At 37.5% G+C, this 111,541-nt stretch overlaps 4 protein-coding genes across 7 annotated transcripts; 1 reads left to right on the forward strand and 3 right to left on the reverse strand.

The window, feature by feature from the left end:
- Window positions 1-4,065: 4,065 nt before the first annotated feature.
- On the reverse strand, window positions 4,066-15,932 carry LOC128864652 (uncharacterized). The gene is made up of 10 exons (XM_054104408.1): window positions 15,554-15,932; window positions 14,643-15,295; window positions 14,375-14,582; window positions 13,471-14,303; window positions 12,700-13,411; window positions 12,149-12,630; window positions 11,637-12,083; window positions 6,170-6,338; window positions 5,222-6,085; window positions 4,066-5,145 (listed from the first exon to the last, which is right to left on the reverse strand). Exons 1-10 carry the CDS (start codon window positions 15,555-15,557, stop codon window positions 4,718-4,720), a joined length of 4,800 nt encoding a protein of 1,599 aa, XP_053960383.1. The 5' UTR covers window positions 15,558-15,932; the 3' UTR covers window positions 4,066-4,717.
- Window positions 8,717-11,516, forward strand: LOC128864604 (transcription initiation factor TFIID subunit 11). Of its 2 annotated transcripts, XM_054104358.1 has the most exons (4): window positions 8,717-9,292; window positions 9,352-9,536; window positions 9,603-9,787; window positions 11,133-11,516. In XM_054104358.1, the coding sequence occupies exons 1-3, from the start codon at window positions 8,982-8,984 to the stop codon at window positions 9,737-9,739; spliced, it is 633 nt and encodes a 210-aa protein (XP_053960333.1). In that variant the 5' UTR covers window positions 8,717-8,981; the 3' UTR covers window positions 9,740-9,787; window positions 11,133-11,516. The 2 variants fall into 2 exon arrangements, with proteins under 2 accessions (XP_053960333.1, XP_053960332.1); XM_054104357.1 differs by lacking the exon at window positions 11,133-11,516 and having other exon boundaries at window positions 9,603-9,870.
- Window positions 15,933-18,392: 2,460 nt separating the features above from the next.
- On the reverse strand, window positions 18,393-19,806 carry LOC128863750 (zinc carboxypeptidase A 1-like). Its single transcript, XM_054103066.1, has one exon. It carries the CDS (start codon window positions 19,766-19,768, stop codon window positions 18,482-18,484), a length of 1,287 nt encoding a protein of 428 aa, XP_053959041.1. The 5' UTR covers window positions 19,769-19,806; the 3' UTR covers window positions 18,393-18,481.
- Window positions 19,807-28,088: 8,282 nt separating this feature from the next.
- LOC128862843 (lipase 3) lies at window positions 28,089-82,338 on the reverse strand. Of its 3 annotated transcripts, XM_054101613.1 has the most exons (4): window positions 82,120-82,338; window positions 51,483-53,570; window positions 31,484-32,227; window positions 28,089-28,983 (listed from the first exon to the last, which is right to left on the reverse strand). In XM_054101613.1, exons 2-4 carry the CDS (start codon window positions 51,633-51,635, stop codon window positions 28,594-28,596), a joined length of 1,287 nt encoding a protein of 428 aa, XP_053957588.1. In that variant the 5' UTR covers window positions 51,636-53,570; window positions 82,120-82,338; the 3' UTR covers window positions 28,089-28,593. The 3 variants fall into 3 exon arrangements, with proteins under 3 accessions (XP_053957588.1, XP_053957589.1, XP_053957590.1); XM_054101614.1 differs by lacking the exons at window positions 51,483-53,570; window positions 82,120-82,338 and adding an exon at window positions 47,276-47,404; XM_054101615.1 differs by lacking the exons at window positions 51,483-53,570; window positions 82,120-82,338 and adding an exon at window positions 35,774-36,011.
- Between the last annotated feature and the right edge of the window lie 29,203 nt (window positions 82,339-111,541).

Here is a 111,541-nt window from a genome sequence, read left to right on the forward strand (position 1 = left end):
TATGACACCGTTCGAAGCGTGGAGTGGCAGAAAGCCCAATGTGCAGAATATGCGTATATTCGGGTCAGTGGCTGTTGGTTTGGACAAGACGCATCACAGCAAATTTCAGGCGAAAGGAAAAGAGTACCGTCTGGTAGGGTATTCGTTAGTATCAAAAGCGTACAGGCTCTACGATAAAGAAAAACACCAAATCGTAGAAAAACGTGATGTTTTGTTTGATGAACCTCTACACGCAGCCCAAAATGGTGACCAGATAGTATTCAATTTTCCAGCAGAAAATTCAACAGCTGATACACCAGGCCATAATAGAGTGAAGCTACTTCCATGTAGTGATGACGATGATCAGCAGGCAGATTCGTTCAGCGATAGTATGGGTAGTGATGAATACGCCAGCGCAGAAGAGTCAGAACTGGTACACAAGCAAGGGGTGAAGATCGGACCCGGCAGACCGAAATTAATTCGAACTGGTATGCCAGGACGTCCAAAGAAAGATTACAACATCATCCACGCAGTACAAGCTAAAGAGATACAGTTGCCGCAAACATTTGGTGAAGCATGTGGCAGTAAGCACGGTTCATATTGGCAGGCAGCCATGGACGCAGAATATGAGGCACTGGTGGCGAATGGTACGTGGACGCTGACAGACTTACCCAAAGGCCAGAAGGCGATTGGCTGTAAATGGGTTTACACAGTCAAGAGAAACGAAGTTGGTGATGTTAAAAGCCATAAAGCACGATTGGTAGCTAAAGGGTGCTCGCAAAAGTTCGGCGTGAACTATGGTGAAACATTCTCACCGGTGTGTCGGTATGAAACAATACGCTTAATTCTTGCGCTTTCTGTTGAACTGAAACTGCACCTGCATCAAATGGACGTTTGTACAGCATATCTTAATAGCGAGTTAAAAGACGTAGTCTATATGAATCAGCCGGAGGGGTATGCAGACAAGACCTGTCCCGGAAGAGTATTGAGGTTGAACAAGGCGATTTATGGTTTAAAACAAGCAGGAAGGGAGTGGAACTCCATGCTGAATGCAGCGCTAGTTGAAATTGGGTTCACTCAGTGCCAAAACGAGCCATGCTTGTATAAGCAGGACATGAAAGGTAGTCTTTGTTTAATTCTAATTTATGTTGATGATTTGCTTATAGCGTGCCAGAAGAAGACGGATTTGATACAAATCAAGTCAATGATTTCAACAAAGTTTGAATGCGTCGACAAGGGTCAATTGCAGATGTTCTTGGGTATGCAGATACAGCGCCATGGCGATTTAGGCGACATATCGATGAACCAATCACTTTATATCAAAGATATGCTACAGCGTCACAGCATGCAGCAATGTAGGGTCGCAGCAACGCCATTAGATGCAGGGTATCAAGTAGCATGTGACAGCGAAAGATGCGAGGTAGAAGATCCAACGGCATATCAATCAGCGATCGGCGAGTTAATGTGGCTAGCTTTGACTTCCAGACCAGATATTTATCATTCAGCTGTAAAGTTGGCACAGAGGAACAAGAACCCACATAGGGAACATGTCGCAGGTGTGAAGCATGTAATGCGGTACCTAGCAGCCACAATAGATCTGAAGCTGAATTATCGCGCATGTGGGCAGGCGCTTGAAGGATTCGTAGATGCGGACTGGGGCGGTGATATAAGCAATCGCAGATCATACACCGGATATGTGTTTTTTCTGGCCGGTGGACCAATTTCGTGGAAGTCCGAGAAACAGGGATCCGTGACCTTGAGTAGCACGGAGGCTGAGTACATGGCATTGTCGTCAGCTGCGAAGGAAGCGTTGTATTTGAGACGCTTAATGATTGAGATTGGCTGTGGTAAAGCTAATACACCAATTGTTATATATGGTGACAATCTCAGCGCCCAAAGCTTAGCTAAAAATCCAGTATACCATGCAAGATCAAAGCACATCGACATCAGAAAACACTTCGTCCGAGAGCTTGTTCAGAATGGCGATATAGAATTAAGATACATTTCAACTGAGAACATGATAGCTGATGTACTAACTAAGAATTTGTCAAAAACAAAGCACTCTAATTTTGTAAAATTATTAAATTTATATTAATGACTGTAAAATTTTAATGTAAACAGATTCACATTGAGGAAGGGTGTTGAAAATAACTCCAATTGCAATGCGAGTCTGTAGCACATACACATTAACATGTGTGTATACAAATTCATATTGTCATGTCATTTTCTATGTTCAAAATTGAAGTCAGTTACTAAAATAAAGCGAAGTGAACATTTTCAAAGCCATAGTCAAGGCAAAAGGTGGTCATATCGAGCAATAAAAAATTAATTTTTAATTTTGTATTATTTTCACACATTTTTTACTTTGAATAGAATAAAAGTAATTTTCCAAAGTAAATGTATTAGTTACACTTCGAGTGCCGGACCCTGTGTATGTGACGGTTCGATTACCCATCACCATCTGAGACTCGCGATTCACTCCAAGCTGGAATACTAGTACGCTCCTCGGTAGATAGCTGCGTTGCTCTTGGCATAGTGGTCTAAAGAGTTATTTTTCCACCATGAAAATTATTTATTTGCTGATGGAAAGTACTCAACTCACCTTAACGCAATTGCCACAACGAGAAATAAAATCTTAACGAAAGCACTTGTCCCTCATAACTAGGCCTATTTATGAAAAAATATCCAGGAACTTAATTTCCGAGAATTCGCTCTCAAAGTAGTAACACCTGCCAGTTTTAGGAACAGCTGATAAAATTTTTGGCGGGAAAAATCATAAAAATTAAAAATATTTCCAGTTGAGCTAACTCGTCTTAAATTAAATTAAAAAAAAAAAACAAATTAAGAAAATAAAATGCAAAACAACGAGCTGAGTTTTATTTTATCCACAATAATGTGTTCCATCGCTTTCAGATGAAGCAAATACCATTAGCAGTTCTATTGTTGTGGCCATCACAGCTTTCATCATATTTTCCCTGCTTCCATCTATGCATGCACTCGTATATTTGTATGTATATACTACATACATACATTTATGTATATACAAATTAGTGAATAAACAAGAAGTACAAGCATAAAACACAAAATACCTTCAATGATTTAGATTTGTATTGCGCAAACTGCAGCAACGGTGACTAGAGGCTGTGATCCAGAAGTACATACCTCCATATCATTGGCCGATGCCTGTTTAGTAATATTAAATCCATAATCATAATAATTAGAATCAAATAAACTTAATAAATTTTATCTTAATTATATTACTTTCAACATTAAGACGCGCACCACAAATAGGAGGAGGAGCTTGGCCCATCACCTAACAGGAGTTATTATTTTATTTATTTATTAATATTTACTTACATTCTTCATGTTTATCACCATTTTTATTTAAATTTGGAATTTTTACTCAATTCGTAAAATTGCTTTTATTTTTATTCAACTGTTTCATTTCTCATTTGCAAATTTTTACATGTAATAATTTACCCAGTTGCAAGAACTAGCATCTTCCCCTCAAAATGTCATGCCACTTTTCTCTCTCACTTCCCCTACTTTACACGTTTTTTGGATACATGAACACCAAAAATTGATCGTTTGTAATAACAAATTATTTGCTTCATGACGAGATCTACTATTTGCTTCAAGAAAGTCAAATTTTGAGCGACCTCAAACGTAACGGGACTTGAAGCAAAAGACAACATAATTTAAAACTAACGCTAGTTCGTGCACACATTCTTATGCATTATAAGGCAATTCAGAAAGTTATTTTATACCTGCTATTTTAGAAGAAAAATTATGCCATATAGCTATTTCGCTCAGTGCATTGCCCGTGAATAATCGTTATATCAATACCGAAAACTTATCTACGGCTTTTGCTATAATTTCTCAATTACTATATGAATAAGTGCTACCGAAATCACTAAGCGCAAATTTGAAATTAAGAACTCATAGGTGATGGTTGAAGTTGAAGTACCACTCTGGCAATCCCCTAAGTAGCAATAAAGCGCCGTTTTGATAGTAGATAAGAACCCATTCTACATGCCAACTTTTCATTTTGTCTCTTGATAAACACACTTTTATTTTACTTTTACATTAAATTCAGTATTTTATTATTATAAAACCGATTCCTAAGAAGCAGATATAAACATTTTTTAAATCGAAATTACCAGTTATTTCATGCAATTAATGTACTGATACGCAAATGTATACTTAATGAATTTTTCTTACAATAAATTTAAACAATTTTGTTATCTAGGCATTTTTTAATAGCCATTAATTTAATACGCCAATTCGCACTTACTGCACTTCAAGTGTCATTTACGATTAAGGAAATTACTTGAATTTTTTCTAGGCGAATCCATGTCAAAGGGATCTGGTTTATTATTGTTGTTTTATTTGTTTGTTTACATTCTGTTGGAATTTTCAATTTTCAATTATCAATTCAAACCACCAAATTGCCAAAGCCAAATTCATATAAATTTAATTTTTATCCTACTTGTATCACCTTGTATATAACAGTATAGATTCGCCTGAAAATTATTGTTATGTTTCGAAGAGTAGTAATATTTCGTTTGCAACTAGATTCAATTAAATTATGAAAACAAATTAAGCTCTGCCACTTAATGATATAGCATTTGCGTATATGTATAATAAGCTTCTATGCATCTTCTGAACTTCTTTTATGAATCCGACTTTCGACTTTGTTGATGCATAACTTCTTTTGTCATCTTCTTGTTCGCCCGTACTAATAATCATCGCCTCGGGATACAACCTCTTTGCAAGTGGGGCGCAACATAATTGTATGCTCGAATTGGGCTGTGTAGCAGCCTTTGATGTCGCATAGTGGCGGGTAAGCTTCAACAACACCCTTGTCACAAAGATCCTTCAGAGCCATTTGATATTTGGTGGCGCCTGCGCGATCCAACCAACGTTTACAGAACGCCAACGTACCGAAATGCTTGTTAATAGTGCCGAGCAGCTGCTTGGACGATTGCAAACGCAATGGCACAAATGGTGCATCGAAATTCTTCATATAATGGGAACAGTCCATGTCGTCATGCACGAGACCACGACCGGTAGAACCAAAAGTCTCAATGGCATAAAACTCATTCTCCTCCATACGTGTTGATTCCCCACCTTTCACAATAGGCACAGTCTTGCCCGCATGGATTCCTATTGATTTGTATTTATTTATTAGCAATAATATTTAGTGTCGAAGAAATATGCAATTTAGTTTCTTGATACTTACGATATGGACTTATGGAATGTCCATTCAAATTCCGTATCGACTTTATTGGGTATGTTTTACCATCCAATTCCAATTCATACGATTCCATAACTTCCTGTATGGCGGCGCCAACATCGCATAGACGCACATCAATACCAGCCTCTTTAATACCTGTATTGGTGGCATCTTTGACCGCTTGCACAAGCTTATCGTACTTATTGTTAAAAGTCAATGTGAAGGCGCAATCGATGATGCGCCCTTTGATGTGTGTGCCAAAATCAATTTTACAAACGTCATCGTACTGCAACACAGTCGTATCTCCAGCATTTGGTGTATAATGTGCGGCACAGTGATTCAAGGAACAGCCTGTAGGAAAAGCCAAACCGGCATCAAGACCATTCTCGCCAATCAAACGACGTGCTGTGTTTTCCAATTCCTCGCAAATCTGTATCATGGTCATGCCGGGTTTTATGTAATTCTGCATATACTGCCTAGTTTGCCTGTGTGCTTCAGCAGCCTGACGCAATTCCTGATATATATCCATATGCATACGATCCAAAGCGCGTTTCTCTTCCGATGTAAAGCGGTCTTTGGCAGTGCGATCATCGGGAAGATCTTTGGGTGTTGGGTGTTGTAAAATTTCACCCTCCGGAAATTGTCCATCGGGAAAGAGCTCAGCAATAGGTATGCTGGGTGGATCCGTCTGACCTTTCTTATTACCACCTTTATTTTTGTTTTTATTCTTTTTCTTAGAAGCGGATTTTTTGTCACCATCAGCATTGTTAGCAGCTGTAACATCAGCGCTGTTAGATTCACCGTTAGTAATAACATTTACTGTCTCGGTGTCATCAGCTCCTTCGGTTGCCTTCTTCGCTGCGGCTTCAGCTATGGGTTACGAGAGTGTTAATTGCATTAATTTTAAGTGCTCTAGTTTGTAAATGTCAATGCACTTTGTTCCGATTGCCTTACCTTGCCGTAACTTTTTATTATTTGGCTTGGGCTTCTTTTGTTTTTTGACCTCTTCGCCATTATTGAGACTTTCTGGCTGCTCGATTGCTGAATTTTCAACGCCCTCCTCCGCATCCACTACCGCCTCAACTTTTGTTACTTCCACCGACATTTTTTTGAAAAATCGTATTAATTAAATGATAATTTATATTATTTAAACGGATTTCGCACAAAATCTCGTAAATTATCCCGTGCACGATGACTATTTCAGAAAAAGGAAGACAGAAACACGAGGCAGTTGTCAAAGCGACAATACAACACAGCGAAAAGAAAATGTTGGAAATAAATGAGCTGACAATTTGTTTGTACTGTCACTTAATTGATGTGAATTACACTTCGCTTTTAGGTTAGTTATAAACTTAATTTATAACATAAATAAGAATGAAAATTTTTAACTTTAATAATACATTAAGTAATTAGTTTACTTCCATTATAATAGGTTCACATATAACTGGATTATGTCTTTTTTCGAGCTTAACTCTCAGTCCGTAATTAAAAAGCTAGATTACTCATACAATATTTTTCTCCCGAAATCCGAGATTATTAAATAATCTCAATTTATTTTGTAATACAATCCTGTTTCTGTCTTATTGCTAATTATCATTGCGAATGTAACAAGAAACGTCAAAATAAAAACTAAACAAAATGAACGACGGCAAAGAAAAGAGATTTGTAGACACAATTCCAGCAATCTTTTTCTTAGATATAATTAACTATGCATTCATATTACAGAAAAAAGGGGTTTGTCCGTAGTCGTTTGTAATACCGTCACATAAAAGTAGTTTATCTACTTTTTCGTGCTTAACACCCATCCGTAATTAAGAAGCGCGATTACCTATACAAAATTTTCCTCCCGAAATCTGATATTATAAAATAATCCTAGTTTATAACCTTCCTTTTCTACATACAACCCTGTGTTAACGATAATTATTATTACGAATGTTAGAAGAAACGTCAAAATAAAGACTAAATAAAATAGACGCCGGAGAAGAATATAAGTTTGTAGACATAATTCTGATACAATGTTTTTTTAAATGTTATTAATTATCCCTTCATATTACAAGAAAAATTGTGTGGCCATAGACGCTTTGTCCTGTTGTTGCTTATTATTAAATATAATATCGAATTTCGCATGCTTATTGCTGCTATAATTTTTTAAAACTTCAGTAGACGTCGTTTACGGAACTGTTTATTACTAACAGCCAATTGTGCAATTAAATTCCTATTCCTATACAAAAGTCATTCTGATCTTAGTCGTACGGTTGTCAGGTTATATTATTAATGATGCCATTATTTTTTTGTCTGTTTCTCGCTACCACTGTTAGTTCGCCGTGTATCCACGTCATTTTCTTCCTCCCAATTCCTCTTTGTCCTTCAATTTTTCCTTGTATCAGCAGTTTTAAAATATCATATTTGTCACCTCTTGTTATGTGTCCGAAATAAGCGACTTTTCTTTTTTTTATGCCCGTTAGCTTGTTCCTAGAGGTTTGCATTTTATTTAGTACTATGTCGTTTCATATTTTGTCATTCCAGCTTATTCTCAACATTTTTCTGTAGCACCACATTTCGAAAGACTCTAGTCGGTGTATGCTTATGGTTTTCAACGTCCACGCCTCGCATCCTTATACGAATTTTGACCATACATAGCATTTAAAAAATTTGTCTTTAACCCGATTAGTATGCCCCGGCGTATCAGTATCTTTTTGATCTTCATGAAGGCCGCTCTAGCCATTTCTATTCTGCCTCTTATGTCATGATCATTGCTCATTCAATCATACTCCCAGATACCTGAAACATTTTACTCTCTCTATTGTTTTGCCCCTATGGTTAGTCTCGCGTAGGAATAGTCTCTGCTGCTTTTATTTACAATAATAAATTTGGTTTTAGCAAAACTGACAGCTGATTGTCAATTTTGCAGGTAATCTGCCATATGTGAATGAGGAAATTAATTTTGTGGATTTATTGTTAATTAGTATAAGTGAACGTAATTGTAGGTCAGTTTTGCGTCGTATAAAATGCAATATCGAATTTCGTATGTGTATTGCTGCCATCATTTTTTGCTACCTGTGGGTTTCCTCCAACTGCCTATTAAAATAAAATAAATAATTGGCGCATACACTTCTGTTAGGTGTTTGGCCGAGATTCTCCTCCTATTTGTGGTGTGCATCTGCTTATTGCTAGCAGCAAAATTCGCTATGACATTTATAATTGCTTCTCTTTACCTTCTTTTCGTATCGTTAATAATAATTAAACAAACCAAAACACTAAAATATTCGATGAAACTAATTTCTATGAAGGAAAACCTTGAAAACAGTCTTGATGGCCGATTTGGTGCTAATCTGCTTTAGTTAGAGTAATTTTGTAGATTTAATGCTAATCACTACATATGAAGAACGTACTTTTAGACGATCAAATATGGACTCTCTGTAATTTTGTAGTCCTCATTCTTAATGGAAAAATACAACCCTGTATTAAACATATTTAACCTGTGTGAAATGGAAGACAAAAAAACAGCTGAGTGTTTAATTTAAAATAAAGAGCAACTAAACAACTATAATATTTAACTCAGCTGTTAGATGGAAATAGATTAATCTTTTGCCAAGAAATATATTAGTTTAAGCATTTTCCTGTAAAAAAAAAGAGTCAGACGTCTATCACATACTCCAATACAGTACTGCAATCACAAGGAAGTTCAAATTAACACGAAATCACACAACATTAAAGGCTCTTTCTGAAAATTTTCATTCCGGCAAAGACAAATAAATTAACTGCAATGGACGAAATTTTGCTTCCAACAACTACAGTGACAACCACACCAACAACAACTTCAAATGCACTGAAAAACACCGAGCACGATGAAGTTGATTTAAAGTTATTCGACAAAGCCATGAACAGTAGTGAGACAGACAATCGCGGAGACAATAATGATAATAGTGATCATTCTGGCGATGAGGGTGTTAGTAAAATATCCAGGCTGGACATGAAGGATGCCAAAATGGAGGGTGCAGATTTAAACGATGATACAAGATCCAAGAAACAGAAAACAAAAAAAGAAATGGAGGAAGAGGAGCGGGAGAAAATGCAGTACGAGTTATGAACAAAATATATCAAGCATGCATACATCATGATTATTTTAATTTCAGAGTGCTTGTGTCCAACTTTACTGAAGAGCAGCTCGATCGCTACGAGATGTATCGGCGTTCAGCTTTCCCCAAAGCGGCTGTGAAACGTCTTATGCAAACAATAACCGGATGCTCGGTATCACAAAATGTGGTGATTGCAATGTCAGGTATTGCCAAAGTGTTCGTGGGTGAAATTGTGGAAGAAGGTAAGTAATGAAAATATTTCTATTTTAAATCATATCAATAGATTCTGTTATTTTCGGCGTATGCAGCTCTCGATGTTATGGAAGCTGCTGGCGAGACGGGTGCTTTGCAACCGAAATACCTACGCGAAGCTGTGCGTCACTTACGACAACGTGGCCGTATGCCCATCGGGAAATTTCAAAAACCATATTTTCGCTTGAACTGAACGCTGCATTTATAACAAATAGTTATTAAGTAATTTTAAAATTTAGTGGTAAGCAATAATCTTAACATTTTGTAATTGCGTTTTATGAATATTTGAAAGTAATAATGAAAACTTACTTATTGGAAACGTTAGCATTTGTAGCATCGGTTCTTGTGGAATCTCTAATCTTGTTGGAATTTAGGTTCTAGCGCTCATTTTCATCTAAGGAGTTACATACAGTTAGAAGACCGAAAAAAGCGAATTTTCGAGAATTTTTTTGAGAAAACTTTAAATTTATTGATCTAAAAATTTGTACACATATTATGTTACCTTTTAACTGTATATTAAGACTTATATATTATATATAATTGGTGCGTACACCCTTTTAAGGTGTTTGACCGAGCTCCTCCTCCTATTTGTGGTGTGCGTTTCGATGTTGTTCCACAAATGGAGTGACCTACAGTTTCAAGCCGACCCTGAACGGCAGATATTTTTATGAGGAGCTTTTTCATGGCAGAAATACACTCGGAGGTTTGCCATTGCCTACCGAGGGGCGACCGCTATCTCGTAAAAGAAAAATGTTTTTCTTAATTTTGGTGTTTTCACCGAGATTCGAACCAACGTTCTCTCTGTGAATTCCGAATGGTAGTCACGCACCAACCCATCCGGCTATGGCGGCCGCCTTAGTATCAGTAAAAATATTTATTTGTAAAGGAGCTACAACTGATCTTCGGGAGCTCCTCGCAAATATATTCGGATTGCAGCAGGGATGGCAATACAAAGCGTTTATCTTATACGCATGGAAAATTTTTTTCCATGGGCATGAATATTCGGCCGCACTGGCTCTCTACTTAACAACTCAGTTTGTCAACATATTCGAATCAAACGTTTCCACGACAGTTGGTTCTACGTTACTGAAACGACTCGGATTTATATCCGGCCAAGGACTGTCACTCCAGCAGCACTCCCCGTATGTAAATATGGGGAATGTTTATGCTGCTACAACAACAACAACAGCTCCTCTCAAAAAAGACGTTTTGCGGTGACCACTATATCTCTGAACTGGATCCTCTGAAATTAAAAAATCAAACAGACTTCTTTAAAGTAATTATAAATCTAGTAATAAATCGAAGGATTAAGCAAAATAAATTTTTTTTCACAAAATGTCGGTTTCTCAAAAAAATATATATCGGTGAGAAAAAATCCTCAATTAGCTACAAAATTTTTTGAATGCAGATGAATGATCAGACCGGACTAATTTGAAACAGCCAACCCACTGGCCATCTGAAATTAGCCAAATCGGATAATATTAACGCTTTCCGAAATTTCCTAATCTTAGCTAAACTAAATATATAAAATTATTGCTACTTTCATCCGACATGTAATGTAAATTACCTTTAAAACATTCTTATAGGTATAAATCTTGAGGCGAAGGTCACGACAGTCGGTTCTACGTAACCGGAACGACCCGGATTTAAATCCCGCCAAGGACTGTCGTTTCAGCCGCATTCCCCGTATATGCATGGGGAATGTTTATGCTGCTATAACAACAAGCCGAAGTTATTTATTTAAAACTATCACTCTTACAACAACAAATCAAGTAATTGATTTCAAACCAAATTTTAAATATATTTTAAAATAATTTTGTGTCTTTATTTGCATATTATATAAAAATGTGTTTCTCTATATAATTGTTTGCAAATCTTAGTTTTTTAATCGTAAGCCTAATGTACAAAACTAAAAGCACACCCTGTAAAATTTCAGAAATACACATCAAAATGAATCCAAATTTAAGTTTAGCAGCAAAGAATTTAACTGCTCCTTAATTAACATAAAATAGTGGTTGTAACTTAGGCAACTAAATATTAACTTAACCTCACAAGTAAATCTAGTTAATGCACTCATTTGCTCAATCAAGTATACGCTGCAGTCGTAGACCACCATCTATGAACTGGTTTACTACTTGGGGAAGTAGTAAATGTGGCGTCGGTGTTCGAGTGTAGTTGAGTGGCACAGTGGCTAGAGGCGCTGACGGTTCTGAGGGGTAGTTAATTTCCTGGGCCATCGGCCGATCACGATCAATCACTTCCTTGGCTATGAGCGTGTTGGTTTCCTTATAATCAACACCGGCTTCTGGTTTTGCGCCTAACAAAAGGTTACCCTTTTGTACGCCCATATACTGCGTCGCTTTCGCGTTGAGTGGCAGTTGGCCACACGTTTCCGAATGCACTTTACGATGCGCTTGCAAGTTAGAAACACAGGTGAAACGCTTGCCACAGCCATTGCATAGGAAACGTTTGATGCCCGTGTGCACAGTCATATGCGTGAGAAGAGACTCGCGGTAAGGATATGCTCGGGGACAAAGCTAAAAGGTGAAGTGAAAAATTTATATGTTGAAAAAACTTAAAAACACTTCTTTAGAGTACTTACATGGCACTGGAATGGTTTGAAATCGGTGTGTCGCGTTTTTATATGCGTCTTGTATTGGGCTTTCACTTTGAATGTTTTGCCGCATTTGTCGCACTGATAGGGCGTATCATCTTTATGTAGCAGCAGATGGGTTTTTAATATACCCGCTGTGGTTAAATGCTTGCCACATATGTTGCACTGATAAAGTGGCTGGCGTCCGCAATCAGAGCGCACGTGATCGGTCAGAGAGGTGCGACCTGAAAACTTCTTACCACATTTGTCACAAACGAAATTTCGTTTCGCCGCCGATTTACTGTCTTTCTCCTGTTCATGCTTTTTCATGTGATTTTTGAGTGAATCATGACCAGTCATGTATTTTTCACAAATCGTGCAATATATCAAGTCTCGATGTTCTTTGCGCGCATGTGCAGTGGCTTCTTCTTTTGTAGCGAAAAATATGGAACAATAGCAGGGACATTTGAAAATTAAGCTGCCATCGGGACCTGTGCAAAAACGAGCAAAATTCTTTAGTCTGTTCGGGCTATTTTCAAAAAAAAAAATTCAATTCATACCATGCAGTTTAATATGATCGGTTAAACGCTTTTCCATCAAATAAATTTTTGAGCAAATGTGGCACTTGAAGACTTCACCATCATCAATGACGCCCTCTTCTGATTTGAAGGTTTCCTTAATCTCGTCCTCAGGCCTTTGATGATCGTCACGCAAATGTTTTTCAAACGGTTTGCGTATGTGATATACTTTTATGCAATACGGACATTGCCACGGCTTTTCTGCGCGTTTCAGTAACTTCAAGCGCGCTTTTAATTCCTTCTGTGACAATTTAGCCATGCGACCTGGCTTATTTCCTTCTTCGTGGGGTTCCTTGCTTAAGTTGGACTCTTCTGTTGGCAGCGTATTTTCGTCAACATTACCTTCAATATAAACGTTTTCTCCATTTTCAACGGGAGAAATTGATGTTTTATTACTTTCAACAAGCTTGCGTGGTTTCCTTCCACGTTTAGTTTTCTTTACCGCATCATCAATAGCAGAAGGCTGAAGTTTTTTAATGCGTTTGTGCACTTTTCGTGATTCCATTAAATATTCTTGGGTGTCAGCGTTATTTGAGATTTCGTTACGTGTTTGCGGCTGTTGACTTTTTATGGGACGCGGAAAAGAGAGTGCATTCCGCGATACTTTTACACTTGATTCATCCTTCAGAGAGGGATAGCGTTGGCAAACGTCTCGGAGCATTATTTTACACACAGCAAAGGGGGAGGTTGAACGCTGTAACATTTAATAGATTTTGATTTAAGATCGATATATTTGCTAATAAAAATACTCACATGATGCACATCTAGTATATCTTCCTCCTCTACATAATTTACTCTGTTTTCATCTTTAATCAATATCAGTTCGGTCTCGTGCAGCCCTTGATGATCCGGCTTCATGCTACGACGCGCGACATTTCTATTAACATTGTCGTTCAACAAACAGTCGAGCAGTTTATCTTTTTCATTAAAAATATTTCCTGCTTCCTCTGATTTCACGCCAAGCTCAGCATCAACAAACTCGCGAGAAGCGATAAATTCAAGCTCATCATCATCAAATGCGAGCGTCTCTGTTTCGTTCTCATTATGCGTGCATTCTTCTTCTTTTATGTTTGCCATTTTCATAACGGATAACGCTACATCTTTATGCTCATCTTCGCTATCGCTCTCAGCTGGATCAAAATCTGGATAATCCTCGTCCGAGGATTCCTCATCTAACTTTGTAATATCTAACCCATTTCTTAAACTTATCGCCAGCGGAATAGTAGTGATTTCGCTAGGCTCTATGGTAACTTTCATATCTATTGCCTTTTCTTTCCCTCTTTCACATTCAGCAAGTTTTTCGTAACTTTCCGCACACCCACCAGCATGCCAAATGTCCTTGCCTAGCTCGTAGTCCTCCTCAGTGTCTGTAGTAGAAAGCATTCGTTTGCGATTGCTTGCACTGACCTCTGGCTTTTGACCTGGTCTGCCAGCAGTGCTTTTGCGTGCGGTTAACTTCGATTGTCTTGGTTCACCACCTAGACTCTTTATTGGCGCTTTGCGCACTTGCTCTTTGTGGTCTGGTTTGATTATGCGATTGGAATTGCTAACCTTTATCTCCGAGGTTGGATTGAGAGTGGGCGGTACTGGAAATAAGTGTGAAATAATCAATTGAATAATGTGGCTTTATTTATTATACTACTCTCTCTACACTTACTTCTCAGACGATGCGTACGCACTCTTTGCTTAGGAGGATCGAACTCGGGTAGCCCACATGTGTCCGGACGTGTCCGTCTATGCTTGATCAGGTTGGAATGACACGAGAAACGCGTAAGGCAACATTTACATTCCACTAGGCGGACGCCCGTGTGAATCGAGGAATGAGTAACAATACTTTCGCGATGTGCAAAACACTTGCCGCAAACCTAAAAGTAATTCTGTCGTAGGTAAATACCTTTTTAAATATTAAATATTTTTGTATTTACATCACATTTGTGTGGCTTCTCGCCCGTGTGCGAACGTTCATGTTCAACTAGCCGCCCTTTTTGCAGGAAGTTTTTTCCACAATAGCTGCAGCAGAATTTTCGCTCTCCAGTATGCAACTCCTTGTGCTGTTTCAAATTGTATTTAGTCACAAAACTCATTGGACACTGATCACACTTGTACGGCTTGATTGTGCCACATTCCGTCTCCATATGACGCTTGAATGGATAGATGGTCTTATATTCGGCTCCACATTTATCGCACTTCAACATTTGCCTATCGACGCCATTATGTACAGTGCGGATGTGCTCGCGATAGTCACTTTCGTTGGTGAATGTTACTCCTGCACAGAGTCGGCACATAATTGTTGTATGCACCTTATCGCGGTGCTTTTTCAATTCGTCCTCGGAGCAGAACCGTGCATCACAATAGCGACAGAGAAATCCACCAGGGGGCTCATGCTTTTTTACATGTTTCACGTATCCGCTTAGCGATACTAGTGCTTTATCACAAACGGGGCAGTGCAGCTTGGGTACACCGTCGGTGGTCAGTTGCACCAACATCGCCGACTTGGTTGTTGTGGCGGGTGGTTGTGCAGTAGGTGTTTCGGAATCTATCATATTGGTAAATGAGTGTATTTTTGTGCCCGCAGCACCTGCAAATACAAATTAATTTAATGTAAACAAAATTGTAAACAAAACGAGTTTGAGTGTATCAGATGTTGGCAACTCTGTTACGAGATAAAAAAAAAAAAAAAATGCGATAAATGAATACAACAAAAAAAAAGTAGTTGGTTCATGTAAATATAGCTAGAAGAAATTAAAGCCGCTAAGGGTAAACTTTAAATTCAAACTTTTTTTATGAAAATACTAATGCACATTCATTAAATTGTGTTGGCAAGATTTGCACTTACTCATACTGACTACGTTCACTAGGGCAACTGCTTTCCGAAAAAGGTGTCCCACCAGACGCCTGAATTTCACGCTTAACAAATATACTTTGATTTAATTACTCGCGCAAATGCAAATCCACGCATATTCTGATTATTTGACAAATTGCAATTGCAGCCCTTTTATTGCATCAAATTATTTTGTTGCGTGCAAAGCGAGTTCAATTCTGTTAAAAATGCGTGAACACGCAAACAAATGTAACAGCTCCCGCACTGCAAAAAATAATATACAATTTTTCATAAGTTAATGTTTTATCGAGTGTGCTACACTTTTAAAATTTTGGTATTCATTTGCTGAAAAATCTATGCTTATCAAATTTTGTACACTTAAAAAATCGACACGTCCGTCCACAGACCATAGATGACCCACAGACTGTAAAAAATCAAAGATGGCAGACTGCACAAAGCAAACGTCAATTTCGTTGTGTGTATTTGTTGAGACTTGTTTTCCAATTGGGAGAGCGGTGAGAGCGCGATGATATTGCCAACCAAAATTTATGAAAGAATTCAATAGGTAAATGGTGAAAATAAGCAATGATTTCGTAAATTCTGAAATTTTCAAATAATTATAATTGATTTTTTGAGACGTGTGCGTACATATGTATATGTATATATTTGTTTAAAAAAATGTAGAAGCTTATTTATGCAACTTAATATGAAATTTACTATTCCATTTGTTCCATATGTCGAACAATAGCAACACGTACACCAAAAATTGGAGTTCGACCAAACACCTAAAAAGGATATACTCGCTCGAGCTTATCATATTTACGTACACCGAATTCTCCTATTACACGAATTTGATTTAGTACAATAAAAACTATGTATGTATATCATTCATAAACCCAAGCATATACATATATACATACATACATACATATATCTCAAAACTAAGCGCGTTGATTTATGAAACGCCCACCACATCTTCCCTCATACGCCTGAGCCGTCTATAAAACTAAAAACCTATTTTTCTTGAAGAAGACAATAATATTTGGTGAACCGTGAACTTTTGCATGCAGCTCCATACTATATACGTTTTCTAAGCGCGCGGCAGTCGCAGCGAATGGTAATTGTTTTAGCTGCTCCGTGTCGAGTGCACGAAGATGCAGTTAGCTTTTAAAAAGCTAACGTCTTCGACATTTTGTAGTATTGAAATTTTCAAATGAAATTTCTTCTTTATTATGGTTAATATCTCTGTTTGCTTTTTCCTTTGCGAATCATCTGCTTGTTGTGATAGCGTTGAAGTGCCAATTTGGTCATACAAGTTTTCAAAGCCAAGCCAAAGCAAGCACCGCAAGCAGCAAAGCCAGCCAGCCTGCATTGGGCCAGCACTTTGAACGTCAATTAGCACAGTTTATGGAAAAAAATTCAAAGTTAAAAAAATCGTGGTCCGTGTGATTTCTAGTTATTCAGTAAATGAAAAAAAGAAAATCCCTCGGAATATGGTTTTGAGCCCACAGAAAAAATTCAAATCGCTGCGTGAACTCAACGTAGATTACGAACCTCAAAACGTCTTATCGTACACGTCATATGGCACGCAAGCTAGGATTGGCGATGAGGCGGCCCTTCGCGCGAATATGAAGGAATGATTCTGCCGAAGTTTAATGAACGCAATAATCGCAGACAAAGAAAAGATTATCGGCACGATGCTTGGACCGGCATAGGTATGGTGTAGCGAATAAATATCCAACGGCTCTACTTTCTTGGTCATGTTGTAGGGATGGATCCCAGTTATAGAGCAATAGGAGTGCTAGATGTTGTAGCTGTGGATAGCAGCAAGGACAGAGGACGGTATTCTCCATCATAATAGAGGAAGAGAAGCGAGCAAAGCAATAAACTGCTGTAGAATATGTTTTAGCTCCAATTTGGTAAGGGTTTGACTGAGATTCTTCAAATAAAATAGTAGATAGATATCAGACTGTTCAAAAGCTTTCATACAAATTCCTTGAGTATTTTTTGATACTCAGCGTATACAGCGGGTAGCTGCGCGGTACTGTAGGATCCGTTAGAGGAGTTTAACCTAAAACCTCAAAACTTAACTTAAAAACTTAAAGAATGCATGCACCTTACTTACATTGATATAATGTTTCATCATCATTATCATAAATTCCTAGGGTTCCAGTGTGGAACATAGGGCCACAACGAATTTCTTCCATTCGGCTATTTTTTGCGCCAATTTCTTAACTTATTCCAGCTAAGCTACGTGTCGCGGATTTCTGATTCCCGCAGTCGTCTCCAGTCGGTATTCGCTGGTCTTCCACGCCTGCGGCTTCCTTGGGGATTCCAGTCAATGGCGGCCCTTGTTAAGTCACCAATTTCTCTGCGTAGACCATGTCCAATCCAACCCCATTTTCTCATTCGGATCTCTAATAGTATTGGCTTTTGCTAGGTTCTGGCCCATAATTCAGCATTCGAGTTAATATTTGGCCAGAATATTTTGAGGATTTTTCGAAGGCATCTGCTTACAATTTTATTTAAAAAAATAAACATTTTATTTATGTTTATTTATTATCGTCTGCATATTTCAAATTTCTTTTCGTATAAGTTAGTTAACACTTTGAAGTGCGTGAATTTTGGTATGTGGACTAAAAGCATTTTTTGTTATGAGCAACTCAAAAAAATCAAAGAAAAAATCAAGAAACCCAATCTAAGTACGTCGTTTTCACGTATACTCCGAAGAAAACATGCTTTCGCTTTACGATCGATTCATCATGACTTCCCGAACCAACTGAGTAGTATATTATAAATAAATAATATGATACAAAAGCTAGATTGCATTAAAATTGAAATGTTGAAATGTAGCGATTTTTATAGAGTTAAAATATACTTTTTATTTGGTCTTACTTAGAACATCCACATGAACTAAATACTCGAATATTTTTAAATATTTTATTACAACATTGACAAAGTACGTATTTCCTTGATCATAACCAACATAGAATCCATTACCTCCTCACTAGCAGGTATTATTTGTTCGGCTGGTAACCGGAATCCAATCCAGTCTTCTGAAAGCAAAGGACGCATTTTAAAGGCATATGAGTAGGGAATCTTCATCACGCCATAAGCCCAATCATTGCTGTCGCCCCCAACTGGATTTACCCCCTCATATATCGAACCACCAGTATAATTGGTGCCATAACGTTTTGAAAGAGCTGCGACTCCAACATCAAAAACGCGCTTCAAGTCCTTGTAGTTGGGCGGCAGCTCACTGGTATGCCCATAAGGGAAGAGTAACTGTTGAGAGTATGAATGGAATGTCAAATACAAAATTAATTTTCCCCTCAATGTGCTAATGTATTCAGCGAGCGCGCGCGTTTCAACCTCTGAGAAGGCCCTTGGTCCGGCATACATTTCCCCACAACTATTATTGCTTGCACCAGCTTCATTCCAATGGAAGTCAAAATTACGATTGGGATCTGCGCCAAAGCAATCGTTGGCGTATGGCGTACGTGTTTTACGCCATATACGATCGGTAGTATGAGTATACACAAAGCCATCAGGGTTGGCATGGGGCACCACATACCAATCAAAACTCTCCGCCATTTTGCGCACATCCGCATTAGTGCTGGTGAGCAACTGATTAATGATGTAAGTTGGGGTAGCGGAGCTGATCCACTCACGGCCATGTGAGCCGCCCTCAATGAAAATACCACGTTTTGTTGCGCAATCGACATTGCTGGCATACGAGATCTTTACGCCTAATATTTCACGTCCTTCATACGACTGACCGACAACAAATACACTCACTTGCTCAGGATATTTTTCAGCTAGTGAACGCAACCAAGCATATGTATCGTCCAACTCGTGATATTCCGTCCAAGTGTATTCACCGCTTGGTCGATTGGCATCCGCTACAAGCTCTTCCGCATCTAAACTGTTCTGTGCATTCTCGTCCACCAATTCATATGAAATATCGCTTTCCTTTATTGTAGCTACGAAATCGGTGACACTATGTGGCGCAATGAGGATATAGATTTTAGTATCCACATTATATTCAAGATCCACAAAGCGTAACGAGTCACTAGAACCATCAAGCGCCTTGATGGTCTCTAACTGAGCTGCCGTCTGCGGTTGAAGCTGATAGACCTGATAGTTGTTGTATCGTACGCGCTCTGCATTCCCGTGTTGGATGGTGGTTGCCAAGCCGATTAGAACTATCAGTATTAGTTGTTGCCACATGTTGTGTGCATCGAAGGTAAAAGAAGATTGAAGGTGGTAGTAGCTAGAAGCTGTTTTATAGGAGTACCTAAGGGCCACAGGGAGCATTTACAATGTGATAAGTATCGTGAAACTAAAATGTGGTTGGTTGCACGAAGCAATTAGAGTTAAAATTTTATTTCGAGCAAACACCGCTGATGCCAATAGCGATTAGACTTGCTCATTTATGTAACTATATGCAGCTGTGTGGTCGAACTTAGGGATGTTCTGAATTTGAGTTTAAACATTTAAAATTATATAATCGCCCACTTACTCCTTTATGCCAGTAGAGGATATACGTTGATTTTTTGTGAAAGCGGATCTAATTGAAATCATAGTGTAATGATGAAAAGTGTGTCAGGTAGAATTGACATTCTATGTTCGTATGTGGACATGGCAGTTACAGTCATTACTTTTTATTCTACCCCATTCTTCAAAAAATATTTGACCCATTTAATGCGAACGTTTTTTAATGGTGCTTACGTCAAACTGGCTGGCATACTTTACAGTTGCACAGTTTTCATTTAAAAAATGCTAATTTTTTTCGACACGTAATTAACTTTTAAGCCCTTTAGCGGCTACAAAGAAATGAAAAATTTTTTGGAAAAAAATTTATTGATCGTTGATTGTTTAATCTTTCAATTTTTTGTTTTGAATGTTTAGATTAATTTTTACTGCTTATTCTAGAAGTTGTTTTAGTGTAATCTGTTTTGTTGATTCAAATTGTGCTGCTTGGTCCGCTTTTATAAAGCGTTTTTCAGTAAGAGCGCTTCAACTTTTTATTTGAATAAAACACAAACGGTTTGACTTTTTTAACTAATTTTTATATTTTTTATTTTTTTATTATCGAGTTTGAACATATACATTTAAGTATGAAATTCGATTTCTTTTGCATGACCACCGCGTGCACGTTTTACGAAGTCCAATCGTTGAACCCAATTTTCGACCACTCTTTTGCATAAATCGGCCGAAGTTCCAGCAATTTCGTGTTCAATATTGGCTCTGAGCTCACAAATCGTCGCCGGCTTGTTACTGTAGACCAATGACTTCACATAACCCCAAAGAAAATAGTCTAGAGGCGTCAAATCACACGAGCGCGGCGGCCATTCGACCGGTCCATTTCTGGAAATAATGCGCTCATCGAACTTACTCTTCAACAAATCAATTGTAGCGTGTGATGTGTGACTTGTGGCCCCGTCCTGTTGAAACCACATGTCGTCTAAGTCCATACCATTCAATCGTTTATCATGTCGCGGTATCGATTTCCATTCACAGTAACGTGGCGATCGTTCTCGTCAACGAAAAAATATGGGCCAATTACGCCGCCGGCATGTAAACCGCACCAAACAGTGATTTTTTCGGGATGGAACGGTGCCTCATGAATCACGTGTGGATTGCTTTCTGCCCAGTAACGCATATTTTGCTTGTTGACAAAGCCATTGAGCCAAAAGTGAGCTTCATCACTGAAAATGATTTTTCGACTTTAAACTTTCTTAACAGAACACTCATTTTTATAATAAAATTCAATGATTTGCAAGCGTTGCTCAAGTGCGTAGCATTCCATGATGAAATGTATACTAATGAAGTTTACAAATGACAAGCGAAAAATAAAAAATATTGCGTCGTTCGCCCTCCCTATCGGAAAAAAGTTGAAGCGCACCTATTGAAAAACCCCTTATCAAAAATTTTGAAGGCAAACTCTTTTCCTGCGACACATTTTTCAACTTACTTACACTTACACATAGGTTATTTAGGTAAAGCCCGCGACAAGGGATAGCACATCACAAAATGTTGATGTAAGTATGATATGAGGACGGGTCACTAAGTACCCGTGTTTGATGACAGAGGGCGTTCCTGAGAGAAGTTGGCGTTAGCATTGTGTGCTGCCATCTATCAAACGACGCCAAACCACTTTCAGACTGATTGATAGGTTAGTTTGGATTTGGCAGCTATTCGATTAAGACGTGTTTTGTGATTTTCGTTTTTTTTTTTTATGGATGGTGTATATGGGGACGCTTCGCCATCTAGATCTTGGTTCAACGAACTTAAACGTAGGCGAACATCCGTTTTTGATGAGGAGCGACCAGCACGCCCGGCAGACGTGATTACCGAGGAAATCATTCAAAAAGTTCACGACATGATTCTCGCTGGTCGACGAACGAAAGTGCGCGTAGTAACAGAGGCCATGGGTGTGTCGACCGGAATGGCAATTAATATTTTACTTGATAAGTTGGCGCTAAAAAAATGGTCGGACCGATGGGTGCCACGATTACTCACGGTGGACAACAAGCGGATGCGGCTGTTAACTTCAAAGCAGTGTTTAGAGCAATATAAGCGAGGTCCGAAGGAATTCTTGCATCGAGATATCTCCGTTGATGAAACCTTGATTTATAATTATACACTAGAAACTAAGCAACAATCAAAACAATGGGTTTCTCTCGGTGAATCTGCTCCAAAGAAGACGAAGACACTTCCATCGGCCAGAAAGGCCATGACGACGATTTATTGGGATGCGAACGCCGTCGTCCTCATGGGTTTTTCAGAAAAAAGAAGATCGGTCACTGGGCAATACTACAGTGAGTTATTGAAGGAGACACGGCTGCATTTGGCGAAAAAGAAGGTTCTGTTTCACCACCATAACGACCTGCACATTCATCGGGAATTGTCGCCGCCAAACTGCATGAACTGCGTTATGACTTGCAGCCGCACCTCCCGTATTCACCCGATCTGGCTCCGTGAGACTTTTTCTTGTTCCCTAACATGAAGAAATGGCTCGCGGAAAAAAAATTTAGTTCAAACGAGGAAGAGACATATTTTGGAGAGTTCGATAAATACTATTTTTTGGAGAGGTAAAAAAAATAGCCATAACGTTGGGAGGTGTATCTTGAACTATGTTGAAATTTGAAAAAAAATTTTGAAAAAATTGTGTCTTCATTTCTTACACAGGTACTTATTAAACCCGCCTCGTAGTTTAATTATTAAAATTTTTTTTTCGCTGAATGCTGATTATTGTTTAATATAAGCACTGCTCATTGTTCTAACAAAATCTATATAAATCCCATTTTCTTAGCTTATACAAAAATTAGAGAAATTCCTCAAACTTTTCAACGTAGTTTCACACTTTTTAATTAGAATCTATAGAAAAAATTGTTGGTATGCATTTTTATGGCTTATTAAATTTTGGTGCAAAAAAGTTCAAGTACAAAACCCCCGTTGATTTTGTTCTTAATTTCGTCCCTGTTGCTCATTTTCTTCATGGTAAAAAAATATCGTTAATGTAGGCTGAAAACATAGAACTAATTATAACGCCACAGAATCCAAAATTCGAAACCAAATAAACATAATTGTGGGCATAACTGTACTCAGATAGGATTTAAAACTATTTTTCAGTGCGGTCGATGCTTGGCAGGCAGTGGCAAGCCTCCTTAAAAAAGGCAGACAACAACATCTGCAGCTCGGAAGTGGCATAAAACTGTAGGTCCCTCAATAGGTAGGCATTAAGATGCACGCCTCAAATTTGAGGAGAAACTTGGCCAAACATCTAACGAAGGAAGTATGCGCCAATTATATATTATCAAATATATTTCTAACGGTATTTTTTGGCATACTACACCTGCAGCATGCAAAATGAAATGTCTCCACTCCAATTTAAGCACGTGAATTAACCGAAAAATCTTAACTTTTTGTCGTTGACTACCTTAAATTTTGTTGTTTTGTTCTAGTCTTGGCTGAAAAGTATTATCAACGTAAGCATGGCCTTCTGTTATAATTATATCTCTCCGAATTTTCCACAACGTGACATTTTTCTAATTTTGTCGTGACATTACCCTTAGTCATGACTCAGCCATTAAAAGTTGATTTTCTAAAATTTTAATCTCCAGCGCCCAGGGTTGTTTTCCAGAAGCAGAAAAAAAATAATTGTATCCTATTTCGTAAAAAGGTAGTGAAGCTACACGAAAAGGTATTTATAAGAATGCATAATGATACGGGGTGATTCAATAAGATTTTCTTTTACGAATTCAAATTTTTTTTAGGCTAAGGCATTTATGTATGAAATATAATATCTGTTGAAATCCCCACGGCTTTTGTGGCAATAGAGGATGCGAAAATTACAATTATCCATAACTTATTAGCAATGCCAACACAAACATACACATACTTGTACATATATCGTATTTGGCATTGGATCTTCCGACGTCTACTACAGCTGCCATGTAAAGGAGTAAAAATTCAGTGTTGGATTTGTTGTGGGAGAGAGACTTCGTCACCAAGTACTGTCGTTCACTCCGGTGGATGAGCGTTTCGCAATAATCCGCATCAAAGCGCGATGTTTTAACATCTCGTTCATTTGGGCCCATGCCTCGACGGAAGAGAAGGACGATGCGACCAAAGAATCCTTCTATGAGCGCTTGCAACGTTCCTATGAGCGCTGCCCCGCCACGACATAAATGTCGTGCTTGGCGACTTCAACGCCAGGGTGGACAAGTGGGAAATTGTTCGTCCTACAGTCGGAAAATTCAGCCTGCACAACGAAACATCCCGTAACGGACAGAGGCTGATCGACTACGCCGGGGCCGAAATATGATAGTCTTACGCCGAAATATGATAGTCTGCAGCAGCAGATTCCAGCATAAGAAGATACACCAAGCTATGTGGCTGTCTCCTGATAGAAAAACGCGAAACCAGATCGAACATGTGATAGATGGAAGACACGCTTCTAATGTTTTAGATGTACGTACTATTCGAGAACCCAACATCGACTCGGATCAATACCTTGTTGCAGCCAAACTACGCACACGCCTCTGTAGAGCAAAAAACGTACATCTACCTACGCAAAGAATGTTCAACAGCGAAAAGCTGCAATCACAACAGATAGCCAGAAGATTCACCACTCGACTCTCACTCCAGCTCTCAGAGAGTACTGCCCAACAATCCGGCATGCACAAGCAATGGAGTAAGAATAAATCGGAACCCGAAGAAGAAATAGGATTCCGAAGAGTCCGAAAAACAATTGGTACGACGAGGAATGTCACGCTGCCGCAGAAAGAAAAGACGCTGCCTATAGAGCCACGCTGCGATCGGGTGCAATGCGAGCCATGTGAGTTCGTTACTGGGAGTTAAAAATGGAAGAGAGACGTATTATCAGAAAGAAAAAACGAGAGGTCAAAATACGTCAGTGCGAGGAGTTTGATATGCTAGTCAATAGGAACTATGCCCGAAAATTCTAGCTGAAAGTTCGGCGACTTACAGAAGGTTTTAAGACCGGGGCGTTTTCCTGTAAGAACAAAGACGGCGATCTGGTGACTGACATCCAGAGCATACTTAAATTATGGAGGAAACACTTCTCGAACCTGTTAAATTGTGACAGCTGCGCATGTCACAGAGAATGTGAAGATCCCGATACCCCAATCGTTGACGACGGAATTGTCGTTCCGTTACCCGACCATGACGAGGTGAGAATAGCAATATCACGGCTAAAGAACAACAAAGCCGCGGGCGCCGACGGACTGCCGGCTGAGCTATTCAAACATGGCGGCGAGGAGCTGATAAGGTGCATGCATCAGCTCCTATGCAAAATATGGTCGGATGAAAGCATGCCTGCCGATTGGAATTTAAGTGTGCTCTGCCCAATCTATAAGAAGGGCGATCCTGAAATTTGTGCCAATTACCGCGGGATTAGTCTTCTAAATATCGCCTATAAGGTTCTAGCGAGCGTATTGTGTGAAAGGCTGAAGCCCACCGTAAACCAACTGATTGGACCTTATCAGTGTGGCTTCAGACCTGGAAAGTCTACCATCGACCAAATATTCACAATACGCCAAATCTTGGAAAAGACCCATGAAAGGAGAATCGACACACACCATCTTTTCGTCGACTTCAAAGCTGCATTCGACATTAGGAAAAGGAGTTGCAAGATGACGTTATTCAACACCAGCAGCGCCGTCAGAATTGGAAAGGACCTCCCCGACCCGTTTGATACCAAACGAGGTTTTAGACAGGGTGACTCGCTGTCGTGTTACTTTTTTAACCTGTTGTTGGAGTCGTACGAGCCGCAGAACTTAATCGCTCAGGCACAATATTTTATAAGAGCGTACAATTGTTAGAGTATGTGGAGGATATTGACTTCCAAACTGGATAAAGAATGGGTCTGGTGGTGAAAGAGGACAAAACGAAGTACCTCCTGTCATCAAACAAACAGTCGGCGCACTCGCGTATCGGCACCCACGTCGCTGTTGACAGTTATGAATTCGAGGTTTTAAAAGATTTCGTTTATTTACGAACCAGCATTAACACCAATAAAAAGGTCTGCCTTGAAATCCAACGTAGAATATCTCTTGCCAACAAGTGTTACTTTGGTCTAAGTAGGCAATTGAGTAGTAAGCCCTTCCTCGACGAACAAAACTCACACTCTACAAGATTTTTGGGCTTTTGCACGTTGGCGATAACGAATATCGCAGGTGATAGAACGATTAACCTTATGAGCTTTACGACGACATAGACATAGCGCAGCGGATATCCGAATGGATACAAATGCCCCGGCTCTGTATGAGGTATCCAGCTGGTTGTAACAGAGGAAGAGGTAAGTCCTCTCTGCGTTGGAAAGATCAGGTGCAGAAGGACTTGAAGGACTTCACTTGATGTGCCCAATTGGCGCCGGTTACCACGAGAAAGAAACGATTGGGGCTCTTTGTTAAACTCGACCAGAGTTGCGTGAGTGGCTATCGCGCCAATCAAGAAAAAGAAAAAGAAGTCCATATCAGATGATTGTAAAAACTCTTATTATTAAACGGCCACCTTAGACATACTACTAATAGTAAGTACTGTTAGAATATTGTAAACGATATGAAGTGTTCAAAACATCATAAATTTTTTGTGTGAAATTAGTTTTTATTCATTTCAAAGACAAAATTGTTCAAAAATGATTACAATTTTAACATATATTCACTTTAGCTCGATATGACCACCTTTTGCCTTGACTATAGCCTTCAAACGGTCAAAATATGAGTTGCAAGCTGCACGAATGTTATCTTGAGGTATTTTGGCCCATTCTCACCATCGCTTTTTTCAGCCATACTGGCATATTTTTTAGTCCTCACCTTGCTCTCCAAAATGAACCAGATGGAATAGTCCATCGGATTTGCGTCTGGCGAATTCGAAAGCCATTGTGTGGACGAAATGAAGTGTGGAACATGATTTTTTAACCATTCTTGGTTCACACGAGCTTAATGAGACGGTGCCGAGTCCTGTTGGAACGTCCATGGTCTACGACCGAAATGTTTGCGTGCCCATGGCTCTAAAGCAGCTTCTAAAACATTTTCCCGATAATAAGTCGCATTCAATTTGACACCAGGCTCGATAAAAACGATTGGAGAGCGTCCATCAGCGGCCACTGCGGCCCAAACCATTACTTGCGATGGGGAATTGCTTCGAGTGGCCATACGTAGGCTCAAACTCTCGTATGAGCATTCGGTTAAGTAAACACGATCGTTTTGAGTGTTTATGAACTGCACAATTGGCAAATTTTTTTCATCAGAAAACACAATGTTAGGAAATTCGCCACATTCGTGCAAGCGCAACAACTCCTTTGCTCTTTCGCACCGAACTTTTTTTTGCTGGGGTGAAAGATCGTGTGCTTTTTGGAACTTGAAAGCCTTGACCTTGAGCTCATTTTTCAATATGCGACGAATGCTGCCTTGCGATATTTTCAGTACTTTGACCATTTTTCTTCAACTTCGACTTGGATTTCGTTCAAGTCGAGCCTTCACTTTCCGAACCATTTCCGAACCGAACCTCCATAGCGTTTTGCAATGCTACCTGTAACATTGTAACGTTTTATAGTGCGATACATAAACATTTTATTCACTTTGAGGTGACTGAGCTCACGAACAATGGCTGGTTGTGATTTTCCAGCCAAATATAACGCAATCACACTATTACGTTTGAATTCCATCACAGAAAAAAAATTCAACAAAACTGAGACGCAAATGATTTTGATGGCTTATAAACAAAATATTGAACTGTCATTAGAACAATTTTGACGTTGATGTCATGAGCTGTTTTACAGATAGAAGCAGTGTGAAGTTGGTAACACTTCATATCGTTCACCCTGTATATTTGTGATTTAACAATTTTGGTTTACAGATTTTTTATTTCTGCGCAAGTGCAACGTCACCACATCTGCATGAATAAATGCACCCAACACCCACTTTCCTCAGTTTTCCGCCACGGCGCATTGCATGCGATCAACGGAAATTTACAAACAATTACAATTACTATTTATTAAGAAAAAATGCCCGTGAAATAAACAAAACTTAATTTTTTGTTTATTTTATTTATTATTTACTCGTAAAAAGCGTTTCGTTTAGTCAGCGTAGGTACTTATAGCTAATTTTTATTGTACATCAGTGCATACAGTCCACACACACATATATATATTTATAGATATATTACTTTGTAATATTTAATAAACGTTAAAGTATTGTCTAATTACTTAAGCGAAAAATTCACAAACCTTTGAGTATTTGCGTATATAAAACGCCATTCTTTTGTTAAGTTTTTGTTTTTTTTTTGGTCTCACAGCATATCGAAGGTACAATTGTATGTATGTACATACATAAATGTTATTATAATTTTTTTTTTTAAATAATATTGTTTTGTTTTTCATTCTCCTTTCTTTAAATAGTGCAATAATACTAAAATGCTAGTTTTAGAGTAGAAATAAAATATTTACATTCAGGACTTAAAGTAAAACTCCAAATATTATATGATACTTTGATTACGAGCCTGTACAAAATGGAGATCCAATTTCACAAATTCTCCATTTCATGCCTAGCTATTTTATCGATAATTCGATCGTTTATCACTTCTTTCACGTTGATTGACCACAAAAAGTCGTAATGATTCCAGTCTTCAAAGGGTATGCGGTAAAGTTCTACGCAAGGCAATAGTGTCGCCAAATATTCTACATCCTCGACAGCGGACATGTAATCGTTGTCGCTATAGAACATATTTACACAACTGGAGATCTCATGAACATTGTATGAGGGAGGTGTCTCTTGCTGGTAATATTTCTTATTCAACTCTATGCCATGGTCGTATTGGCGGAAATCGCCCGAAGTGTACAGTTGCAGGTAGTGAATGATTTGGGTTGTGGAGGCACCGGCCGGATGAGTCTCACAAACGTGGGGCAGCAGAGTCTGAAGGGAGAAATAAAAGAGGGTGAAATTGAGAATTAAATACATATAATTTTAATACTTTTGTGGTATACACAAGTTTGATAGTAAAAGTTTGAATTTATTGTAGTTCGGGTATAGAAAATATAAGGTTGGCCAAAAAGTCTTGCGGTATTTCCGCAAGCTTGTCTTTGCAAGCGCGTAGTTCTAGTTGTATTCGTCGCATCGATTCACGCTAGAGCTTTTTGGAAAGCTCTTTTCACGTGCTAACACGTGTTTGATTAATTGTTGTTTGCTTTTAGTCGTTCGTGAGTTATAGCGTCGCAAACATGGAGCAAAATAAAGAGAAAATACGGCATATTTTACAGTACTACTGCCAATAAAATTTGTGCAGTTTATGGGCCCGATACAGTTTCCATTTCCACCGCACAACGATGGTTTCAACGTTTTCGTTCTGGTGCAGAGGTGATCGAAAAAAAAATTTTTGCCCGTATGGATGCATGCGAATCGCTTCTGAATCGCAACAAAATCGACCCGTTTTTGAAGCGGATGGTGACTAGCGATGAAAAATGGGTCACTTACGACAACGTGAAGCGCAAACGGTCGTGGTCGAAAAGCGGTGAAGCTGCCCAGACGGTGGCCAAGTCTGGATTGACGGCGAGGAAGGTTCTTCTGTGTGTTTGGTGGGATTGGCAGGGATTCATCCACTATGAGCTGCTCCCCTATGGCCAAACGCTCAATTCGGACCTGTACTGCCAACAACTGGACCGCTTGAATGCAGCACTCATGCAGAAGAGGCCATCTTTGATCAACAGAGGCCGAATTGTCTTCCATCAGGACAACGCCAGGCCACACACATCTTTGGTGACGCGCCAGAAGCTCCGGGAGCTCGGATGGGAGGTTCTTTTGCATCCACCGTATAGTCCGGATCTCGCACCAAGTGATTACCACCTATTTCTGTCCATGGCGAACGAGTTTGGTAGTCGGAAGTTGTCCACAAGAGAGTCCTGTGAAAATTGGCTCTCCGAGTTTTTTGACAATAGGGAAGCGAGCTTCTATAAGAGGGGCATTATGAAGTTGGCATCTCGTTGGGAACTCGTCATCGAACAAAACGGCGCATATTTGACTTAAATCGCATTATTATAACCAATTTTATGAACAATTGAAAATTCAATAAAAATACCGCAAGACTTTTTGGCCAGTTAGTCCCCTTTATTCTTTAGCCTTCTGCTTCTTATGTAAGCCATTTGTCCTCTTAGACCGGTTTTTATTTGTCGGGACAACTAGCAAGTACAGCAACTATACACATTTAAGTTCATTATACTGCACTAGGATTCCTTTTTAATTTTCTTTAAATCTACCCGACCTCCGAAGAAATCTGAGTAGATCGTGTGGTGCCAAGGAGCTAAGATGGTCGCTTCTTAACACCTCAGTGCCAAAGACCTCAAGCCTGATTCCAGCGAAGGCGGGGCTGATGAACAGAAAGTGGTCCGACGTCTCATCTTCCTCTTCACAAGCTGGGCAGAGTACAATGTCTGAGATGGCTACCATTTCCAATTGCTTCGCCCACAGAAAGTGGCCCGTCATCAGTCCAACCAGCTGTCTGCAGTCCCTTCTGCTTAATGACAGGAGGATTTGCGACAGTCGATCGGACATGACAGGTAACATCAGTCTAGTCCATCTCTCAGCCTGCCAAGCTCGCTTGTGGGTTGTAGTAACCCATTTGCTAACCGGTAGTAAGAGATATTTGCCAAATTGCTCTCTCTGTCACTCATCTCAAGAGTAGAAACGTGGTTTCATTATATCCTCTACTTTCGTTATTCCCTACCCGAATCCGAGCGTTATGAATCGATGAATCTTTCCAATGGATGTTACATGCGACACGGCCCAACTTTACTTAATCATATTCTTATGCTTTTAACAATCGCCTGGGGTTGAAGTTGGCCATTCAAGTAACAGAGTTCTTTCGAATGCCGTTAGTGTCTTTTCATCCTTTCATTTACCCCATCTAGCCGCGAAATGTCCTCAAAAAATTTACGAAGCCGCAATATCATATTTTCCTGGTCTCCAAATTACGTTAGTTTGTTTGGTAGAGTCGGTTAAATTTCGTCTAGCACTTTGAGAGAAATGAGGTTCAACCTTTTTATTTATACGTGTCAATAAATTTATTAGTGAAATAGCGCTCAAACAATTTATATTGAATATAGAAGCCGTTCCCCAACAAAAGGCGCGTTAAGCCTGTTTTTTAGAATATGCTCTCCGTTTTCCGACTTTTTTTTCGTTATAGAGGGTTTGCGATTCCCTTGACTATCTCCAACTAAACGAGCTACACCGTTCTCACCCGGCTGGCTCGGTACATGAACTCTGGCCTACCACATCCATAGCGCCTTATCCCCTACAATTGGCAAAAATATGGCTAAAACGATGATAATTGAAACAATGAACGTTAGCCACGCTCGCTCACAGCCCGCCACAGTTCTCTTCGGATGCCTATACATATACATTTGCAGGTATTTTTACTTACATGATTCAAATGCCGCGTACCCCAACCGCCGAGGAAATCCAAAATCCCCGAACACAGAAACCGGAACGTGGACTCCGCCGAGCACACATATTCACATAGTAGCTTCTGTACACTGGTAATTGGCAGCAGTTCCATGCCGCCTAGCACCCAACTTAAGAACGAAGGGTAACCCAAAAAGAGTCCACCCAATTTCGATAGCATAAACGAATGATTGCGCATAAAGGCGATGGGTGCCAACAAATGCACCGTTTTCACCTTCTCATTATACCAAGGCAATGTAGACATGAGCACAAAGAAGGTGGTTGTGCCTTGTGAATGGGCGACAAAATGCACAGCTGTGTCATTTGTCTCGACTAGCACATAATCCAACATTGAAGCCAAATCGTAGACGCCGATCTCATGCCAGCTGAAATTCCAGAAATCTGAAGAATCTGGATGCTTATGTTTGTGTTGGCGTGAGTAGGTGTTGCCACGCGCATTACCGAGCCACACATCGTAACCGGAATCGGCGAACATGTACGCCAGCGATGTGTCGGGACCGTTGAGTATCCAATCGTCGGAGGCGCAGAGGATGCCATGCTGGAGAAAGACCACCGGTTTGGAGGTGCGCGCAATGGCGGTTGAGTTGGGTGCGCCACGCAGCTTTGGTGAATCGGGTATTCGATAAATTGTGAGGATGTAATCATCTGGTGTGTGCACTGTATGTTCTTCAACTGGATAATTGTGATTGGATATCATCTTGGCCTGGAAAATGGAAAAGAGAAAATTAATGAGATTTTACTAGGGTGGCGGCGACTTTTATAACTTTGGAGCTTTATAAATATCAAAATGTGTGTTAGTAGAAAATGCAAGTAAAAACATACCCAAATACATACATTAAAGATACAGTTTGTTTTTTGAGTGGTTTCTTATAAGGAGAAGCTTTTATTAAAACAGTTAATCTGGCAAATTATACCACCCTGTGTGTCAGTATAGTTTTATAATACGAAATCTTGCCAAAATTATAAAAAATTTCAAAATCGGTATTCAGAAAAACTTTTTCACAGATGGTTTCCCCAATTGATGAGGTCGACTTCTGGTTTAAGCTGACCACAAACAGGGCACTATTCCCTGCGATTTGTGCCTAGTCCGTAAGTAAGTTGTTAGGAAATATGGAAATGAGTGCTCCAAAGAGTACACAATTTTTTTATTAACACTTGTAATTTTTCCGCTCACTTTTATCTCGGCGATGGTCAGTAAACAAATGAGAAAATCCACAAACTGCGCCACAAACTAGCAACAAATCCCAAGTAAATGAAAATTATTTCTCCGAATTCTCCAATTTCTCCGAATTGCAACAAGTCGCTGGGCATTGTACCCTGTTTTTGGCCAGCTTTAGTGGCCTTTTTCACATTTGAACTGTTTCTAATTTATGTGTGAACGACTCCTCATTGCACACCAATTGGTAGAGTAGTGCCACAGATAGCGCAATGCCACGCCCGCCAATAAAACGGATTATAAGAGTGATTACCCAATGCCTTTTCTATTGCCAGTGGTAAAACGAAACCTTAAACGCTGTTCCTCCGCCATTTCCTGCATGAGCTGAGCTCAGCAGCATATAATATGTCTTCAGTGAAGAGCACAGCAAACCCGAAACACTGAGAGCTTTTATTTCGAAACTACGTGAAAGCTGCGATCGCAATTGTCTAAGTGGATACTTCCCAGCAATTTTAGAACTTAAATCTCAAAGCCGATAATAAATCAACAGGCGGTACCGAAATGCGGAGTCATCTCTCCGTTGTTGTTTGACTTCTAAATTTTGGGACAACACTAACTACTAGGAGGCTTTTTCTTGACCTCATATGTTAATGACTTGCTAGCTTCTCCATCACTAGTAGCCTCACAGATTTAACTACAAAATCAACGGCTGGACGAAGTTCAAGGTTTAACTAAGTATCTAAGGGTACAGAAAATGCCATGAAATGTGGGCAAATGGGGCTGGTGATGCATATCCATCCCAAATGTCAACCTCACCTTCACGCAGTACTCCCTATTTCAAAACTAACGAGGCTTTGACGACCGAGTATAGGCGGGATGACCTATCCTAGAGGAAATGATGTTACAACCAAAGCTGGCGTTCTTGAACTCAAGCCACAAAAAATAAGTGTGGCCCTTTGTGCCTTCGCGGAACCTATATATGTACATATATTTGAGCCAAAGAAAAATAAATCTTGTTGGCGAAATACAAGGCGATTGTTTGCCTGGTTTTATGCTAACTTTATCTTAGCAGCATCAATTCGATCGCTACAGATTAACACGATGCAGTAGATGAAGCTGCAAACCCACTATAATAATGTATTATATTAGGCCACCACGTGCGGTTCTCAGATGTTGGCTGAAGAGGAACTATAATATTTATAAGAAAGGCACCTGTTGGAAACTGAGCCACCTCCTAAACATATCACAGAGAGAGTATCCTTGAGTTTAAATACTAGGTTCAGTAATCGCACACCCAACGGTGAAGAGTTCAGAAGGTGTGTTAACGAACATCAGGCAGTTAACCGGCTCTCAGTGATTTTGAAGGAATCAGCTGATTTGCTGACGTAACTTTGCTGATGTAAGAAAAAATCTACGCAGCCATTGCTCTTGTTACTGAGCAACGACTAATTGGACGAGTGCATTAAGTGGTCTAAAAATTTCAAAAAATCGATTTTTTGGTTTTTCGATATTTCGAAAGTATAGTATCTTAAGAATATACTGTGAAATTTTCATGCGGAAATTTCCAATATTATAGCTTTTATGATCATTAAATGTACCTCAAACTTCAAACTCATTTAACTCGAAACGACTTTTTTCGCGTTGGTGTTGTCCAAAAAAAAAAAAAACGACTCAACCGAATCGTCTGTAATTTAAATGTGTAGTTCACAACATCAATCGCTATCGCCCGTACTAGAATCATATTATTATTTCAATTATTTCGTAATTTTTGATTAAAAAAACTGAAAAAAACCTGACTTTTAGAGTGTCAAATTCAAAACCGCGCTATTTCGTAAATTTTTTTTATTCTAGTAGCGGGAGGAGCTAGAGTCATACTGACTAATAATTTTTTTTGGTTTTTGTGTTTCAGATAAATAGAAGAGCCAAAATGGACAACACCGTTCAGGTCCAATTTTTCGGGAGGATCAACTTTAGCGTATTTTTTTAAATTATTAAAATTAAAAAAACACTTTTTTCATTTTTTTAAAAGAAGTTAAATAAAAACCTTTCAAAATTTAAATATCGTTTTTAATTTTTTTATTGTAAGAAAAAATTCCTGAACATACCCTAAATTCTCGAGCTCCAGACTCCCGGGACCCCTTAATACGTGTGAAATGAACGGACAGAGTTTTGTCGCCGAGCCCCCTCTCGCAATTTTGCTTCGGTTGGCCAAACCTTGGTTGGATCCGACGGACTATCGCAATTAACCGCATTCACTAAGATACAATTCATACCTCTATCAATTTTTGCCCTATGAATGCTGTAATCAGAGACTAATCGCGACCCATCTCTGGAAAAAGAGCTCGAGTTACCTCTTGAGAGCGATTAAACACTGTAGCAATTACGTTTTGGATTTGTAACAAATTAATTTCTTACCTTCCTCGGATAGACTCTGACACAGCAAATACATATCCAGTAAATGGAGGCGTCCCGAAGGTACTAAATACCTCTTGACATGCCCACCTAAACCAAATCATCGAATAACTTTCTCGCTCTGGTTCGAATCTCCCTTGGTTAAGTAGTCTTCGCGAGCATACCCGTTATAAGAAATACATATAAATTCTCAATGAATCATCGGTTCACTCGAGTATCCAAAAAGCATTTACCTCTTAAGTGATTTACTTTATTTTTACTTATTTTTTTATTTCTATTATCATTTCAGACGTAATTTATTTGTAGTAGAAGTTAAAGTAATCTTTGGGAGCGAAGTCCAGAAAATTAATTTTGCCTATTAACTTTTAATGAGAACATTAAACTTTGCAGAAACTACAATAAAATATGTCAATAACCTCAAGTTGGCATGACGTAAAAATTATATGAGATTAATAATTTTAGTCTACAAGCGCCGCATATTTAGTCAAAAATGAAGTAATACAAAATACGATACAACAAAAATATAACACGCAATGTTATAGAACTAATAAGAACAACTTTTACAAATTTCGCGTGAATGTTTTCGTCTACTAACTTGTAATTAAATTTTTTTGCCTCCTCAGGTGACGTAAAACTTCACACAAAGACAAGAAATGAAAATTATTTTTAAAGTGCACTAACCTTTTAGTAACCGCATTTGCTATGCCCCACTAATAGATTTGCGAATCACTAGACGAACTTTATGAAATGCTGTTCATGTCCCACATATCGTACGTAGCAGTGTAGTGCCTTATGACGTGTTTACACGCACATGACGGGCAGAAATGATCGCCTTTAGGTTACGATACTTAAATTCTTTGAAATCTTTCTACTACATTTATTCTATTTGGCAAAAGGTTTTTGTACGAAAAAAAGTGTTACGAAGAAAGGCACCTAAAATCTTGTAACAAACTTATTATAAAACTAAGTTCTATTCGTAATGAATATACAAATATTTCTTAATTTTCTTTACTTTTGATATATCACCTCTACTTCACGTAATCGCAGAATGCTTCTATTTAGGAGCTAATCTCTCGTGGAAGGTTTTTTCGCCATAAATTACATAAATTGCAAATGGGGTGTACCTATAAGCCAAAATGTGTTAAGAATTAAAAAATTTATTTTCAAACTAGCAAAAATCAGAAATGACTCAACCCGTTGGAGTATTGTTGTTTAGCCATAAAACTTTGAAGTGTTTTTTATCATTCTGCGATAATCAAATTTATCAACTATTTCGTTTTACTATGAAAATTTTGAAAGCAAAAGAAAATATTTTTACAGAAAATGTATAAAATAAAGTTGCCTAGAATAAAATGCAAAAAAAGCAGTCTAAGATAATTTCACTAGTTTATCTACAGAATATTTTAATAGAGCTATTCAGGCAGTGCTCCAAAACAATTTACAACATATAAGTTAAATAAAACACTTTATTTTTCATTTTTCTTTTCTTTATTTGCACTTCACTACCACACTGTGACCTACACTGTGTCAATTATATTAAAAACTAACCGCGCTTAAGTGCTTTTTAGTGACAACTCTTTCGGCTGTATGATGCGCACGATTCGTTTCGGCAAAATGCGAAACGTCCGCATACCGAAAAAGTACTTAAGCGAGGTGTGGGATAGTCACAGCGGCAATAACCAAAAGTGACTTGACCGATGCTGACGGCCAGCCATCGCCGTACAAATGTATCACACACATGCATGTTTGTCGACACCATGCCAGTACCGCTGTGTTAACTTATACACGATTTAATATTTTATTCTTTCTGATTTATTTTTTTCTCTTCTCGGTACAACCTATTTAAAATAATGACTGGTTAAATAACGTTAATTGATTTTAAAGTGCAATTGGGCAGAACGTAGTTGAAGTCCAAAAGGGGTTTCAGAGAAATCCTTCTGTGCAAATCTAAAGGGTGGTTAAGTTTCAAGGGCCGGTATTGATTTTAAATAAAATACAATTTTTTTAAGAAATTATTATCATTTCTCTTTATTATGATAATATTGGTATAGCTCAATTACGTATCGGCCAAATGGCCGCCGCGGCCTCGGCGGCACACCCCCATCCGATGGTCCAAATTTTCGATGACGCTGAGCCATAATTGAGGTTCTATGCCGTTAATGTACCGAATTATCTCATCCTTTAGCTCTTGAATTGTTGCTGGCTTATCGACGTACACCTTTTCTTTCAAATAACCCCAAAGAAAGAAGTCCAACGGTGTCAAATCACATGATCTTGGCGGCCAATTGACATCGCCGCGACGTAAGATTATTCGGCCATCAAATTTTTCGCGCAAAAGAGCCATTGTTTCGTTAGCTGTGTGACAAGTGGCACCGTCCTGTTGAAACCACATATCGTCCACATTCATATCTTCCAATTTGGGCCATGAAAAGTTCGTTATCATCTCACGATAGCGAACACTATTCACAGTAACTGCCTGACCGGCCTCATTTTGGAAAAAAATATGGCCCAATGATGCCGCCGGCCCATAAACCGCACCAAACAGTCACTCTTTGTGGGTGCATTGGTTTTTCGGCAATCACTCTTGGATTATCCTTCGCCCAAATGCGGCAATTCTGCTTATTGACGAATCCACTGAGGTGAAAATGTGCTTCACCATGATATTCTTCGAAAATTGGTCATTCACTGTTGCCATTTCCTGCCACCATTCTGACCAGTGACGACGCTTGAAATGGTCAAGAGGCTTTAGTTCTTGAGTCAATTGCACCTTGTAAGCGTGTAAACGCAAGTCTTTAAGCATAATGTTCATCAACGACGAGCGTGAGAGGTGCAATTGTTGGGCACGACGACGAGTTGAGGTGCACAGCTCTTCAACCACACTATCGCGGACAGCAGCAATATTTTCTGCAGTACGAGCTGTACGAGCATGCACTGGTGCTCAACTTTCGCACAATTTTTCCGATTGTACGCACATTTGGACGATTAAATTGACTGAAAAAATCACGAGATATGCATTTTGATTTGAACGCCCGTTTTCATAATAAGCCTGAATAACTTTAACGCGTTGCTCGCTTGTGTATCTTTTCAAATTGAGCTAGTCTGAAATTGAAAAATGTCAAATGAAATGCAGAGAAAACTTGACGTTTAGGTGTGGTTCGCATTCAACATCGGCCCTTGAAATTTAACCACCCTTTATAACGGCATCAGTAGCAGCTGATTTGTTTTTGTTTTTCCTTTCGCCTTGCACATGTGGTGTTAGCGCACAATGAAATAACGAAAAACCGTTCTGTTTTACTACTACTCTAGTTTATTTTGCTGTGAAATTCTAATGTACAATTAGTTGCTGTGGATCTGTTACCACCACCTTAAATACATTCGCCTTGATTTTAAGAGATGAGACCATGGTAAAAATAATTCATATTCATCCGACAACGAAGTAACAAGAGCATTGACTGCGTTGTTTTGTTTTTTGCTAATATCACCAATACAATCTCAGTTTTTTCGTAAACAAACAGTCGTCACATCCCCTTTTATGTCAACAAATCAGCAATCAGATTCCTTCAAATTCGCAGGGAGTCGGTTAACGGTGTGATATTGACCACACCTTCGGCATAAGCGGGCACTGCTCTCTGCTCTGGTGCCAAATTCTCTTTGACGTGACGGCCGAAGTTACTCTCACAATTTTGCTTCGGATTGCCAATCATTGCAATCTGTTATTCTCGGATGAGACTATTCCAGATTTCCACAGATAGTTTTCTGGGAAAATAGCATCACAAGAGAAAAATAAGTGAGTACTGGAAACTTATCGCGAGACTTCAAGAAAATTTCTTCGGCGAACAGTGCGTGTGGTAGGCATTTCAAAAATGGGTTGGTGCCCAGTGAGCATTTGAGATAACTAAACATTTTTATTTAATTAATTATATGACTAAATAACTGCATTACATTAGTAAGGCAACTAGCAGCTGAGGCTATCGTCCTGACGAACCAAATAAATTGTACATATAGTGCAAATACAGGCATACGAAACCGTATAGTCGATGTTTTGTTTAAAATTATACAATACACTCACATATAAACATTTTTCTTATTTACTTTTGAGCTCAGTAATTCCCTTACTGCGGTAAAATTTACGCTCAATTTTCGAATTATTCCACTAATGTTCGCGTAATATTTTTTTATGCACTACTTTTTATATCAATAAACGTTCCACTGCCTTCGAACAGCCTCTGCCAGTTACAGGGGCAACAGTTAATGACCTTGTAATTGATTTAAAATGATCAATAAAAATCGATGAAGCGTCACAATTTAATTGAAAATTCACAAGCACCCCATTAACTTGTATATATAAGAATAAATATATGAATTTGCCAGCCCACTATTACAACATAATAAAATATGAATGGTGTATACAAAAAATTGAAGAAATCAGTAAACAAAATTCCGTCCAACTAAAAGTAACTGATACTGGAACTAAGTGTATAATACAGCAAGAAAATCGGAGAAAAACTACAATTGAGGGGAACGAAACATTTTTATTTCACACTACGAGTATATATGGGTGCACATATGTACTTAAGCACAAAAATATATTCACATGTACAATTATTTATATGTATGTATTTGTGCATAATATTCGCAACAAAGGCGCACGCCGTAAATTATTCGCGCAATAACAATTTCCCATTGCCGATTACTAATCAAAAGCAACCCAAGTGCGAAGTCTACGCAAGCAACAAATATACGCCTCACATGGCGCGCTATATACGGAAACAGGAGGGGAGAGGGAGGGGGTTCGGCCAAAGTCCAAACAGCGCGCCATTAAGTAGATTATGGTAAAGGTGCCAAAACGTTTGTGATAATTAAGGGGTAGACTGACGAAAGGCAGCCCCCATATACGAGCTACCGTATGTGTGTATGTGTGCATATTCGTGTGTATGGATGTACATACATATAAAGGCGTAAGCGTACATAGCTGCGGATTTTTGACAAAACCGCTTCAACTGACTTAAACTTAGACACTTGACAAAACTGAAGCTGTTAAAAAATGATATCGGTAGTTCAAGAATTCATGTTAATAAAAATTTATTGAAAATAATATTTAATTTCTATTAAATATTAGAATTTCCGATGTAAACGGAAGATTTATTAAAATCATAAGTTCTTTGCCGAATGTTTACTGATACATGTGAATGAACCCTACAGTGCAAAGCTAAACTGCTCACCAGGCATTCTAGTTCAACTGTTTCGGTTGGGGGAAGAAGATAAACTAGTTCGAAAGGAACTAGAATTGTAGAATTGAAACAGTTGGAAAATGACTAGTTAGAGGTGTATGCAACACAAATATTATTCCATTATGTTTGCTGTTTACATTGCATCTATGCTTTTAAAAAGCAATTAATCAAAATAATGTTTAATTAGAGTGGTTTCCATTTAATTTCGGTATAAATGAAAGTTTGGGTAATGTAATTTTCAAAAATAAAATAATTTTAGTCGAACAACAAACAACTTTTGTGTAATATTTTAATTCATAATAAAAGTTTTTGTTTTTTTTATTTACTTTTGAAACTCCTCCAAAACTGATGATTTTGCCCACAAATCGGATTAGAATTTTTTTGAAGAAACATTTTTGTGTAATATTTTAATTTATAATACCTACAAGTTTTTTCAAATTTTATTTCCATTTCCAACTGGTGATTTTATCAAAAATCTGGGTTAACATTTTAATTCAAACACAAAATCTTGCAAAAGGTTTTTTATAATGAATAGTGGAAGTGGGAAGGCTCCGAGTGCATTCCTGCTATGAAACAGCTCCTTATAAAAACCAAAAAACCGTTCGGGGGCGGCATAAAATTGCAGGCGCCTCCACTTGCGGAACAATTTCAAGATGCATGTCAGAAATTATAGGAGTAACGAAAATAAATAATTGGCGCGTACTCTTCTGTTAGGTGTTTGGTCGAGCTTCTCTTCCTATGGGTTTGAAAAATTTAAAGTAAGTCGCACGAACATTGATGACGAACAACATGCAAGACGTCCTGTTGAGGCCACAACTGCGAAAGTATCGAACAAATTCATCAAATCTTGCTAGAAAATAAAAGATTGAAAGTGAGTGATATCGCTGAGGCTACTGGGATTTTAATTGAGCGAGTTGACTGTGAACCAATTGGGAGTAGTTAGGATACATTTTGGACAGTTTTGCAGTTTTTTGTGTGGTGAAATCAGGTGGCAGAGTTTTGATTGCGGCAAGGACTGGAAACTATACCTTCTTGCTTTTATATTCTTCTTACTAAATGTCGGCCGTTGCTTTGGCTAAGATTTACGCAAGGACGATCGATTTACAAGGTTTGCTTCTTAACTATAGTGCAAAAAAGAAAATTATGAGGGAAACTTCGGTTGACTCGTCACAAGGGAGATTCGGCAGCTGTGTTCTAAACGATAATTTCACACACTCACCATCAGTCGTTGTTCAACTGGCAACGATATGTCATTGGTTGATTTTTTCGTATATCACCAACACCACGGCTACGTCAGCCCATCAGTTCGTGCTATCGGATTCGCTCAAAGCCGAATAACGGTCTGTTAAAGAGCACCATAAAATCTCTTCTGGCCTCTGGTGACGATCCAGCATGCTTGTCCACCAGGCTTATATGTATGTGTGCGTGTCGGGTGACACTCGTACTTGCTTCGTGTCACACATACTTGTTGTCGGCTTTTGCTTGATGAAAATCAAAAATTTTAGATATTAGCGTCAAGCACCCGACACGCACACATATAAACCTGCTGGACAGCATGCTGGATCGTCACCAGAGGCCATTCAGCATGAGATCTACAAATTGAAGTTCTAATTACAACTCAACCAGCATATTCACCACATTTAGTTCCGAGCGGCTATCATTTATGGCCTAAACTCAAAAATTGTTACGGAGGTGAATCATTTGAGGATAATGAGGAGTCAAGTCAAGTCATCAAGTCATCAGGCTGGCAACTTCTCACCCCATACGTACATATGTATGTATGTATGTACCAGTATTCGTACACATTATTTCAAAACTCACATATGTATATATGTGGGTATGTATGTGTATTGTTGTTGCTCAGATTGACAATTTTCTCTGTAAGTTTATAATAATTTTAATTGAAATGCAACGCAGACCTTTCGCTCGCTATCACTTATCCAATTTTTAGGAATTTTACTATTTATTTTCCTTTTCTATATTTTTTCCTACCATACATGAATATGTACTCGTATGCACGTACTTTTAAAACAAAGTGAGTAGTGCTTCCTAGATCTCCATTTTTGTTTACAAATGCTTCTCCTTGCTCGGCATTTTTCGTAGAAAATGCATACATACATACATATACATATGTACATATGCCCCCCGCTCACTGTACAAGTGCACACTTCTTGGCAGCGGATTCATACAAACCCATACATATTTTTCTCTACGTGATTTGCGCAAAAATAAAATTCAATATCAAATGAAAATCAATATCAAGGTTTACCAGAATTCGCCAAAAGAGATAAACAAATTAAAACTTTTGGTCTCAGCTGTTTAATTTCAAAGTGAGTTATTGCTGAAAAATATTTTTTTTCACAAAAAATCTGTATATGCTTGTACCACTTAACATATACATATGTACATATGCATATTAATATACACATGCACACACATACATATAACGTACCTCTATTGAATTGTTGTCAGCAATCATCGGTAGACAAAAAAAAATTTACATAAGTCTTTTGGCAAAATATCTTCTAATGTCTTAAAATAGATATCAAGTTTTCAAAAATACTTAGAGGATTGCCGAGGTTTTTGAAAATGGAAAAGTTGGACAAAAATATACATACATACATACATACATACATATAATATAATATACATAATATATCACCTAATGTTTTAAATACGAAATACAAGGTGACTGATATGGAAATAAGCTTTGCTACTGAAAAATCTAAGGAACATTTTGAATTCATGTATCGGGTGCTTTTCTGTTCAGTAATGTCCAAAATGACGCTTCTAAAATTTTGAAATTTACTTCGAAAAAAATAAACCTGTTCCTGAAGTTTATATGGCACTGGCAGAATCATCGAATCTTATTTCTTTTGAAACGAGGAAGGAGCTGCCCTTGTTTATTTCCAAAAATTAATCATTTCCAATCAATTAATCAACACTGACCATACGACCAGATTTATTGGAAAAAAGAGGTTGTCTGTAAAGTCGGTTACTGACGATAGTTTAACGTGACAACGTCATAAGAAAATACTGATGGAATGGTTGCATTTTTTAAAAGAAAACTTTAATTTTATTTGTTTGATAGATATTTTGTATGGATATAGAGAAGGAGATAAATAGAATCGCAATGGAATTGATCAAGTTAGATATCTTCATATTTTTCTTGCTTGCGTCTATGCATGTATTTAAGTATATTGCCAAATTCGCTAATAACCAAGAAATGCAAGCATAAAGCACTAGAGATACCTACAAATTCATAAATTTGATCTAAAATATATTTACTTACGTTCTCCATTTAATGGCGATTTATTTAAATTTAGAACTTTGACTCAAATTGCAAATTCTAATTCGTGTTTATTTTTACTTTGCGATCAGCTGTTTTTCTCACTTGCATATTCTTACAAGTAAAAATTTATCCTGTAAAACCTTACAACTTCCCCTCAAAATGATGCAAGGGGAAATTTTTGGATACGTGAACACCAAAACTTAAATTTGAATTTGACTTGGTGCAAATTATTTGCTGCACGATCAGACCTAATGTTTTATGGTACTACAACAACACAGTTGACCAACGAGGATGATAAATTTCAAGGTTTGCTTGATAGCTATGGTAAAAAAAAAATAAATCTTTGAGTCTCACAGGGAGTCTCCGATAGGCGAAGTTATTTGGTTAACCGATCAATAGAAAGAACTTTAAGGCTCTGGTCCGGGTTAACATTAGGTTATTTACTGGTCATAAGGTGTCTTCGCATGAACCAGCTAAACTTTTATACAGAGAAGGAGTACTGACTATGCCTGGAGGCTGATGAGGCGTCTGAGCATATTTTATGTAAATTTCTGTTGCTGATCAGGCAGATATTGTAGCATTTTATAATAACTCCTGTAGAGTTCACATATCTTCGGATCTTTTAACATTCATTAGGGGGGTTGAATGACTCTTGTTTTTAACTTTTAATTAAAATAATATTAATATTAATAATGGCGCGTAGCCGACTGTTGCTTCGCGACTTGAATGCCTCTTCAGAACACTGGTTATTGCCGTATTATGGGATTATAAAATACCTTAAAGGTCGTGGTGCTACACTCGATTTTCTGTTTACTTATTTACTTAACTACGGGTATAACATACATATGTACATATGTAAATTTCTAATCTTTTGAAAACTTCTCAAGCATAATACATACATACATACATAAATGATATTTAGAATATACAGTGAAATTCCCCATTACGGACAGTCCTTATAACCGGACAGCTCCAATAACCGGACAAATTTTGGGCACACAGGTTTTTCATTCATTTTTTCATACAAATATCATCCTAATAAACGGACACTCTAATAACCGGACGCGGACAAAGTATTTCAAACCATTTTCATAAAAAAATTTCTCATAAACGGACAAAATTCAAAAATATCACAAGCAAGCTTTGTTGTTCATTATAAAAATGAAATAGGTGATTCCCCTTTTAACATGTATGCACACATTCAAGCCCTGTGTTTTAAATTAAGAGTAGTTTTCCATTCAGTTTGTTAAGTCAGTTGCATGCGAATGGTTTTGTTCAAAATTCGTAATAATATGGCGCCGAAAAAGAAAGTACTTTCTATTAAAGAAAAAATGGAAATTATTAATGTTTTCGAAAAAGATAAATTATCAGTAGGTGGAATTGCAAAAAGGTAAAGTATACTGAGCCCAAAAATTTAATGGTAGGTACACGTTTCTATTGCTTTGAAAGGTTCAATATTGGCAAAACACAAGCTGCTGAAATCAATAAAAATAAAAAAAAAATTCGTTCTAAATGGGAGTCTGGAGTTAATGTTCATCAAAAGCGAGGCTTTCTTAAAGAAGGCGGCTCTGGGTGTACCTAATTTTAATGCTTCAGATGGATGGTTAAACAAATGGCGAATAAGGAATAATGTTGCTTTCAAATGCGTATCTGGTGAAGCTGCAGATGTAAACTAGGATGGTGTCGAACAGTTTAGGACAAAACTGCCATCTCTGTTGACCGGTTACAAGCCTCAAGGCATTTACAACGCAGACGAAAGTGGGCTTTTTTTCGTGCCTTACCTGACAAACCCCTCGCTCTTAAATCCGAAAAATGCGTGGGCGGTACACTATTAAAGGAAAGACTCACAATTTTGTTCTGTGCTAACATGGCTGGAGATAAGGAGCTTTTGGTTATAGGCAAAGCAGTCCGTCCTCGATCTTTTAAACATGTCCCAATCGCAAAACTGCCAGTGGATTGGAAGTCTAATAAAAAAGCATGGATGACTCGAGAAGTAATGAGGGAATGGCAGCAGGTCAATCGAAGAATGAAAGCCCAGAATCGAAAAATTATCTTGTTTTTAGATAACGCGGCTGGCTTCTCACCCAAAGGAATTAAACTTAACCAACATAAAAATTATTTTCTTGCCGCCAAATACAACGGCAGTTAGCCAACCCCTTGATCAAGGTATAGTCCAAAATTTTAAAACTTTGTATAGAAGCTTAGTTTTAAAACACTTGCTATCTAAAATTGTCCTCAGAGCTTTCAAAATCGATTAATGTACTAGAAGCTGTGTATTTCATCAAAGCATCTTGGGATAAAGTGGAAGCCACAACCGTCCGAAATTGCTTCCGTAAAGCAGGATTTTTGGAAACTTATGAGGACCTTCCAGATTTGGATTCTGAAGATGATATTCCACTGGCAATCTATAATAGGCTTCAGGAAGGACTAGACTTTGCAAACGATTTGGAAGGTTTTCTCCAAATGGATCAAAATGTTTTCACTGAGGACAACAATATAGAAATTCAATTTGACCAACAAGATGATACTATGGACATAAGTGATTCAGAAGACGAATTTTCAGAAGAAATAAGTAAGCCTATAACATCATATGATGAGGCTTTAAAACTTGTTGCGGGGTTGAAACAATTTGCAAAAAATGACTATGTAGTTTTTCAGCACATTCAAAATATCGAGAGTCACTTTGAAAATGAACATTTTAAATTAAAGCAATCAATGTTTAAGCAATCAAGCATTACCGAATTTTTTCAATCAAACTAGTATTGAAATGTAAAGACTTGTACAATGCACTTAATCGATATATGTACATACTATATGTATTTATATGTGATACTAAAGTATGCAAATATTCTTTACTTCCAAACATTTCTTAAATAAACTATGTACAATACAATTTATATGTATGGTATATATTTTGTGACTTCATCCCTTATAAGCGGACATCTCCCATAGCCGGACAAAAACACTGCGACGGTGAGTGTCCGGTTATAAGGAATTTCACTGTATTAGTTTTCAATAATTTTTTTCTTTTAATAATTAAATTTTTTGATAGTTGACAACAGTTGCTAACTGCGACTAATGATAAATATTTACATTTTATTTATACAAAATAATAAACAAAAAATCACAATTAATTAATTCCACACTAATGAGTTCTATGTACTTCCAAAGTCGTCACGGTTGACATTTTGGTTTTTATTGGTTAGCAAATGTTTTTTTTGGTTACCAATGATAGTATTTTGATTCGAGCAATTGGAACGAAATCTGAAGTTATTGTTAAGCTTTGCAAGATTTCAATGCAGCAAATGTTTTACTTTCTTAATTTAAAAAAAAAATAACTTGCATGGAAAGCGTTCAAAAACTTGCATTTGAAAAGAAAGTTAAACAATTCATACTTTTGTACTAAACTGTTTCATGTTTTCTTTATGATATAAATTTACACTTCAGTTGTAACAGTTTTGTCACGAAATTTTGCAATGAAAGTGCATATGTATGTCTGCACGTTAATATGTTAATTGGTTTTCTTCGAGCTATGTTTTCACATTAATGGTTTGTTTTCTAGGTACACAAAAGCTTCAAATTAATCAATTGATTTTTGTTTTTGTTTAAGAAAACGTGTTTAGTAATATGTTGGTAAATTTAACTTTCAACTTCACTCACATTCGTGATGCATATTTTTGATATTATATGACATATTCGTATACGAGTATAACTATATATAATATAGGTATGTGTACAAATATCTTCGTGCGGTGTGAGTAGGCCATTCGTCATCCCGAGTAAAATTAATGCAGCTCGCCTTTTAAGTTAGAAAAGGTTGGATGATTTTATTTTCCCTTTACATAAATCAGATGCTATGCACTAATGTAGTGACAATATCCTAATAAGCAGGAGTGCACTCACACGGAATCTAAAGAGCGGGGAGCAGGCCTGAAATTTAAGTGTATTGGCTTGTTAGAAGGTGAGTAAAATATGTATGCAGTTACTTTATATCAATATTTGTAATGTGTCTGGAGATTAGGCCACTGCTGCCTTAACGGTGGGTGTAACTACAACAATTCAGGGTGTTACCGCCACATAGAAGATTAACAACATAGAAGTTTTAAAATCATTTTAAAATGAAATTATCATGAAATATGAATTTCCTTTTGAGTCGCACTCTCTCAGCATTTTGAAAGTCCATGCAATCAAATCCCTAAAATAAAATCGAATCACTACTTGCCCAGGTCTAGATTCAAAAAATGTTACACATAAATAAATGGTCTTTGAAATGCCGCAAGACGCAAATTAAACGCTTAGTCAAAACATAATCGGCAGAAGGTTAAAAAAGTATTTCCAGACATTAGTTAGTGAGCATCTGACAGTTAAGGGGTTATATACCTTGTGTTGGACTAAAAAATCGAAATTTTTTTATGACATATTCTAAAAGTATGTACATCATCTTAAAAATATAAATTCAAAAAATCATAAAGATCGAAGCACTAGAACGAAAGTTACAGACCGTGGAAGCGCACGACCTTATCCATAAATTAAGTGCCCGCAAAACTTTAGACGCGATTATCTCGAAGTCGTGTTTTTTGAAAATTACCGTCGCGGTGATCATTATTTATCAAAAACTATTTGATCGATTTGCATACATTTTTTTTTAATTATTCGAAGTTACAACCTCGTGAACCTGAACGGTTCACTCATTATAAATATGTCCATAGTTCGCTGGAATTAACTTTTTTTTAATTTTTCAACCCCTCAAGAATCGTTTTTTTGGTGCAAAACGGTTTTCATATCGAGAAAAATTTTTTTGGGTAAATAAACCGTTCAGATTCACTAAAAAACATTTTTCTACAATAATCGTTTAAATTTTTTGATTTCAGTTGAACTGCTCATGCGCTACCGTGATCACCGCAAGCCTCTTCTAAAAAACGCTGTTTCGGGGGATATCAACAAAAAATAATAGCATTTTTTTAAATAAAAACACCAAAATGTATTCTTCGAGAGTTACCCTTCAGTATGATACCTCATTTGAATAAAAGTTCTATTCTATTTCTTTGTGTTTGGCATTCGTCTGAATCGAGCAAGTCGAGTGACTTTCCTTCTTCATCACGCCAATGGACCAGCTCACGCCTCAGCAGTTATGGTCGCAAAATTATTGGAAATCGTTTCACAGCCTTTCAGTTCTTCAAACTTGGCTCCCTTGGACTACTATTTGTTCCTCAATTTGAAGAAATGGCGAAAAAAATTGCGTTCAAACGAGGAGGTCATTGCAGGAACGAATGGCTATCTTTCAGACTGGCACAAATCCTATTATTCGGAAGAGATTAACAAATTATAACAGCGTTGGACGAAGTGTATTAGCCTAAAAGGGAACTATGTAGAATAATAAATAAAATAAAAGCAATTAAGCAGTTTTAATTTTTGCACGGACTTATCAAAAGACCCACGTAGGATTATAGCTCACTGTATCTATTTTCTACAAGGTGACGCAAAATTAATCCTCCATTTTTAATAGCTTTTTGATTGAAAAGAAAATTATTTTAAGTGGTGGAATTCCTTATTTTAACCTTTAAGCACTTCAAAGCTTGTCCATTTGTAAAAATTAATTAATTTTTGATTAATTTTGCGCCACCTATTGTTATATATACGGGAGCGTGTCATTATTCTGTATTACAAAATTCTGGGTGACAAAATTCTGTAAATTGCAAAAGAATTCTGCTTTTTAAAATTCTGCTTTTTTTAAATTCTGCTTTTTAAAATTCTGCTTTCTAAAATTCTGCTTTTTCAAAATTCTGCATGTTTAATGCGAAAAATTCTGCTTTATTCAAGTTTTGTGATTTTCGTCATACAAGAAGTAACAAAATAAACATTTATTCCATAAATATACATATGTATATGTTTAAGTGATAACAATATTTTAGTTTAGCCAATTACATTTAAGTGACTTAATTCATTTCTTTTCTTAATAATCCTTCGCAGCGGTTCGTGTTTTAGAAGAGTTCTACGCAAAAATACTGTGGATTGCGTAGCCGGAGTTGGACTGATGAGGGTTATTTTTTTGAAGCGCGGCCGAAGGCCGCCCACGCGAAAAGAAGTTCTACACAAAAATACTGTGGATTCTATCGAAACTGAAGAAAAAATTATTATTATTATTATTATTTTTTATTTAATATCTCGAATAATAATAAAAAATAATAATAATAATAAATTAAATAATTAAATTACCTCTTTAACATTGTTAACATTATATTTTAATACAGAATTTTGTAATACAGAATTTTGAAAGCAGAATTTTAGAAAGCAGAATTTTAAAAAAGCAGAATTTTGATTTTAGAATTTTGTACATACAGAATTTCGACACCAACCCTATATATACTACACATTTCATAAGTGGAATAGTTATCGCTTGTATAAGTAATAGTCAATCAGGTAAGAAGGTTTCCAAAAATAAATATTCGATAAACCCAAGTTTATAGTCGCCCTAAAGAATCTTCAACATTTTCACTAACGTCTACTTCCAAGGACCCAGAATTTTATATAATATGCACATTCAGCTAATGTATCCTTGTTGTTATTGTTGCAGTAAGAACTTCGGTTTTGCTTGTCACCGTTTACCTGGAAGCCCCGATCACCAATGTATCTCAAGAAAGTTTGTATTTTCAGCACATTTGTTAAGACACCGCCTCTCATTTCATTATTTTCTGACAGAAGAGTAGGGGTATATTCAGAAACGCATTATAAATGCGCAGTAATTGCGGCGCTGGCAGCACTGCCAATGTGACAAGTGTTGCAATTGATAGATTGGCAGTATTAAAATTTTTCCTGCAAATAATGCGCGACGTTTGATACAAAAATGGCGTTTTGGAACGCGATGCATTTGCAGTACTGCCATATTTGCATTTCTGAACGCATTGCCAACACTGCAAAAGTACGTTGCGCATTATAATGCGTTATTGAATATACCCTAGATGCACAGCCTTCCGCGAAAACTGGTAAGGCGCCCGATAAGTTTACTCTTCTCTAGTTCATCTCATTTTGAAAGTTTTCTGCCTATCTTCAAGTCTGCCTTCGCACCCACTCGAAAGCCAAATAGGAAACTCTTAATTTCTTTATGTCATTACAATTTGTTTGCTTTTCAATACCAAGTAAATAATTTTCTATATACTATATGTACTTTAGTGTGTTGCTTTTATGCATACCAATTTGGTGATTGGTATTGAACATAGCGTTCAATGGTTTAATGCATATGACCCATTGTGTTGCATTTCTAAAGACAAAATTAACTCAAGAAATGAAGCCTCTTGAAAACCATTAACACCCTGTAACTCACAATTGAATAGAACAAACAAAAAACAGCAAAAAAAATTGTTTAGTATGAAATGTCACCTTGATAATGAGCATAAACTCTAAATCGATCACTACAGCCATCTACCGAGAAAAAAAACTCTGCGCGCCTTACCTACAACTTATTCAATTACAACTTTGCTTCTCAATTATCTACAACAATCAACATTCATTTATTCTTTTCTATGTATGTATGTACACATGCTTACAACATTTTTCTAGAGCATTCGACCTTTATCCCATGCATACGCTCTCGCGCAACCAGCGATATCTATGACTGTCATACATAAACATACGAGTATGAAGACGGGCCCCCAAAAACAACCAATAAAAACAACGCAGCTAAACATACAACAGGAAGTGTGATAATTTAATTCTACATATTTTGTTTTTCTGCTCTATTTTTATTTTTGTAATATATTTTATCTCTACTGTACAATGTCTTTCATACATGCATATGCATATACGTATATGTACACGCATATGTATATGTACCCATAAATAAATTCAAATGATTTTGTTTGCAACTCACCGTCACTTTGAGTGCTTCCGCTCTCTTGAACTGCATATCGAAGAGCATCAGTAACATAGTGAGGAATGTCAGCCAGGTAACATTTTGTGTGTTGTGTTTGGCAAGCAAGCGGTGCAGCAGACTGCTTGATGGCAACATCGCGCACTTTTTCATTTTTGGTAGAGTAGAGACAAAAACAAATATAAAAATTAAAAAAAAAAAAAAAAATAGCAGAATGTGTAACAATTGCCAATCACTTCACGCTTTCAAAGAAGTAGCTGCAAATGTTTATGAAGTTTGTAACGATTTTTAGCGTATTTTAGCTATTTTCTTATAGTTCTTGTTATTTTTATTTTTAATAACAATCACAAGATTTGCTTATTTTAGTACTTTTAACTTTTTGTTTTGCAATTTTACGTGTTAACACTATTTGGTTATTACTTTATTTTGTAACTTGGCGCGCGTTTCGTTTTTTTTCGCACAGTCATTTATTTTGTAACCTGCAAAATAATCGGCGTTTACACGAAACGTTTTTTTTCGATTTTTTTCCTATTTACACGCTACACGCAGGTTCAACACAAAATTTCTTGTAATATAATGACGAGTTTTTCTCGTCTCTCTCGCGTTGCTGACGATCAGCTGTTGAAGGCGCGCTTAATTGCAGGTAGTTGTGTGAGTCAATAGCCTGGCTGGTATACTATGGAGTGATTAATTTTTAACGTTTGCTAAGTTGGCGTTGCAAGCATTGGTTTTTGGCTGTAGAGTTGTACCTTGGCGGTATGGCCCTCTAACAATTTCTGTTTATGTATTTATTCTTTGTTGATATCGTTAACTTCTGGTCACTCGTAGATGTACTTGAAGTTAATTTTTTATTTGATCAAAGACTCGTTTTCTATTGATAGATTAGCTCAATCTGAAGCGTGTCAATATTGTGAAACTTCTGAGAAGGTTAATCTGTCAATCAATGATTTCTCTTAACATAACTTTTTATTAATCCAGCCTGTAGCGTCAACTTTAACTCGATGAATCTCCGAGCTACGACGGCTTACTTGCAAACAACTGCGCTGTAAAGCTTTACGCTGCGTACTTAATTTTCTTCTTCTTTTTTTTTGGTATCCCTAATCGATTATTCGTTAGAAAATATCTAATCCTTCTAAAACTGCTGACCACTTTTCGCCTCCTTACGCAACTCACTCGCCTTTGGTGAGCTAACGCGGGCAGCTGTTCTCCACTTCACAGCTTATGTCTTACTTCCCAACTAGTTGGATGCGCAATCTCCAAAACTAATTCCAATAGATTCCTTAGTTGCTGCGTCCAAGCAATTGACCTACTTTATTTTGCTCAGTCCAGTTTGGTGAGCAGCTCCGTTGGCTAAGTGTTTAGTGCGACTCAACTGAATGCTGAATTGTAGCACTATGTACACGACACGAGTATTTTCTAAATTTAAGTGGTATGCCCGCACTCTAGCGCTTGCCGTGTTGTGTGACTATTTGGCACGGCCGGACTTGTTCGACTGTTGCGTGCTAATAGCGAGCGCTGTTGTTTTGGCTTCAGTCAAATCGCTTGGCATACTGAGACTTGTTGACTTGTTGTTTTTACTTCTATTGCTCCGCTTCAATGTTTTTTTTTATTATTTTGCTTAGTCACATTTGATTATTTATTATTTGTTTTGTTTATTTCTGCGTTTTGTTGCCTTTTTAATGTTTTTGAATTGTTTGATTCTGTTTTTTTTTGGTACTCAATTTTTTTGTTTGACTTTTTCAAGTGTTGTTATCTGCCTTTTTTGTTGCTAGTTGTTGGTGCAATAATCTGTATTATGTTGTTGCTCAGCTGATTAGTTTTATTTTGAAGTACTTCTTTGCCTTACATTCGATTTTACTAATTTATGACTGAGAATTTCGTGTTGTTTTACTCCGACTACTGTTTGGTGTTGCTCTTTTTGGTTGATGTGAAATGCGATGTTGTTATTGTTTCTTCATTTTGGATCAATTAAACTATCGCTGCTGACACTTTAAATAGTATTGAAAAGTTCCAGTTATTTATTAATAGTTGCGTACAGAAAAGTAGCAGTAACGTGGAAGGCTTATATAGAAGGCATGCATATCTTTGCTGTGATAAAAAAGTAAAAATAAATACGTAGTGATTAAAATATATTAAACGCATATATAATATATTTACGTATAATATATATAAAATATGTAATACTTTTATATAATTAAAAATAATTTTATCAGATTTAAAACACATGTTATTGCCCCTGACACATTTTTATATGGAATAGATGGTGTAGCCGTATTTAGTAGAGTATATACGAGGCGTAGCTGTTATGTAAATAACGAGACTTACACTGACATAAAGGAGGTATGTAAACGTTAAACGCCAACTATTTATGAAATCTTATCTTTCGAAAGCATTCAATCTCGTTTTTAGAAACAAATCAGCATAGCCAAAGACTGGGATTGCATTATTTTAGCATTGGTTTTTGGTTTTTTCGGGCAGATGCCAAGTGGAGGTTAGGTTAGGTTTTTGTGGCAGTCGGCTTAGAGAGGGAACCTTACTGTTTATTCATCATAAAATCATTTAGAACCTCTTATGAAACGTAGAACAGGTTTTATCCTAACACCGGATAGTCCCGTAAGTGAGTCAAAATAGTATTTTCCCAACAACCTTGCACTACCCCTAGCTAGGGCTGGACAATTACAGATAAAGTGTTCTACTGTTTCTTCGTCTTCCTCGTCTCTACAACTTTTGCAGTATTCATGCGAAAATATTCCTAGCCTAGAAGAGTGGCTACCTAACAGCCAATGATCGGAACACAAGCCACGACCGTCGAAATGTTCTCTCTTGAGAGGTTAAGCGATTCTCCTGATCTCTTCCTATCTATTTGCGGCCAAATTAGACAATTATTTTCTTCTCCCCATGACCTATTGAGATCCTGTCAAAAATTATATTTTAACCTCAATTCACAAATAGCCAGAGGAATTCCAATATTGGCTCTGTTTTCACGCATTGGATAATTAGCTCTTTCTGTCTAGCTCATCGGCCTTGCAATTTCCTTCAATATCTCTATGTCCGGAACTGATATAAGACTGACCTTGAAGACGGTGCTAATATCATTTAGAGCAGCCAGACATTTCTGAGTAACCTTTGGTCTTAGTATAACTACTTCCATTGATTCGGTGGCCGCCTGGCTGTCCGAAAAGATATTTATCGTAGTTTTTGTCGAGGCGGGCGCATTAAGGTACATAGTTGTCTCCTTTATAACTAAGACTTCTGCCTGGTAGACGCTACTGTAATCCAGAAGTCTGACAGATAATTTCAATCCTAATTCTTTTGAAAAAAACCCCATAACCTACTTTATTTTCTAATTTGGAACCATCCGTATAAAAATTTAATTCCCCTTTTCTCCATGGTCTTTGAGTTTGCCACTCTCTTCTTGACGGGATGTTACTCTTGAAGAGCCGGTCAAAGATGGGTTTAGGGAAAGAGTAGTCGATTTTTTTATTATAACTACTCAGAGTTTGTAGTATTGATGTATGACCGAACCGCCAGGTCTTCCATTGCGCCATACTATTAAGTCTAAGCGCTTTAGCTGCAGCCACGTGTTTTCCTACCAGATTTAGAGGGAGCAAGTTGACTAGCACCTGCTATACCATAAGTTTGATCTTTCGTGCAAGGGGATGGCTCCTTCATCTAAATGCAAGGCTTTTTGAATGAGTAACTGCTACCGCTTGTGTAGGTTGCAACTTGGATATCCCAGAAAATATTCTGCACGCCACTGGTACCTGCCCTGTCCATACAATTTTTCGTTGTGAGGATTTTGGTGAAAAGACATTGGACCTCTTAAATATAAACATAATTTTGAACGGTAGTGATTACAAAGCTCTGTACAAATTGTTATCTAACTGCCTCAAATACAAGGAGCATATCCTTAATGAATTCTCGTAATCTGCTTGTTACTTCCATTGTATCGATGAAATTTTATTTTCATCGTATTTCAGTAAATCATTATATGAAAACGTGCCTTGCTTTAAATTGACAACTTGCATTTTTTTTTTTGGATTAAGACACTACTAATTCTAATAATAATAATAATTGAAGCGTACGTCCTTCGCTAGATGTTTGGCCGAGCTTCTTCTCCTATTTGTGTCGTGCGTCTTTTCTATTTTTCCACAAATGGAGGAACCTACAGCTTTATGCTCCTCCGAATGTTAGATGTTTGCTGCTATTAATTTGGGTCTCATGCTTGGGTTCTCGAACCAGAGTTCTACCGATAGTCACACACCAACTCATTCGGTTAAGGTGCCTGCGGTATAATTAATTATAAACCTATTACATTTACTTAAATTTTCGAGCAGGCTAAAAATATACATATATTTTAGAAGGCTTTATCTTCACTAATGTAAATACAGAAATTAATGAAGAAAAATTATTAACTCTATGTTCAACTCATTTTCCCCAAGTATTTTCTTGTAGTAGAAAAACTTGCTCGAAATTGCACTTATGGAAGTTCCAAACAAAACTTCAGCTGTACTGACATTTTAGTGTAGTGTATATTTCTGTTTCATATAGTTGTTGCTATATGTTTTAACAACTATGTAGTTGCTGGTTAGCGGAATTGGGCTGAGCGGCCAGTCAAGACTTTGCTACTCTCTCCACTCTCGCACACCAGAGAATGTCTAAAAAGCGAACATATTTTTAAACGTTTTCGGTGCACACCCACTACTCTCTGCTCTAAAGTGGGTGTGTATGCTGCGGCTGTGTGTTTTTTGTGTTATATAATATATTGTTGATCACTCGATTACACTCGGATATTTTGTTGTTCTTGTTTTTGCTTTCAATTGGTATGTCTTTACTCCAACAAGTTTCTCATTAATATGCCCATACATATACATAAATACGTAAATATCTACATGTATTCTAGTTTTTTTAGTTTTCCTTACTACATATTTCAATTTTTAGCACGTTATTGTTTTTGTTGCGAAATACCCACTCACTGTGTTTTTAATCGCTTATTTTGAATAAATATGTACGTATATGCATACGTTTGTGTTGTTGCTTTGCCTTTTATTAATAATAAATATTACGCATTAACTGTGCATGAAAGCCTGTAATATAGGAAAATGCGTAATAATTTATGATTAGAATAATAGAATTAATAAGTAAGCCAATATGTTTTTTTTCTGTTTGAGGATATGGACATTTTCTAAGACAAGATAGACAGATATGTATACGAGGTGTGTTCAAAAAGTATCGCGAATTTTGTGTTTTTTCAAAAATTATTTATTTATTCATTAATATCTATTTTGTCCGCTTCAAAGTAGTCCTCATGAGATATTATGCACATGTGCAAACGTTTTTTCCAATCTTCGAAGCACTTGAAAAAATCATTTTTTTTTTATCTTGTTCAGCTCCTCTTTCGATGCCGTCTTTATCTCGTTAATCGCAGCGTAGCGTCGTCCTTTCATGGGGCTCTTCAGTTTCGAGAACAAGAAAAAATCACAGGGGGCCAGATGTGGGGAATGCGGTGACTGTGGCATCATTAGTGTGTTGTTTTTGGCCAAAAAGTCGAGCACAAGCAACGATGTGTGAGCAGGGGCGTTATCGTGATGCAAGAGCCAATTTTTGTTCTTCCACAAATCCGGGCGTTTCTGGCGGATTGCTTCGCGCAAATTGCATATAACTTGCAGGTAATATTCCTTATTGACCATTTTACCCTGTGGCAAGAACTCATGATGCACAACGCCCGTACAATCGAAGAAAACGGTAAGTAAAACTTTTACATTGGACCGAACTTGGCGCACTTTCTTCGGTCTAGGTTCGTGCGCCCGCTTCCATTGAGATGATTGAGCTTTGGTTTCCATGTCATAACCATAAACCCACGATTCGTCACCAGTTATGACCCTCTGAAGAGTCCAACATCTCATTAGCAATTTTCATGCGATGCTGCTTCTGGTCGAAATTGAGCAGTTTTGGTACGAATTTTGCCGCGACCCGTCTCATGCTCAAATCATTGAAAAAAATCGAATGGCACGAACCCATCGATATGTCTAGGTCCTCAGCAACTTCTCTAACGGTGATTCGACGATTGGCCAATACCATTTTCTTCACTTCATCAATTTTTTCGGCTATTGTTGAAGTGCTCGGGCGTGGGGCACGCTTTTCGTCATTCACACCTTCTCGGCCTTCTGAGAACATTTTGTACCACCGATAAACGTTGCTTTGGTCCAAAATAGCTTCTCCGTATGACACAGTCAACATTCGTAATGCATCCGCGCACTTAATTTAGGTTTTTACACAAAATTTGATACAGATTCTTTGATCCATCTTTTTGAATAGGTAAAAATCGAGGACGAGCCGAAACACGTGCAAGCAAAGCAGCTGTCAACAATTAACTGAACATTCAAAATGGCCGAACTCGTCGGCATGAGTGAGAGACATGAGTACCAACATATCGCCACAAAAAAATCGAAATTCGAATATACGTAACCTGCGAAAATTCAAAATTCGCGATACTTTTTGATTGTAGTATTGACCAAAACTTAAGCACATTCTTAACATATTTTTTTTTTCATTTCGCACATTTTTTTTTCATTTCGCACATTGTAAGAGAGAGATAGTTGAATAGTATCCTAAGAATAGTCGGTGTCCAATCATGGGAAAGAAGATGGGGAAACAGAATTTTTCTTGTAAGTATTTATCTCTAAATTTAGGGAAATTAGGGAAACAGATTGGGATAAATACTCAACGATTCTAAGGAAGAATTAAGTGCAGTTAGCTTTGGATGAGAACAGTAGCAGCACAATACAGTTGGAAACCACTATCGGAAGTGTTAATAGTCATTATTAATGCATATGAGTGCAGTTGTCGAATAGGTAAAGTAAATTCTCCAAAGAAGTTCCTTGGTGGAATAATGACCTGGATGATTTGAGAACCACTGTTTGCAGGCCTTAAAGTAGGTCAAAAAGAATCAGAAACAGGGGACTTGGGTTCTTTATGAGTTAAAACCAAGGGAACTTCGTTTTTTCGCCTGTGAGCAACTGCTCCAGCGGCAAAAAAAGGAAGGGTTTTCTTCATCGCATCGTGACGGGTGGTGAAAAATGGATTCATTACAGCAATCCAAAGAAAAGAAAGTCATGGGGACTGCCCGGTTATGCTTCTACGTCTCGCCTCGGCCGAATATTCACGCTGCGAAGGTTATGCTATGAATTTGGTGGGACCAAGTTGGTGTTATTTACTATTATGAATTGTTGAAACCAAGCGAAACCATCACTGGGGATCGGTATCGACTTCAATTGATGCGGTTAAGCCGAGCACTGCGCGAGAAGCGGCCGCAATACGTGGAGAGGCATGAAAAAGTGATTCTACAGCATGACAACGCTCGGCCTCACATTGCCATACCCGTTAAAACTAACCTGGAAGCACTGAAATGGGAAATCCTACCTCACCCGTCACATTCTATAGATATTGCGCCGTCCGATTATCACCTGTTCCGATCGATGACACATGGTCTAGCTGCCCAGCAGTTCCATTCATATGAAGACATAAAAAAATTACTTGATCCGTGGATATCCCCAAAAGAAGAACAGTTTTACCGCGACGGTATACGAGATCTACCAGAAAGATGGAAAAAAGTAATAGCCAGCGATGGGCAATACTTTTAATGATTCACTTGTAACCATTTTTTCAGAATAAAGTTTTATTTTCATCAAAAAAAAACAGCGATAACTAAGTTGCGCACCTAATATATAAAAAGAACACAAGCTTTTTAGAGCAAATTCATGAGAATAAGTTTAAGAAAATATTTCTATGAATAATACACTTACTACATTATTTTTATCAAAAAAATATTACATATTGCGAAACAAAAAAAAAAAAAAAAAATCAAAAATAGCTAAATGAAAAAAAATTTAGCAATCCCATAAAAAATGTCTTATCAATACCTATTTTTAATCACATTTCATTGCTCATATAAATTGTTACAGAAAAAAGGCAAAAAAAAGAGTATTTCGCTTTCATTCAATACTTTCATAAGAAGACTAGTCAGTTTTTCTTACATGAAATTTATACATACATACATATGCCTGCATACATACTTACCCATGCATTAGTAACACAAAACTACTAACAGTTAGTGATCGCCATCTAACGAATTGCATTATTTCAGCTTTAATGAGCAAATCAAGATGCAATGAACTCTGCGCACAGCAAAATACACCTACGTATGAATGAATGTATGGATGTGTGCATGGATGTGTGTACAGAAACAGATTCGTAAGGCCATTGTGTTATCAGTAGCAAACAGAAAACGTTCAAAAAAACCGGCCGCAATTTTCCCCACACTTGATTTGTCATTTTTTTATTTCACACACTGAGGAATGTCTGCATTTCAACATATGGCAGACTCTGTGTCTGCCGGTTAGCAAGCAGGTACTTATGTGTGTGTACATGTGTGTATGTACCATACATATGAATGTATTTAGTTGTTAGCTGTATCGAAAGTTGTATTCATATTCACCTAGAAATGTGAAGATTTAAATAGCTGTTTACGGTGGCTTTAGCGATTAGAGCGTCTAACTAGAGACTAGAGGCTGCTGCCTGAATTCCCGCACAAAATTGAAATACAATATTAAAGGCATTTCTATTACTCGATATTTTTATATTATTTGTTGCACTCTCAAGCACGTTTTTTCATAATTAAAGAAATGCTTAATTTAGTATTTGAATACGGAAAAACTTGTTGAACCGAAGAAGTTTTTAATTTGATGCCGAAATTCAGGCAACAGCCTTTAGTTACATTCAGACGTTCTAATAGCTAAAGCCACCATAAAGTGCAATTTCAATCTCCACATTAAGGGGGAACGCCACTATGAAAATTAAAAAAAAAAAACGATTTTGTTTTTGCATTTTCTGAAAGTATAAATATTCAAAAATATGTAAAAAAAATTATTAAATTAAAATCTTAAAAATTTACTGAGATATACGAGATAGATGCATGCAGAACTATTGAATACGCAATGAAAACTTTAAACGCTTATTTCTCAAAACGAGTTGCGATACGGTGGCAACGATTTCTCGAAGACTAATGAACCGATTATAATTTTCTTTTTTTCAAATTTTTTGTTATCGCATTGGCTATCGTTGTACGTAGCCGATTTTCAAAATTTTGAAAATAACTATTTGTTTGGGACTGTTAAAAATCAAAAAAATGGTGAAAAACATACATCGAAATTCAAATCACCACCACTTTGTCAAAAAAAAAAAAGAAAAAAAAAACGGCTGCGTACAACGATGGCCATTATTGTGCAGATTAATAGAATTTTTGGTGTTTTGATTTCAGATGATTATTCATTGCTGTATCGCTGCCACCAGATGACGTCATTTTATGTTTAACTCGTTACGTTTATTTACATAAATTTGTAAATTTTTTATATTTTTTAATAAAAATTTACATCAACATAGTTTAATACATATATAATAAATTGCCTTTTGTCCGATCCTCGAATAATCATTCCTACTTACAAAAAAAAAAATCCCAAAAATTGACTATTTTTTTACCCCCACAGTGGCGTCCCCCCTTAATACTGGTCAACCATCAATAATTGCGAAAGGACTTGCTCAACCTTCTTCAGGACATGAAAACAGATTATTAAATATTGCTAAGTAAAATTAATAATATACAAAAAATTAGAAAACGTCTGTCAAAGCAAAATGATTAACAAAAATAACCTTAAAAGTATTATAATTGAAAATAATTGAAAAAGTGCACAAATTAAAATTAATATTATTTCCTTTAATGTCAATGGCCTTGAAAACAAATATGTCTTCCCTGCGTTTTTCGAGTATGTTAAAAAGCATGACGTTTTTGGACTTATAGAGACCCACCTAACTAAAGAGAAAATAAATCAAGCAAAGAAATATTTCTCTGATTTTGACACTTACTCGAAACCAGTAAGTCGTAGCAGCAAATTTGGAAGAGTGTCTGGAGGTTGCGTGTTCGGAGTCAAAAAGGAATTGCAAAAAAGGGCATGCGACATAATTTGAAAGTCGAAAATGGAGTAGAAGTGATAAGATTCCACGTAAAGGATGACATAATAACATTTATACCATTGTATATAAGAGGAGTAGCTTGGCTCGAAGAAATTGAGGTGGTAAAGGAATTTTTCAAGGAAAGCACAGAGAAGATTTCAGTTGTTATGGGACACCTAATGCCAGACGGCTCATTACTTTTCAATCAAACCCTGTAGTCAATTGAAAACTTTGAAGCTGTTTTTCTCAACTTTGCAATTTTTTGAGCTATGCCATTCTTCCAGCAAACGAATGGCTTACACATCGCTTAAGGCAGCAGTAACTCAAAGTGATAGTGTCTAAAAGTGCCTAGAGGTGTCTAGTGGCTGCTGTCTGAATACTGAGCTTAATACCTTTGCGAATTCTTAAATTTTAAAAACATTTTCAAAATCATTCCAAGCTATAATCTGTTGCTTAGTTAAGTTTTTCTGCTACTTATTTTATATGTATGCACATTTGTGTATATTTTTTAAAGAAAGTCATTGCAACTAACTACTTTATTGATTAGAAAGCAAAAACAAATAATTTTCACACACATAACAGAATTAATTACAAAAGTGGTTTAGTTGTCACTCAGTTCCAAACTTGCTTCAGCTACTTTCGGTTGTGTTACGTCGCACTGGCTAGTGCAAGTGAAGTTGAAGCACTTACACAAGCACTCGCTTATGTTACAAAATATGATTTTCTTAACATCGATTTTCAAAGTGAAGGCAACTATCAGATTTTTAATCGGCAGCCAATCGATCTAAGCAGTGACTTACTTGATATTATCATAAATGTACGCCAAAATCTATTGAAGTCTTTTGGAGAACCAATCTATTGGAAGTGTCGGATTTTAAATTAAAATAAAACAACGAAAATTCAAATTGATTGGCATGATATGACATTATTTTTTAAATTTCAATTTGTTGGCCGCAACTGCGCCGTAATTCGGCCATTCGTAAACACTAATTTTGAATGACTCCTTTGAGGACTTCGGTCGGTATCTCGTGAATAACTTTTGTAATGTGGGCTTTTTACAATAAAAAAATAAAAACGATATTTAAAATTTTTACGTTTTTTATTTAACTTCGTTTACATCCAAAAATGGAATTTTTTTTAAATTTTAATAATTGTAAAAATGGCGCTGAAGTTGACTCTTCCGAAAAATTAGACCTGGGCGGTGTTGCCCCTTTTGGTTCTTCTATTTATCTGAAACACAAAAACAAAAAAAAAAATTATTAATCAGTATGACTGTCCCGTATTAGAATAAAAAAAATTGACAAAATGAGGCGGTTTTGATCGGTTTTTCGGTAAAAATCGGTTTTTTTTCCGTTTTTTAATAAAAAGCTACGAAATAATTGAAATAAAAATTGATTCTAGTACGGGCAATAGCTATTGATGTTGTGAACAATATATTAAAATTTGAGACGATTCGGTTGAATAGTCGAAACGGTGGAAAAAAGTCGTTTCGAGGTAAATGAGTTTAAAGTTTGAGGTACAGGAGCGCGCGGACCGCTCTCTACCTAGTTGATGGGCTGTAGAAGCTACAATATTCGGAATTTCCGCATGAAAATTTGACAGTATATTCTTAAAAGAAAAACAAAAAATCGATGTTTTGAAATTTCTAGACAACCGGGTCCCCTTAAGAGAATTTAGATATTTTTAAAATGATAAATGTTGATAAACGAATAAATTAAGTATATGTAAAAATGCACATTTAACAGAGAATATTCAACATTTTAAACACAGTTAGTAAATAAATCCTCAAAAAGCGCTCTTCGCTCAAGCTCTGCTGACGGACACTTTTCTAAGTGTACACTTTTTTCAGTATGTACCACAAATCTTTAGGAATTCTTTTCTCTCGAGCGGACAACCCTCTCATAACATATTATTCACTTTTTTTACACGTTTTTATAAGCGGATACCTCCCATAAGCGCACAATGTTTTCAGTTCCTTAGGTGTCTGCTCAAGAGAGAGTACACTGTATTCCTTTTAGAGTTACAACTAAATCCCACAAGGCTGTATAAACAGAAACTCTGTGAAATAGTCTTAAACAGTGAAGAAAAATGGTTGTCTGTCATAGAGAGAAACCGCGCTTCCAAGGTTTCATATATACATAAGCTAAGGATACATGACCTAACAACCAAGACCTGCACACCGAGCAGCAAAACTCTTTCTCTTAACATAACAAGAAAAGTTCAACGTCAAATGCCTGCTATCCCATTTGACATCCAGAAAATTCATTTCACTCGTCATTGAAGAAAAAATCGGACTTCGTTTAGACGAAAAAGATAACTGATACAATATGGATTTTCAATATTCCGTGGTAATGCGAGCCATGTAGGAACGGTGCCGAGAGTTAAGGAAAGAAGAGAGTCTTGGATTTTCTCTCGCATTGTCTCAAATGGCAACACTATTCCCGAATGATCTTGCCTTTTTCTGACGTATGGGCACAGCTTAATCACCCGCCGATCTAATTCTTTAAAATTTATAGATGAAACGACAAATTATAGACTTTATAGGACGGCTACGGATACCATAAATTGGACGTAGCGAGTGGTTAGTTTGGCGAATAAATGCTAATGATTTAAATTTTCATTGCTTAAACGTAGCCCAGCCGCTGCGACTGACAACGAACCCGTTTCGTGGTCTATGTGGCATCGCTGTTCCTATGTGCGATGCGGCTGCCAAACCTAACCTAACCTTGCTTAAATGTACATCCTGATTTTACAGATGCAGCTTTACCAGGATGGTCGTCAATGATTGTCAAAGTTCGGGCTCACCTATTGAAAAAACCTATTACTGTTCGAAGAACGAGGAGAAAGATCAACATATAGTGCTTGGTATGTTAGCCGATAGACAGGCTTACAGAAGATTTCAAGTCCGGAACGAACTCTTTTAAGAGTAATTCAGCTAAGCGGTCAGCAGCGGTAATCTCATAAAGAATAAAAATCTCGATCTATCGAAAGTTTCAAGTCCGGAGCGAACTTCCATAAGAATATTTTTGCTGAGTTTGCGGTCAGCAGCGGTAATCACAGAAAGGATAAAAATCCCGAGCTTGCAATGATCAAAATGAATTACATACATACAAGTTCTCTTGCGAACCTTCGACAGTAGAAGAGTACATGTGGCGCTTCTTCAAGATTTTGTGGGCAGGTAGGACAGTGTGGTGAAGCGGATAGACTAAACCTATGCAGACTATACTGGAAGCAGCCGTGCCCGCTCAGCATTTGAGAGAGGAAGTAATCCCACTTCTCCGTATCTTCGTCGTATCTCGAAGCAAGGTTTGGAATGAGTTCGTGTATCCAGTGGCCTTTAGAAGAAAGAACCCATCTTCGCTGTCATTCGTTAAATGATGCAATTCGCTCTTCCAACTTTTGGTCTCTTGTTGAAATGGCTTGGATAGAAATGGTTTCGTTCACATGCTCGCATATCCAGTGGGATTTTTCCCGCAATCACGCAAATTGCATCCTCCGTACTGTCCGGTATGCACAGGCTACTCGCAAAGCTCTTACCCTATAAACCTGCCAGGCCTCTCGGAGGTGTGATTCTCGGACTTGGGACCAAATGGGACCGCCATATAACAGAATGGAGTCTGTCACAATAGATAGAAGCCTTCTCCTAGTATCTTGAGCTTCCTCCATGTTCGGCAGCAAACCTGTTAGAAAATGTATAACTACAGTGCCTTTCGTGCTGACTTTTACCGAGCGCTCTGTGAAGGTCATGCGTGAGTCAGTCATAACCCCTAAGTGCTGTATAACCGGTTTAGACTGGATATTGAGATCTCCGACATTTACCGCCAAACTCTCACTCTTCTTCCTTAGAACGAGCAGTTATATGAGCTTTACGGCGGCATAAATATAGTGCAGCGAATAAAGATTCATCGGTTTCGCTCCCGATAGCTTTCGATCCAGTTCTGAAAGTACTCGAATCGGTATTTGCTGGTGGTAGCAGTGAGAGAAAGAAAGCTAACCAAAGAGAAAGAGAGAGAAAGCCAACCACAGAGGGAGAGAGAGAGAAAGCTAACCAAAGAGAAATAGAGAGAAAGCCAACCACAGCGAGAGAGAAAGAGAAAGTGCTGGAAATACTAAGTGGGGAATAACTTTACCTCCCTTGGTGTGCCGAATTGGCGTCAGTTATTTATTTCTATTAACGAAAAGTGTTGTCAAACCAATTAACCCCCCGCTAGATGCCTTATATTGATATGTAAATATATTAAAACCTATTTATGCCCCAATGTGCGTCAGAGATATGAAATAACTTCCTGTAACGCATAGTTTTAATTACTTTCATTGAAAAATAACTAAACAAATTAAAGTAATAAAAAAACAATCAGGCTATTTGAAATGAAGAAAAATAATTTATATAATTTATTATCATAATAAGCCACTTAGTTGCTTCGAAATAGAAAAGGCTTTGTTCAAATTGCTTTATCAGATTTGACACATGCAATAAATTTGCTTCCTGCGTATTGAAACTGCTGCTGATAACAGGGGCAAGGTTAAGGGACAATAAAAAAATGTATTATAAAAAAATTAGAAATTAATTGTTGATGAAAGCGCTTTGACGTGTATGATTTTATAGACGATTAAGTCAATTTAAATTGTAGAAAATTGTGAGGAAAAAGTTGAAAGGAATGGACTAAAAATAAATAAATAGACTAAAAATACTGCAACTCACTTTCTCATAGCAACGCTTGAAAAAGTGGTGTGACAAGTTTTTTGAACTTCTAATAGCAAAACACAATACACTTTTTTTTATATTAAAAAACTGCAGTTTCAATTAAAATAAATGGCAAAGCAATTACAATTAAACCAACTACTAAATACCTTGGAATACATTTGGATTCGAAACTAAATTGGAATCACCACATAAAGCAAAAGATCAAACAAATAAAAAAAAAGCTTCGACAACTTCATTGGTTAGTCAGCACAAAATCCAGACTTACTATACAGAACAAGCTATTAGTGTACAAAGCCATGATTAAACCAATCTGGCTATGTGGACTACAGGTGTGGGGAACGGCTAAAAAGTCTCATATAGTAAAAATTCAACGACAACAATCGAATATTCTTCGAATTTTCGAATTTTGACCATGTCTGACAGGTACACGAAAAATGATGACATCCACAGGACTTTTAATTTAGCAACAATAGACGAAGAGACCAAAAAAAAATAGCAAGAAGGCACTTTGAAGAAATACAGGAACACAATAATGCAGAAATCAACAAACTTCTGATGTGCATAGGGGTTAAATTGCTGTTATATTGTTGTACAATTGTAATTATGTAGAGTCAAACTTGTATTGAATATTATTTAATTGCATATTATTTCGTTTATTTTAATTTTTATCGCTTTGGCACTGGTCATTAAGCGATGTCTGTAAATCCTGGCCAAATTGTTAAACAACGTACTTAATGTCAATGGATAGATGTACATAATAAAGGAAAAAAAAGTAGAAACAACAACTTACAAAATACGTAGTTTTTATTCATGATGGAAAGAATACTGAGATGGCGCCTATCGTGGTCCCGTTACTTTGCTCTCAGCGAATTTGACAACGAGTTACGTGATTTTAGCTCCAGTATGGCCAGATTACTATTTTCGTAACTTGATTTAGCTTGTTTTTTGTTATTTAGTCTCGAAGTTTTAGTTCTTTCTTCATGACATTTTTCTAGCCTTCTTCTTCTAAAATGTAATGTTTATAGTTTTGTAAAATATACATTTTTTTTAAATTAGTTCAATAATTCACTTAGTTTTATTTAGCTTCACTTTTTTTAACATCTGGTGGCATTGCCCGCGATTGCAGGTGTTGTTGGCGTTCTTTTGCTTTCGGCAGCCAAATCTCTCTCTCGCTACTGCAGTGTTGCCTAGCTTTGGGTATAAAAACGCACTAAAATGCCCATTTCAAGAAAATAAAACACCAAATTTTTATTGAATCACTTAAAGAACTTTGTATGCGTGACAAATTGTCTTTAAAATATTCGTTTTTTTTTTAATAACTGTGTTATAGTTATGTACAATTTAATTTATGAGTTTTTTTTGTTAAGCGAGACTATTTTGTTAAAGGAACGACTTATTTGCTATATTTGAGGTTGTGTAACTATATAAGGTACTCTTTTTGTAAAAATATCAGTGTGGTTTCTTTAGTATTTTCTGGTATTTTGTGGCTTATTTTTACAATGAATACATCTCTTGATGCCCTATGTCCCACTACGGGGCTGGGAGGAACGATTACACCTCTATGGTTTTAATCCGCATTCAGTAAATTCAAACGCCTTTTAAAATGTGTAAAAAGGTTTTTAATGTTAAGAAGAGTTCAGAGAAGAAGATTTAATACTCTAATACAACCTTAAAAGGAGCAAAAAATTAAATTCACACTTTCAAAATATCAAATTTTATAAGAACCAACTAATTTTAACCTTCTTTTGTATAATAATACAGTTTTTTTTTTAACTTAAAGTTTCGGTAGCTTTGAATTAAAAAGAAAAAAGAAACAAACACGAAATTTCAATATTTTCGCATTTTCGGTATAAAAAAGCACTAAATTTATTGCGAAGAGCAAATGGTTGGCAATACTGCTCAGCTTGGAAAAACGTGACGTCACGTACTCTCTTATGGGCGCAATCTTCTTTCTATCATTCTTGGTTTTTATTTTGTAATTTGTTTTTTGAAATTATACTCCTACACAAAAGAGTGTGATTTTACAGCGATACAAAACTGAGCTCATACTTTTAAAAATAGTATTATACAACTACTGATATGGGCATACAGTAAGTAAAAATAATATGCACATATGTATGTGGATTCGTTTGTGTGCAGTAGGTACTTATTTTTGTTGCTCAGCTCCAGATACTTAGATGCATATGTGTATGTGTATGTATAAAAAAGAACTGCATTTGCTTTTTCCATATTTTTTTTTCCTTGTTCACTCTTTTCGGGAGCATAGGGTCTCGGCAAGACTTGTCTTGCGTTGGTTTCGCTAATCTAATCCATATACAGTTGCTAAAATTATTACTCGGGTATTGGCATATTTGTATGTGGCATCAAGAGTACTAAACTAGAATTAAATTTCAAATGCCGTCTTTAACATTTTTGGGAACTAAAAAGAACGTAATTGTTCGAAAAATTTCCAGTTTAGGCTGACCTGACCGGCTGGAAGCCATCACATAGACCTATTGGTCTTTAGTGGTACCAGATGGAACTTGCCCCTTACGTGACCTTGTAGTACGCTTCCTATAATAAGCCTGCGTCTTTTGCGAATCTAAGTAAGCTCTAGCCCCGAGAGACATTCTAACCTCTCATATTGTAGAGCTCCTAAACATTTCATTCGGCTTCTAGCTAATGCAGGGCAAAAACATAGAAGGTGTTCAAGAGTTTCCCTCTCTTCTAGTTCAGTGCAAAACCTGCAGCTATCATTGTTTGCAATTTCCATCTTGTATGCGTGTGCCGTTAGCAAATTGTGGCCTGTCAGCATACCAACGATAGCTCTGTTTTCCTTTCTAGACAGGGCTAGTACGAATCTGGCGTATTTATCTGCATTCTGTCCACACATGATTTTCGCGGTTTTGCAAGTGGCTAGACTATTCCACCTCCTGTCTATCCGTGTTTTCATGTCCGCAGCGAAGTCATTGTATATCGTATTTAAAGGTTTCAGTATGTCGTTTTCTGGTTCGAATTGGATGTAAACAGCGCTTTTGGCAACCTCATCTACAATTTCGTTTCCTGCAATGTTCTTATGTCCGGGTACCCAATAAATATGCAACCGTCTGTCTGCGGCTAGTCTCTCTATGGCTTTTCTGGTCGTAAGAACGTTTTTAGATGAAATTTCATATGAGTTATTGCCTTTATTGCCGCTTGACTGTCAACGTATATATTTATGTTGAAGTTGCTCGATACTCTTGTTAGTGCTACTTCTGCAGCCTTTCTTACCGCAAAGACTTCTGCTTGAAAAGTATTGCAGTGGTCTGGGAGCTTAACAGGCCGCTTGATTCCCAGTTTTGCGTAATAAATCCCTGCACCTACTCCGCCCATCATTTTCGAGCCGTCATATTGTCCGATAACTCATACCTACCTATGTTATGTGTATTGAGCTATGTCCGAATATTTTACAGGTAAATTCACCAGTTGCGTTAAGTCTTGTGGCAGATTTAGTTGCTAGATCTTTTACCGCAATGTCAATTGGTGGTAGGTTGAGTATTCTTTTAAGTGCTGCCCTATGAATAGTTATCTGTAATAGGAAGTTAGAATGCAGTTGCAATTTTTGTTGCTCTAAACGACAGTAACTCGTGTACGTTAACTTTCCCTTGGTGCATTCAGATGTGCATTTATTCTATGGATGAAAGAACGCTATTGGCAAAAGATGGGGCATCTCGCCAATAGTTGTATTTTAGCTCTATAATACCATTATAAAGCCAATTTTGTTATATGGAGTCATAATCTGGTGGAACTCACTGGAGAGGACGATATCGGTGAAGTAACTAGAGAGAGTTAAAAGTACTACACTCATTGGAATCAGTGGGGTGCTTCGACAAATTCCGTCCCTAGCGCGTAACGCAATGTTAAATGTGGTACCTGTAGATTTCGCAGGCAAAACTGCCGCTGCACCTACCGCAATCAGACTGAAAGGTTCGGGCTGCATGCTCGACTTTACTTACGGAAACTCAAGTATCCTCAGAAACTTTGGGTTCATCTCCCTGCCCACGGATCAATGCATTCTCCACTCACATTGCATTAAGAGAGGAGCGGAGGGGGGCTGCACTTGGAGACAAGACCTGGTGAACATGTTCATGGACGGCTCAAAGTTAGAAAAAAGGGTTCGCGGAGGAGGAATTGAAAGAAAGGGTTGCGAGGAGCCACCCAAGTTCATGTTACCGAACCACTGCAGTGTGTTTCAAGCGGAGGTAGCTGCGATCAAAGAAGCAGCTGATTAGCTACTCATTTGCGTATTAACGGCCAAGAAAATGAATATTAATTCCGATACCGAAGCGGCAATTAGGGCCCTTGCCTCAATGATGGTGCATTCAAAATTGGTCAGGGAATGCTTAGCTTTACTTTCGATTGCATCTGAACTCTTTAACGTCAGGCTCATCTGGGTTCCAGGGCACACTGTGAAAAAATGTGAGGCGGTTGAGCTGGGCCAGACAAGGGACAAATGAGGTGATTTCTCTGTGAAAGGAGAGAATTGGCAATCTTGACAACCTGTGCTCTACTCTTGGAACGATGGGCTTTGCATAAATTCAGCGAACGCTGGGCAAGTACTCAAACTTGTAAGGTCGCGAAATTCTACACTGTGAGACTTGGAATTACCTCGAGTCCTTTATGCGTAAGCTGTGTGGAGAATGAAATGGAAACATTCGGCTCGGTCTTCTTTACTACGCCTGCTGATATAGCAGGACTAGATCTTAAAAATCGGATGAGCTCCAATAATAATAATGATCCTCCGGCTGACAAGCCTTCGCCTGCTAGTCGTCTTTCGCCTGCTATGACAGGCAGAAGTTGCTCTTTTGCTTCGCATACCCAACCTTTCAAGATATAAGGAATGCTACACTGACCCTAAAAAACATTAAGTCTGCTGGGTATGTTGGAATCACAGCAGAAATGCTCAAAGCTTGCCCCACAACTACCGCTAAAATACTAAACCTTATTTTTGTAAAAATATAGGATGAGGATAAGTTGCCAGATGATTTGTTACAGAGATTCTTAGTAACTCTGTCAAAAAAGGAATTATGTTGCTATCTAACTCGACGAAAGTTTTTACTTGTGGATCGCATAAACAAGTAGCTCGACACCGCAATGCGCAGGCGACAAGCGGGGTACCGGCCATACCGTTCGTGTGTCGACCAAATCAGCATTTGCAGAGGATGCATTTGGAATGCCCTCCATCCTTGAGGCATTGCGCCGAAAGTCATCCACCTAGTTAAAGCCCAGTACGATAGCTTCAAATGCAGCGTTCAACATAATGGAAGTATATCGTCCACCTTTGACTCTATATCTGGTGTTCGGCGAGGTTGCCTGATTTCATCTATGCTGTTCCTAATCGTGCTCGATGACGTGCTTTCACGATCTGTAGATGGATGCCGCTAGGGCATACAATGGAACCTCAGTGAACACCTTGAAGAACTAGATTACGCCGATGCCATCTGCCTATCGTCTACAATGCACTCCGACAAAGCACTTGGTGAAAGAATCAAAGAAAGTCGATCTAAAGATTAATGGGGAAAAAACTAAAGCGCTTAAGGTAAATGCCGCGGATCCCAGCAGTAGTTTTAAGAGGAGGCCGTCCTCTTCCTCTGCTACCACAACTGGATCTTTATTCGCTGCGCTATGTCAACTGTCAACTTTACGACGTTCATATAGCTCATTATTTCTTCGCCTACGATACTCGCCGTCACCAACGTGCAAATGCCCAAAAATCTTCCGCAGAATCTTTCTCTCAAATACTCCAAGCGACGCTTCATTGGATATTGTCATCGTCCAAGCCTCTGCGCCTTACCTTAGGACGGGTATAATGAGAGCCTTATAGAGTGTTCCGTTTGTTCGTGGAGAGAGAACTTTACTACTCATTTTCCTACTTAGTCCAAAGTAGCATTTTCTGGCAAGAGAGACCCTTCGTTGGATTTCAAGGCTGACATTGTTATTGGTTTTAATGGTGGTCTGTAGATAAACGAAGACTCTTACAACTTCAAAATCATAACCGTCAGCAGTGACGGGGGTGTAGAAATGCGAGTGCATTGACTGTTTGTTTGATGACAGGAGGTACTTCGTTTTGTCCTCGTTCACCACCAGACCCAATAGCTTTTCTTCTTTATACAGTTTAGAAAAAGCAGAACAACATCGCGGTTTTTAAGGCCGATGATATCAACTAATTATATATGACTAATTTTTACTTAAATGAATAAATAAAAACAAGAAATAAAATAAATATTGAGTTGTGTTGTATTAATTGAATTTAGTGACAAATACAAGGTGAAGTCCAAAATAAAGAAGCCTGGCTGATGGCGCCATCTTTTTAATGAGTTAGTGCGTTGGAGGTTACATACCTAACTGACTTCCAGTGAAAGCTTGATGACATTCGATTCAGTGTAAGCGAAGTTATTGTGTCTAAAGTGTTAGTATGTAGTTATAGGAAGATTCAGAGATGGTTGTGAGAACATACAATATATGACAATGAACATATGGGCCCAAATCGCCCAAAATCAGTAATCACCGAAAACGCCATCGAAATTGTTCGTAAATTTATCAAAAATGAACCGAAATCATAGTTGAAATTCATGGAATCGGAGTTGAATATCTCCAAAACATCGACTTATCGCAGTTTAGCTGATCATTTGAGCTTACAAATTCTGTTCACGCTTCATTCTGCACAAGTTAACTGAGGAACAAAAATTGCTCGAGAATTCAACATTCGAAAGACCCCATTAAAGAAGCGAGAAAAAACGGGAACTTCCTTCACAACATTGTAACTGGTGATGAAACGAGGTGTTTCCAACATGAACCTGAAACCAAGCGTCAAAGTGCCGAAGGGAAGCCCCAGATGAGCCACCACCCAAAAAATCGCGTATGGAGATGTCAAAAATCAAGTCGATGCTCATTTGTGTTTACGATTCCAAGGGAATTGTCTCCAAGGAGTTCGTGCCAACGGTCCAAACCGTCAATGCAATTTTCTATTTTGGTGTTTTGAAGGGTTTGTGGCATCGCATTCGCCCTGAGTACCGCGAAGGAGGAAGCTGGCGCTTATTGCATGATAATTCACCATCTCAACGATCCACTCTTGTGACTGATTTTTTGACTACAAATCGCGTTTTAACCATCAATCACTCACCGTATACGCCTGATATGGCTCCCTGTGTCTTCTACCTATTCGGAAAATTGCATTTGGCCATGAAAACTGCGAAACGTTTTGCGTTCGCAGAGGCCATCCAAAAGGCTTGTACTGACATCCTGAAGGACATTTTGGTTAATGACTTGAAACACTCTTTCGAAAAGCTTTTAGATCACGCGAAACAATGTATCGAGGCTAGGGGGACTATTTTGAATAAATAAACTCGAAGTTAGCTCCTGTTGTTTCTATTTTTTCATTTTTTTTATTTATAAATCCATCTGTTATGAGTATTTTTGGCTCTTTCCGACAAAAGATGCTTAGTACATACCTAATGAGGAGTTAGAGGGTTAAAATGTTTCAAAAAAATATTCTCCATTATTTTTACATAGAACTGCTAACCACACCATATACCTAAACTGTAAGGATGACATAGTTTCCTATGCCAATTTACCATAAGAAGGGTGACAACTTTGACTCGCGTTAAAAAAATGTAGAAGCAAACTTTCAAATCACCAATGCACGAATGTTTTTTTGTTATTGTCGAAAACTGGTTGTTTGTTTTGTGTTGTACAGTGTAATTGATCAAATGAGTTTCATATTATGCAAGGAATGTCAAAATCTGAATGCGGCCGTGAATGGGATCCCGAAAAAAAATGAAAGGGACAAACCTAAACATTTAAAAATTTCGTGTATACTCGATCAATCTTTAGAGGAACTGTAAGTGTTCATTATCATCAAATTAATTACTTTACAATGCATTCTGCATCATTCATTGCTCCTTAGCTACTCTTTATTATGCCGCGCAATAATATTTCTACTCAAGTTCTTTATAATTGCATACTTTTTAAGTTGAATTGCTTATATTACTTTACAATCGGTGTGGAACTTTTTTTGTTTTTTCTTTTGCTTATATTCTATAGCAATTATAGCTTTCATCACGACCCAGCTGCGCCCATGTGCTTGTGGAAGCGCTCATCTAATCAAAATCCATACTACGAGTATACAGAAAATGTGACTAATGGATTAAAATGTATTGTGGACATAATTTCAAAAATATCGATGACAAATTAGCAAAGCAAGATAAGGTAATGGAAGCAGCTGCATTAAACATTGGCCGGCGGAGTTCTATAGGCATACATAAATGTAAGGTAAATTACTATATGCTTTTTTTTTACTAGCAAGTTCAGCATTCAGACATTAATTAAGTCCATTATACTACACTTGGATTCCCTTTTAATTTTCTTTACATCTACCCGATCTCCGAAGAAATCTGAATAGATCTTGTGGTACCAAGGAGCTAAGATGGTCGCTTCTTAACACATCAGTGCCAAAGACCTCAAACCTGATTCGAGCGAAGGCGGGGCAGACACACAGGAAGTGGTCCGCCGTCTCATCCTCCTCTTCACAAGCTGGGCAGAGTACACTGTCTGAGATGCCCAACCTTTCCATGTGTTTTGCCCACAGAAAGTGGCCCGTCATCAGTCCAACCAGCCGTCTGCACTCCCCTCTGCTTAATGATAGAAAAGTTTGCGATAGTCGATCGGACATGACAGGTAACATCAGTTTAGTCCATCTGCAGCCTCTCTCAGCCTGCCAAGCTCGCTTGTGGGTGGTAGTTACCCATTTGCTAACCGTGGCTGTGATGGCCGCAGAAGGGAGTGGCAAAACGGGCTCTGGCCCAAAGAAGTTTGCCTCAGAGCCCATCTTACATCTTAGCTAAGGAGTCAGAGGTCTCGTTACCCGCGATACCTACGTGTTCCGGGACCCATGTTAGCATCAGGCTATTATGTCTACCGACATAGTTCAGCCTGGATTTACAGGACTTGACTACCCCTGGTGTGGTTGGAGGGCTGTCTAAGGCCATAAGCGCAGCTTGGCTGTCGCTGCAGACACATATAGATCTGCTTTCGTCGTTTTTTCACAACAAAGTTCATCGCTTCTTGAACTGCATACACCTCCGCGTGAAGCACAGATGCATGCATTCCTAGAGCGAGTGTAGTTTCATCCCGCTTGATTCCACGTAGACCCCAGACCCCGGAGCCATGCTCGGTCCTGGAGCCATCCGTAAAAATGCGAAAACAGTGTTTGCCGGGCTCATTTTCTGAGTCTTCCCACAACTGAGCCTCTGATAGCACTACGCTGTATCAATTTTCAAGTACGACTCTTGATGTCATGGAGTCAAGGGGCATGGAGAGAATCGTTGGATCGACGTCCATGCCTTCTCTGTGTTCCAATGCCGGACAGGGGCCGTACCAGTTCCCATTGTGTTTCAGTCTGCAGATGGCCTTCAAGGCCTCTCCTTGGATGAAAGCATCAAGTGGTGGTAAACCAATCAGAGCATCTAATGCCGGACCTGAAGTAGTTGGAAAAGCTCCGGTGCAACAGATGTAACTGCTAAATTACTTTTACGAATTAAGATACATTCTGATACTTATTTTCAAAGCTATCGATCCTTTTATTAGGTGCGCAACTAAGTTCTCTAAGTTTGAAAATACAACTTTATTCTGAAAAATATGGTTACAAGGGAATCATTGAAAGTATTACCCATCGCTGGCTACTACTTTTTCCCATCTTCCTGGTAGATATCGTATATCGTCGCGGTATAACTATTCATCTTTTGAGGCTATCTACGGATCAAGTCGTTTTTGATGTCTTCATATGAATGGATCTGCTGGTCAGCTAGACCATGTGCCATCGATCGGAACAGGTGATAATCGGACGGTGCAATATATGGAGAATATGGCGGGTGGGGTAGGATTTCCCATTTGAGTGTTTCCAGGTAGGTTTTAACGGGTTTGGCAAAGGGAGGCCGAACGTTCTCATGCTGTAGAATCACTTTTTCATGCCTCTCCGCGTATTGCGGCCGCTTCTCACGCAGTGCTCGGATCAATCGGATTAATTGAAGTCGATACCGATCCCCAGTGATGGTTTCACTTAAAGCAGCATCTCCATACACTTTTTGTAGCTCTCGATGCGCTTCAGCTGCCGTTTTTTTTTCGAATGAATGAGGAAAATCAACACTTCCCGCAAATGACGATTATTCGGCACAAAATCAGACATTTTCACAAAGCCAAAAAAAAAAATCACTAATGTGTCGAAGCAGTTTGTTTACCATATGTCTAAGCTTGGTTTATGACGTTTAGGTTATGTTAGAATCGACTAGAATACACTGCTGGTGGTATCTATTGACAAACAGCGGGAACTTAGTAGCGCACCCATATATGATAAAAATAAAATGTGACAAAAATTTTTATAAAATTTCCTCAGTGCTCTAAAATGCACTAATAATAAGAAACAAACAAAAAAATGTAAAAGAATCAAATTAAATTCAAATTACTATGGAATAAATAAAGACATCTAGTCGCGAGAAAATAAAAAAAACGAGATTATAATTTTATTTTGACACCTCTTTTGTTTTTAGCAAATTCTCGAATTCTTCCCTCATTCTTGGACGCAACGGTAAAGGAAATATCCGTACAATTTCTTGAATGCACATCGAATTTCCTTCCTTCATATGGTTTTAAGGTCGTCTTTAGGTACCAAAAACAGTGGATACTGCTCAGATAGTATCTTAAAGGTTTCTCTGTGCCCCTGAAGTTTCGTCTTCGTGACAGAAACCATATTTATTGAGTACAGATATTGCTTTTATTATTTCCTGCTGTATCTTAAGATCCAAGGTGAGCAAATCAGGCATAACATTCAGGACATCGCCGGAGGTTGTATTCATGGCAACCGTAATTCATAAATATACACGTCTTTGAAGCCTGTATAGTCCCGAAGTATGGGCTTAACCATAGTCCGTCGCCAGCAAACTAAAGAAGCATAAGAGGTGTTTGATCTGATAACTGCTGTGTATATCCACAATATACAGCAGGTTTCACACCACCGGTTTTGCCAAAGGCCCTACAGCATTGTTGAAAAATCCTTAATTCGCGATCAACTTTAAGCGAAACATGTGTGCTCCTAAGTCAGTCTCTTATCCAAGATTACTCGTAGATATTTAACTTTCTCAGAGAGGCTGACTGTCACACCTTTCAGTACTGAGAGACTTAGTCCATCCAATTTCTGTTTTCTCGTAAACAAGACTAAGGTGGTTTTGTACGGATTATCGGAGAGAACTTGTCTCGTGCACCAGTCGTCGATTTTATCCAGAATTCCCTGCTTTTTCATGTGAATCTCTCTTAGGGATTTATCCGATGTTAGCGCACAGACATCGTCTGCATATGCTTGGACATGAAAATCAAGTTCCTGCATCTCCGCTAGTAGAGACTCTACGACCAAGTATCACAACAGCGGACTTCTTGGCAATATCCCCACTCAAATATGTTTCTCCACCACTCGTTCTAGACTTTTTAACACGAACAATGTCAAACTGGTTGGTCTAAAACTTTTTGCTAGGTAATAATCGTCTTTTCCTGGTTTCGTAATAAATACAACTCTTACGCGTCACCATTGGGATGGTATTTGACCAAGTGCAAGACAGGCTGTGAAGATCCTTATCAGGGCCTCAATCAGCCTGTATCCTCCATTCTTGAGCATTGTTGGATATATTCCGGCAGGTCCAGGGGACTTAAAGTTTTCAAAGGAAGGTAAAGAAAAGCTTATCGATTGTTTTGTTACTATCCGACTAGCAATATACCAGCTGTACCTAGAGGTTTCACCATAGCTACCGTCATTATCAGTGCCACTCTCTGCTTCAGAGAGTGTTCTACTACCCGGAAAATGGGTTTCGAGTAGAGCATTAAACGTTCCCGATTTGGAACTGAGCGGTCTAGATGAAGGACCTTACAAAGTCTCGCTGTTTCCCTCATTTCATCGACGTTACTACAGAAATTTCTATAGGATTCAAGTTTGGCTTTCCGTACTTTTTTCTTATATTCTCTCTGTGTAAGTCGATGATTGGTCCAGTCCTCTTTCGTTTGGAAAGTTTATTCACTTGATTTACCACTCTGGTAAATCGCATGAATCGCTGCTTTACTCGCATGAATTAAAGAAAATTTATATTTAAATTGTTTTCCATTTCTCACGTATTTGTTTTTTCACAACCCCAGACTCTCATAGAAATTGTTGTTATGAAATTTATATAAATAAATATTCTTCCTTCGGGTTTTGGTCTGGTTTGGATATCTGAATTGAAACCTCACCAAATCAATAGAAAAATGCTCTATATCGGCAAATGTTTTTTGTTTCATTTTCTTATGGTTTCGAAAACCATTCAGACCTGTTCAGCTTTTTATAAATTCATGGGGTTGTGCGCATGGGCTACTGCAAAAGCTTGTTGAACCTTTCAAGTCCGATTTACTTTAACTGCGCAGTGATAAGTTGACCAAAAAACTTGCCTGTGGAAATCATCTTGGATTAATGGTGACATGAATTTGATAGACATGTCCAGCTCTCTAGCCATGATTTGCAGTTTGCTCAAGGAGTTTCGCTCCAACACTTTTTTATGGCTCTATTACAGCGCGGGGACGTTTGGTTCTGAACCTGTCCTCCACTTCAGAGGATTCAAAGAATCCATTGATGGTGCAAACCTACTGGATATGCCGAGTTTTTTAAGCACTTGCCCTCTGCACTTTTTCAATGCAATCAGCGCGCTGCGATTTTCTTTGTACACTCGATATAATTCACGTGAATTGAATTGGAATAAATCATATGAATAACAAATTTAAGTTTAAAACTGCTTTGCCTATTTCTTCCAAAATCTTATAACAGAACTTCCTACCAGATAATACTCGTATGTATGTAAATATTTATTTTGCATCATTGCACTTGTCAATCTAAGCGCACTAAATTTTTCAACGCCTTTGTCGGTTTCATAAACTTTCAGCGCTGCACATGCATACATATATTTACCTATTTATACAATTTACAATTACTTGCATTTTACAGCGAGAGCCATTATCATGCACATAAATTGAAATCAGTAAGGGCTTACTTGTATTATAGAAATGTGGTGTAAAGAAAAAATGCTCTCGTTTCATATCGACAAAAAGTTGCTGAGTCACGTAAGAAGCAGAATAGAAGAAGAAAGAAAAATACCAACATAGATATAAATACAAGGTGGCGCAAAATTAGGGAATTTTGTTGTTGAATAACTTTTTTTTAAATAATATAAAAAACTGATTTTGAGTGTTGGAAATCTTTATTTTGACCTTTGCGCGCTCCATTGCTTGTACAAGGTGAAGTCCAACGTAAACAAGACTGGCATCATAAAAATGTTTTTGATGGCGCCATCTTTTTAATGAGTTAGTGCGTTGGAAGTTACATCCCTAACTGACTTCCAGAGAAATCTTGGTGACATTCGATTCAGTAGAAGTGAAGTTACTGCGCCTAAAGTGTCAGTATGTTTGAGTCATCGTGTCATCATAAGAATATGGGAATATGCACAGATTTGATTTAAATAAATATTTTTACACGTAATAAAAAGATTAACACCATATTCCATTAAAGACTAAATTTAAGATTTGGAGCCATATTTTGTGTGGGTGGTGGACTCTTCCGGGAACTCATGAGCTTTTGAGTGCATATAAGAGTTCAAATACTTTGGTGTAGTACTCAGCATAAATAAGGATATGTCCTTTTCTATACATGACCGTATTCAGGCAGCTAACAGAGCATATTTTGGTCATATCAAACTTATAAAGACTTCATTCATATCAAAGGAACAAAAATTACAGATGTACAAAATTATAATAAGACCGGTTCTTACCTTCTTAATTCTTAATTGGCGCTAAAAGTTTTCATTGGGGGCGATTTTTAAGTGGCGGGTCCCAAACCCAACGCACAACCCGGTTCTTACCTACGGCTGTGAAATATGGGTCCTTAAAGTTAATGCCGTGAATTTACTGATGCAATTTCTGTCGCCGTAGCCGAATGGGTTGGTGCGTGACTACCATTTGGAATTCACAAAGAATATGCAGGTTCGAATCTCGGTGAAACACCAAAATTAAGAAAAACATTTTTCTAACAGCGGTCACCCCTCGGCAGGCAATGGCAAACCTCCTAGGGTATTTCTGCCATGCAAGAGCTTCTCATAAAAATATCTGCCGTTCGGAGTCGGCTTGAAACTGTAGCTCCCTCCATTTGTGGAACAACATCAAGACGCACACCACAAATAGGAGGAGGAGCTCAGCCAAACTCCCAAAAAGGCAAAAGGGTGTACGCGCCAATTATATTGTATGTAATTTGAAAGAGAAATTCTTAGAAGAATATTTGGCTCTATACAATTAGAAGACAGCACATACCGTATACGGTATAACTACGAGCTCAGTGTTTTAATAGTGGGAGGAAATGTAACGCGGTTTCTAAAGTCCCAAAGATTACGGTAGAATGGACGCGTTTTAAAAATGAGCAGCGAAAGAATGACTAAAAACGGTATTTGAAGCAAACCCTGAAGAAGCAAGAAGAAGTGGCCGACCAAGGTGGTTGCACGACGTAGAAGACGATATACGAAAGATGGAAATCTCACAACATAGAGCGAAAGCGGACTGTTGAGAAGAATGAAGGCGTATTGTAGAAGAGGCAATGGTCTACCCCGGACTGTAACGCCAAGATGATGATGAGGTGACTCTCCCGTATACTAAACATCACCCTATTTCAGAGTTATGCTTTTATCGGCAAAGCACACATGTAAACCCACTTTACCAAAAATCGGATAACTTTTAACACTTTAGCACACAATGATAGGAGGCGTGGCAGAATGCAAATACCCAACATATTTCATATTTATTCTTTCCTAAGCAAAAGTTGAGTATATTCATAATTTCATTAAAATTTGAGCATTTTTTGCAGCCGATCAAATGTGGACGTCAAAATAGGAAGCTGAATGCCGTTTTTCAATCGCCGATTAGCATGAAACGAAGCAGTGCACATGCTAGGGGCGCAAAATTTGTCGCCCTATAGGAAGATTTATATTTTTTACAAATGACGTCGTACCTCAGTTATATTTGACACTTGCGAACTAAACAGCTGCAGGATATACAATAAATACACAAGCAAAGGAGCGCGTAAAAGTCAAAATAAAGATCTCCATCACGCAAAATACTTTTTTTTTGTATTATTAGTAAAAAAGTTATTCCAAATCAGAATTGGTATTTTAAGATACGGCTGACTAAAGATAATCAGCGGAAAATGGTTAAAATTTTTCAAACTACTTTTATTTATTTACTTTGCTTTACTTCAGTTTGATCTCAAATAATATTATTTATTACGATTTTCATTGCGAAGTTTTTTGTTTTTTTGTTTCTTTGTTTGTTATTTTGCTTTTGCTTCCAACGAACTCGATTTATTTTTACCTTCACACACACCCCACTTCCTTTCACCACAGCACAAATACGTAGGTATGTGTGTTTGCCATTAACAAAGAAATTCACCTTGAGTGCAATAACAAAATTACGCTCCCATTCGTACTTTGATCTTTGGACTCAAAGTCCCCTCAAAAGCTCCTTGAACAAGAATACATTTTGTTGTTTTTATTTTCTCTTCTCGAATTTATGTAACTGTATTTGTATTTTTCGTGCAATCATGTCAAACCAGCTTAAGCTAATTAATAATGCCGGTTAGTAAGCACAAATCCATTTGTAAAACACGCATATAAAAGACTTTTGCCATACAAAAACAACAGTTACATATTTGGCGGTATCCTCAACTAAGTTTAGAAGCTGAAATGGGTTGCATTGCCGTTTTTGTATTTTATGATTATCGTTATTTTTACACAGCGATAAATTTATTTATTATTTTTAAATTTAGTTTTTATTTAGAAAAAGTAAAATATGTGCACGTACGTGTGCACGCCTCTTATTTACATTTAATATTTTGCGCACAATTATATTTTAAGCATTTAATGTTACTTTTTGTTCGAAATCTTCATTGAATTCCATTTATGTTCATACGCGAAATTTATGTGTATTTGTATGTATGTATATATATTGATTCTACTATAACTTTTTATCGATTCTAGAACTTTTTAGTGTTTCTCGTGGCACTTTGTATACCCGCCTTGACCATAACACAAACGAGACTGAGCCACAAATTGGCACCGTCTATGCGAATTGGCGTGCCCAGCGATTTAGCATTGAAACCGTTATGGGTTACTAAGGCCCGGCTTCCGTCTGAGCTTAGCTTGTGGTTTAACATTGAAAAATATGCAGCTCAGCTATTGGATTGAGGTGTGCGTAAATACAGGCACACACACCTTCACCAGTAGATATCAGCGCCAGTGCATACTCGTACTGTGCATATTTGCGTATTGAATTGTTTACTTGTTGTTTTTGCTTATGCCCACTGAATAAGTACATAGTTGCTTAGAAACTGTTTATTCGTGCAATATCCACGATTATATGTAATTATTTGCTTTGTTTAATGTCACGCGTTGCAACCGGGTTTGAATTACGGTATGTGAGACTATAAAAAAAAAAGTGTAAATAAATAATTTCTGTTCATTATATTTAATAGAAATATAATTTAAGATCTTGTTTATAGTAAAAATAAACTTGAAACTCTAGCGCAGAAGTGAACATACGAGTATTTTTGTACTGAAAATAAACTAAGCTCACGTTTTAAGCACGCGACAAGCCGTAGGCTGATTTATAATCAGCTTTAAAAAATCAAATTATCAATGAAAACAAAATAAATAATTATTTATGTATACGAATTTGCAAATTCCTACGTTTGCTTAATTAATGGGTCACAGTATTATAATGTCCGAATTTTAATTGGGGGACTACATGCAGACTCACATATATACATACATACACATATACACATACATGTTTCACTTGATTTTATTAGTTGGTCAATTGTTTTTATATAATATAAATAAACGAGGAATAGGTGATTAGAGGTAAATACATGGCGAGTTCGCAAAGGCACAAGAAATTTGTAGAGTAAAAAAATAATGCTAGTAATTAGCCTAATTTAAAGTTGTATTTGTAGTTGCCAGAACTAAAACATGCAATGCCCAAAACAGATTTGGTCGCATACTCATTATTCAGGAAAACAAAAAAAAGTAAAGGGGACAATGAAATAAATAAATTTCGTCAAACTGAGCAAAGTCCTTCATTGCAATTCCCATAGATTTTCTAATTATTTTCTATTTTTCCAATGTAATGCCCAAAGTGATCAAAAAGTTTCCGGAATACTAGGTTGTTCAATAAGTTTTGCGATTCTAAAAGCAGATGGTGTTGCTACTATCCTAATTTTTGTTGTTGTTGTGTTGGTACACTCTTCATAGGAACGTTTGTGAAGCTTCATTTCAATCTAAATCCATTCATTCTTTGATTAGATTACATTAGATATGAGGGGGGTTGGACAAGTCCAATCACTCAGTCAGGAGACCATTGTACTACCCCCGGATAGTTTTCAGTAGAAAGAATAGAGATAGGAAAGATAAAACGTGGGTGGTAAGACGGAAAAAATCTCTTGGATTCATAGATGAATCTTAAGGGATCCGGAAGAGGAAGAGTATGAACTTTATCCATCCTCAGTATATCGTAACCCAATATCCTAAGTCTGATTCTGGAAAACTTCGGACAGCTATAGAGAAAATGCTTTGCGGTGTCGTTATCCTCAAGGCAGGATAGGCATATCAGGCTGTCTACGACCCCCATGGCAGCCATATGCTGACAACAGGCGTTGTGCGCTGTGATTACACCCACCAGTACTCTCAGGTCCTTTCTGCTGAGTTTTAGGAGAAAGGTCGCTATTTTCCTGTTTGGTTCTTTCACAAAGCACTTGACTACTCCGCACGAGTTCAACCCAGACCAACGTCCTCTATGAGTAGACCTCATGAAGTCGTCAATCCATAGTTGAATCGATGTTTAATTGACACTTAGAAAGGGTTCAGGGCCTAGTGGCATACTTGCAGAGCCTTCATTAGCCAATTTATCAGCTTACTCGCTCCCTATAATACCACAATGTCCAGACACCCAAATAAGACTAACTTTGTTGTGTTTTGCAACACTGTTCAGTTTTGTTTCATGGTACATTCACCAACTAACTTCGAAGAGCAGCGTGGGTTAGCAAGGGCTTTCAGTGCAGCTTGACTGCCACTACAAATGTGCTGATATCCCGTTATTGGTTCTCTGGTCTTAGCCATTGATTTCTATCTGGGACCAAAACATCATACTTCCTACCGAAACTAACGAAAGATACCCGATTGACTACTGACACCGCTCCGACAACTGGTGGTATATCTGACAGTGATTGAATTTTTATTTTTGGAAGGTTGGGTTGGTTTAAGTGGTGATTTGTCCAGAATCCAACTAACGTGTTCGCACCATTTTGTTGCCACATCCAATCAAGGTTGTTGACATCTAAGTCGGACAGTTGTTTGCAGCTCTCGAACGGCGGTTTGCCCAGGGTTAACATTCTGTCCTTCCATAAGGCAGGGCATTCACACAGGAAATGGAAGATTGTTTCCTTTTTCTCCAGTTGTTTACAACTGTGACAGTATGTGTTGTAAGGGATGCCCATTTTGGCTGCTTGTTCTTCGACAGACCAAAAGCCGGTTATGACTGCCTTGAGCCTCCAGGCGTTCCGTCGTTTCATCTTTGCCAATGTCGACGATTGCTTGAGGTTGTAGGTGGACCATAACGTTCTGCTAATTTTGCATGAAGTCTGGTCTCTCCATCTACAATCCGCGATTCGGAGGTATTTTAGGGAAATTAAATCCTTGACTACATCGCATGGTGTGAATACCGATTTTGCAAGATCGTTATTCAAGGCAGATCCCCTCTTACCGGTTCATCTGCTTGTACGTTAACTTCAATGTTCTGATGTCCCGGGATCCTTATTAAGGGAATTGAATGGTTTTCACTCAAGGTGGTAAGGCTATTCCTACTTTGTTCCACCAGTTTTGAGCTTGTTGTAGCCGAACCCAGTGCCTGGATTGCAGCTTGGCTATCCGAAAGAATAGCGATATTGCTGTTAAAAGAGAAATCTGTGATTAGTAGCCTACAAGATTCCCCAATTGCCAGTAATTCAGCCTGAAAGACACTGCAGGCATTAGGGAGACGCACAGATTTTTCAATTTTAAGTCTATTCGAATATATACCAGCTTCAACACCACAATCTAGTATTTTACTGCCATCTGTAGTGTCGAAGTTTTTTAGTGAGAAACCGTTATTCCATTCCTTCTTAGATAGAAAGAGAGTGGCAAAATTTCAATTGAATGTTACCGTCGGGACGGTGTAGTTAGTCCTCTTCGAGGCATACTGGCATACTTTTTCCTTCCAGCGAACCGCTTCATTTAACCTAAAAGCACTCATGGTTGCCATCTTTTCGATACGTAGATTTATCGGAATAACGTGTGTCAGTGCGTTGAGAGGCTGCCTAGGAATGATCTGATTGCATCGACTGTTATTGCACAGGCTGATCTTTGTATTCTGCCAAGTAATTTGATGTTGTATTCTCTCTTTAGAGCTTTCCACCAAACCACCGAGCCATACAATAAAATTTGTCGTATAAACGCCTTATACAACCATAATGTATCCTTGAGTTGAAGATCCCATCTTCTTTCGAGCGTACGTTTACATACATATAAAGCAATTTCTATTTTCTTTCTACGTACTTCAATGCTTAGTTCTAGCTAAGTTTGGAGTCCAGAATTAGCCCTAAGTACTTTGCACTAGTTGAAAGAGGGAGAGTTTGTCCGTTAGTATTTTGTAGGGTAAAAATTGGTACCTTACTTGTATATCTGGTGTTAATAGCATTAGTTCTTTTTTACGCGCCACAGCCTGTGGTCCAAGAGTTAAGCCCGCCTATCACCCTTTGAATGATGCCACTTCTCGTATTGGGATACAGTCCTAATGCCATCATCAACGTACGCAACCACTTTTACCCCACTTCCATTAAGTTTTATTAAGATTTTGCAAGTCACACATAACCAAAGAAGTGGAGATAATACTCCCCCCTGTAGTCCATCTTAGTTATGTTGATATTACCCATACAGGGTGCGTCATCTTTTATGTCGGTATGTAAACGCTGAATAACTTTGTCAACTTCAACATATGTACATGTTTTCGATACGTCAATTCAGTACAATTTCAACCCTGGATCGCTTTACACCGAAACAACGCGCTGAAATAGTGACGCTATGCATCAAAAATAGTCGTTCTATTGTTCTAACTCAACGTGCATATCGCAAAAAGTATCGCGGCAAACAGGCACCGTTTGACAATACTATTCGTCGTTTGGTGTCGAATTTTTTTGAGCACGGGATAGTAGGAGATCGCCGACATGACGTTCATCAAAGACCAAGATGTTCCAACGAACTTGTTGAAGCAGTGAAGGAGAGCGTTGCCCAGGAGCCAACAGTGTCATATCGTCGTCGCGCTCAGCATTTTGGCGTCAGTGAAACTACAATGCGGCGCATTTTAAAGGATGATTTAAATTTGTTTCCGTATAAAGTGCAATTGACACAAAGAATATTGCCGACAGACCATTCACGTCGCTTGGAATACGGCCAAACAGTCGCTCGAATGGTTGGCACTGGACCCAATTTTAATGACTAACGAGTCATATTTTATCCTCTCTGGCAGCGTAAATAAACAGAATTGCCGCATTTGGTGAACTAAGAATCCACTTGAGATCCATTAAACGCCATTGCATGACTGGAAAGTAACTGTTTAGGGGAGAATTTGCGCCAAAACCATCATTGGGCCACATTTTTACCGAGAAAACGGAACGATCGATGTGAACCGATATCGATGGATGTTGGCTCATTATGTCTGCCCGCAAATGCGTGAGAAAGGTTTAGACGGTTACAGTTTTCAACAAGACGGTGCGCCATACCACACTGCGAATGCAAGTATTCGCGTTCTGCAAAGAAAATTCCCAGGACATCTAGAGCTAAAAAGAGGTGACATCGACTGGCCTCTCAGATCACCTGACTTAACCCCCGGACTTCTTTGTGTGGGGTTATCTGAAAAGTAAGGTTTACGCTAACAAGCCGCAGACTATTGACCAGCTTAAGGCCAACATTCGTGCCGTAATCGGCGCTATAAAACCCGAACTGCTTGACAAGGTGATGACAAACGCTAAGTCTACTAACGCCCGTTGGATAGCATCAGTGCTAACGTTGTTAAATGCGCCTTCTATGTCCTAAAGAAAAGGTTATTTAGGGCTTAGTTCAGTAAAAAGATGGGCTTCTGAATTTAAACGTGCAAGCTTGTAAACTTTGGTTCCAGCCACACTGATTTCACTGTACTGTCTTAACTTATGCTGTTTTTTCTAAGAATTTCTCAAATATTAACTCTAAGTCTATCACACCCAGCATGGCAAACATTGAAATCAGTTAAGCACATGTAAACAGTAACTGTAAATACAATAAATATATAAAAGCACTAGCACATATACACACATACAAATAAACATATATGCAAACACAACTCTGGACTTTTGAAAAACGAATTTAAAAAAGCTTAGCTGGGCTTAGCAATATTTATACTATTAATTATTTACAGTTAAAGCTTTTCAATGCATTTGAATCAAGTGAAGTGAAAAAAGATTTGTTTTAGAGCTATCAGAATACCCTGAATATATTGAACTGAAAGCAAAACTGATAGAGTCAAATTCAAACAATCAGCCGAAACTGTGATGTCTATTGACCTTACCAGGTCTGGAAGTTTGGATGTTGCTCCATTAGACGAGGCTGTTACCTCTGTCTTCACTGATGCTCCAAATCAGCCAATTTGTATATTTCCTTGAAACTCCCGAATACTGCAGTGTTTTTCAGACTTAAGTTTTTGCGATCCTGCAGGCATGCAAAATGCTTATGGAGCGTGAGAACGCATCATTCAACATTTTTACCGATTTTTACTGATAGTCAAGCCGCGATCAAGGATTTGACGACGCCATGGATCAGATCCAAACTGGTAAGCTCCTATAAGAAGGATACCAAATCTCCTGGCTGTCTGGGTAACATTTCTCTGATCTGCCATCCAGGACATAGGGGAAATGAAAATGCTGATGAGCTTACCAGAAAGAGATCGACTGAATTGGTGTCAGAGGTCTCCCACACGTCATCAACATCCCCCTGATCTTTGTTAGCGGAAAAACACAAATCCATTTCTTTGTGTGCTATTTCGAAAATTCTATGGTCCTCTTACAATAGATTCAGGCCGCAGATAGTCCTGAGGACTCCACGTCATTCAATTTTCAAACTTGTAGTTGTGCTTGCCGGCCTTTTGACGATCGGCACTCACGCAGAAAAGATGATTTTAACATTTAGTCCACATAGCAGAAGCTGTGGGGACCTTTCTGAACAGGAAGCTATTGAGTACTTTCTCTAGAAATATCCACGTTTGGCAGCAAGACGATTAATATTAACTGGGTACTCCCCTCTTCCACAGCCTGAGGCAGTGCTACAACCTAATACACATCAATCTTCTCCGAGGCAGACATCAACAGCTCTGGCTGGCTGTAGATATCTGCCCGTTGGAGGTCTCATAATGGTATCAAAACAGAGCTTTAGTGATATTTGGGAAGTGTCAGAGTCGTAGTCGCCGTGATGTGAGAGACGGTTTAAAGAAAAATATTATGGCAACCCTCCGGAGATGATTCAAGAGGTGAAAAATAAAAGGTGTCGAAACTCGTGAAAATGTATGAAAAAGAGATTTTACAGAAGAGAAAGCCATAGATTGTAAAGAAACACGTAGACGTCATTTGAATAAGCTTATATTCCATATTTAATGCCACATTTCCCCCGTAAAAAAAAAAATTATTAAAAAAAATTTATAACGTTTTATTCATAGCCAAATTAAATTAAATTTCAAATACTAGTGGTCTATCTACGACACCCTGTAGTATTTGCCACATACTCGTAATTGATAGCAAGATTTTATTTACAGAAAGTATCGCTCTTTTCTTCTGTATAGCTTGTCCGTGTCATTATTGCCTTGGTTTGGAGGCGTGGGAATCAATTTGCAAACCATTTGAGGAGTCATTATGCGCTTAATGGAATGCTTAATCAATTTTGTGTTGGTCTAATCTTAAAAACTTACTTTTACGTTGAATAAACTAATATTTTATTTTCGAGCTCAATATTCGAACATCAAATGGGTGTGAAGATAATTAATTATGATCAGTGTGTGTTGAGTTGTAGACTCCTGGGAGTCGAACCACCTTGCTTTGTGCTAAATAGGGCTGCCACTTTGCGTGATTTTATTTATTCCGGAAAATTGGGATCTCGAAATACCAATACAGTCGCTCTAGTAGTAATACATCATTCTACTAGTTAATTTCAGGGCTAAACGAGATAATTTCAAGGTCTACAACGGGATGGAATCAGCCAAGAAATGGGTTAAATGTGCAACAGGCCAAAGCTCACACAGAGCTGTAGCGCTAGACGATGATGGTGATATATTGTAATATACATAATTCGTGTTTACACCTTTTTTGGGTGCTTGGCCGAACCTTACAAGCACAAAATAAATTAGCAGTAGACTCCTCAGTCTAAAGTATTTTTGCGAGATAATTTCGAAAAAAAAAAAATTTTTTTCTTGGTCGAAAATTTTATCTAAACTCGAGAGTCTCCAGAAATGCAGTAAACTAAAATCGCACCGAAATATGATCGATTAAAATTTCCATTAAAAATAATCTTTATTTGATTTTATTTTTTTTAATTCATGCTCTATATAATTTTAATAAAAATTTACCCTAAAACGTTATTCAGAAGACTTGTTTTATTAAACAAATGAAATTTCATAAGATATGCTTCGCTATTCCAGTGTTGTGGTATAGTAAAATTGTATTTTGCTGACAGTTCCCAGCTGTTTATCGTGTGCATTTAAAATAAAATAATGGAACAATATGAAAGTGGGCTATGAAGTTCAAGAAAATAAAGAAAAAAACTGGTAGTTGTATGCCAACAGGATCGAAGCGATTCTTTTCAACCGCCTGAAGAAGAATTCAAAAAATAATAATTTTGACTGAACAAATTTTTATGCAGACAGATTTAAGCGGTCGTACCTCACGGTTCATATCAATAGTATTTGGCAAATGATAGTGATTTGCCTCAAGGATGATGGATTACCTGATTTGGCCATCAGCTATGTAGTCCAGTCAAAAGAGAAAAAAATAGCCAACTAAGTAATTTTAGGAGTATGCGAGTTTATGGTTTTATTATGTAAAGCCCATCACTGTGAACTTAAGTTTGAGTTTTCGGGGTCGGGGGTTGTGTCCCGCGGCCACCATCTTGGAAATAAGGGTGCAACTGGTTTTTTGCGATTATCTCGTGAATTTCGAAAGTTACGAAAATTTTGTCAAAAATTTTTTTGTAGGTAATAATATTATCTACAACTTTCATTCAAAACTTTTTATTGTAAAATTAATCATAAAGAAGTTATAAACAAAATTACGCGAAAAATTAAGGGATGAATTTTTTTCAAGCGTAATAACTTTTTTTTTTTATTGATTTTATGGAAAATATACATCAGAGTTTTTTTATAGAGCATTCTTTTGTGAACATTTTTGTCTATAAGTTTTTTTCGCTATCTTCATTTAATCTTATGATTTTGAGCTGCTAAGCGGATCAACCATTACATTAGCGAAGCGCGTACATGATTACATAGGCCGACAAAATTTAACCAATATTCAGACCCAGAAACCAGACTATATATTTCCGAAGGTTTATGATGCGCTGAACCCAAATCTGGCCTCAGAATTGCTCTATCAGCTCTGGTTTTTGAGATATCCTAACCTAAAAGTCCAAAAAACACCGGTTTTGCCCATATGTGAGGTTATGTAGCCTTGCAGATGTGTTCTTTCACGAAATTAAAGGATGGCATCTTTAAATACAAGCCTTCTTCTTTCAAATGGCGTTGAGTTTACTCAAATATCATTTTTTTTCGCAGAGATATCGCATTTTGAAATTTTCATGTTTCTAAATTTTCCTACACCTGAAAATCGATTGAGATAACATAGACATGCCATAGTTGATTACTAATTTTCTTGAATTGAGTCTTATTTTTCTTAAAATTTTGTCTCACACCATAAGTGTGCTGACTCACCACACCCCTACACTTGCTTGCGGTATGGTAGGGGTTGTTTCTAGGGGTTAGGGCTGTGTCTGACTCGGTACCCGTGGGTTAGATAGTGTAGGGGTTTGGACTGGACTAATGCTGAAAAACAAAAATGGTCGAGCAACTTCGGCTACCACTTGACCGGGCACTCGGCAGTCGCATTCTGCCCGGTAATTTCTCACGTTTTCACACACCTGCCCAATTAATCGTTGTTTTTAGGGCAACGGAGTAAGAAGAGTGAAGGCTGTTTTGATTTTCTTCATATATCACTAAAACAATCTCAGTTTTTTCGTAAACAAACCTCTGTCGGGTCCACGGTGAAGTTTGTTAATCAGCTGATTATTTCAAAGTCGCTGAGAGCCAGTTAACGGTCTGATCTTGGCCGCACCTTCTGAATTCTTTTCGCCATGAGCGATTTGCGCGATTGCCAAATTGAGTATATTGTGTAAAGTCAGAGAATTTAGATTTTCTCTTACTGAGGAGGAAAAAGCTCTCGCAAAGGCATGATAATGTAATATTAAACTCCATGACCTGCTTCACACTTTGGCCATAAACAACAAACTTCCAATTGAGAGGTTTTCTTGAAATTTTCAAAGATTTAGTCTTTGTTATCGATTTTTTACTGCAGCTTTCTCAAGGCTGAAAAGCATTCGTTGCAAGTCATCTTCAGGTAGCAACACAGCATCGTCTGCGTAGCAAATTATTTTAAATTTTATGTTTATTAATTTATAACCATTCACCCTTGGGTTTTTTTGAAAAGTATCGGACTAAGACTGGCGGCCGCCGTAGCCGAATGGGTTGGTGCGGGAATCTCAGTGAAAGGAAAATGAATAAAAAAAAACATTTTTCTAATACCGGTCGCCCCTCGGCAGGCAATGGCAAACCTCCGCGTGTATTTCTGCCATGAAAAAGCTCCTCATAAAAATATCTGCCGTTCAGAGTCGGCTTGAAACTGTAGGTCCCTCCATTTGTGGAACAACACCAAGACGCACACCACAAACAGGAGGAGGAGCTCGGCCAAAAACCTAACAGAAGTGTACGCGTCAATTATTTATTTATTTTTTTATCGTACCGAGACTATCTCCTTACCGTAGGTTAGGCTAGGTTGACCTGGCTATCTGAAAGCCATCACATAGACCTATTGATCCTTAGTGTTACCAGATAGAGCTAGACCTTTACGTTTCTTTGTAGTAGACATCTTGTAATACGTATGCGTCTTTTGCAAATTTAAGTAAACTCTGAAGCCCTAACCCCGAGAGGCATTCTAACTTATCATATTGTAAAGCTCCTAAGAAGTTGTTCTAGCGTTTCCCTCTCTTCCAGTTCATTGCATAATCTGCATTGTTTGCAATTCCCATCTTGTATGCGTGCGCCGTTAGCGAATTGTGGCCTGTCAGCATACCAACGATAGCTCTGCTTTCCTTTCTAGACAGGGCTAGTACGAATCTGGCGTATTTATCTGCATTCTGTCCACACATGATTTTCGCGGTTTTGCAAGTGGCTAGACTAATCCATCTCCTGTATATCCGTATTTTCATGTCCGCAGCGATGTCATTGTATATCGTATTTAAAGGTTTCAGTATGTCGTTTTCTTGTTCGAATTGTCTGTAAACAGCACTTTTAGCAATCTCATCTACAATTTGGAGACCTGCAATGCCCTTATGTCTGGGTACCCAATAGATGTGTAAGCGTCTGTCTGCGGCTAATCTCTCTATGGCTTCCCTGATCTCCTTACCTTGCACCTGATGAAATTTTTATTTTGATTGACATGATTTTGTTTGCTCTAATAAAATTTGAAGCCCTGGTCTTAAAACCTAATTAAACCCATTTGTATGACAATAAAAAGAGATTTTAGATTTAGAAAATTTCTATATATTTTTTCAGTTTTTTTATATGTATACGTATTCTTATTTATATAATCCACTTAGACTTTGTTGCACTTTTTCCACACAAAACCTTTTTCCGACACATAATACAAAAACAACTCGGTAAAAAAAAAATATCTTTATAACAAATTATTTTTTTACAGTTTTGCATCAGATGACCCTTTAATGAGGATAAGTAATTATTTTTTAGTGCAAAAAGTAGTGCAGTTTTAAGTTAAAAGCTCATGCAATTAATTTTATAATTTTAACAATTTCTCTCACCTTTTGGACTATTGTAACACGCGATAACTAGCAGGCGATAAGCGTGCATATATACTATATATGAGTATATATGCATGACAGCCGCCGTAGCCGAATGGCTTGGTGCGTGACTACCATTCGGAATTCACAGAGAGAACGTAGGTTCGAATCTCGGTGAAACACCAAGATTAGGAAAAACATTTTTCTAATAGCGGTCGCCCCTCCGCAGGCAATGGCAAACCTCCGAGTGTATTTCTGCCATGAAAAAGCTCCTCATAAAAAAATATCTGCCGTTCTGAGTCGGCTTGAAACTGTAGGTCCCTCCATTTGTGAAACAACATCAAGACGCACACCACAAATAGGAGGTGGAGCTCGGCCAAACACTCAAAAAGGGTGTACGCACCAATTATATATACATATATATATATGCAGGCACCATTACGTACAATACGTATAATGGCTTAAAATCATCACTCAATGAGATATTTATTTTCTAGCGCTCTGGTGATGGCTCTTTATGAAATCTTCGACGCATATTTTCCCCAAAAAAATATATGTGTTAAATTTGAACTGTCTGCCGAGCCGAGAAAATGTATTAAGCCTGCACTTAAATTTATAAAACTGAAATTTGTAAATTTAAAATAAGTATTTTAAGTACTTTACTTTATGTATATAAATACAAATGTATATTAAAATCACTTTACTTTTCCGAATAATACAAAACAATGTACATACATACGTAGATATTTGACTTACAGCCTTGAAATACCAAAGGTCCACTTTGTATAGTGGTCAAAATCAAATATATGTATTTAAATATGTTACATTTACTTTGTCCTGCCATAAGTTCTGTTATAAGTTAATTTCGTCATAGATATGAAATTACATATAATACCTTTTTTTAATGAAGTTAGTTTTATTTAATCATGTAAATATTAAAAAAAATTTAAAATTTTTATTCGAAATGGTCACCGTTTGCTTTTACACAAGTTTTCAGTACAGGCAATTCAGCTATGCAACACGCACGGTTTCCGTTGATATTGTCGTCGCTGCTCGAACCAAGGATTGTTTGAGACTCTCGAAATTTCTGCGAGGCCTTCGACTGGCCATGTTCTCCAATTCTGACCACAAACTGTAGTGCAATGGATTCAGATCTGAACTTCCGGCGGCCAATCTTCTGCGGCTATGAACCCAGGAATATTATTTTTTAGCCACTGCTGTGTGGTTTTTGCCATATGGGCAGGAGCGGAATCTTGCTGGAAGATCCAACTTTCTCCATTGAAATGAGTACTGCTTAATTACGCCTTCTAAGATATCCTCCTGGTACACTCTTGCCCTGGTCTTAACCTCTTTTCGCAGAAATGAAGAGATGAAAAGCCTTTAAAAGACACTCACACGCGGAACTCTTAACACAACCTTTTTAGTGTGTTCAGAAGTTTAAGCATAGATTTTGTCGTTTTTTATTAAAAACTCCTTCTACAGTAAAAATTTTCTCATCCGTGAAAAGAATGTTTTCATGGCCGTTGTCCGCGTGCCACCGAAAAGTGACTAGCATCTGTCGAGTCTAATTTTCTTCAAGCGTGATGTCAAAAGATGACCAGACAATATGTAATATGACCAAAACAATACGTAATACCTATATTTAAAATGTAAGGATTACATAGTTTTATATGCCGATTTATCGTAAGAATGTGCAAAAGGATGAAAACTGTGGTCCCTTAAAAACAAATCAGGCGCAAACTTTATAGTCACCGATACACAAATGTTTCTTTTACCCTCTCTATCAGAATCCATTGTCGAAATTTGTTAAGTTTTTTGTGTGGTACAATGTCATTTTCCCATTACTTGTTCATTGAAATTGAAACAATATTCATCTTATTTTATATTTTAGCAAAATAATATAATTTTTTTAAACCTTTGCTAATTTCGACTACTACTGCTTTTGTAACTAAAACTCTTAATAAATATGATCGAAAATAAGAAGGATCTACAAGCGTTTAAATCGAAATTTATTGTGAAGAATACAAAACATGTCGAGGAAACTTTTCTCAAACTACATACAAGGTGGCACAGAGCTAATTATCTGAATTTGTTTTTGAATAAATTTGTTTAAAAAAAAAAAATTATATAAATTTAGAATGATGGAAATCTTTATTTTGATCCTTACTCGCTCCATTGCTTGTCTTTTTGTACGAGTATGTTGTAGCTGTCTAATTCACTCACCATTTGCAAAAATTATAAATTTTCTGATAGGGTGATTAATTTTGCGCCATCTTGTACATGTGTTTGTACATTTTTGTACAATTGTCATACTGGAAAGTAGTAGTTTTTGAAGTTCAAACAATTTCCAAAAATATTTTATATGTTTTTTTCTGCAACTTTTTTTCTTTGTTGGATGGAATGATTGCTAATATCTTTGTGTGATGGGTTGAGTGCAAAGAGTGGTAGCCTCTTTTGTACTTTCAATTATTTTATGGTAGAATAGCTATCGAATTGTTATTGCTCATTGTGGCTAAATAAAGTTGGCATTTATCAATTTGATTATCTTGGCTGATTTGATAATAACCGAAAGCAATTTGTTTAAGTCTGATATGCACAAATTGTACATATGTATAACGGAATTTCCCAAAACAAATATATTTTTTTTGATAGTAAAAGGTTTTCCAATAACAGGTGTTATCAATCGCTATCGAGAGATGATTAGCGATTTTTTATGGCCGGAATTGGATGGTATTGATCTGGACATCGTTTATTTTCAACAAGACGGCGCTACGTGCCACACAAGCAACGAAACCATTGATCTTTTAGGGAAAAAGTTTCCGGGCCGTGTTATCTCTCGAAGAGGTGATCACAATTGGCCACCGAGATCTTGTGATTTAGCACTTTATGACTTTTTTCTTTGAGACCATGTGAAAGAGGAGGTCTACGCCAACAGCCCAGGGTCGATTCAAAACCTCAAGGATGGAATCTGTGTGGCTATCGAGGACATAGGACAGCCAGTTTGCAATTCGGCTATGAAAAATTTCATGAAAAGGATATTGCCCTGTAAGTGTGGTCGTGGCGGTCATTTGCCTTATGTTATTTTCCACTATTAACGGCATACCTTCCTCTTTATAATGAAATAAACATCCGATCATTTATATAAAAATGTAACATTTTTCTTTGAATATCAAAATAACACCTCTTATTGGAAAACCCTTTACCTACTAAATTTGTTTAATGACCCGAGATACATATTTTTTTATTTTTTATTTTTATTTTTATAAGCAAGTAAGTATTTTTATTTTTTATTTTAGTTTTTTTAATATTTTTTTATTTTTATTTTTCATTTTAGTTTTTTTAATATTTCTAATTTTTATTTTATTTAATACTCACGTTTTTAATTTTACCATTGAATTCGAACTGGGAAAATTCTCGTTTAAGATTAAATAAATAAATAATATCGATCTGTAAAAATTTTAAGCCAAATTTACGAGAAAGAGAATTTTCCCAGTTCGAATTCAATGGCAAAATTCAAAGCTTGTTAATACTCATAAATAAAAATAAAAAAATATTAAAAAAATTAAAATATAAAATAAAAATATTAATAAAGCATAGGATATCATGCTTTGTCCGTTTTTGAATGGAAATTTAATAATATCGATCTGAAATCATTTTATACCAAATTTACGGAAAAGTGTATTTATCCTAAGGCTATTCAATGGTATTTTTTAAAGCATTGGTAAATATTATACCAAAAAAAAAAAGACAAATAAAAAAGGTATCTAATAGTACAGCCATAGAACAAATAATAAACAATAATAAAACAATAAAAAAAATGTTTGAGCCGCCCTTAAGTATATGCATGTGTATGTATGTTTGAATATGTTCCAGTCATTTTATATAGAGACACGAAAAATAAATACTGAATTATCCAATATTGAAACCTATTACAGCCACCAACTCTGGAAACTACAAGAATAGTAATTCCAAGAGGCGAAATACAATATATAGATGATGTGCTCGACGGAACACTAATCTGAAATTCTGCTATCAATAGGCAGTAGAGACACTTTTTTGCAAAATATAGGTTCCTCCTTTCACAAACTGTCTACTGGTCAAAAAGTCAGGTAGACATTAAAACTGGTGAACGGTTGTCTCTCAACCCTATTTTTAGTAAGATACTTTTCAAAAAACACAAGGGCGAATGGTTATAAATTATTAAACACAGAATTTAAGATAATTTGCTACGCAGACGATGCTGCGTTGCTAGCTGAAGATGACTTGCAACGAATGCTTTCAGCATAGAAAAATCTGCCCGAATTAAAGTCCGTATTTACAAAACATGCGCCAGGCCCATTATAAAGGGTTTTTCAATAAGAGCGGGTAGATGTTGAAATGGAATAAAATGGGGTTTGCTGTGTGGCACCTAGCGCCGTCCTGCTGGGACCACATGCCGTCTAGGTTCATATGGTTCAATATGGGCCATAAGAAATTGGAAGGGCCACCACGTCTACCGAAAAATGGGCGCAATGCGCGCAACGTTTGCGTTAATGAGCACTCATTTTGATAATAAAGTTTTATCATTTGAACGTGCTGTTCAATCGTATAACTTGCCATGATGATTTGCCATAAACAACTGAATAATAAACTAAAGATTAGACAAGTCACCAAAACAAAATGGCTGCCACAGGGCGCCAAAATCGACCCGCACCAATTGAAAAACCCTTTAGTTCATTGTGTGGAGACGCGAGCAGATAAGCTACAATGCAGCGTATCTAAACACAATAGAAATGTAGGCTTTACCATGTACAGCAGGCTACTTCAGAAAATTGAGGACGTAATCAAATGGAGTAGAAAACGCCGGAAAGAATGGAACAAACACATTTCAAGAATGTCCACAGAACGACTCGTGAAATCAGCCATGTTGGAAAGACCACAACTAGACCACCAGGAAGACCTCCTAGAAGATGACATGAATGTTGGACATCAGGCTCAAGATCCAGATAATAATATTGGCACACTGCGCGCTCGGCCTGCGCTCTAGTAAAGAACAATAATATTATGAAAAGTCCCGGGCCTAACTCGTAGATGGCGGTAATTTTATTGACTTCACCTCGTTTTCAATTAGTAATAACCTTAAGAAGACAACTGTTAAAATTTCATGATAATTTGTTCATTAGTTCGTGAATTATTGTGCTAAGAGTGACGTTACTTTTGTTATTTTTAAAGAGAATTTCGTATTTAATTTTGCCTGCTTCTTATGCGAAAAATACCGTTCAAGTGAAGCAATGGCTTGAAAACTACGTGGACTCCGCTCCATCAGAAACAACAATAAAACGATTGTCGGCTGGCTTCAAACATGGTCGTAGAGACTCCGATGATGCGCAACGCGGTGGATGTCCAAATAAGGCGGTAATACCAGAAAATATCCACAGAAAAAAATCCACAAAATCGTTTTGAATGATCGAAAAGTGAAGTTGCGTGAGTTAACTGACATCGTAAAGATAACAAAAGAACGTGTCGGGTTTACACTGCATCAGAATTTGTCTATGAGAAAGTGGATGCCGCGTTTGCTCACTGTTGACCAAAAACATGAGCGTGTTGATGGTTCTGAGCAGTGTTTGGCTATTATTAAACATAAGGAACCGGAATTTTTATGCCAATATGTGAGAATGGATGAAACATGGATCCATTACTTTCCTCCGAAATCAAAACGATAGTTATCTGAGTGGACAGCAACTGGTGAACTTCGCCCAAAACGTCGGGTCGTGCGTGGTGTACTATTCATTGACTATCTTGAGAAGGGATATGCCATCAACAGAGAATATTATAGCGCTATTGGAGCATTTGAAGGCTGAAATTGCAAAGAAAAACGATTTTGTTTCATCAAGACAACGCACTGTGTCACAAGTCAATTAAACTACGTGGCAAAACTACATGAATTGAACTTCGAATTGCACCCATACCCATCGTATTCGCCAGATTTGCCTCCCAGTGACTACAGACCTAAAAAAATGATCGCCGGTAAGAAATTTCGTTTGAATGAAGAGGTTATCCCTTAAACTGAGGCCTAATCGTATTTCGAGGCAAAAAATAAATCGTTCTACAAAAGTGGCATTGGAATGTTAGATCGGCGCTGGAATGATTGAATTTTGAACAAAAAAAAAACGTGTTTTCTTTCTTAGGCCCGGCAATTTTCTGCCCATGTGTTACATATACCTATATGCTTTGAATTTATGTACTGTAAATTTTATTTATTCAGAGGTAATTAATCTAGAGCTAATACTTGAAACAGAAGTAAAAGTTCCCATTTTTGCGATAATCACTAGAATTCAAGAAAATTCATTGAGAAATTAAGTTGGTAAAAGAGGCAACTGTAGAAGTCAGCTGTAGAAGGAAATTTATGGAAATTGTGTTCCATGTATAAGGCCGAATTTAGTCTGTCCAGTAAAAAAAATATTGAAAAATATCCGTATGCTTTTTATTCATAGCGAAATGAATGGTAACTCCTTGAGGAGCTCAAAAAAAAGAAGACTGAGCGAAACATTTGTGGATATTTACAGATGATGGTCTTAAGTTCTATATACACTTTATATTGAACAATTTCGGCTCTCACTGTATGCAGTAAATTTTACGCTTTTATTGAGCGCATTTTTTGTATTTTCTTCGTCGATATTTGTATGTTATTAATTACTTGTATAACCGCTAAATTTTTTCAAGGTTCATATTTTTTACTTACATACATACATAGATATTCATATGGACATGCCATTTGGCTTGAATATAAATAAAGATAAAGAAATTGGTAAAGAAAAGAAATCAAAAAGCATGAACAAAAAGTCAGACCACCAGACACAAATACATATGTGATTACATATATACACACCTGTTAGCCGCAATGTGTCTGGTTGGTAACGGCTTATTAATGGCGATAAACTCGAATGAAACGAAAAAAAGGTCGACGAGTCATTCGAGATATCCCCATAAACAAAATAAGTGGAGGTTAAGGTTGGTTTCTTAGTGGTTTTTGTTCTCACTTTGTAACTTTGAGACAAAATATAGACTCATGTAATCAACATTCTCACAGAATTACGTTTTTAGGAACTTCAGATGCTTGAAAATGAAATATATACATAAATTGATGGATACCAATAAACCATAGAAAATCAACCATCAGTAATTTTCTGGAAAACCTATAAAGTCATAAAACCGAGAAGACTGGAAAATAACTAGAGTTCGAGTGGCAAATGGTACACTTAGAAGCAAATAAACGCAAATTAAGTTGAAAGTAGATAATTTAATCGTTAATATGGTTTTCGAAGCAGATAATTACATATTTTTGCCGCCTTTTTTCGAAGTTCACAGTCATACCTTTGAGTTCGTTTAGTTGCTCCCGAAGGTATGCATAGAGAGCAAAAGTTCGCAGTGACATTACTAGACGAGAGAGAGAGAGAGAGAGATGATATACGAAAAGAAAAGGAAATGAAAGGAACATAACAATTTAAGAGGTTAACTAACTAACCACTAACCGGCCAAAAAACACCTGGAGTCCATACATCTTGCCTGGCTTATCCCCCATAAACCCAAGCTGGGCCAATGCTAAGATGATAGCATCTAATCGCGTGCGTTGGAAAAGCCTTGTAAAGACTGTATACTCCTTAAAGGAGTAGGTTAGGTTAGATTAGACTTGGCTGATCCTATAGATCGCACATACACCAGAAATAGGTCCACAGTGATACCAAGTGTTAGTATGGAGAGTTTATTTTATATTTTTCTTTAAAACACAGTTTGGATAATTTAAGGCGTCCCAGTGAACTAGAGCTCGAAAATTTAGGGTATTTTCAGGAATTTTTTTACAATAAATGAGAAATTTGTTTGGCTTTTTATTTAACTTCTTTTACATACAAAAATAAAAAAAATTTTAATTTTAAAAATGACGCTGAAGTTGACCCTCCTGAAAAATTGGACCTGGACGGTGTTGCCCATTTTGGCTCTTCTATTTATCTGAAACACAAAAACTAAAAAATTTATTAATCAGTTGACTGTAGCTATGTCCCGTACTGGAATAAAAAAAAAATTTGACAAAATGACGTGGTTTTGAATTTGACGCTCTAAAAATCAGTTTTTTTTAGTTTTCTAAATAAAAAATTTGAAATAATTGAAATAATAATATGATTATAGGACGGGCGATAGCCATTGATGTTGTGAACAACATATTAATTCATTCAATTAAATTTCAGACGATTCGGTTGAATAGCTTTTTTTTGATAACACCAACGCTGAAAAAAGTCGTTTCAAGATAAATGAGTTTAAAGTTTGAGGCACAGGAAGGCGCGGATCGCTCTCTACCTAGTTAATGGGCTGTAGATGCTAATATATAATATTCGGAATTTCCGCATGAAAATTTCACTGTATATTCTTAAAATACTGTAGTTTCGAAATATCGAAAAAACATAAAATTGATTTTTTTGAAATTTCTACACCAGGTTTTCCAGAGCTCCTCTCGCGTTGACTTCATTGACATGTCAGTCATTGTGCATGTATCGTTTTGCACTAGCTTTCGTTTGGCCGTGTACGATGGAGTGAGACAGTGTCTTGTTAGTATCCCCACTACAAGTTTACACTCTTTGAAGAAATAAAATGTAGTTTGTATACCTGAAATTGTGCCGGCGTAGCATGATTTTCGCGATCCTGCATGTGCTGGCTCTTTCCCATCTTGAGTCATTGCTGCATCTACAAATATCTAGCCGTTGTTTGCAAAGAGATGGTTGTATACCGGCCGTGTTTACTACAGTAAGATTTGAACCTGTTTTGGCTAGCATATCCACTTTCTCGTTTCATTCTATTCCCTTATGTTCTAGAACCCAGTAGATGGTGGCTTGTTTCTCAGTTCCTAGCTCATCCATCCTGGATTATCGTACGCGGTGTGAGTTTGTTATTACAGCTGCTAGTGCTTTGATGGCTGCTTGGCTGTCAATATAAAAGTTAATTTGAGAGTTCGGAGGAGTGTTCTCTATGGCTAAGTTGCTGCGTAGATCTCTGCTTGGAACACGCTGAAGTAGTTCGGTAAGTTGTATGACTGTTCATAGTGTAATTCCGAACAGAATACTGCTGCTCCAACATCCTCTCTCATTTTGGATCGATCTGTGTATATGTTAAAGGTGTGCCGCGTTGAAAGTTGCCTCTTCAGCCATCCGTTCTTTTCTAATACTACCTAAGGTTCGTTGTTGAAACTGACTTGGGCAATAACGTAGTCCGAGTTAGCGTTTAAACCTCTGCATAACCGGATGGGGACATAAGGCTTTTGAACTAGTTGTACTGTTGTCAATAGCCTAAGTGCAGACTTCTTTGCATAACTTTTTGCTACTAAGTCTATTGGGCGAAGGTCAAGTATCTTGTCCAGTACTGCTGTAGGAGTGGTGCGTCTTTCTCCAATTATTTAGCGTATGTCTTACCGACCATTTTTTGGCAGGCCTATAAGGCACTGAGTGCTTTCTTCGTTCGTTCTTCCATATTGAGCTTTCACTTTAGTTTGCTAGCCAACATTTCTCCTGGGTACTTAGTATATGTCTTAACCTGAAGTGTGATGCTATCCAGCCTAGGTGGGGTCCAGTTCGGAATCTTGTACTTCCTGGTGAAAAGTACTAAGTCCGTCTTCTTAGGATTTACTTCAACTGCCTCTAAGGAGTAATCAGGAGAAAAAAATATATGCGATGCGAAAACAAAAAATCGAAGGTCAATAATTTCTCCACGAGTGTTGACAAATTGAGACCGGAGATATTTGAACGGCAAAATTGCAGAAGCAAAGCAACTAAGAAAACACCACTTCATGGTTGCCCATACAGCTAACATAATAGGCACTTGCAATGATGCTGAATTCCAAGTGAATGGGTGTCTATCGGAGGGAGCCCGCTTAAGATACGAACTGAGTTTCGGTTTGGTAAAATTAAGAATTTCCCTTCGAACACCATGGCTAGGAAGTCTGCTTAAGATTCAATTTGTTTTACAAATTGGTTAACCTATGAATCTAATTTTGAGATTCTTCCTTTGATTGATTGACCGCTGACTAGGAGCTGGCTTTGCGACATTATTTTTTCTGGTATTTTCACAATTGGAAGCTAACTAGAAACTCACTTCAAGTCCATAGTTAGCTAAACGAACCGAGAGTGCCATGGTTAGCTAATTCATCAATCATGCAACTCCCTATAAAATCACTACATTCTGTTATCCACATCCGCTTGATTAGAAAAGAGGTGGAAGCAACCGAGAAGGAATCAGACATTCCTAGACTAATTTTGAGCTCACTGTCAATGGATCCAAAAGTATCGGTATATAATTGGCGCTTACATGAAATACTCTGAAGTAATTTTAAAGAGTAGTATGAATTGTATTTGGAAGATGAATAGTAAAGTCCTCTCTCGATGAACAAAACTAATATTCTATAAGGCTCTCATCATGCCCGTTCTAACGTATGCCGCAGTCGCTTGGAGGAAGACAATATCCGATGAGACGTCACTTGGAGTATTTGAGAAAAATATTATTTATAGATTTTTGGACCTTTGCACATTGGTGACGGCGAGGATCCGCTGGTTCATGTCGCCCGAATGGAAACAAACGCTCCGGATCTGAAATCTAGTGGTAGCAGAGGATGAGGAGGGCCTCCTATGCGTTGAAGAGATCAGGTGGAGAACGACTTAGTTTCACTTGGTGTGCCTAATTTACGTCGGTTACTACGAGAGAGAAACGACTGGGGTGCCTTGCTAAACTCTACCAAAATCGCGTAAGCGGTTATCACGCCACTCAAGAAGAAGAAGATTTTGGAAGACCAAAATTTAGGTTGAATCTAAAAACAGCTGTCCAAATACGTTCCCGAGCAATGACAGTTTAGAGAACCAACTATTAATTACACCTTTTCAAAGTCCGTTTGTGTTAACAAGCAGAAGATACCTTTGGTCTACTGGGCTGCCTGCTTATTGAGCCAATTGATTCTAAAGTGGATGGTTTGGTTTTAAATTTGAGATGGACTTTGCGCCAAATGAAAAGATAAAAAAGGAATATATCAATGCGAAGAATACATTTACCTGGCGCATGCCTGTTTTATTATAAAAAAATTAAACTTTTGTCACTGAACTAGCTTTACGTATAAAGACTATCTACGTTATTCGGTTTCAAATAAAAGAAGAATATGAAGACAGATATGGCTTGGTAAAATAAGATTTCGAAAAGAATGTTTCGGAAATAAATATGAAAATATGAAAGAAAACTTGTTTGGACATACAATTTGTTAAACTTTAAGGTTTAAAACTAAAATCAACGTACGATCGGGCTACTAAAAAGCGAGTGAGTTTGTTTTATTTAATCTTTCTAATTTAATCTTATTGATTTATGGACAGTATTGAAATCTTATCTCTCCCTTCTCCACTTTAACTCGTTCGACCGCACCGATTTCGCCTAAGTTTACCAGTATTTTTATTTATTTTTATTTTTGCTTGATGAATCGTACTGAAAAGGTTTCTCATATGTGTCTGTATTGATTGCCATCGTTAATGAATCATTTATCAAAGTACTTTCGGACAAACGGCAGTCAATGCTTCCACTATTTTGCAAGACATTTTTAATATAAAATATAAAAAATTTGTTCAAATCATTATAACAAATTAATAAATGTGTCAATGAAATAGTTTTTAGCAAAGGTTGATTTAAATATTCGGTGAAGAAAATACTGCTTCAAGCCAATTTTATACCACCATCGCCCGAATGTGGCACAAACAGATGGTTGTGGCAACTTGAAATTTTGCGTAGACACTTCTAGAATAAATGTGATATGATCACAAGTGAAAAAAATGCATGTCAGAGCAAAAAAAAAAAAACAAAAACAGTGTCGAAAGGGTTCAATGACCCTGAGTAACAAATTGAAAAGCAAAATCCGCACAGCTGACTTCTCATTTTCTCATTGGGGTTATACGATTTTATAGCAGTGATGTTTGCACACGAAGATGTTCTTTCGAGTTTTGTTTTTCTTGGAGTTTTTTTTCTATTCGAGTTTATTTTCTTCCATTAGCCTTTTTTTATTTTTTTTTTTTAGAATTTAGTGACAGCAATCGATGGGCTGCTTGTATTTTTAGTTTTTATTTAAAAGTAATAGCCTTTTGCCAGCGAATCTTATATGGGAGAGATCATCTATTTAAAAAAAAAATCGTAGGGTACTACTATTGATTTCCATAGATTTTCATTTAACACTTCCATCAATCAATGGGGTTGAAATTTCGCTTACAGACAGAGCGACACATCTCGGAATAGTTCTAGATCCGAAGCTTAACTGGAGGCGCAATGCAGAAAAGCGGGGAGAAAAAGCTTATGTGACTTATTACACTTGCAAAAGGGTTATCAGTAGAAGCTGGTGTTTGAAGCCTGAACTGGTATTTTGGATGTATACGGCCACAGTAAAACCGATTATGTCATACGGAGCATTGGTATGGCGGCCTGCATTAAACAAACAGTTAGGCGACTAACAAGCGTACAACGAGCAACCTGCGGGGTGCGGGGGAATAACTGGAGCTATGAGATCGCACCTAGCAGAGGCACTTAATGCCATGCTCTACCTGTTACCAATAGACTAACAACTACGGCTAACAGCAACGAGTACCACCCTCAGAATAAAAGAAGTTGATTTTGGAGTGCTAGGATGTTTGGTCATAGACAGCCATTATTTTAGACAACCAAAGCTTACTAGCAACTCGTCAGATTTCACTACCGCTAACCTAGACTTTAGAATACAGTTTAAGATAAAGTTCCCCACGCGAAAGGAATGGGATTTGAACTCATTAGTCAGAGAGTGCACAACTGCACTTTACGTTGACGGATCCAAGATGAATAACTTCCAAGTCTTTTCGCCTGGGGAATTCGAATAGTATTTTTGAAGCAGAAATTCTCGGGATAAGGGAAGCTTGCAGGATAATTAAAGTCAGCTACAACCAATTCAAAAATCGTCAGACACAGCAAAGAAGAACTTAATGCTTTAGCGCGTACGACAGACATCACTCTCATCTGGGTACCTACCATAGGGACATACAAGGAAATGAGAAAGCTGATGAGCTGCTGAACTGGCAAGACAGGGGCATCCTATAACAAGTCCGAAGCTATAGGAAAAGGCTGTCGCCAATGCATGCGCAAAAAGGATATCTTCTGGCTATTCGAGAAGCAGCCGTTGACAGATGAATTAACATGGATACCAGTAAAATAACTAAACAAGCGTGGTCCAATTTCAACAAATCCAGAACTGAGAGTGGTTCAGAAAGCCACGAGCAGATACATTCAGATTTACGTCAACAATAACCGGCCACTGGCCTTTGGCAGACCATGCCAGGAAGATGGAGTGGCCGTACAAGAGCAGATGTAGAAGCTTCAATCAAGAAGATTATAGGGACACAGTCTCTACTATCTGTGTGAGCGCCCAAGTCTGGGTGCTCTGCGACATATAAAGCTGGGGGAATTCTCGATGGGCAACTTGAAAGAAATTGAAAAGAAGGAAATAGGCAGATTCATAGTTAAATCAACATGTTTAATAAAAGCAGTGGTTCTACAAGTGGTGTATCAAAATGACATTTTTGTGCTATTTGGGGCTGGGCTGTGTCACTCAGACAATATATGCACCACCATGACTACCATTTCTTTCAGTTGATTTACTTTTGTAGGCCCTATCGACTCAAAATGGTTTTCAAGTAGTAATTTTAGCTTTTGAAAGTGGTGCCATCTTGCTGAAATCAAGTGTGTGTCTGTATGTATGTGTCCGTGACGCATTTTCTCTCATTACATTACACGACAAAATAAACTGTTGTCTTCATTAAAAGAAATTATCGTTGGCATCCCAGCATCACTCCTCGAGCGAGTGGTGTTCCGTGCCTTATTCCTTGGAGGCCAGACTCCAGGAGTGTATTCTTAGTAATAATTATTAAAATAATAGTAATTCTTTTTTAATTTAGGTTTTGCGTAATTTCTAATTCTGCCACCGGCCATCCTGTATTAGACTCAAAGCTGAGTTCTAGCTCACGTACTTACGACGGCCCATAGGCTAGAACTGCCATCATCGTCAGGTAGTGTTTCTCACTTTGGAGCATAGCGCCTCGATAAAAGATCTTCATCTTGATCTGTTCTTAGGCAGTAGCTTAACTTCGTTCAACGTCTATCCAGACTCTGCGACTTCCTTTTGAACCGTTCTCCCCCATGATATTTTTGGGCGACCATCGTTGTGAGCACCTTGTGGGTTCCAGTCCAGGACTTGGCGACAAATTTCACTTGCGTCTTTGCGAAGCGTTGGGTCCACCTTCACGTTATCAAGTCAGCTATCGGCCATGGGTAATTTTGGTCACGATCCAGATGTTTATAGGCCACATTTGACTAGAAAATTCGGACTTTTGAGTACACATGGAAGACAATCGATCACCATATAGAACGTATGTAGTTGTGCGAACGCTCCGTTTTATTTACTTATTCTCGCGGTAGCGTCTAACTTAGCACTATCTTCAGTGGCTATGATACTGCCTAAGTATGAAAAAGTGTCAACGCTCTCAATTTGTATCATTATTCAAAGAGAACGAGCCATTATGTGAAGACCGAATCTTTATCTCCTAAGTTTTTTCGCGGTTTATTTTCGAACCTACCTTAGTGATGTGTTGAGAATAAGTCGTCAATTTTGTTTTGCCTATCGGAGTGTTTGACGGATAAGAGGGATATGTCATCGGCGTAAGCGAGATCTTCAAGGTGCTCATGGAAGTTCCAATGATTACCTCTCCTTTTCTCCTCGATGCAGCTTTTCAGAATATCATCAATCACAATCAGGTATAACAACGGAGACAAAAGGCATCCTTGTCGTACTCCAGTACTGGTGGGTATACTTTGGGTCAAGTTACCATCATACAAAATTCTGCATCTAAAGGTGGTATTAGTGAACGCGAATGTGCGTAACCAATTTCGTTGGGATATTCCGAGCGGGCAAAGCATCCCATATGCTGTTACGAGGTGCGCTAACAAAAACTCTGCTGTAGTCAACAAACGTTAGTTGGAGGATTGTCTGCCATTCTTGTGCTTGTTCCGCAATGATACGCAGAGTATTGATTTGATCGGCGCAGGATCGGTTGTTTCCAAAGCCTGTTTGTTGTTTCCTCAAAGAGTTGTCTATGGTGATTTGGATGCGATCTAACAGCACACTGGGCAGGATCTTTGACTCTATTGGCAGCAGCATTATTCCCCTGGACGGGTCGCAGCACCACCAGGATGCTTTGTAACCAATCATCGAGGAGCTTCTCTTCATCGCAGATAGTATTAAAAGTAGGCTGAAGAAGATTTGCAATTCGCTCTGGGCAAGCCTTAAAAACCTCTTGCTGGAAGAACGTCGCAGCCGGACGCCTTGTTACTTTTAAGAGATTTTATAGCAGTGAATTTCTCACAATAGGCTGGCGGAGAAGAAGATATTTTGGACGAGGAGGAGGAATTATGAGAGGAAGGTTCCAACATCGTTCCATCTAAGCCATTTCCTTGATTCAAATTCAGGGCTTCGATTACAGTTTTGCTCACAAAAGTTCAGTTCTTTGATACTGCGAATATAGTACAAAGTTTTCAGTTTTGATTCGGTTACACCCTAAAAGCAAATGTCGCAACTTATGTTGCCGACGTGGTTCGTAATTGGCGTAATCACACTATGAGTTCTGAATCAGAATTTTATGTCGCTAGTTCATGTTTTCCCTACAGGGATGTTTATGCTAACGGACGCTATTGAACAGCCTTATCAATCTCTTCACACAACGCCTTCAAAACGAATAGCGGTGACGCTGCGCGTGGGAGATTTCTTTTATCAAGCGTGTGCGGATTTTATGCGTATGCGAGTGATGATTAACTATCTTTAAGTACAATGGCGCAGTATCAATGGCCACGTGAATGTAAGTTAAAATTTTGCTACGCTTTTTTTTTGGACTTTGTTTACCCCACTGGCACAAATAGCTATGCAGAAACCGCACTGCCATCACTACTCGGGGGCAAACTATTTTGCCTGTATTACTGGGTACTTACGTAAGTGTCATAAAAAAGTAATAAACATGTTTTCAAAACATCAGTCAATTGAGGAGCCGCTTGCATTATGTACTTATGTATGTATGCTTCTACAAATACACGGCCATACATTCCACTTTATATTGAAGGAAATTCCATTGGAAACGTGTAAACACTGTTATCACAAGTAGCTTTGCGTAATGAACTGTTATAAATATCAAAATCATAAAAACATTGCATAGTAATTTCAAACTCAAGGGCAAAGTGCATAAGTGTATGAAAAATATATTTAGTCAAACTTGGAGGAACGTAAATTGGATAAGCCAAATAAATTTTCAAGCGAAAATAAAGAGATTTTCAAAAAGCGTGAAATTATTTCTTGATTCAACAAACGTTTTATTTGATATGTAATACAGGAAATACATACATACATTCGTTTTTGTTAAATTTTTTTCAAGTACGTTTAACCCATAGGTGCTCAATGTCTTTGACAACCCCTAGTGAAATTTTCCAAGAAATCGTTTTGTAGAACATATTAACCCTTTAATGCCCAGTTTAAGAGGACCTTTGAACAACTTTTGAAAGCATGCGTTAAATAGTCACATAACTGTGGTATTCAACGGGCTAAAATGTTCAACAAAAAATTTATCATTGACTTTTACTTAAAGTCTTCTAAGAAGAAATTTAAGAAAAATCAATATTTGTACTGGATTTACCATGGTATTTAATATGGCATTTGATCAATATTGCCAAACTTTAAAAAATTTTGACGCGGTAAACCAAAACCCAGTTGGGGTTTTACTATTCTACAGGAGTACTTTCATTTGCAATTGGCTTGGTTTGGGCCCAAGCCGATGACCTGAAAATTGTCGTACTGTGTCATTAGTTCCATGTTGGGTAGTTGTTTGGTAAAGTGGTGGCCAAAAATGCAAGAAAATCTTTAAGTAAACAGTTTAATTTGTGTAAAAGGCATTGCCTTTAAATGAGGTGCTATACTTTTAGGCGCTTTACAAAAGACTTCAGTACTATGAGTAGATTTGAATTTGGAATAAAAACTATTGTATTTCAATTTGTAGCGTGGAGAAGGATTTGGTATTAAAAAAGTCGTTTTCAACGCTTTCTAAAATGGAGGTTATTTCAGTTGACTTGTGATTGCTTATAAGTTACAGTAAAGTCACATAGTACAAGAACAATTAATTATCGTTTAATTTAATGGAATTCAAAGCAGTACAGAATAAACTTCTTAAGATATTTTTAGGCGTGAATAAAATCATTAAGATATGAGTCGTTATCAGAAATTGCCAAGAGAAGTAGTGCAAAAACATTGTACATACATGCTTAGTAGAGTGCCGGCTGATTGATAAGCGTTTTCGGTTTCATTTGCTAACGCAAAATTTATAAATACAGTAACAGAAATAAAAATTCGAACAAAATTATTTAGTGGGCTTACGTTGAACGATTCTTATTTAAAACTAAAATCATTATTGTTTTTTGGAAAATCCAAAACATGTACATGGAAAATCCAAAAAAATTGAGCTTCCAAAAATAAAATTAAAATTTTACTAAAAAAAATTTTTGTGATTTTAATTTTCCAACAAAAAAAAATTTTAGTTTAAATTTTCCAAACAAAAATTTTTGTAATTTTAATTTCCAAAAAAAAAAAATTGTTTAAATTTTCCAAAAAAATTTTTTTTATATTTAAATTTTTCAAGAAAAATTGTTTTAATTTTAATTTTCCAAAACAACAATTTTTTTTAGTGTGGTGTTTGTTTCTTTCTCTAATTTGAAGCTCACTGAAGGCTAAAAAAGGTCACCTTGAGAAGATTTTAGTGCTATTGAAAATTTGTTGATTCTTATAAAATTAGATTTTTGAAAGTGGAAATTTCCTTTTTTGCTCCTTTTGAGGTTATGCAGGAATATTGGATTTTCTTCTCTGAACTCTTCTTAATATTTGAAATCTTTTAATAAATTTTAAAAGGCCTTTGAACTTATTGAATAGGAAATAAAGCCAAATAAATTAAAGCTGAATTTTA

Source organism: Anastrepha ludens, chromosome 5, assembly GCF_028408465.1.
Source record: "Anastrepha ludens isolate Willacy chromosome 5, idAnaLude1.1, whole genome shotgun sequence".
In the NCBI taxonomy this organism is placed as follows: Eukaryota; Metazoa; Arthropoda; class Insecta; order Diptera; family Tephritidae; genus Anastrepha; species Anastrepha ludens.

Bases quoted from the DNA above. Each gene is read 5' to 3' on its own strand.
- LOC128862843 (XM_054101613.1), bottom strand. From the start codon at position 51,635: ATGAAAAAGTGCGCGATGTTGCCATCAAGCAGTCTGCTGCACCGCTTG. The intron at 32,228-51,482 runs GTGAGTTGCAAA...TCCATTTTCCAG, and splicing joins CGGAAGCACTCAAAGTGACG to GCCAAGATGATATCCAATCA. The intron at 28,984-31,483 runs GTAAGTAAAAAT...TTCTCCCTTCAG, and splicing joins GTACGCGGCATTTGAATCAT to ACTCTGCTGCCCCACGTTTG.
- LOC128863750 (XM_054103066.1), bottom strand. From the start codon at position 19,768: ATGTGGCAACAACTAATACTGATAGTTCTAATCGGCTTGGCAACCACC.
- LOC128864604 (XM_054104358.1), top strand. From the start codon at position 8,982: ATGGACGAAATTTTGCTTCCAACAACTACAGTGACAACCACACCAACA. The intron at 9,293-9,351 runs GTACGAGTTATG...TTTTAATTTCAG, and splicing joins GAGGAGCGGGAGAAAATGCA to AGTGCTTGTGTCCAACTTTA. The intron at 9,537-9,602 runs GTAAGTAATGAA...CGGCGTATGCAG, and splicing joins GGGTGAAATTGTGGAAGAAG to CTCTCGATGTTATGGAAGCT.
- LOC128864652 (XM_054104408.1), bottom strand. The intron at 14,304-14,374 runs GTAAGTGTAGAG...ACTTATTTCCAG, and splicing joins GCGTACGCATCGTCTGAGAA to TACCGCCCACTCTCAATCCA. The intron at 6,339-11,636 runs CTTGATTGAGCA...ATCATTTAATTA, and splicing joins GTCTACGACTGCAGCGTATA to ATACGATTTTTCAAAAAAAT.